The sequence below is a fragment of the Leptodactylus fuscus genome (assembly GCF_031893055.1).
Source record: "Leptodactylus fuscus isolate aLepFus1 chromosome 7 unlocalized genomic scaffold, aLepFus1.hap2 SUPER_7_unloc_1, whole genome shotgun sequence".
Lineage (NCBI taxonomy): Eukaryota > Metazoa > Chordata > Amphibia > Anura > Leptodactylidae > Leptodactylus > Leptodactylus fuscus.
In genome coordinates this window covers 517,077-661,255 of record NW_027439807.1, presented here as the reverse complement: position 1 = coordinate 661,255, position 144,179 = coordinate 517,077, and the positions used below count along the sequence as shown (strand labels likewise).

The window sequence follows — 144,179 nt, the reverse complement described above, 5'->3', positions numbered from 1 at the left end:
GTATTATGTCCCATAGTGGCCCCCTCACACAGTATTATCCCCCATAGTGGCCCCTGCACACAGTATTATGTCCCATAGTGGCCCCTGCACACAGTATTATATCCCATAGTGGCCCCTGCACACAGTATTATGTCCCATAGTGGCCCCTGCACACAGTATTATGTCCCATAGTGGCCCCTGCACACAGTATTATCCCCCATAGTGGCCCCTGCACACAGTATTATGTCCCATAGTGGCCCGTGCACACAGTATTATCCCCCATAGTGGCCCCTGTACACAGTATTATCCCCCATAGTGGCCCCTGCACACAGTATTATGTCCCATAGTGGCCCGTGCACACAGTATTATCCCCCATAGTGGCCCCTGTACACAGTATTATCCCCCATAGTGGCTCCTGCACACAGTATTATGTCCCATAGTGGCCCCTGCACACAGTATTATGTCCCATAGTGGCCCCTGCACACAATATTATGTCCCATGGTGGCCCCTGCACACAGTATTATGTCCCATAGTGGTCCCTTTACAGTATTATATCCCATAATGGACACCCTTGAACAATTACTATACTCATGGGTCTTTTCAGACCCCAGAGTATAATAATCAGAGATCGAGGAGGAATACCAATGTAAAAACCACTGTTACTTACTTCTCTCTGATTCCGCTGCACTCTTCGGTGGTGTTGGCCATCTATAATGATGTCAGGGATGTCACACAAGTAGGCCTGAAGCCTGCCTGGAGCTGGGATAGGTATGTAACACTGTTTTTTATGTTCCCTCACCTCCCCTGGATCTCTGATCATTATATTCGGGGGTCTGAGTATAATATTAGTGTTTGTGAGGCCCTCCGCAGGAACGGTAAGTGAATCGGGCCTGTTACTCTCTGGAGTTACTCCAGCCGGTAATGGCCTGGTAAAAAAACCGAAGCGGTAGTGGCTGTCACCGGGTCGCTAATGTCCTGGGTCCTGTGGCAGCCGCTACCCCATAGTTACACCCCTGTTTGTATATTATATACAGTACTAGGTGTATATTAGATTATATATGGCAGTAGGAGTATTGTATTGTAGTAATATTCTACATGTGACAGTTTGGATGTTTGTTGCTCAATCACACAGAAACCACAGAGTGGATTTGGATGAAATTTGTCCCATAGATGCTCTGTAACCTGGAGTAACACATCGGCTACTTTGTATCCCGATAAATGACATGGCTTCACTACTGTTCTGGATTTATGGTCACATACTATATTACATGTCCCATAGATACTCTGTAACCTGGAGTAACACATCGGCTTTTTTGTATCACAGTAAATGACATGGCTTCACTACTGTTCTGGATTTATGGTCACATACTATATTACATGTCCCATAGATACTCTGTAACCTGGAGTAACACATCGGCTACTTTGTATCCCGGTACATGACATGGCTTCACTACTGTTCTGGATTTATGGTCACATACTATATTACATGTCCCATAGATACTCTGTAACCTGGAGTAACACATCGGCTACTTTGTATCCTGGTACATGACATGGCTTCACTACTGTTCTGGATTTATGGTCACATACTATATTACATGTCCCATAGATACTCTGTAACCTGGAGTAACACATCGGCTACTTTGTATCCCGGTACATGACATGGCTTCACTACTGTTCTGGATTTATGGTCACATACTATATTACATGTCCCATAGATACTCTGTAACCTGGAGTAACACATCGGCTACATTGTATCCTGGTACATGACATGGCTTCACTACTGTTCTGGATTTATGGTCACATACTATATTACATGTCCCATAGATACTCTGTAACCTGGAGTAACACATCGGCTACTTTGTATCCTGGTACATGACATGGCTTCACTACTGTTCTGGATTTATGGTCACATACTATATTACATGTCCCATAGATACTCTGTAACCTGGAGTAACACATCGGCTACTTTGTATCCCGGTACATGACATGGCTTCACTACTGTTCTGGATTTATGGTCACATACTATATTACATGTCCCATAGATACTCTGTAACCTGGAGTAACACATCGGCTACTTTGTATCCTGGTACATGACATGGCTTCACTACTGTTCTGGATTTATGGTCACATAATATATTACACTGCTCCTGCAGCCGCTTATCTCAGGTCCCAGGGCTGTTATCGCTCTATGTGTATCCAACAACACGCTCATTATATGGTGTCCCAGCGAGCTGCTGCGATGCCAGAACAATCAAACACACAGCGTGAGGAACAAGTTCAGCTGCAGGACAGTGTAAGAGCTGCCGAAACGCCGGAGCAAGCAGCAATTTGCTGAATATAGGAGGATCATACACGCCAACAACCCTCAGAGGAAGTCATGAGCAAAGACGCACAAACAACATAAAAAATAAACAAGTGCAAAACTGAGCAATTCTTATACAGCCACTAGAGAAACAAAAAATTACAAATTCCCGTGCAAAGCTGCGCCCTCCTGCTAATACTGTATGTATACTGTATCTATAGCACTAGGTGTATACTGTATATATAGTACTAGGTGTATCTATAGCACTAGGTGTATACTGTATATATATAGTACTAGGTGTATCTATAGCACTAGGTGTATACTGTATATATACTACTAGGTGTATATTTTTTTATTTTTTTTCTTATGGTAGAGTTGGAAGGGACCTCAAGGGCCATCGGGTCCAACCCCCTGCGAGTGCAGGTTTTCCTAAATCATCCCAGCTATATGTTTCTCCAGATTCCGCTTGAAGATTTCCATTGATGGAGCGCCCACCACCTCCCGTGGCAGCCTATTCCACTCTCTCACTCCCCTCACTGTCAGAAAGTTTTTCCTAATGTCTAATCTGTATCTCTTTCCCTTTCGTTTCATCCCATTGCTTCTTGTACTTCCTTGTGCTAATGAGAATAGGGGAGATCCCTCTGCACTGTGACTACCTTTCAGATATTTGTACACTGCTATTAAATCTCCCCTCAGCCTTCTCTTCTGCAAACTAAACAATCCCAGTTCTTTTAGCCGCTCCTCATAGGACATGGTTTGCAGACCTTCCACCATTTTGGTTGCTCTTCTCTGGACTTGCTCCAATATATCGATGTCTTTCTTGAATTGAGGCGCCCAGAACTGTACACAGTATTCCAGGTGTGGTCTGACCAGGGAAGAGTACAGCGGAATAATGACCTCTCTTCATCTAGATTCGATGCTTGTCTTAATACATCCCAGAATTTTATTCGCCTTTTTTGCAGCAGCACCGCACTGTTGGCTCATGTTGAATTTGTGATCTACTATTATGCCCAAGTCCTTTTCCCCTATGCTATCACTTAGTTCTATTCCTCCCATACTATATATGTTTTTTACATTTCTGTTACCCAGATGTAGAACTTTGCATTTGTCCCTGTTAAATCCCATTTTGTTGGCCTCAGCCCATTGTTCCAGTGTGTCTAAGTCCTTTTGAATACACTCTCTCTCCTCTCTAGTGTTGGCTATTCCTCCTATCTTCGTATCATCTGCAAATTTTATGAGTTCCCCAATAATTCCAGATCATTTATAAAGATATTAAAAAGTACTGGGCCCAGAACAGAGCCCTGCGGCACCCCGCTTTTGACTTTCTTCCAGTTGGATGTGTAGCCATTTAGTATTACTCGTTGTGCCCGATCATTAAGCCAGTTGTGAATCCACCTAACTGATTTTTTGTCAAAGCCATACTTAATCATTTTTTCAATAAGAAGGTTATGTGATACTTTATCAAATGCCTTACTGAAGTCAAGATATACTATGTCCACGGCATTCCCTTGGTCCAACCATTCAGTGATTTTGTTGTAGAAGGAAATCAGGTTAGTCTGACAAGATTTATTGGTCATAAGGCCGTGCTGGCTCTGGTTAATTAATGCCTTCCCATCCAGGTACCGAAGTAAATGTTCCTTGACAATTTGCTCAAAGATTTTTCCTGCTATCGAGGTCAGACTTACCGGCCTGTAATTTCCTGGATCGTCCCTTTTCCCCTTTTTGTAGATGGGGACAACATTTGCCCTTTTCCAATCTAAAGGGACCACTCCTGTTTCCCATGACTTACCGAAGATTATAGCAAGGGGTTCTGTTATTTCCTCTGCTATCTCTTTCAGGATTCTAGGGTGTAAATCATCTGGTCCTGGGGACTTGGTTTCCTGTAACTTGGCTAAGTGCTCTCTTACCAGACCTTCGCTTATAGTCAGCTTGGAGTCCTCCTTCCCCTCATCTCCATAACCATTAATGTCGATATTTCCATTAGTTTCTTGGGAGAAGATGGATACAAAATATGAATTTAGTAGCTCCACCTGCTGTTCCACCATGTTAACTGTTTCTCCTTTGTCATTCTTCAGGACTCCAATGGTCTCCTTCACTTTTCTTTTGCTTTTAACATATCCCCAAAATCCTTTATATAGCGCTAGGTGTATATATAGCACTAGGTGTATACTGTATATATAGCACTAGGTGTATATATAGTACTAGGTGTATACTGTATATATAGCACTAGGTGTATATATAGTACTAAGTGTATATAGTACTAGGTGTATATATAGCACTAGGTGTATACTGTATATAGTACTAGGTGTATATATAGCACTAGGTGTATACTGTATATAGTACTAGGTGTATATAGTACTAGGTGTATATATAGCACTAGGTGTATACTGAATATATAGCACTAGGTGTATATATAGTACTAGGTGTATATAGCACTAGGTGTATATATAGTACTAGGTGTATACTGTATATATAGCACTAGGTGTATATATAGTACTAGGTGTATATATAGCACTAGGTGTATACTGTATATAGTACTAGGTGTATATATAGCACTAGGTGTATACTGAATATATAGCACTAGGTGTATATATAGTACTAGGTGTATATAGCACTAGATGTATATATAGTACTAGGTGTATATAGTACTAGGTGTATATATAGTACTAGGTGTATATAGTACTAGGTGTATATATAGCACTAGGTGTATACTGAATATATAGCACTAGGTGTGTATATATAGTACTAGGTGTATATATAGTACTAGGTGTATACTGTATATATAGCACTAGGTGTATATATAGTACTAGGTGTATATATAGCACTAGGTGTATACTGTATATAGTACTAGGTGTATATAGTACTAGGTGTATATATAGCACTAGGTGTATACTGAATATATAGCACTAGGTGTATATATAGTACTAGGTGTATATACCACTAGATGTATATATAGTACTAGGTGTATATAGTACTAGGTGTATATATAGCACTAGGTGTATACTGAATATATAGCACTAGGTGTGTATATATAGTACTAGGTGTATATATAGTACTAGGTGTATATAGTACTAGGTGTATATATAGCACTAGGTGTATACTGTATATATAGTACTAGGTGTATATAGTACTAGGTATATATATAGCACTAGGTGTATACTGTATATAGTACTAGGTGTATATAGCACTAGGTGTATACTGTATCTATAGCACTAGGTGTATATATAGCACTAGGTGTATACTGTATATAGCACTAGGTGTATACTGTATATAGTACTAGGTGTATATATAGTACTAGGTGTATATATAGCACTAGGTGTATACTGTATATAGTACTAGGTGTATACGGTATCTATAGCACTAGGTGTATACTATATATAGTACTAGGTGTATATATAGCACTAGGTGTATACTGTATATAGAACTAGGTGTATATATAGCACTAGGTGTATACTGTATATAGCACTAGGTGTATACTGTATATAGTACTAGGTGTATATATAGTACTAGGTGTATATATAGCACTAGGTGTATACTGTATATAGTACTAGGTGTATACTGTATATAGAACTAGGTGTATATATAGCACTAGGTGTATACTGTATATATAGCACTAGGTTGATTTGATTTGATCTGTATATATAGCACTAGGTGTATACTGTATATAGTACTAGGTGTATATATATAGCACTAGGTGTATACTGTATATAGTACTAGGTGTATATATAGCACTAGGTGTATACTGTATATAGTACTAGGTGTATATATAGTACTAGGTGTATATATAGTACTAGGTGTATATATAGAGTACTAGGTGTATCTATAGCACTAGGTGTATACTGTATATAGTACTAGGTGTATATATAGCACTAGGTGTATACTGTATATACTACTAGGTGTATATATATAGTACTAGGTGTATACTGTATATAGTACTAGATGTATATATAGTACTAGGTGTATATATAGCACTAGGTGTATACTGTATATAGTACTAGGTGTATATATAGCACTAGGTGTATATATAGTACTAGGTGTATATATAGCACTAGGTGTATACTGTATATAGCACTAGGTGTATATATAGCACTAGGTGTATATATAGTACTAGGTGTATATATAGTACTAGGTGTATATATAGCACTAGGTGTATACTGTATATATAGCACTAGGTGTATATATAGCACTAGGTGTATACTGTATATAGAACTAGGTGTATATATAGCACTAGGTGTATACTGTATATAGAACTAGGTGTATATATAGCACTAGGTTGATTTGATCTGTATATATAGCACTAGGTGCACACTGTATATATAGCACTAGGTGAATATATAGCACTAGGTGTATACTGTATATAGTACTAGGTGTATATATAGTACTAGGTGTATATATAGCACTAGGTGTATACTGTATATATAGCACTAGGTGTATATATAGCACTAGGTGTATACTGTATATAGAACTAGGTGTATATATAGCACTAGGTGTATACTGTATATAGCACTAGGTGTATATATAGCACTAGGTGTATACTGTATATAGTACTAGGTGTATATATAGCACTAGGTGTATATATAGCACTAGGTGTATACTGTATATAGCACTAGGTGTATATATAGCACTAGGTGTATATATAGTACTAGGTGTATACTGTATATATAGCACTAGGTGTATATATAGCACTAGGTGTATACTGTATACAGTACTAGATGTATATATAGCACTAGGTGTATATATAGCACTAGGTGTATACTGTATATAGTACTAGGTGTATATATAGCACTAGGTGTATACTGTATATAGCACTAGGTGTATACTGTATATAGTACTAGATGTATATATAGCACTAGGTGTATATATAGCACTAGGTGTATACTGTATATAGTACTAGGTGTATATATAGCACTAGGTGTATACTGTATATAGTACTAGGTGTATATATAGTACTAGGTGTATATATAGTACTAGGTGTATACTGTATCTATAGCACTAGGTGTATATATAGCACTAGGTGTATACTGTATATAGCACTAGGTTGATTTGATTTGATCTGTATATATAGCACTAGGTGTATACTGTATCTATAGCACTAGGTGTATATATAGCACTAGGTGTATACTGTATATAGCACTAGGTGTATATATAGCACTAGGTGTATACTGTATATAGTACTAGGTGTATATATAGCACTAGGTGTATACTGTATATATAGCACTAGGTGTATATATAGCACTAGGTGTATACTGTATATAGTACTAGGTGTATATATAGCACTAGGTGTATACTGTATATAGTACTAGGTGTATATATAGTACTAGGTGTATATATAGCACTAGGTGGATACTGTATAGCACTAGGTGTATACTGTATATAGTACTAGGTGTATATATATAGCACTAGGTGTATACTGTATATAGTACTAGGTGTATATATAGTACTAGGTGTATATATAGTACTAGGTGTATATATAGTACTAGGTGTATATATATAGTACTAGGTGTATATATATAGTACTAGGTGTATATATAGTACTAGATGTATATATAGAGTACTAGGTGTATCTATAGCACTAGGTGTATACTGTATATAGTACTAGGTGTATATATAGCACTAGGTGTATACTGTATATAGCACTAGGTGTATATATAGCACTAGGTGTATACTGTATATAGCACTAGGTGTATATATAGCACTAGGTGTATATATAGTACTAGGTGTATATATAGCACTAGGTGTATACTATATATAGTACTAGGTGTATATATAGCACTAGGTGTATACTGTATATAGTACTAGGTGTATATATATAGCACTAGGTGTATACTGTATATAGTACTAGGTGTATATATAGCACTAGGTGTATACTGTATATAGCACTAGGTGTATATATAGCACTAGGTGTATACTGTATATAGTACTAGGTTTATATATAGTACTAGGTGTATATATAGCACTAGGTGTATACTGTATATAGTACTAGGTGTATATATAGTACTAGGTGTATACTGTATATAGCACTAGGTGTATATATAGCACTAGGTGTATACTGTATATAGTACTAGGTGTATATATAGCACTAGGTGTATACTGTATATGTAGCACTAGGTGTATATATAGCACTAGGTGTATACTGTATATAGTACTAGGTGTATATATAGTACTAGGTGTATATATAGCACTAGGTGGATACTGTATAGCACTAGGTGTATACTGTATATAGTACTAGGTGTATATATAGTACTAGGTGTATATATAGTACTAGGTGTATACTGTATATAGTACTAGGTGTATCTATAGCACTAGGTGTATACTGTATATAGTACTAGGTGTATATATAGCACTAGGTGTATACTGTATATAGTACTAGGTGTATCTATAGCACTAGGTGTATACTGTATATAGTACTAGGTGTATATATAGCACTAGGTGTATACTGTATATAGTACTAGGTGTATATATAGCACTAGGTGTATACTGTATATAGTACTAGGTGTATATATAGCACTAGGTGTATACTGTATATAGTACTAGGTGTATATATAGCACTAGGTGTATACTGTATATAGTACTAGGTGTATATATAGCACTAGGTGTATACTGTATCTATAGCACTAGGTGTATATATAGCACTAGGTGTATACTGTATATAGCACTAGGTGTATATATAGCACTAGGTGTATACTGTATATAGTACTAGGTGTATATATAGCACTAGGTGTATACTGTATATAGTACTAGGTGTATATATAGCACTAGGTGTATATATAGCACTAGGTGTATACTGTATATAGCAGTAGGTTTATATATAGCACTAGGTGTATATATAGTACTAGGTGTATATATAGCACTAGGTGTATATATAGCACTAGGTGTATACTGTATATAGCACTAGGTGTATATATAGCACTAGGTGTATATATAGTACTAGGTGTATATATAGCACTAGGTGTATACTGTATATATAGCACTAGGTGTATATATAGCACTAGGTGTATACTGTATATAGTACTAGATGTATATATAGCACTAGGTGTATATATAGCACTAGGTGTATACTGTATATAGTACTAGGTGTATATATAGCACTAGGTGTATACTGTATATAGCACTAGGTGTATACTGTATATAGTACTAGATGTATATATAGCACTAGGTGTATATATAGCACTAGGTGTATACTGTATATAGTACTAGGTGTATATATAGCACTAGGTGTATACTGTATATAGTACTAGGTGTATATATAGTACTAGGTGTATATATAGTACTAGGTGTATACTGTATCTATAGCACTAGGTGTATATATAGCACTAGGTGTATACTGTATATAGCACTAGGTGTATATATAGCACTAGGTGTATACTGTATATAGTACTAGGTGTATACTGTATATATAGCACTAGGTGTATATATAGCACTAGGTGTATACTGTATATAGTACTAGGTGTATATATAGCACTAGGTGTATACTGTATATAGTACTAGGTGTATATATAGTACTAGGTGTATATATAGCACTAGGTGGATACTGTATATAGTACTAGGTGTATATATAGTACTAGGTGTATATATAGTACTAGGTATATATATATAGTACTAGGTGTATATATATAGTACTAGGTGTATATATAGTACTAGGTGTATATATAGAGTACTAGGTGTATCTATAGCACTAGGTGTATACTGTATATAGCACTAGGTGTATATATAGCACTAGGTGTATATATAGCACTAGGTGTATATATAGTACTAGGTGTATATATAGCACTAGGTGTATACTGTATATAGTACTAGGTGTATATATAGCACTAGGTGTATACTGTATATAGCACTAGGTGTATATATAGCACTAGGTGTATACTGTATATAGCACTAGGTGTATATATAGCACTAGGTGTATACTGTATATAGCACTAGGTGTATATATAGTACTAGGTGTATACTGTATATAGTACTAGGTGTATATATATAGCACTAGGTGTATACTGTATATAGTACTAGGTATATATATAGCACTAGGTGTATACTGTATATAGCACTAGGTGTATATATAGTACTAGGTGTATATATAGCACTAGGTGTATACTGTATATGTAGCACTAGGTGTATATATAGCACTAGGTGTATACTGTATATAGTACTAGGTGTATATATAGTACTAGGTGTATACTGTATATAGTACTAGGTGTATATATAGCACTAGGTGTATATATAGTACTAGGTGTATATATAGAGTACTAGGTGTATCTATAGCACTAGGTGTATACTGTATATAGTACTAGGTGTATATATAGCACTAGGTGTATACTGTATATAGTACTAGGTGTATATATAGCACTAGGTGTATACTGTATATAGTACTAGGTGTATATATAGCACTAGGTGTATACTGTATATAGTACTAGGTGTATATATAGCACTAGGTGTATACTGTATATAGTACTAGGTGTATACTGTATCTATAGCACTAGGTGTATATATAGCACTAGGTGTATACTGTATATATATAGTACTAGGTGTATACTGTATCTATAGCACTAGGTGTATATATAGTAATAGGTGTATATATAGTACTAGTTGTATATATATAGCACTAGGTGTATACTGTATATAGTACTAGGTGTATACTGTATATATAGCACTAGGTGTATATATAGCACTAGGTGTATACTGTATATAGTACTAGGTGTATATATAGCACTAGGTGTATACTGTATATAGTACTAGGTGTATATATAGTACTAGGTGTATATATAGCACTAGGTGGATACTGTATATAGTACTAGGTGTATATATAGTACTAGGTGTATATATAGTACTAGGTGTATATATATAGTACTAGGTGTATATATAGTACTAGGTGTATATATAGAGTACTAGGTGTATCTATAGCACTAGGTGTATACTGTATATAGCACTAGGTGTATATATAGCACTAGGTGTATACTGTATATAGTACTAGGTGTATATATAGCACTAGGTGTATACTGTATATAGCACTAGGTGTATATATAGCACTAGGTGTATACTGTATATAGTACTAGGTGTATATATAGCACTAGGTGTATACTGTATATAGTACTAGGTGTATATATAGCACTAGGTGTATACTGTATATAGCACTAGGTGTATATATAGCACTAGGTGTATACTGTATATAGCACTAGGTGTATATATAGCACTAGGTGTATACTGTATATAGCACTAGGTGTATATATAGTACTAGGTGTATACTGTATATAGTACTAGGTGTATATATATAGCACTAGGTGTATACTGTATATAGTACTAGGTATATATATAGCACTAGGTGTATACTGTATATAGCACTAGGTGTATATATAGTACTAGGTGTATATATAGCACTAGGTGTATACTGTATATGTAGCACTAGGTGTATATATAGCACTAGGTGTATACTGTATATAGTACTAGGTGTATATATAGTACTAGGTGTATATATATAGCACTAGGTGTATACTGTATATAGTACTAGGTGTATATATAGTACTAGGTGTATATATAGTACTAGGTGTATATATAGTACTAGGTGTATATATAGAGTACTAGGTGTATCTATAGCACTAGGTGTATACTGTATATAGTACTAGGTGTATATATAGCACTAGGTGTATACTGTATATAGTACTAGGTGTATATATAGCACTAGGTGTATACTGTATATAGCACTAGGTGTATATATAGCACTAGGTGTATACTGTATATAGTACTAGGTGTATATATAGCACTAGGTGTATACTGTATATAGTACTAGGTGTATATATAGCACTAGGTGTATACTGTATATAGTACTAGGTGTATATATAGCACTAGGTGTATACTGTATATAGTACTAGGTGTATATATAGCACTAGGTGTATACTGTATATAGTACTAGGTGTATACTGTATCTATAGCACTAGGTGTATATATAGCACTAGGTGTATACTGTATATATATAGTACTAGGTGTATACTGTATCTATAGCACTAGGTGTATATATAGTAATAGGTGTATATATAGTACTAGTTGTATATATATAGCACTAGGTGTATACTGTATATAGTACTAGGTGTATACTGTATATAGTACTAGGTGTATACTGTATATAGTACTAGGTGTATACTGTATATAGCACTAGGTGTATACTGTATATAGTACTAGGTGTATATATAGCACTAGGTGTATACTGTATATAGTACTAGGTGTATATATAGTACTAGGTGTATACTGTATATAGTACTAGGTGTATATATAGTACTAGGTGTATACTGTATCTATAGCACTAGGTGTATACTGTATATAGTACTAGGTGTATATATAGTACTAGGTGTATACTGTATATAGTACTAGGTGTATATATAGCACTAGGTGTATACTGTATATAGTACTAGGTGTATATATAGCACTAGGTGTATACTGTATATAGTACTAGGTGTATATATAGTACAACAGAGAACTTCCACCTGGAGTTCTGCAAATACCTGCTACATGTCCATCGCAACACCACCAACATAGCCTGCAGGGCAGAGCTAGGCAGACTCCCCCTATGGCTCACCATACAGAAGAGGGCGCTAGCTTTCCAGGCACACATCCAGGGGAGCGACTCCTACCACCACCAAGCCTGGCTAAGCCACCTGAGCAAACCAGACACTCAACAACCAAACAGCAGCCAACCACCAAACCAAAAACACCAACAGACGATAACCAAGGCCGAAATAAAGGCGACCACAGAGGCAAACAGAGAGCGGTACATTGAAGAATGGAGAAACGAAATAAATAACTCCAAGAAACTCACCAATGTGTACCAATCCCTACAAAGGGACTACACCATGGCCACCTACCTGGAGAGAATATGCCACCCCAAGCACAGACAGACCCTGAGCCGATACAGACTGAGCGCCCACAACCTAGAGATAGAGACGGGGCGATACAGGCAGACGTACAAGCCACGGGAGAAGAGACTGTGCCAGCACTGTGACCAGGGGGCCCTAGAAGACCAGACCCACTTCCTGCTACACTGCACCAAATACTCAGCTGTGAGGGCCGTCTACTACCAAAGACTCTCTGCCCACATCCCAGACTGGGAGAAGAGGAAACTCTACATCCTACTGGGAGAAGAAGAAGCCACTGTGGAGATCGCTGCCCAATACGTGTCCAGCTGTCACCAAACAAGAGGAAGATGAGACTCCATGGACTGTTATATTTATCCCAAAACACCCGCCCCACCTCCCCATATAGCAGTCACCAACGAAGAGGAAGATGAGACTCCATGGACTGTTATAACCGAACCCCCCCCCCCCCATACCCACCACCCACCCACTTTACTAGCTTTGGCAATGCCAAATACCTATTCGGACGTGCCAATAAAGCATTTTTTTTTTTTTTTTTAGTACTAGGTGTATATATAGCACTAGGTGTATATATAGTACTAGGTGTATACTGTATATAGTACTAGGTGTATATATAGCACTAGGTGTATACTGTATATAGTACTAGGTGTATATATAGCACTAGGTGTATACTGTATATAGCACTAGGTGTATACTGTATATAGTACTAGGTGTATATATATAGCACTAGGTGTATACTGTATATAGTACTAGGTGTATATATAGCACTAGGTGTATACTGTATATAGTACTAGGTGTAGATATAGCACTAGGTGTATACTGTATATAGTACTAGGTGTATATATAGCACTAGCTGTATACTGTATATAGTACTAGGTGTATATATAGCACTAGGTGTATATATAGCACTAGGTGTATACTGTATATAGTACTAGGTGTATACTGTATATAGTATTAGGTGTATATATAGTACTAGGTGTATACTGTATATAGTACTAGGTGTATATATAGCACTAGGTGTATACTGTATATAGTACTAGGTGTATACTGTATATAGCACTATGTGTATCTATAGCACTAGGTGTATACTGTATATAGTACTAGGTGTATATATATAGCACTAGGTGTATACTGTATATAGTATTAGGTGTATATATAGCACTAGGTGTATACTGTATATAGTACTAGGTGTATACTGTATATAGTACTAGGTGTATATATAGTACTAGGTGTATACTGTATATAGTACTAGGTGTATATATAGCACTAGGTGTATACTGTATATAGTACTAGGTGTATCTATAGCACTAGGTGTATACTGTATATAGTACTAGGTGTATATATAGCACTAGGTGTATACTGTATATAGTACTAGGTGTATACTGTATATAGCACTAGGTGTATACTGTATATAGTACTAGGTGTATATATAGCACTAGGTGTATACTGTATATAGTACTAGGTGTATATATAGCACTAGGTGTATACTGTATATAGTACTAGGTGTATACTGTATCTATAGCACTAGGTGTATATATAGCACTAGGTGTATATATAGTAATAGTTGTATATATAGTACTAGTTGTATATATAGCACTAGGTGTATACTGTATATAGTACTAGGTGTATACTGTATATAGTACTAGGTGTATATATAGCACTAGGTGTATACTGTATATAGCACTAGGTGTATATATAGCACTAGGTGTATACTGTATATAGTACTAGGTGTATATATAGCACTAGGTGTATACTGTATATAGTACTAGGTGTATCTATAGCACTAGGTGTATACTGTATATAGTACTAGGTGTATATATAGCACTAGGTGTATACTGTATATAGTACTAGGTGTATACTGTATATAGTACTAGGTGTATACTGTATATAGTACTAGGTGTATATATAGCACTAGGTGTATACTGTATATAGTACTAGGTGTATATATAGCACTAGGTGTATATATAGCACTAGGTGTATACTGTATATATAGCACTAGGTGTATACTGTATATAGTACTTGGTGTATATATAGCACTAGGTGTATACTGTATATATAGTACTAGGTGTATACTGTATATAGCACTAGGTGTATATATAGTACTAGGTGTATACTGTATATATAGTACTAGGTGTATATCAAATCAAAATCAAAAAATGCTTTATTGGCACGTCCGAATAGGTATTTGGCATTGCCAAAGCTAGTAAAGTGGGTGGGTGGGGGGGGGGAGTTGGGTTGGGTGGGTGGTGGGTATGGGGGGGGGGGGTTCGGTTATAACAGTCCATGGAGTCTCATCTTCCTCTTCGTTGGTGACTGCTATATGGGGAGGTGGGGGTGGGGGTGGGGGTGGGTGGGGCGGGTGTTTTGGGATAAATATAACAGTCCATGGAGTCTCATCTTCCTCTGGTTTGGTGACAGCTGGACACGTATTGGGCAGCGATCTCCACAGTGGCCTCTTCTTCTCCCAGTAGGATGTAGAGTTTCCTCTTCTCCCAGTCTGGGATGTGGGCAGAGAGTCTTTGGTAGTAGACGGCCCTCACAGCTGAGTATTTGGTGCAGTGTAGCAGGAAGTGGGTCTCGTCTTCTAGGGCCCTCTGGTCACAGTGCTGGCACAGTCTGTTCTCCCGTGGCTTGTACGTCTGCCTGTATCGCCCCGTCTCTATCTCTAGGTTGTGGGTGCTCAGTCTGTACCGACTCAGGGTCTGTCTGTGCTTGGGGTGGCATATTCTCTCCAGGTAGGTGGCCATGGTGTAGTCCCTTTGTAGGGATTGGTACACATTGGTGAGTTTCTTGGAGTTATTTATTTCGTTTCTCCATTCTTCAATGTGCCGCTCTCTGTTTGCCTCTGTGGTCGCCTTTATTTCGGCCTTGGTTATCATCTGTTGTTGTTTTTGGTTTGGTGGTTGGCTGCTGTTTGGTTGGTGAATGTCTGGTTTGCTCAGGTGGCTTAGCCATGCTTGGTGGTGGTAGGAGTCGCTCCCCTGGCTGTGTGCCTGGAAAGCTAGCGCCCTCTTCTGTATGGTGAGCCATAGGGGGAGTCTGCCTAGCTCTGCCCTGCAGGCCATGTTGGAGGTGTTGCGATGGACATGTAGCAGGTATTTGCAGAACTCCAGGTGGAAGTTCTCTGTTGGGCTGGAATCCCACCTTGACTGGTCTGGGTAGGTGGCTGGGCCCCAAACCTCGCTGCCATAGAGAAGGATCGGGGAGATGACAGCGTCAAATATCTTCATCCAGACCCTCACCGGTGGTTTGAGGTGGTACAGTTGTCTTCTGATGGCGTAGAAGGTTCTGCAGGCTTTTGCTTTCAGGGTTTCTATTGCTGCTTTGAAGCTTCCTGATTGGCTGAGCTCCAGCCCCAGGTAGGTGTAGCTGTTGGTTTTCTCCAGTGTGGAGCCGTTCAGTGTGAATTGTGGGGTGGTGGAGGCTTTATTGTGGCCCTTCTTCTGAAATACCATGATTTTGGTCTTCTTCTGGTTGATGTGTAGGGCCCATGTGGTGCTGAATTTTTCCAGCACTGACAGGCTTTCTTGGAGGTCTTTCTCGGTGGGGGCCAGGAGTAGGAGGTCGTCGGCGTATAGCAGGAACTTCACCTCTCGATTGTTCAGGGTGAGGCCTGGGGTTGGTGAGGCCTCCAGGGCTGTAGCCAGTTCATTGATATAGATGTTGAAGAGCGTTGGGCTCAGGCTACAGCCTTGTCTGGCCCCTCGGGCCTGTTGGAAGTATGCGGTCCTTTTCCCATTCACCTTCACACTGCACTGGTTTCCGGTGTAGGAGCTCTTGATGACGTCGTACGTTCTTCCTCCTATTCCACTCTCTAGGAGTTTTAGGAGTAGGCTTGGGTGCCGTACTGAGTCGAACGCCTTCTTAAAGTCCACGAAGCAGGCGAATATCTTGCCTCTTCTGGTGTTGTGGACGTGCGTCTTGATGAGGCTGTGCAGGGTGTAGATATGGTCTGTGGTGCGGTGGTTTGGCATGAACCCTGCTTGGCTCTTGCTGAGGACCCCGTGTTGTGTGAGGAAGGTGAGGATTCTGTTATTGATGATGCTGTTGAACAGTTTCCCCAGCGTGCTGCTGACGCAGATCCCTCTGTAGTTGTTGGGGTCATATTGGTCCCCATTCTTGTAGATGGGGGTTATGAGCCCTTTGTTCCAGTCTTCGGGGAAGTGTCCAGCATTGAGCACGAGGGTGAATAGCTTTGCCAGTGCCGCGTGTATTGCTGGAGAGCTGTATTTGATCATCTCTGGTAGGATGCCGTCAGGGCCACTGGCCTTTTTGCCTTTCAGCAGGGCAATTCTTTCCTGTATATCTTTTATGGTGATTGGTGAGTCCAGAGGGTTCTGGAAGTCTTTGATGACTTTCTCCATGTCCCTCAGTTTGGTGATTATCTGTTGCTGTTCTGGAGTTAGTTCTTCTTCTGGGATGTTTTTGTAGAGACCTCTGAAGTAGTTGAGCCAGATATTGCCATTTTGGATGTGGAGAGAGTTTTTCTTGGGCTTTGTGCCCATGTGGTGCCAGGTCTCCCAGAATGAGCTGTCCTGGAGGGAGTCCTCTAGTTGCTCGATTTTGTGGGAGAGGTACCTCTGTTTCTTCTCTCTGAGGGTGCCCTTGTATTGCTTGCATAGATTGTTGTAGGCTTCCCTCACCTCCTTGTTGTTGGGGTCCCTGTGTTTTTGGTTGGAGGCTGTTCTTAGGGTATGGCGTAGTGCTCTGCAGTCGCTGTCGAACCATTTGTGGGACTGTTTGTTGGTTTGTCTTATGGGTTTGGTTGGTTTCAGGCCTGCTAGTTCTGCTGTGGTCTGTAGGATGTACTTGAGATCCTTCACAGCTCTGGTGACTCCCTGTTGGTCTGGCTGATAGGTGTTTGTATGGAAGTTTGTGAGCAGTGTCTTGATTTCGGGTCGGTTGGTTGCGTTGGTATATTCTATGGCCTGGTGGTTGGCCCATGTGAAATGTCTTGGTAGGTTGTAGAGGCCGGACTGTTGGGGCTCATGTATGGGTGTTTTGTTCCTGGTTCTCATGTATAGTAGGATCTGGTTGTGGTCTGATAGATGGGAGTCAGGTGCGATTGTGAAGTCTTCAATGTCTGACAGGTCTGCGTCTGTAATGGCATAGTCCACCACGCTGTTGCCCACTTGGGAGTTTAGTGTGAAGCGTCCTCTGGGATCGCCTGTGGTACGTCCATTTATTATGTACAGTCCTAGGCTTCAGCACATGTTCAGCAGTTGTCTCCCACTCTTGTTGACAATTCTGTCTTGGCTGTTTCTTCTTGTCTGTGTGGGTTCTGGGTGGTGAATCTCACTACCGTGCGTATGTGGGTTGTCGTCCGGGGGCAGGTAGTCTATCTCTGTGCCTGTCCTTGCGTTCAGGTCTCCGCATATTAGTACTCTGCCTTTGGGTTGGAAGTGGACAGCTTCCCTTTGTAGGACCTCGTAAGTGTCGGGGTCGTGGTAGGGGGACCCTGGTGGGGGCATATATACTGCACAGAGATAGATGTCCTGCTGGCCGCTGAGGATGGAGCTGCTTATTTTTATCCATATGTGATTAGTTCCACGTTTGGTAGCTTTTACGTGTTCTTTGAGCTCCTCCTTGTACCATATTAGTATGCCTCCTGAGTGGCGGCCATGTTTGGTGGTCTTATTTTTCTGGGCGGGCACTGAGAGTTCCTTGTAGCCCATGGGTGTTAGGGACTCGTCATCTGCCCGGGTCCATGTCTCTAGGAGGATTTGAATGTCTATGTTTTTTAGTCTGTCTATGAAGTCTGGATCTTTTGATTTAGATCTATAGGCTGAGGCGTTCAGCCCTTGTATGTTCCAACTACTGATAGTTAGTGATTTCATCTTCAGTGTGTAAACCTTGTAATGAGCTGTCCTGCAGAGGACGGGCTGGGTTCTTGGTTGGTTGCAGTGTGGCCAGGTATTGGTTTATGTGCATTTCTGTTGTGGCCATTGTAGTAACCGCATGCTCTATTCTCTTTATTGTCTCTATGTCGGTGCTCTGGGTTGCTCTGGTTGGCTTTTTCTTGATAGGTGGCATCTTTGGCGGGTTCTGTCTTGGATATTGGCGGTTGTCGGGTATTATTTCCATGGTTCTTTGTCTTGTTTGTTGTCTAGGCCCGGGGGCTCTGTTGAGCACTAAGTCTTTGAATTCCTTCGCTAGGAGGCTGACGCCATGTTTATTGAGGTGTTTGTCATCATATAGGTGACGCTTATCTATGGAGGGGTGTTGTGCCAGGGTGATGCCTGGTGTTTGTCTGATTCTGGTCGCCAGCTCTTTGTTGATCCCCATGATGGTAGCTTCAGAGATGTCTTCTCGTGGGAGCAGAGATGACAGGATGATACTACTGTCTGGGAACTGTTGCTTTGCTTTCTCTGCTAGTTGGACCAGTTGGCCCGCTGTCTGTTGGGGCTGGTCAGAGAGATCTTCTGTGCCTGTGTGTATGACAATGTGTTTCGGGGTAGTGAAGAAAGGCTTGCAGATAATGGTATTGGCTTTTTCAATGGTTGGGCTGTGGATTTTCTTGACTCTTTGCCGTGGGAAGAGCTTTCTTGTATTAATGTACTTGCCATTGGAGTCTATGATCAGGACTATATCTGGGTTTGAGGTTCTCTCTGGCTCTATGTCTGGGGTGATGGGCAGTTCTGGACTTTCTTGTGATGTGTGAGGCATTTCTGGCTTATTGATACCTTGATCAGAGTCTGTTGTGTTTTCCTCCCCCTCTTCCTTAGATCTTATCTCTTGTGCCTGTAGTTTCAGGCCTGATAACTCTTCCTTTAGTTCTGTGATTTCTTGTAGGCATTGCGTCATTGTATCCCACAGCTTGACATTCTCTTGCTGGCAGGCTGCTATCTCTTCTCTCAGATTTGTGTTTTCCTGGATAAGTTTGTGGATGGCTTTTGTGTCGCCATTTGTGCTGGACAGTTCGTATATATAGCACTAGGTGTATACTGTATATAGCACTAGGTGTATATATAGCACTAGGTGTATATATAGTACTAGGTGTATATATAGCACTAGGTGTATACTGTATATAGTACTAGGTGTATATATAGCACTAGGTGTATACTGTATATAGCACTAGGTGTATATATAGCACTAGGTGTATACTGTATATAGTACTAGGTGTATACTGTATATATAGCACTAGGTGTATATATAGCACTAGGTGTATACTGTATATAGTACTAGGTGTATATATAGCACTAGGTTTATACTGTATATAGTACTAGGTGTATATATAGCACTAGGTGTATACTGTATATAGTACTAGGTGTATATATAGTACTAGGTGTATATATATAGCACTAGGTGTATACTGTATATAGTACTAGGTGTATATATAGTACTAGGTGTATATATAGTACTAGGTGTATATATAGAGTACTAGGTGTATCTATAGCACTAGGTGTATACTGTATATAGCACTAGGTGTATATATAGCACTAGGTGTATACTGTATATAGCACTAGGTGTATATATAGCACTAGGTGTATACTGTATATAGCACTAGGTGTATACTGTATATAGTACTAGGTGTATATATAGCACTAGGTGTATATATAGCAGTAGGTGTATACTGTATATAGCACTAGGTGTATATATAGCACTAGGTGTATACTGTATATAGTACTAGGTGTATATATAGCACTAGGTGTATACTGTATATAGTACTAGGTGTATATATAGCACTAGGTGTATACTGTATATAGTACTAGGTGTATATATAGCACTAGGTGTATATATAGCACTAGGTGTATACTGTATATAGCACTAGGTGTATATATAGCACTAGGTGTATACTGTATATAGCACTAGGTGTATACTGTATATAGTACTAGGTGTATACTGTATATAGCACTAGGTGTATATATAGCACTAGGTGTATACTGTATATAGCACTAGGTGTATATATAGTACTAGGTGTATATATAGCACTAGGTGTATACTGTATATAGTACTAGGTGTATATAAAGCACTAGGTGTATACTGTATATAGCACTAGGTGTATATATAGCACTAGGTGTATACTGTATATAGTACTAGGTGTATACTGTATATATAGCACTAGGTGTATATATAGCACTAGGTGTATACTGTATATAGTACTAGGTGTATATATAGTACTAGGTGTATACTGTATATAGTACTAGGTGTATATATAGCAATAGGTGTATACTGTATATAGTACTAGGTGTATATATAGTACTAGGTGTATATATAGAACTAGGTGGATACTGTATAGCACTAGGTGTATATATAGTACTAGGTGTATACTGTATATAGTACTAGGTGTATATATAGCACTAGGTGTATACTGTATATAGTACTAGGTGTATATATAGTACTAGGTGTATATATAGAACTAGGTGGATACTGTATATAGTACTAGGTGTATATATAGTACTAGGTGTATACTGTATATAGTACTAGGTGTATATATAGCACTAGGTGTATACTGTATATAGTACTAGGTGTATATATAGTACTAGGTGTATATATAGAACTAGGTGGATACTGTATAGCACTAGGTGTATACTGTATATAGTACTAGGTGTATATATAGTACTAGGTGTATATATATAGCACTAGGTGTATACTGTATATAGTACTAGGTGTATATATAGTACTAGGTGTATATATAGAGTACTAGGTGTATCTATAGCACTAGGTGTATACTGTATATAGCACTAGGTGTATATATAGCACTAGGTGTATACTGTATATAGCACTAGGTGTATATATAGCACTAGGTGTATACTGTATATAGCACTAGGTGTATACTGCATATAGTACTAGGTGTATACTGTATATAGCACTAGGTGTATACTGTATATAGTACTAGGTGTATATATAGTACTAGGTGTATATATAGCACTAGGTGGATACTGTATATATAGCACTAGGTGTATATATAGCACTAGGTGTATATATAGCACTAGGTGTATACTGTATATAGTACTAGGTGTATATATAGTACTAGGTGTATATATAGTACTAGGTGTATATATAGAGTACTAGGTGTATCTATAGCACTAGGTGTATACTGTATATAGTACTAGGTGTATATATATAGCACTAGGTGTGTACTGTATATAGTACTAGGTGTATATATAGCACTAGGTGTATACTGTATATAGTACTAGGTGTATATATAGCACTAGGTGTATACTGTATATAGTACTAGGTGTATACTGTATATAGTACTAGATGTATATATAGTACTAGGTGTATATATAGCACTAGGTGTATACTGTATATAGTACTAGGTGTATATATAGCACTAGGTGTATACTGTATATAGTACTAGGTGTATACTGTATATAGTACTAGATGTATATATAGTACTAGGTGTATATATAGCACTAGGTGTATACTGTATATAGTACTAGGTGTATATATAGCACTAGGTGTATATATAGTACTAGGTGTATATATAGCACTAGGTGTATATATAGCACTAGGTGTATATATAGCACTAGGTGTATACTGTATATAGCACTAGGTGTATATATAGCACTAGGTGTATACTGTATATAGCACTAGGTGTATATATAGCACTAGGTGTATATATAGTACTAGGTGTATATATAGCACTAGGTGTATACTGTATATAGAACTAGGTGTATATATAGCACTAGGTGTATATATAGCACTAGGTGTATACTGTATATAGTACTAGGTGTATATATAGCACTAGGTGTATACTGTATATAGCACTAGGTGTATACTGTATATAGTACTAGATGTATATATAGCACTAGGTGTATACATAGCACTAGGTGTATACTGTATATAGTACTAGGTGTATATATAGCACTAGGTGTATATATAGTACTAGGTGTATATATAGCACTAGGTGTATACTGTATATAGTACTAGGTGTATATATAGCACTAGGTGTATACTGTATATAGTACTAGGTGTATACTGTATCTATAGCACTAGGTGTATACTGTATATAGCACTAGGTGTATATATAGCACTAGGTGTACACTGTATATAGTACTAGGTGTATATATAGCACTAGGTGTATACTGTATATAGTACTAGGTGTATACTGTATCTATAGCACTAGGTGTATATATAGCACTAGGTGTATACAGTATATATATAGTACTAGGTGTATACTGCATCTATAGCACTAGGTGTATATATAGCACTAGGTGTATATATAGTAATAGGTGTATATATAGTACTAGTTGTATATATAGCATTAGGTGTATACTGTATATAGTACTAGGTGTATACTGTATATAGCACTAGGTGTACATATAGTACTAGGTGTATATATAGTACTAGGTGTATACTGTATCTATAGCACTAGGTGTATACTGTATATAGTACTAGGTGTATATATAGTACTAGGTGTATACTGTATATAGCACTAGGTGTATATATAGCACTAGGTGTATACTGTATATAGTACTAGGTGAATATATAGCACTAGGTGTATACTGTATATAGTACTAGGTGTATATATAGCACTAGGTGTATACTGTATATAGCACTAGGTGTATATATAGCACTAGGTGTATACTGTATATAGCACTAGGTGTATATATAGCACTAGGTGTATACTGTATATAGTACTAGGTGTATACTGTATATAGTACTAGGTGTATATATAGCACTAGGTGTATACTGTATATAGTACTAGGTGTATATATAGCACTAGGTGTATACTGTATATAGTACTAGGTGTATATATATAGCACTAGGTGTATACTGTATATAGTACTAGGTGTATATATAGTACTATGTGTATATATAGCACTAGGTGTATACTGTATATAGTACTAGGTGTATATATAGCACTAGGTGTATACTGTATATAGTACTAGGTGTATACTGTATCTATAGCACTAGGTGTATATATAGCACTAGGTGTATATATAGTACTAGGTGTATACTGTATCTATAGCACTAGGTGTATATATAGCACTAGGTGTATATATAGTAATAGGTGTATATATAGTACTAGTTGTATATATAGCACTAGGTGTATATATAGCACTAGGTGTATACTGTATATAGTACTAGGTGTATACTGTATATAGCACTAGGTGTACATATAGTACTAGGTGTATATATAGTACTAGGTGTATACTGTATCTATAGCACTAGGTGTATATATAGCACTAGGTGTATACTGTATATAGTACTAGGTGTATACTGTATATAGCACTAGGTGTACATATAGTACTAGGTGTATATATAGTACTAGGTGTATACTGTATCTATAGCACTAGGTGTATATATAGCACTAGGTGTATATATAGTAATAGGTGTATATATAGTACTAGTTGTATATATAGCACTAGGTGTATACTGTATCTATAGCACTAGGTGTATATATAGCACTAGGTGTATACTGTATATATAGCACTAGGTGTATATATAGCACTAGGTGTATATATAGTAATAGGTGTATATATAGTACTAGTTGTATATATAGCACTAGGTGTATACTGTATATAGTACTAGGTGTATACTGTATATAGCACTAGGTGAATATATATAGCACTAGGTGTATACTGTATATAGTACTAGGTGTATATATAGCACTAGGTGTATACTGTATATAGCACTAGGTGTATATATAGCACTAGGTGTATACTGTATATAGTATTAGGTGTATATATAGCACTAGGTGTATACTGTATATAGCACTAGGTGTATATATAGCACTAGGTGTATATATAGCACTAGGTGTATATATAGCACTAGGTGTATACTGTATATAGTACTAGGTGTATATATAGTACTAGGTGTATATATATAGCACTAGGTGTATACTGTATATAGTACTAGGTGTATACTGTATATAGTACTAGATGTATATATAGCACTAGGTGTATACTGTATATAGTACTAGGTGTATACTGTATATTGCACTAGGTGTATATATAGTACTAGGTGTATACTGTATATAGTACTAGGTGTATACTGTATCTATAGCACTAGGTGTATACTGTATATAGCACTAGGTGTATATATAGCACTAGGTGTATACTGTATATAGTACTAGGTGAATATATAGCACTAGGTGTATACTGTATATAGTACTAGGTGTATATATAGCACTAGGTGTATACTGTATATAGCACTAGGTGTATATATAGCACTAGGTGTATACTGTATCTATAGCACTAGGTGTATACTGTATATAGTACTAGGTGAATATATAGCACTAGGTGTATACTGTATATAGTACTAGGTGTATATATAGCACTAGGTGTATACTGTATATAGCACTAGGTGTATATATAGCACTAGGTGTATACTGTATCTATAGCACTAGGTGTATACTGTATATAGTACTAGGTGTATACTGTATCTATAGCACTAGGTGTATACTGTATATAGTACTAGGTGTATATATAGCACTAGGTGTATACTGTATATAGCACTAGGTGTATATATAGCACTAGGTGTATACTGTATATAGTACTAGGTGAATATATAGCACTAGGTGTATACTGTATATAGTACTAGGTGTATATATAGCACTAGGTGTATACTGTATATAGCACTAGGTGTATATATAGCACTAGGTGTATACTGTATATAGCACTAGGTGTATATATAGCACTAGGTGTATACTGTATATAGTACTAGGTGTATATATAGCACTAGGTGTATACTGTATATAGTACTAGGTGTATATATAGCACTAGGTGTATACTGTATATTGCACTAGGTGTATATATAGTACTAGGTGTATACTGTATATAGTACTAGGTGTATATATAGTACTAGGTATATACTGTATATTGCACTAGGTGTATATATAGCACTAGGTGTATACTGTATATAGTACTAGGTGTATATATAGTACTAGGTGTATACTGTATATTGCACTAGGTGTATATATAGTACTAGGTGTATACTGTATCTATAGCACTAGGTGTATACTGTATATAGTACTAGGTGTATATATAGCACTAGGTGTATACTGTATATAGTACTAGGTGTATATATAGCACTAGGTGTATACTGTATATAGTACTAGGTGTATATATAGCACTAGGTGTATATATAGCACTAGGTGTATACTGTATATAGTACTAGGTGTATATATAGCACTAGGTGTATACTGTATATAGTACTAGGTGTATATATAGCACTAGGTGTATATATAGCACTAGGTGTATACTGTATATAGTACTAGGTGTATATATAGCACTAGGTGTATACTGTATATAGTACTAGGTGTATATATAGTACTAGGTGTATACTGTATATTGCACTAGGTGTATATATAGTACTAGGTGTATACTGTATATAGTACTAGGTGTATATATAGTACTAGGTATATACTGTATATTGCACTAGGTGTATATATAGCACTAGGTGTATACTGTATATAGTACTAGGTGTATATATAGTACTAGGTGTATACTGTATATTGCACTAGGTGTATATATAGTACTAGGTGTATACTGTATCTATAGCACTAGGTGTATACTGTATATAGTACTAGGTGTATATATAGCACTAGGTGTATACTGTATATAGTACTAGGTGTATATATAGCACTAGGTGTATACTGTATATAGTACTAGGTGTATATATAGCACTAGGTGTATATATAGCACTAGGTGTATACTGTATATAGTACTAGGTGTATACTGTATATAGCACTAGGTGTATATATAGCACTAGGTGTATACTGTATATAGTACTAGGTGTATATATAGCACTAGGTGTATACTGTATATAGTACTAGGTGTATACTGTATATAGCACTAGGTGTATATATAGCACTAGGTGTATACTGTATATAGTACTAGGTGTATACTGTATATAGCACTAGGTTGATTTGATTTGTATATCAAATCAAATCAAAAATGCTTTATTGGCACGTCCGAATAGGTATTTGGCATTGCCAAAGCTAGTAAAGTGGGTGGGTGGGTGGGGGAGTGTATATATAGTACTAGGTGTATATATATAGTACTAGGTGTATATATATAGTACTAGGTGTATATATATATATAGTACTAGGTGTATATATATAGTACTAGGTGTATATATATATATATATATATATATAGTACTAGGTGTATATATATAGTACTAGGTGTATATATATAGTACTAGGTGTATATATATATAGTACTAGGTGTATATATATAGTACTAGGTGTATATATATATAGTACTAGGTGTATATATATAGTACTAGGTGTATATATATATAGTACTAGGTGTATATATATATAGTACTAGGTGTATATATATAGTACTAGGTGTATATATATATAGTACTAGGTGTATATATATATATAGTACTAGGTGTATATATATAGTACTAGGTGTATATATATAGTACTAGGTGTATATATATAGTACTAGGTGTATATATATAGTACTAGGTGTATATATATATAGTACTAGTTGTATATATATATAGTACTAGGTGTATATATATAGTACTAGGTGTATATATATAGTACTAGGTGTATATATATATAGTACTAGGTGTATATATATAGTACTAGGTGTATATATATATAGTACTAGTTGTATATATATAGTACTAGGTGTATATATATAGTACTAGGTGTATATATATAGTACTAGGTGTATATATATATATATATATAGTACTAGGTGTATATATATAGTACTAGGTGTATATATATATAGTACTAGGTGTATATATATATATATATAGTACTAGGTGTATATATATATATAGTACTAGGTGTATATATATAGTACTAGGTGTATATATATAGTACTAGGTGTATATATATAGTACTAGGTGTATATATATATAGTACTAGGTGTATATATATAGTACTTGGTGTATATATATAGTACTAGGTGTATATATATAGTACTAGGTGTATATATATAGCACTAGGTGTATATATATAGCACTAGGTGTATATATATAGCACTAGGTGTATATATATAGCACTAGGTGTATATATATATAGCACTAGGTGTGTATATATATAGCACTAGGTGTGTATATATATAGTACTAGGTGTATATATATAGTACTAGGTGTATATATATAGTACTAGGTGTATATATATAGTACTAGGTGTATATATATAGTACTAGGTGTATATAGCACTAGGTATATACTGCAGAGCATGATGTAGGGGTGTGTTCTTTCGGTGGGCGGGGCTGTGTCTGTGGGCGGGGCTCTCTCCTGCTCTCCGGTGATGGCGCTCTGGCTGCTTCTCCTGCTGCTCCCGGTGCTCGGGCTCTGGCTGTGGCCCCGGGGGGCGCTGCGGGCTCGGCTGCTGCTGGAGGACGCCCGGTTTGCCCTGCAGGCGGCTCGGCTGAAGCGCTCGGTGCAGGGCTGGCTCCAGCAGGGGGCGCTCTCGCTCCCGGGGCTCTTCCAGCTGCAGCTCCGGGCTCGGCCGGACTCCGTCTTCCTCCGGTACCGGGATCAGTGCATCACCTACCGGCAGCTGGAGGCCTCCAGTAACCGCGCCGCCAGGGCCCTGAGCTCCGCCGCCCGCCTGCCCCCGGGGGCCACTGTGGCCCTGCTCCTCGGGAACGAGCCCCGCTTCCTGGCCGCCTGGTTCTCCCTGGCCAAGCTGGGGCTGGTGGCGGCATTCCTCAACACCAATGTCCGCAGGGGGGCGCTGAGACACTGCCTGGGGGCCAGCGGGGCCCGGGGCCTCATCACCAGCCCAGGTAGTGTCACCTCTGACCTGTAGTCTAATAGAATAGCCCCCCCCCCCCTCACACTGTATAATACCACACACACACACACACACACACACACACACACACACACACACACACACATACATACTGTATAATACTCCCCTGTGTAATAACTGTATAATACCCCACACATACTGTATAATACCCCCCTGTGTAATAACTGTATAATACCTCCCATATGTAATAACTGTATAATAGCCCCTCCACCACCACAACACACACTGTATAATACCCCCATATGTAATAACTGTATAATACCCCCCCACACACACTGTATAATACCCCCCTGTGTAATAACTTTATAATAGCCCCACCACAACACACATACTGTATAATACCCCCATATGTAATAACTGTATAATACCACCACCAAACACTGTATAATACCCTGTGTAATAACTGTATAATACCCCCACCACCACACACTGTATAATACCCCCTGTGTAATAACTGTATAATACCCCCTGTGTAATAACTGTATAATACCCCCTGTGTAATAACTGCATAATACCCCCTGTATAATAACTGTATAATACCCCCATATGTAATAACTGTATAATACCCCACCACCACACACTGTATAATACCCCCTGTGTAATAACTGTATAATACCCCCTGTGTAATAACTGTATAATACCCCCTGTGTAATAACTGCATAATACCCCCTGTGTAATAACTGTATAATACCCCCTGTGTAATAACTGCATAATACCCCCTGTGTAATAACTGCATAATACCCCCCATATGTAATAACTGTATAATAGCCCCCCCATATGTAATAACTGTATAATACCCCCTATATGTAATAACTGTATAATAGCCCCCTGTGTAATAACTGTATAATACCCCCCTGTGTAATAACTGTATAATAGCCCCACCACAACACACATACTGTATAATACCCACATATGTAATAACTGTATAATACCCCCCATATATAATAACTGTATAATAGCCCCCATATGTAATAACTGTATAATAGCCCCCCACCACCACACACTGTATAATACCCCTGTATAATAGCTGTATAATAGACCCCCCATATGTAATAACTGTATAATAGCCCCCCACCACAACACACACTGTATAATACCCCCTCATATGTAATAACTGTGTAATAGCCTCCCATATGTAATAACTGTATAATACCCTCCCATATGTAATAACTGTATAATAGCCCCCATATGTAATAACTGTGTAATACCCCCCATATGTAATAACTGTATAATACCCCCCCACACTGTATAATACCCCCCCTGACCTGATGATGTCACATCGCTGTCTTGTCTCGCTTTCGCTCAGAGCTCTTTGATGCCGTCCTGGAGATTCTGCCGGAGCTGCAGGACATGGACGTCACCGTCTGGGTGATGGGACCGGGACAGTTTCCCCCTGGGGTTATCAATCTGCAGGATCTGATGGAGGAAGCCTCAGACAGCCCCCCGCCAGGAGAGATGGGGACCCCTAAAAACCCCATGGACACGGCCATCTGCATATTTACATCCGGGACCACAGGTAATGATGGTGGCGGGTCACCTGCCATATTGTGGGGCGTATCCACTGCTGCCATATTGTGGGGCGTATCCACTGCTGCCATATTGTGGGGCGTATCCACCGCTGCCATATTGTGGGGCGTATCCACTGCTGCCATATTGTGGGGCGTATCCACTGCTGCCATATTGTGGGGCGTATCCACCGCTGCCATATTGTGGGGCGTATCCACTGCTGCCATATTGTGGGGCGTATCCACCGCTGCCATATTGTGGGGCGTATCCACCGCTGCCATATTGTGGGGCGTATCCACTGCTGCCATATTGTGGGGCGTATCCACCGCTGCCATATTGTGGGGCGTATCCACTGCTGCCATATTGTGGGGCGTATCCACTGCTGCCATATTGTGGGGCGTATCCACTGCTGCCATATTGTTGGGTGTATCCACCGCTGCCATATTGTGGGGCGTATCCAATGCTGCCATATTGTGGGGCGTATCCACCGCTGCCATATTGTGGGGCGTATCCACCGCTGCCATATTGTGGGGCGTATCCACCGCTGCCATATTGTGGGGCGTATCCACCGCTGCCATATTGTGGGGCGTATCCACCGCTGCCATATTGTGGGGCGTATCCACCGCTGCCATATTGTGGGGCGTATCCACTGCTGCCATATTGTGGGGCGTATCCACTGCTGCCATATTGTGGGGCGTATCCACTGCTGCCATATTGTGGGGCGTATCCACTGCTGACGTCATCCGTCTCCTGTACAGGATTACCCAAAGCTGCTCGGATCAGTCATCTGAAGACGTTGATGTGCTGCGCCTTCTACCAGCTGGTCGGGGCACACGCTGATGATGTCATCTACATGTCCCTGCCATTGTACCACAAGTCCGGAGCCCTACTGGGCATCGGCGGCTGCATTGGGATCGGTGAGTGGACACTCTGAGGGAAGGGGCAGTAGGGGGCAGTAGTAAGATATCTTACAGGGGGCTTCTCCTTCCTTTCAGGGGCTTCATTAGTCCTCAAGGAGCGATTCTCTGCCTCGCAGTTCTGGAGCGACTGTCGCAAACACAACGTGACCGTCTTCCAGTACATTGGGGAGCTGTGCCGATACCTCACCAACCAGCCGCAGGTACCGCCGAGCTCCGCCCTGGAGTAAAGCAGCCGACACCCCCGATCATGTCACGTGACTCTCTCCTTATATTGCAGACGGAGGACGAGACCAGGCACAAGGTGCGACTGGCGGCGGGCAGCGGTCTACGCCCCGACGTCTGGAAGGAATTCACTCGCCGCTTTGGAAATATTAAAATCTATGAGACGTACGGAATGACGGAATTCAACATCAGCTTCTTCAACTACACCGGGACTCCTGGAGCGGTCGGGCGCGGCACATTCCTGTACAAGGTAAAAACCAGAGCAATGTGCTGCAGGAAGGTCAGTGGGGTAATAATCTGCAGGAGATGGACACAACCTAGCAGGTATTGCCGGGTTCTTCTCTGGACCTTGGGGACAGCAGTCGTTGAAGATGAAACCTGGTAATGTAGGAACCTCTCCCTGCTGGTCTGGTTGTCTCACCAGTGTGCAGGGAGTCTCCCTCTCCTCCCCATGGGATACGTGAAGAAGGTGCCGGAGCCTCCTCCCTGGGTCGTACCACTAGGTTGTGTATAGATGGGTGACTCTCCACCTTTACTCTCTTCCTCACCTACATACAAAGGGGAAACCTTAACAAGTCTCCTGAGCTCCTGGGCTCCAGCATTCCTCATCGACCATGACTCCTCCTGGTATGGTTGGCAGTTTAGGCTCCTCCCCTCACTCTGATCGCATCTCAAGGCATGGAGGGGTCGGGCTGACCTACCACCATGTGAGGAAGGACATTCCATTATCCACACACGGTCAGATATGTGATGAGGGAGCTCGGGCAGCCGCTTCTTCTCCAGTGGGGAGTCGCCATGTTGTACACCTTTCCCATTCATCTCCTGTTCCTCACCAACATCGGTGAACCCTCAGTGGTGGAGTGCCCTGTATTATCGTACACACCTACAAGCTCTTAGATGCAGTTCGCCCATCCTTCTCTGGTCCGCCCCTCTAGGGCCCACGGCAATCTCCTCTCCATGTATTCAAAGGCCCCGTTCCATTGCAGATGATGGGGTGGTCATCAACTTCTTGATTTGGTACAATCAGTATAACTTCTCAATCTCCTGGCCCTTGACACCCGTTCCTGGTCTTAATGCAGCTGGATCGGGCACCTATAAGTCAGAATGAGGTGTCCGTACAGTTTCGGCACATCCTGCTTAGGAACCATCACCACAACATTCGTAAAGCCAATCCCTGATTGCCATGAGGTCCATATATCCCTGGGAGACTCCTGCACGGTGAGGTAGTCTATCATGACCACTTGTGGGGGTGTCTAGTTTGGATTGGTTGAGTCTGCGCCGGCTGGAAGTCTCTCGTGAAACTCAAGTTCTGGCACCTGCACAGACCAGTTGTCTTCTTCTGCAGGTCCAGGTGGTGGAGAAGCTGTGGAGCAAGTCCAATGTTATACTTGGTGCTTGTTACTTTGGCCATAGGTTGTCCCACCAGCCCCGTGTGGCCCAGCTCTGCTATCAGCTGCAGTCTTTGGCAGAGCTTCGGAGAATCCAATTGAAGATGCCTAAAAGACTCATGTTAGGTGCGGCCACCTCTTCGTACAGAGTCAATGGAATCTAATAATCTACTATCTTATTGGTGACTGGGTTATCCCAAAATCCACCTCATGTCTTGAGATGGCGCCGTTGTGCCTCCCCAATATCCGTGCCGAATGCCATTCACAGTAGCTAGGTCACCGTTCTTGGTAAGTTCCTGCAGTATCTCCTGATGATCTGGCTTCTTCCACCCTCCAGGGGCTCATTGTAATGGTCGCTGTGGCCACATTGGTCAACTCCAACATCAAGTTGCATGTGGTCACGGCCACGCTGTGCTCATTGAGGCTCATGGTCCTCACCCACAGTCTTAATGCACCACACACAAGGTACAACCACTTCTCACTGTTCCAACATCATGGTAGGGCCTGGCAGCCACACGTTGGTGCCCACTGGCAAAGAGTAGAAAGGGCTTGTTGCCCTGCCAGAACCCACACGAAACGTTCCCAGGTAAGTCGGCTAATCCCACCTGCACTCAGCGCAGCCTCGCCGTCCTCTGTCTTCAGTGAAGGTCTCCTTTTGCGTTGCCTGTGCCGTCCCTCTCGGTGTCGTGACCGCCAACGCTTCGTCTTTTACGCCCATGTCCAAGTGATGGCCTCGCTGAGCATCTGTGGCACCGGCAATATGGCCGGAAGATCTTAGAGGCCATTAGTGTACTAGGCCAAGGACTATTTCCACACGTAGACGTCCTCCAGCAGGGCACAGCTCGGCCCACTGCAGCGTTACGATCTCCTCGCCTCTCCATCCACCATACGTAGGGTCAACTCTTTGTCCAAGTGGGTGGCCATATTGTATAACGTGACCAGCCGTGTTCTGCAGAGAGGTCAGTGGTGTAATAATCTGCAGGACATATCACTGTGTATCTGCTCTGCAGATCTCCGGACATGTGGATAAGTTTGTGCCCCCCCCCCCCCTCTGTTTTTGCAGCGGTTCTGCCCCTTCGAGCTCATCAGCTATGACACCCAGGAGGGAGAGCCAGTGAGGGACGGTGCGGGGCGATGTCGGAAGACAAGCACAGGTTGGTGTTCTCTACCTCTGTCGCTACCTCTGTTGCTGTAGGTCGGTTCTTACAGGGCTCTGTGTGTGTTTTCAGGAGAGACCGGGCTCCTCATCTCCCCAGTGACCCCCACCTCTCCGTTCATGGGGTACGTGGGCAGCCGGGAGCTGTCGGAGAAGAAGCTGCTGAGGGACGTCTTCCGAGCAGGTGACTGCTACTTTAATACTGGAGACCTCATGATGCAGGACGCCCTCGGCTTTGTCTACTTCCGGGACAGGACGGGTGACACGTACAGGTACAGTACCAGTTCCGTCCCCTGCCCCTCATCCCGCCTCCCCTGCCTCTCCCCCATCACTGTGTGCTGACCTCCCTTTATGTCTTCAGGTGGAAGGGTGAGAACGTGGCCACCACCGAGGTGTCTGAGATCATGAGTGGTCTGGAATGTTTCCAGGAGGTCAACGTCTATGGGGTGTCCGTTCCAGGTAACGTGTCTTTTGAACCATCGCTGTCATCTACCCTGTGTATGGCGGAGGTTGTAATTCCAGTCTTCTCCTCTAGGACATGAAGGGCGCACCGGGATGGCGGCCGTCACCCTGCGCCCCGAACATCAACTGGATCTGGATCAGGTTTTTGCCCATGTTGTGGAGTTCCTGCCATCCTACGCTCGTCCTCGGTTCCTGAGGGTCATGGTGGGTATTAAGTGATTCTGCCCTCTGGGGGGCGCTGTCTTCATGTGTGGTCTGCCCGAATATCTCTGCTGGATGCTGACTCCAACTTTGTACTGACCTGGACAGTCTATCTACATGCTACTAACCCTCCTGTATTCTGCACTTACCTCCACTGGTGGTCCTAACCCTCCTGTACTCTGCACTTACCTCCACTGGCGGTCCTAACCTCCTGTACTCTGCACTTACCTCCACTGGTGGTCCTAACCCTCCTGTACTCTGCACTTGCCTCCACTGGTGGTCCTAACCTCCTGTACTCTGCACTTACCTCCACTGGTACCTCCTGTACTCTGCACTTACCTCCACTGGCGGTCCTAACCTCCTGTACTCTGCACTTACCTCCACTGGTGGTCCTAACCTCCTGTACTCTGCACTTACCTCCACTGGTACCTCCTGTACTCTGCACTTACCTCCACTGGCGGTCCTAACCTCCTGTACTCTGCACTTACCTCCACTGGCGGTCCTAACTTCCTGTACTCTGCACTTACCTCCACTGGTACCTCCTGTACTCTGCACTTACCTCCACTGGTGGTCCTAACCTCCTGTACTAGGCACTTACCTCCACTGGTGGTCCTAACCTCCTGTACTCGGCACTTACCTCCACTGGTGGTCCTAACCTCCTGTACTCTGCACTTACCTCCACTGGTGGTCCTAACCTCCTGTACTCGGCACTTACCTCCACTGGTGGTCCTAACCTCCTGTACTCTGCACTTACCTACACTGGTGGTCCTAACCCTCCTGTACTCTGCACTTACCTCCACTGGTGGTCCTAACCTCCTGTACTCGGCACTTACCTCCACTGGTGGTCCTAACCTCCTGTACTCGGCACTTACCTCCACTGGTGGTCCTAACCCTCCTGTACTCTGCACTTACCTCCACTGGTGGTCCTAACCTCCTGTACTCGGCACTTACCTCCACTGGTAGTCCTAACCCTCCTGTACTCTGCACTTACCTCCACTGGTGATCCTAACCCTCTTGTACTTGGCACTTACCTCCACTGGTGATCCTAACCTCCTGTACTCAGCACTTACCTCCACTGGTGGTCCTAACCTCCTGTACTCTGCACTTACCTCCACTGGTGGTCCTAACCTCCTGTACTCGGCACTTACCTCCACTGGTAGTCCTAACCTCCTGTACTCTGCACTTACCTCCACTGGTGGTCCTAACCCTCCTGTACTCTGCACTTACCTCCACTGGTGATCCTAACCTCTTGTACTCAGCACTTATCTCCACTGGTGGTCCTAACCTCCTGTACTCTGCACTTACCTCCACTGGTGGTCCTAACCTCCTGTACTCGGCACTTACCTCCACTGGTAGTCCTAACCTCCTGTACTCTGCACTTACCTCCACTGGTGGTCCTAACCCTCCTGTACTCTGCACTTACCTCCACTGGTGATCCTAACCCTCTTGTACTTGGCACTTACCTCCACTGGTGATCCTAACCTCCTGTACTCGGCACTTACCTCCACTGGTGGTCCTAACCGCCTGTACTCGGCACTTACCTCCACTGGTGGTCCTAACCGCCTGTACTCTGCACTTACCTCCACTGGTGGTCCTAACCTCCTGTACTCGGCACTTACCTCCAGTGTTGGTCCTAACCTCCTGTACTCGGCACTTACCTCCACTGGTGGTCCTAACCCTCCTGTACTCTGCACTTACCTCCACTGGTGGTCCTAACCCTCCTGTACTCAGCACTTACCTCCACTGGTGGTCCTAACCTCCTGTACTCTGCACTTACCTCCACTGGTGGTCGTAACCTCCTGTACTCTGCACTTACCTCCACTGGTACCTCCTGTACTCTGCACTTACCTCCAGTGGTACCTCCTGTACTCTGCACTTACCTCCAGTGGTGGTCCTAACCTCCTGTACTCAGCACTTACCTCCACTGGTGGTCCTAACCTCCTGTACTCTGCACTTACCTCCAGTGGTGGTCCTAACCTCTTGTACTCTGCACTTACCTCCACTGGTACCTCCTGTACTCTGCACTTACCTCCAGTGGTGGTCCTAACCTCTTGTACTCTGCACTTACCTCCACTGGTGGTCCTAACCTCCTGTACTCGGCACTTACCTCCACTGGTGGTCCTAACCTCCTGTACTCTGCACTTACCTCCAGTGGTGGTCCTAACCTCTTGTACTCTGCACTTACCTCCACTGGTGGTCCTAACCCTCCTGTACTCTGCACTTACCTCCACTGGTGGTCCTAACCCTCTTGTACTCTGCACTTACCTCCACTGGTGGTCCTAACCCTCCTGTACTCAGCACTTACCTCCACTGGTGGTCCTAACCCTCTTTTACTCTGCACTTACCTCCACTGGTGGTCCTAACCTCCTGTACTCTGCACTTACCTCCACTGGTGATCCTAACCTCCTGTACTCGGCACTTACCTCCACTGGTGGTCCTAACCCTCCTGTACTCAGCACTTACCTCCACTGGTGGTCCTAACCCTCTTTTACTCTGCACTTACCTCCACTGGTGGTCCTAACCTCCTGTACTCTGCACTTACCTCCACTGGTGATCCTAACCTCCTGTACTCTGCACTTACCTCCACTGGTGGTCCTAACCTCCTGTACTCTGCACTTACCTCCACTGGTGGTCCTAACCTCCTGTACTCTACACTTACCTCCAGTGGTGGTCCTAACCTCTTGTACTCTGCACTTACCTCCACTGGTGGTCCTAACCCTCCTGTACTCAGCACTTACCTCCACTGGTGGTCCTAACCCTCTTGTACTCTGCACTTACCTCCACTGGTGGTCCTAACCTCTTCTACTCTGCACTTACCTCCACTGGTGGTCCTAACCCTCCTGTACTCAGCACTTACCTCCACTGGTGGTCCTAACCCTCTTTTACTCTGCACTTACCTCCACTGGTGGTCCTAACCTCCTGTACTCTGCACTTACCTCCACTGGTGATCCTAACCTCCTGTACTCTGCACTTACCTCCACTGGTGGTCCTAACCTCTTGTACTCTGCACTTACCTCCACTGGTGGTCCTAACCTCCTGTACTCTGCACTTACCTCCACTGGTGATCCTAACCTCCTGTACTCGGCACTTACCTCCACTGGTGGTCCTAACCTCCTGTACTTTGCACTTACCTCCAGTGGTGGTCCTAACCTCCTGTACTCTGCACTTACCTCCACTGGTGGTCCTAACCTCCTGTACTCTGCACTTACCTCCACTGGTGATCCTAACCTCCTGTACTCGGCACTTACCTCCACTGGTGGTCCTAACCTCCTGTACTTTGCACTTACCTCCACTGGTGGTCCTAACCCTCTTGTACTCTGCACTTACCTCCACTGGTGGTCCTAACCCTCTTGTACTCTGCACTTACCTCCACTGGTGGTCCTAACCCTCTTGTACTCTGCACTTACCTCCACTGGTGGTCCTAACCCTCTTGTACTTGGCACTTACCTCCACTCGTGGTCCTAACCCTCTTGTACTTGGCACTTACCTCCACTGGTGGTCCTAACCTCCTGTACTCTGCACTTACCTCCACTGGTAGTCCTAACCCTCTTGTACTCGGCACTTACCTCCACTGGTGGTCCTAACCTCCTGTACTCTGCACTTACCTCCACTGGTGGTCCTAACCTCCTGTACTCTGCACTTACCTCCACTGGTGGTCCTAACCTCCTGTACTCTGCACTTAGCTCCACTGGTGGTCCTAACCTCTTGTACTCTGCACTTACCTCCACTGGTGGTCCTAACCCTCTTGTACTTGGCACTTACCTCCAGTGGTGGTCCTAACCTCCTGTACTCTGCACTTACCTCCAGTGGTGGTCCTAATCTCTTGTACTCTGCACTTACCTCCAGTAGTGGTCCTAACCTCTTGTACTCTGCACTTACCTCCACTGGTGGTCCTAACCCTCTTGTACTTGGCACTTACCTCCACTGGTGGTCCTAACCCTCTTTTACTTGGCACTTACCTCCACTGGTGGTCCTAACCTGCTGTACTCTGCACTTACCTCCAGTGGTGGTCCTAATCTCTTGTACTCTGCACTTACCTCCAGTGGTGGTCCTAACCTCCTGTACTCGGCACTTACCTCCACTGGTGGTCCTAACCCTCTTGTACTCTGCACTTACCTCCACTGGTGGTCCTAACCCTCCTGTACTCTGCACTTACCTCCACTGGTGGTCCTGACCTCCTGTACTCGGCACTTACCTCCACTGGTAGTCCTAACCCTCCTGTACTCTGCACTTACCTCCACTGGTGATCCTAACCCTCTTGTACTTGGCACTTACCTCCACTGGTGATCCTAACCTCCTGTACTCAGCACTTACCTCCACTGGTGGTCCTAACCTCCTGTACTCTGCACTTACCTCCACTGGTGGTCCTAACCTCCTGTACTCGGCACTTACCTCCACTGGTAGTCCTAACCTCCTGTACTCTGCACTTACCTCCACTGGTGATCCTAACCTCCTGTACTCGGCACTTACCTCCACTGGTGGTCCTAACCGCCTGTACTCGGCACTTACCTCCACTGGTGGTCCTAACCGCCTGTACTCTGCACTTACCTCCACTGGTGGTCCTAACCTCCTGTACTCGGCACTTACCTCCAGTGTTGGTCCTAACCTCCTGTACTCGGCACTTACCTCCACTGGTGGTCCTAACCCTCCTGTACTCTGCACTTACCTCCACTGGTGGTCCTAACCCTCCTGTACTCAGCACTTACCTCCACTGGTGGTCCTAACCTCCTGTACTCTGCACTTACCTCCACTGGTGGTCGTAACCTCCTGTACTCTGCACTTACCTCCACTGGTACCTCCTGTACTCTGCACTTACCTCCAGTGGTACCTCCTGTACTCTGCACTTACCTCCAGTGGTGGTCCTAACCTCCTGTACTCAGCACTTACCTCCACTGGTGGTCCTAACCTCCTGTACTCTGCACTTACCTCCAGTGGTGGTCCTAACCTCTTGTACTCTGCACTTACCTCCACTGGTACCTCCTGTACTCTGCACTTACCTCCAGTGGTGGTCCTAACCTCTTGTACTCTGCACTTACCTCCACTGGTGGTCCTAACCTCCTGTACTCGGCACTTACCTCCACTGGTGGTCCTAACCTCCTGTACTCTGCACTTACCTCCAGTGGTGGTCCTAACCTCTTGTACTCTGCACTTACCTCCACTGGTGGTCCTAACCCTCCTGTACTCTGCACTTACCTCCACTGGTGGTCCTAACCCTCTTGTACTCTGCACTTACCTCCACTGGTGGTCCTAACCCTCCTGTACTCAGCACTTACCTCCACTGGTGGTCCTAACCCTCTTTTACTCTGCACTTACCTCCACTGGTGGTCCTAACCTCCTGTACTCTGCACTTACCTCCACTGGTGATCCTAACCTCCTGTACTCGGCACTTACCTCCACTGGTGGTCCTAACCCTCCTGTACTCAGCACTTACCTCCACTGGTGGTCCTAACCCTCTTTTACTCTGCACTTACCTCCACTGGTGGTCCTAACCTCCTGTACTCTGCACTTACCTCCACTGGTGATCCTAACCTCCTGTACTCTGCACTTACCTCCACTGGTGGTCCTAACCTCCTGTACTCTGCACTTACCTCCACTGGTGGTCCTAACCTCCTGTACTCTACACTTACCTCCAGTGGTGGTCCTAACCTCTTGTACTCTGCACTTACCTCCACTGGTGGTCCTAACCCTCCTGTACTCAGCACTTACCTCCACTGGTGGTCCTAACCCTCTTGTACTCTGCACTTACCTCCACTGGTGGTCCTAACCTCTTCTACTCTGCACTTACCTCCACTGGTGGTCCTAACCCTCCTGTACTCAGCACTTACCTCCACTGGTGGTCCTAACCCTCTTTTACTCTGCACTTACCTCCACTGGTGGTCCTAACCTCCTGTACTCTGCACTTACCTCCACTGGTGATCCTAACCTCCTGTACTCTGCACTTACCTCCACTGGTGGTCCTAACCTCTTGTACTCTGCACTTACCTCCACTGGTGGTCCTAACCTCCTGTACTCTGCACTTACCTCCACTGGTGATCCTAACCTCCTGTACTCGGCACTTACCTCCACTGGTGGTCCTAACCTCCTGTACTTTGCACTTACCTCCAGTGGTGGTCCTAACCTCCTGTACTCTGCACTTACCTCCACTGGTGGTCCTAACCTCCTGTACTCTGCACTTACCTCCACTGGTGATCCTAACCTCCTGTACTCGGCACTTACCTCCACTGGTGGTCCTAACCTCCTGTACTTTGCACTTACCTCCACTGGTGGTCCTAACCCTCTTGTACTCTGCACTTACCTCCACTGGTGGTCCTAACCCTCTTGTACTCTGCACTTACCTCCACTGGTGGTCCTAACCCTCTTGTACTCTGCACTTACCTCCACTGGTGGTCCTAACCCTCTTGTACTTGGCACTTACCTCCACTCGTGGTCCTAACCCTCTTGTACTTGGCACTTACCTCCACTGGTGGTCCTAACCTCCTGTACTCTGCACTTACCTCCACTGGTAGTCCTAACCCTCTTGTACTCGGCACTTACCTCCACTGGTGGTCCTAACCTCCTGTACTCTGCACTTACCTCCACTGGTGGTCCTAACCTCCTGTACTCTGCACTTACCTCCACTGGTGGTCCTAACCTCCTGTACTCTGCACTTAGCTCCACTGGTGGTCCTAACCTCTTGTACTCTGCACTTACCTCCACTGGTGGTCCTAACCCTCTTGTACTTGGCACTTACCTCCAGTGGTGGTCCTAACCTCCTGTACTCTGCACTTACCTCCAGTGGTGGTCCTAATCTCTTGTACTCTGCACTTACCTCCAGTAGTGGTCCTAACCTCTTGTACTCTGCACTTACCTCCACTGGTGGTCCTAACCCTCTTGTACTTGGCACTTACCTCCACTGGTGGTCCTAACCCTCTTTTACTTGGCACTTACCTCCACTGGTGGTCCTAACCTGCTGTACTCTGCACTTACCTCCAGTGGTGGTCCTAATCTCTTGTACTCTGCACTTACCTCCAGTGGTGGTCCTAACCTCCTGTACTCGGCACTTACCTCCACTGGTGGTCCTAACCCTCTTGTACTCTGCACTTACCTCCACTGGTGGTCCTAACCCTCCTGTACTCTGCACTTACCTCCACTGGTGGTCCTAACCTCCTGTACTCGGCACTTACCTCCACTGGTAGTCCTAACCCTCCTGTACTCTGCACTTACCTCCACTGGTGATCCTAACCCTCTTGTACTTGGCACTTACCTCCACTGGTGATCCTAACCTCCTGTACTCAGCACTTACCTCCACTGGTGGTCCTAACCTCCTGTACTCTGCACTTACCTCCACTGGTGGTCCTAACCTCCTGTACTCGGCACTTACCTCCACTGGTAGTCCTAACCTCCTGTACTCTGCACTTACCTCCACTGGTGGTCCTAACCCTCCTGTACTCTGCACTTACCTCCACTGGTGATCCTAACCTCTTGTACTCAGCACTTACCTCCACTGGTGGTCCTAACCTCCTGTACTCTGCACTTACCTCCACTGGTGGTCCTAACCTCCTGTACTCGGCACTTACCTCCACTGGTAGTCCTAACCTCCTGTACTCTGCACTTACCTCCACTGGTGGTCCTAACCCTCCTGTACTCTGCACTTACCTCCACTGGTGATCCTAACCCTCTTGTACTTGGCACTTACCGCCACTGGTGATCCTAACCTCCTGTACTCGGCACTTACCTCCACTGGTGGTCCTAACCGCCTGTACTCGGCACTTACCTCCACTGGTGGTCGTAACCTCCTGTACTCTGCACTTACCTCCACTGGTACCTCCTGTACTCTGCACTTACCTCCAGTGGTACCTCCTGTACTCTGCACTTACCTCCAGTGGTGGTCCTAACCTCCTGTACTCAGCACTTACCTCCACTGGTGGTCCTAACCTCCTGTACTCTGCACTTACCTCCAGTGGTGGTCCTAACCTCTTGTACTCTGCACTTACCTCCACTGGTACCTCCTGTACTCTGCACTTACCTCCAGTGGTGGTCCTAACCTCTTGTACTCTGCACTTACCTCCACTGGTGGTCCTAACCTCCTGTACTCGGCACTTACCTCCACTGGTGGTCCTAACCTCCTGTACTCTGCACTTACCTCCAGTGGTGGTCCTAACCTCTTGTACTCTGCACTTACCTCCACTGGTGGTCCTAACCCTCCTGTACTCTGCACTTACCTCCACTGGTGGTCCTAACCCTCTTGTACTCTGCACTTACCTCCACTGGTGGTCCTAACCCTCCTGTACTCAGCACTTACCTCCACTGGTGGTCCTAACCCTCTTTTACTCTGCACTTACCTCCACTGGTGGTCCTAACCTCCTGTACTCTGCACTTACCTCCAGTGGTGGTCCTAACCTCTTGTACTCTGCACTTACCTCCACTGGTGGTCCTAACCCTCCTGTACTCAGCACTTACCTCCACTGGTGGTCCTAACCCTCTTGTACTCTGCACTTACCTCCACTGGTGGTCCTAACCTCTTCTACTCTGCACTTACCTCCACTGGTGGTCCTAACCCTCCTGTACTCAGCACTTACCTCCACTGGTGGTCCTAACCCTCTTTTACTCTGCACTTACCTCCACTGGTGGTCCTAACCTCCTGTACTCTGCACTTACCTCCACTGGTGATCCTAACCTCCTGTACTCTGCACTTACCTCCACTGGTGGTCCTAACCTCTTGTACTCTGCACTTACCTCCACTGGTGGTCCTAACCTCCTGTACTCTGCACTTACCTCCACTGGTGATCCTAACCTCCTGTACTCGGCACTTACCTCCACTGGTGGTCCTAACCTCCTGTACTTTGCACTTACCTCCAGTGGTGGTCCTAACCTCCTGTACTCTGCACTTACCTCCACTGGTGGTCCTAACCTCCTGTACTCTGCACTTACCTCCACTGGTGATCCTAACCTCCTGTACTCGGCACTTACCTCCACTGGTGGTCCTAACCTCCTGTACTTTGCACTTACCTCCACTGGTGGTCCTAACCCTCTTGTACTCTGCACTTACCTCCACTGGTGGTCCTAACCCTCTTGTACTCTGCACTTACCTCCACTGGTGGTCCTAACCCTCTTGTACTCTGCACTTACCTCCACTGGTGGTCCTAACCCTCTTGTACTTGGCACTTACCTCCACTCGTGGTCCTAACCCTCTTGTACTTGGCACTTACCTCCACTGGTGGTCCTAACCTCCTGTACTCTGCACTTACCTCCACTGGTAGTCCTAACCCTCTTGTACTCGGCACTTACCTCCACTGGTGGTCCTAACCTCCTGTACTCTGCACTTACCTCCACTGGTGGTCCTAACCTCCTGTACTCTGCACTTACCTCCACTGGTGGTCCTAACCTCCTGTACTCTGCACTTAGCTCCACTGGTGGTCCTAACCTCTTGTACTCTGCACTTACCTCCACTGGTGGTCCTAACCCTCTTGTACTTGGCACTTACCTCCAGTGGTGGTCCTAACCTCCTGTACTCTGCACTTACCTCCAGTGGTGGTCCTAATCTCTTGTACTCTGCACTTACCTCCAGTGGTGGTCCTAACCTCTTGTACTCTGCACTTACCTCCACTGGTGGTCCTAACCCTCTTGTACTTGGCACTTACCTCCACTGGTGGTCCTAACCCTCTTTTACTTGGCACTTACCTCCACTGGTGGTCCTAACCTGCTGTACTCTGCACTTACCTCCAGTGGTGGTCCTAATCTCTTGTACTCTGCACTTACCTCCAGTGGTGGTCCTAACCTCCTGTACTCGGCACTTACCTCCACTGGTGGTCCTAACCCTCTTGTACTCTGCACTTACCTCCACTGGTGGTCCTAACCCTCCTGTACTCTGCACTTACCTCCACTGGTGGTCCTAACCCTCCTGTACTCGGCACTTACCTCCACTGGTGGTCTTAACCTCCTGTACTCTGCACTTACCTCCACTGGTACCTCCTGTACTCTGCACTTACCTCCACTGGTGGTCCTAATCTCTTGTACTCTGCACTTACCTCCAGTAGTGGGCATGCTCTACACCTTCTGACTCCTCCCTCTTGCTGGTATTAACCATGTGACCCATCTGGCAGACTGACCCTTGTCCATAATCTGCAGGACCAGATGGAGTCCACCGGGACCTTCAAGCAGCAGAAAAATCGCCTGGTTCAAGATGGCTTCTCCCCGGCGCATGTTCCCGACCCTCTGTACCTTCTAGACGAGGCCGCCCACACTTACCGGCCCCTGACTGAAGATCTCTACTCCCGCATCATGGCCTCTGACCTCAGACTTTAACCACATAACAACCGTCCAATCCTCGTAGCCCAAGACGTCTCCATCATGAGCACAGATATGAGAGCACCTCGTACGCCCCCTACTGGGGCTGTAGCCTATGACCCTCGGGTTGTAATGAGCCGCCATTCACTAACATGCGTGTGGTAGTCACAGAACAACAGGGCGGGAGTGGTGGCCATAGTCTCGGTGTAGTCCTAGCCTTGTACGTGCGCAGTGACAATCTGCAGCCTCTAGATGCCGCTGCCACCTAACAGACTGTCCTTGTTGGCAACCAATCACAGTGAAGCTTTCATTCCTCATTGTGCGCTGTGATTGGTTGCCATGGGTAACCAGGACAGTTTCACAAATGGGTCCCAGTGGGTGGGGGTGATACCAATATGGCTTGTAAGGAGGGGGGGCGGGGCTGGAGTGTACTATCTGTATTGGAGAAGGGGTGCAACTGCCAGAAAGTGAGCCTGCCTTAGTGTCCCATAGCGACCAATCATGGCGCAGCTTTCACTTCTCAGAATGACTGGTAATGGAGCAGTAAGACCCCCTTGTGGTGATGGGTGGTAACTACACCAGTGACTCCGCCCATCCCGAGGGTCACAATGGATTCGCGCTTAGACTACAATTTACCTCAGAAGTCGGACGTAACCACGGTGACCAGCCTCATGGCCGCCGCCTTCTCCGCTGTTTCCAGGGTAATGAGCGACAATTTTGTATTTTTCTAAACTTTTTACTTGTGTTTTTTTTAACATTTTTACGACAAGAAATTTCCAATAAAGAGTTTTCCAATATTGTGAGTGTTCAGAGCTGGTAACTGCCCCTCCCCCACCCGCATTGTCTCTGAGCCCCTCACCCACTACTTCTCCCCCCCCCCCCGCCTTTGTCCATGGTCCTGAACACTGAGGGGGGGCTCATAGGAATATGTTCTGTCCCCCAACCCCCTATTTACATGTGAATGGTGGGGGGAGCAACAAGGGCCTCTGAAGAAGCCTCCACCGCCCGCACACCAAGGCCGAGACCACTGGGACAGGAGCTCCGAGACCCACCGACCATGATCTGGGTGATCGGCCTGCTGTGGATCTACAGACCAGGTACGTGCAGATGTCTGATGGGGGCGCCACCGAGCAACACACCTGAGATACACAATCTACTGCTCTCTAGTATCAGCCATGTCAGGAGGGGAGAGGCCGACTGTAGGACAGGAGAATACAATCTATTACTATCTGTTATCAGCCATGACAGGAGAGGAGAGGCCGACTGTAGGACAGGGGAATACAATCTATTACTATCTGTTATCAGCCATGTCAGGAGAGGAGAGGCCGACTGTAGGACAGGGGAATACAATCTATTACTATCTGTTATCAGCCATGTCAGGAGGGGAGAGGCCGACTGTAGGACAGGGGAATACAATCTATTACTATCTGTTATCAGCCATGTCAGGAGAGGAGAGGCTGACTGTAGGATAGGGGAATACAATCTATTACTATCTGTTATCAGCCATGTCAGGAGAGGCCGACTGTAGGACAGGAGAATACAATCTATTACTATCTGTTATCAGCCATGACAGGAGAGGAGAGGCCGACTGTAGGACAGGGGAATACAATCTATTACTATCTGTTATCAGCCATGTCAGGAGAGGAGAGGCCGACTGTAGGACAGGGGAATACAATCTATTACTATCTGTTATCAGCCATGTCAGGAGAGGAGAGGCCGACTGTAGGACAGGGGAATACAATCTATTACTATCTGTTATCAGCCATGTCAGGAGAGGAGAGGCCGACTGTAGGACAGGGGAATACAATCTATTACTATCTGTTATCAGCCATGTCAGGAGAGGAGAGGCCGACTGTAGGACAGGGGAATACAATCTATTACTATCTGTTATCAGCCATGTCAGGAGAGGAGAGGCCGACTGTAGGACAGGGGAATACAATCTATTACTATCTGTTATCTGCCATGTCAGGAGAGGAGAGGCCGACTGTAGGACAGGGGAATACAATCTATTACTATCTGTTATCAGCCATGTCAGGAGAGGAGAGGCCGACTGTAGGATAGGGGAATACAATCTATTACTATCTGTTATCTGCCATGTCAGGAGAGGAGAGGCCGACTGTAGGACAGGGGAATACAATCTATTACTATCTGTTATCTGCCATGTCAGGAGAGGAGAGGCCGACTGTAGGATAGGGGAATACAATCTATTACTATCTGTTATCTGCCATGTCAGGAGAGGAGAGGCCGACTGTAGGACAGGGGAATACAATCTATTACTATCTGTTATCAGCCATGTCAGGAGAGGAGAGGCCGACTGTAGGACAGGGGAACACAATCTATTACTATCTGTTATCAGCCATGTCAGGAGGGGGCGACTGTAGGACAGGGGAATACAATCTATTACTATCTGTTATCAGCCATGTCAGGAGAGGAGAGGCCGACTGTAGGACAGGGGAATACAATCTACTGCTCTCTAGTATCAGCCATGTCAGGAGGGGAGAGGCCGACTGTAGGACAGGGGAACACAATCTATTACTATCTGTTATCAGCCATGTCAGGAGAGGAGAGGCCGACTGTAGGACAGGGGAATACAATCTATTACTATCTGTTATCTGCCATGTCAGGAGGGGAGAGGCCGACTGTAGGACAGGGGAACACAATCTATTACTATCTGTTATCAGCCATGTCAGGAGAGGAGAGGCCGACTGTAGGACAGGGGAATACAATCTATTACTATCTGTTATCAGCCATGTCAGGAGGGGGCGACTGTAGGACAGGGGAATACAATCTATTACTATCTGTTATCAGCCATGTCAGGAGAGGAGAGGCCGACTGTAGGACAGGGGAACACAATCTATTACTATCTGTTATCAGCCATGTCAGGAGGGGAGAGGCCGACTGTAGGACAGGGGAATACAATCTACTGCTCTCTAGTATCAGCCATGTCAGGAGGGGAGAGGCCGACTGTAGGACAGGGGAATACAATCTATTACTATCTATCTGTTATCAGCCAGGTCAGGAGAGGAGAGGCCGACTGTAGGACAGGGGAATACAATCTATTGCTATCTGTTATCAGCCATGTCAGAAGACGCCGACTGTAGGACAGGGGAATACAATCTATTGCTATCTGTTATCAGCCATGTCAGGAGAGGCCGACTGTAGGACAGGAGAATACAATCTATTACTATCTGTTATCAGACATGTCAGGAAAGGAGAGGCCGACTGTAGGATAGGGGAATACAATCTATTACTATCTGTTATCAGCCATGTCAGGAGGGGAGAGGCCGACTGTAGGACAGGAGAATACAATCTATTACTATCTGTTATCAGCCATGTCAGGAGAGGAGAGGCCGACTGTAGGACAGGGGAATACAATCTATTACTATCTGTTATCAGCCATGTCAGGAGGGGAGAGGCCGACTGTAGGACAGGAGAATACAATCTATTACTATCTGTTATCAGCCATGTCAGGAGGGGAGAGGCCGACTGTAGGACAGGAGAATACAATCTATTACTATCTGTTATCAGCCATGTCAGGAGAGGAGAGGCCGACTGTAGGACAGGGGAATACAACCTATTACTATCTGTTATCAGCCATGTCAGGAGAGGAGAGGCCGACTGTAGGACAGGAGAATACAATCTATTACTATCTGTTATCAGACATGTCAGGAGAGGAGAGGCCGACTGTAGGACAGGAGAATACAATCTATTACTATCTGTTATCAGACATGTCAGGAGAGGAGAGGCCGACTGTAGGACAGGGGAATACAATCTACTGCTCTCTAGTATCAGCCATGTCAGGAGGGGAGAGGCCGACTGTAGGACAGGGGAACACAATCTATTACTATCTGTTATCAGCCATGTCAGGAGAGGAGAGGCCGACTGTAGGACAGGGGAATACAATCTATTACTATCTGTTATCTGCCATGTCAGGAGGGGAGAGGCCGACTGTAGGACAGGGGAACACAATCTATTACTATCTGTTATCAGCCATGTCAGGAGAGGAGAGGCCGACTGTAGGACAGGGGAATACAATCTATTACTATCTGTTATCAGCCATGTCAGGAGGGGGCGACTGTAGGACAGGGGAATACAATCTATTACTATCTGTTATCAGCCATGTCAGGAGAGGAGAGGCCGACTGTAGGACAGGGGAACACAATCTATTACTATCTGTTATCAGCCATGTCAGGAGGGGAGAGGCCGACTGTAGGACAGGGGAATACAATCTACTGCTCTCTAGTATCAGCCATGTCAGGAGGGGAGAGGCCGACTGTAGGACAGGGGAATACAATCTATTACTATCTATCTGTTATCAGCCAGGTCAGGAGAGGAGAGGCCGACTGTAGGACAGGGGAATACAATCTATTGCTATCTGTTATCAGCCATGTCAGGAGACGCCGACTGTAGGACAGGGGAATACAATCTATTGCTATCTGTTATCAGCCATGTCAGGAGAGGCCGACTGTAGGACAGGGGAATACAACCTATTACTATCTGTTATCAGCCATGTCAGGAGAGGAGAGGCCGACTGTAGGACAGGAGAATACAATCTATTACTATCTGTTATCAGACATGTCAGGAGAGGAGAGGCCGACTGTAGGACAGGAGAATACAATCTATTACTATCTGTTATCAGACATGTCAGGAGAGGAGAGGCCGACTGTAGGACAGGAGAATACAATCTATTACTATCTGTTATCAGCCATGTCAGGAGAAGCCGACTGTAGGACAAGAGAATACAATCTATTACTATCTGTTATCAGACATGTCAGGAGAGGAGAGGCCGACTGTAGGACAGGAGAATACAATCTATTACTATCTGTTATCAGCCATGTCAGGAGAGGCCGACTGTAGGACAAGAGAATACAATCTATTACTATCTGTTATCAGACATGTCAGGAGAGGCCGACTGTAGGACAGGGGAATACAATCTATTACTATCTGTTATCAGCCATGTCAGGAGAGGCCGACTGTAAGACAGGAGAATACAATCTATTACTATCTGTTATCAGCCATGTCAGGAGAGGAGAGGCCGACTGTAGGACAGGAGAATACAATCTATTACTATCTGTTATCAGCCATGTCAGGAGAGGAGAGGCCGACTGTAGGACAGGAGAATACAATCTATTACTATCTGTTATCAGACATGTCAGGAGAGGAGAGGCCGACTGTAGGACAGGGGAATACAATCTATTACTATCTGTTATCAGCCATGTCAGGAGAGGCCGACTGTAAGACAGGAGAATACAATCTATTACTATCTGTTATCTGCCATGTCAGGAGAGGAGAGGCCGACTGTAGGACAGGGGAATACAATCTATTACTATCTGTTATCTGCCATGTCAGGAGAGGAGAGGCCGACTGTAGGACAGGAGAATACAATCTATTACTATCTGTTATCAGCCATGTCAGGAGAGGAGAGGCCGACTGTAGGACAGGAGAATACAATCTATTACTATCTGTTATCAGACATGTCAGGAGAGGAGAGGCCGACTGTAGGACAGGAGAATACAATCTATTACTATCTGTTATCAGCCATGTCAGGAGAGGAGAGGCTGACTGTAGGATAGGGGAATACAATCTATTACTATCTGTTATCAGCCAGGTCAGGAGAGGAGAGGCCGACTGTAGGACAGGAGAATACAATCTATTGCTATCTGTTATCAGCCATGTCAGGAGACGCCGACTGTAGGACAGGAGAATACAATCTGTTATCAGCCATGTCAGGAGAGGAGAGGCCGACTGTAGGACAGGAGAATACAATCTATTACTATCTGTTATCAGCCATGTCAGGAGAGGAGAGGCTGACTGTAGGATAGGGGAATACAATCTATTACTATCTGTTATCAGCCATGTCAGGAGAGGCCGACTGTAGGACAGGGGAATACAATCTATTACTATCTGTTATCAGCCATGTCAGGAGAGGAGAGGCCGACTGTAGGAAAGGGGAATACAATCTATTACTATCTGTTATCTGCCATGTCAGGAGAGGCCGACTGTAGGACAGGGGAATACAATCTATTACTATCTGTTATCTGCCATGTCAGGAGAGGCCGAATGTAGGACAGGGGAATACAATCTATTACTATCTGTTATCTGCCATGTCAGGAGAGGCCGACTGTAGGACAGGGGAATACAATCTATTACTATCTGTTATCAGCCATGTCAGGAGAGGCCGACTGTAGGACAGGGGAATACAATCTATTACTATCTGTTATCTGCCATGTCAGGAGAGGCCGACTGTAGGACAGGAGAATACAATCTATTACTATCTGTTATCAGCCATGTCAGGAGAGAAGAGTCCGACTGTAGGACAGGAGAATACAATCTATTACTATCTGTTATCAGCCATGTCAGGAGGGGAGAGGCCGACTGTAGGACAGGGGAATACAATCTATTACTATTTGTTATCAGCCATGTCAGGAGAGGCCGACTGTAGGACAGGGGAATACAATCTATTACTATCTGTTATCTGCCATGTCAGGAGAGGCCGACTGTAGGACAGGAGAATACAATCTATTACTATCTGTTATCAGCCATGTCAGGAGAGGCCGACTGTAGGACGGAGGAATACAATCTCTTACTATCTGTTATCAGCCATGTCAGGAGAGGCCGACTGTAGGACAGGGGAATACAATCTATTACTATCTGTTATCAGCCATGTCAGGAGAGGAGAGGCCGACTGTAGGACAGGAGAATACAATCTATTACTATCTGTTATCAGCCATGTCTGGAGGGGAGAGGCCGACTGTAGGACAGGAGAATACAATCTATTACTATCTGTTATCAGCCATGTCAGGAGAGGAGAGGCCGACTGTAGGACAGGAGAATACAATCTATTACTATCTATTATCTGCCATGACAGGAGAGGCCGACTGTAGGACAGGGGAATACAATCTATTACTATCTGTTATCAGCCATGTCAGGAGAGGAGAGGCCGACTGTAGGACAGGGGAATACAATCTATTACTATCTGTTATCTGCCATGTCAGGAGAGGCCGACTGTAGGATAGGAGAATACAATCTATTACTATCTGTTATCAGCCATGTCAGGAGAGGAGAGGCCGACTGTAGGACAGGAGAATACAATCTATTACTATCTGTTATCAGCCATGTCAGGAGGGGAGAGGCCGACTGTAGGACAGGAGAATACAATCTATTACTATCTGTTATCAGCCATGTCAGGAGAGGAGAGGCCGACTGTAGGACAGGAGAATACAATCTATTACTATCTGTTATCAGCCATGTCAGGAGAGGAGAGGCCGACTGTAGGACAGGGGAATACAACCTATTACTATCTGTTATCAGCCATGTCAGGAGAGGAGAGGCCGACTGTAGGACAGGAGAATACAATCTATTACTATCTGTTATCAGCCATGTCAGGAGAGGCCGACTGTAGGACAAGAGAATACAATCTATTACTATCTGTTATCAGACATGTCAGGAGAGGAGAGGCCGACTGTAGGACAGGAGAATACAATCTATTACTATCTGTTATCAGCCATGTCAGGAGAGGCCGACTGTAGGACAAGAGAATACAATCTATTACTATCTGTTATCAGACATGTCAGGAGAGGCCGACTGTAGGACAGGGGAATACAATCTATTACTATCTGTTATCAGCCATGTCAGGAGAGGAGAGGCCGACTGTAGGACAGGAGAATACAATCTATTACTATCTGTTATCAGCCATGTCAGGAGAGGAGAGGCCGACTGTAGGACAAGAGAATACATTCTATTACTATCTGTTATCAGCCATGTCAGGAGAGGCCGACTGTAAGACAGGAGAATACAATCTATTACTATCTGTTATCAGCCATGTCAGGAGAGGAGAGGCCGACTGTAGGACAGGGGAATACAATCTATTACTATCTGTTATCAGCCATGTCAGGAGAGGAGAGGCCGACTGTAGGACAGGAGAATACAATCTATTACTATCTGTTATCAGCCATTTCAGGAGAGGAGAGGCCGACTGTAGGACAGGAGAATACAATCTATTACTATCTGTTATCAGCCATGTCAGGAGAGGCCGACTGTAAGACAGGAGAATACAATCTATTACTATCTGTTATCAGCCATGTCAGGAGAGGAGAGGCCGACTGTAGGACAGGAGAATACAATCTATTACTATCTGTTATCAGCCATTTCAGGAGAGGAGAGGCCGACTGTAGGACAGGAGAATACAATCTATTACTATCTGTTATCAGACATGTCAGGAGAGGAGAGGCCGACTGTAGGACAGGGGAATACAATCTATTACTATCTGTTATCAGCCATGTCAGGAGAGGCCGACTGTAAGACAGGAGAATACAATCTATTACTATCTGTTATCTGCCATGTCAGGAGAGGAGAGGCCGACTGTAGGACAGGGGAATACAATCTATTACTATCTGTTATCTGCCATGTCAGGAGAGGAGAGGCCGACTGTAGGACAGGAGAATACAATCTATTACTATCTGTTATCAGCCATGTCAGGAGAGGAGAGCCCGACTGTAGGACAGGAGAATACAATCTATTACGATCTGTTATCAGACATGTCAGGAGAGGAGAGGCCGACTGTAGGACAGGAGAATACAATCTATTACTATCTGTTATCAGACATGTCAGGAGAGGAGAGGCCGACTGTAGGACAGGAGAATACAATCTATTACTATCTGTTATCAGCCATGTCAGGAGAGGAGAGGCCGACTGTAGGATAGGGGAATACAATCTATTACTATCTGTTATCAGCCAGGTCAGGAGGGGAGAGGCCGACTGTAGGACAGGAGAATACAATCTATTACTATCTGTTATCAGCCATGTCAGGAGAGGAGAGGCTGACTGTAGGATAGGGGAATACAATCTATTACTATCTGTTATCAGCCAGGTCAGGAGAGGAGAGGCCGACTGTAGGACAGGGGAATACAATCTATTGCTATCTGTTATCAGCCATGTCAGGAGACGCCGACTGTAGGACAGGAGAATACAATCTGTTATCAGCCATGTCAGGAGAGGAGAGGCCGACTGTAGGACAGGAGAATACAATCTATTACTATCTGTTATCAGCCATGTCAGGAGAGGAGAGGCTGACTGTAGGATAGGGGAATACAATCTATTACTATCTGTTATCAGCCAGGTCAGGAGAGGAGAGGCCGACTGTAGGACAGGGGAATACAATCTATTACTATCTGTTATCAGCCATGTCAGGAGAGGCCGACTGTAGGACAGGGGAATACAATCTATTACTATCTGTTATCAGCCATGTCAGGAGAGGAGAGGCCGACTGTAGGAAAGGGGAATACAATCTATTACTATCTGTTATCAGCCATGTCAGGAGAGGAGAGGCCGACTGTAGGACAGGAGAATACAATCTATTACTATCTGTTATCAGCCATGTCAGGAGAGGCCGACTGTAGGACAGGGGAATACAATCTATTACTATCTGTTATCTGCCATGTCAGGAGAGGCCGACTGTAGGACAGGGGAATACAATCTATTACTATCTGTTATCAGCCATGTCAGGAGAGGCCGACTGTAGGACAGGGGAATACAATCTATTACTATCTGTTATCTGCCATGTCAGGAGAGGCCGACTGTAGGACCGGAGAATACAATCTATTACTATCTGTTATCAGCCATGTCAGGAGAGAAGAGTCCGACTGTAGGACAGGAGAATACAATCTATTAGTATCTGTTATCAGCCATGTCGGGAGGGGAGAGGCCGACTGTAGGACAGGGGAATACAATCTATTACTATCTGTTATCAGCTATGTCAGAAAGGGAGAGGCCAACTGTAGGACAGGAGAATACAATCTATTACTATCTGTTATCAGCCATGTCAGGAGAGGCCGACTGTAGGACGGAGGAATACAATCTCTTACTATCTGTTATCAGCCATGTCAGGAGGGGAGAGGCCAACTGTAGGACAGGGGAATACAATCTATTACTTTCTGTTATCAGCCATGTCAGGAGAGGCCGACTGTAGGACAGGGGAATACAATCTATTACTATCTGTTATCAGCCATGTCAGGAGGGGAGAGGCCGACTGTAGGACAGGAGAATACAATCTATTACTATCTGTTATCAGCCATGTCAGGAGAGGAGAGCCCGACTGTAGGACAGGAGAATACAATCTATTACTATCTGTTATCAGCCATGTCAGGAGGGGAGAGGCCGACTGTAGGACAGGAGAATACAATCTATTACTATCTGTTATCAGCCATGTCAGGAGAGGAGAGGCCGACTGTAGGACAGGAGAATACAATCTATTACTATCTGTTATCAGCCATGTCAGGAGAGGAGAGGCCGACTGTAGGACAGGGGAATACAACCTATTACTATCTGTTATCAGCCATGTCAGGAGAGGAGAGGCCGACTGTAGGACAGGAGAATACAATCTATTACTATCTGTTATCAGCCATGTCAGGAGAGGCCGACTGTAGGACAAGAGAATACAATCTATTACTATCTGTTATCAGACATGTCAGGAGAGGAGAGGCCGACTGTAGGACAGGAGAATACAATCTATTACTATCTGTTATCAGCCATGTCAGGAGAGGCCGACTGTAGGACAAGAGAATACAATCTATTACTATCTGTTATCAGACATGTCAGGAGAGGCCGACTGTAGGACAGGAGAATACAATCTATTACTATCTGTTATCAGCCATGTCAGGAGAGGAGAGGCCGACTGTAGGACAGGAGAATACAATCTATTACTATCTGTTATCAGCCATGTCAGGAGAGGAGAGGCCGACTGTAGGACAAGAGAATACATTCTATTACTATCTGTTATCAGCCATGTCAGGAGAGGCCGACTGTAAGACAGGAGAATACAATCTATTACTATCTGTTATCAGCCATGTCAGGAGAGGAGAGGCCGACTGTAGGACAGGAGAATACAATCTATTACTATCTGTTATCAGCCATGTCAGGAGAGGAGAGGCCGACTGTAGGACAGGAGAATACAATCTATTACTATCTGTTATCAGCCATGTCAGGAGAGGCCGACTGTAAGACAGGAGAATACAATCTATTACTATCTGTTATCAGCCATGTCAGGAGAGGAGAGGCCGACTGTAGGACAGGAGAATACAATCTATTACTATCTGTTATCAGCCATGTCAGGAGAGGAGAGGCCGACTGTAGGACAGGAGAATACAATCTATTACTATCTGTTATCAGACATGTCAGGAGAGGAGAGGCCGACTGTAGGACAGGGGAATACAATCTATTACTATCTGTTATCAGCCATGTCAGGAGAGGCCGACTGTAAGACAGGAGAATACAATCTATTACTATCTGTTATCTGCCATGTCAGGAGAGGAGAGGCCGACTGTAGGACAGGGGAATACAATCTATTACTATCTGTTATCTGCCATGTCAGGAGAGGAGAGGCCGACTGTAGGACAGGAGAATACAATCTATTACTATCTGTTATCAGCCATGTCAGGAGAGGAGAGCCCGACTGTAGGACAGGAGAATACAATCTATTACGATCTGTTATCAGACATGTCAGGAGAGGAGAGGCCGACTGTAGGACAGGAGAATACAATCTATTACTATCTGTTATCAGACATGTCAGGAGAGGAGAGGCCGACTGTAGGACAGGAGAATACAATCTATTACTATCTGTTATCAGCCATGTCAGGAGAGGAGAGGCCGACTGTAGGATAGGGGAATACAATTTATTACTATCTGTTATCAGCCAGGTCAGGAGGGGAGAGGCCGACTGTAGGACAGGAGAATACAATCTATTACTATCTGTTATCAGCCAGGTCAGGAGAGGAGAGGCCGACTGTAGGACAGGGGAATACAATCTATTGCTATCTGTTATCAGCCATGTCAGGAGACGCCGACTGTAGGACAGGAGAATACAATCTGTTATCAGCCATGTAAGGAGAGGAGAGGCCGACTGTAGGACAGGAGAATACAATCTATTACTATCTGTTATCAGCCATGTCAGGAGAGGAGAGGCTGACTGTAGGATAGGGGAATACAATCTATTACTATCTGTTATCAGCCAGGTCAGGAGAGGAGAGGCCGACTGTAGGACAGGGGAATACAATCTATTACTATCTGTTATCAGCCATGTCAGGAGAGGCCGACTGTAGGACAGGGGAATACAATCTATTACTATCTGTTATCAGCCATGTCAGGAGAGGAGAGGCCGACTGTAGGAAAGGGGAATACAATCTATTACTATCTGTTATCTGCCATGTCAGGAGAGGCCGACTGTAGGACAGGGGAATACAATCTATTACTATCTGTTATCTGCCATGTCAGGAGAGGCCGACTGTAGGACAGGGGAATACAATCTATTACTATCTGTTATCAGCCATGTCAGGAGAGGCCGACTGTAGGACAGGGGAATACAATCTATTACTATCTGTTATCTGCCATGTCAGGAGAGGCCGACTGTAGGACAGGAGAATACAATCTATTACTATCTGTTATCAGCCATGTCAGGAGAGAAGAGTCCGACTGTAGGACAGGAGAATACAATCTATTACTATCTGTTATCAGCCATGTCGGGAGGGGAGAGGCCGACTGTAGGACAGGGGAATACAATCTATTACTATCTGTTATCAGCCATGTCAGGAGAGGCCGACTGTAGGACAGGGGAATACAATCTATTACTATCTGTTATCAGCTATGTCAGAAAGGGAGAGGCCAACTGTAGGACAGGAGAATACAATCTATTACTATCTGTTATCAGCCATGTCAGGAGAGGCCGACTGTAGGACGGAGGAATACAATCTCTTACTATCTGTTATCAGCCATGTCAGGAGGGGAGAGGCCGACTGTAGGACAGGGGAATACAATCTATTACTTTCTGTTATCAGCCATGTCAGGAGAGGCCGACTGTAGGACAGGGGAATACAATCTATTACTATCTGTTATCAGCCATGTCAGGAGGGGAGAGGCCGACTGTAGGACAGGAGAATACAATCTATTACTATCTGTTATCAGCCATGTCAGGAGAGGAGAGGCCGACTGTAGGACAGGAGAATACAATCTATTACTATCTGTTATCAGCCATGTCAGGAGAGGAGAGGCCAACTGTAGGACAGGGGAATACAACCTATTACTATCTGTTATCAGCCATGTCAGGAGAGGAGAGGCCGACTGTAGGACAGGAGAATACAATCTATTACTATCTGTTATCAGCCATGTCAGGAGAGGAGAGGCCGACTGTAGGACAGGAGAATACAATCTATTACTATCTGTTATCAGCCATGTCAGGAGAGGCCGACTGTAGGACAAGAGAATACAATCTATTACTATCTGTTATCAGACATGTCAGGAGAGGCCGACTGTAGGACAGGGGAATACAATCTATTACTATCTGTTATCAGCCATGTCAGGAGAGGCCGACTGTAAGACAGGAGAATACAATCTATTACTATCTGTTATCAGCCATGTCAGGAGAGGAGAGGCCGACTGTAGGACAGGAGAATACAATCTATTACTATCTGTTATCAGCCATGTCAGGAGAGGAGAGGCCGACTGTAGGACAGGAGAATACAATCTATTACTATCTGTTATCAGACATGTCAGGAGAGGAGAGGCCGACTGTAGGACAGGGGAATACAATCTATTACTATCTGTTATCAGCCATGTCAGGAGAGGCCGACTGTAAGACAGGAGAATACAATCTATTACTATCTGTTATCTGCCATGTCAGGAGAGGAGAGGCCGACTGTAGGACAGGGGAATACAATCTATTACTATCTGTTATCTGCCATGTGAGGAGAGGAGAGGCCGACTGTAGGACAGGAGAATACAATCTATTACTATCTGTTATCAGCCATGTCAGGAGAGGAGAGCCCGACTGTAGGACAGGAGAATACAATCTATTACGATCTGTTATCAGACATGTCAGGAGAGGAGAGGCCGACTGTAGGACAGGAGAATACAATCTATTACTATCTGTTATCAGACATGTCAGGAGAGGAGAGGCCGACTGTAGGACAGGAGAATACAATCTATTACTATCTGTTATCAGCCATGTCAGGAGAGGAGAGGCCGACTGTAGGATAGGGGAATACAATCTATTACTATCTGTTATCAGCCAGGTCAGGAGGGGAGAGGCCGACTGTAGGACAGGAGAATACAATCTATTACTATCTGTTATCAGCCATGTCAGGAGAGGAGAGGCTGACTGTAGGATAGGGGAATACAATCTATTACTATCTGTTATCAGCCATGTCAGGAGAGGAGAGGCCGACTGTAGGACAGGGGAATACAATCTATTGCTATCTGTTATCAGCCATGTCAGGAGACGCCGACTGTAGGACAGGAGAATACAATCTGTTATCAGCCATGTCAGGAGAGGAGAGGCCGACTGTAGGACAGGAGAATACAATCTATTACTATCTGTTATCAGACATGTCAGGAGAGGAGAGGCCGACTGTAGGACAGGAGAATACAATCTATTACTATCTGTTATCAGACATGTCAGGAGAGGAGAGGCCGACTGTAGGACAGGAGAATACAATCTATTACTATCTGTTATCAGCCATGTCAGGAGAGGAGAGGCCGACTGTAGGATAGGGGAATACAATCTATTACTATCTGTTATCAGCCAGGTCAGGAGGGGAGAGGCCGACTGTAGGACAGGGGAATACAATCTATTACTATCTGTTATCTGCCATGTCAGGAGGGGAGAGGCCGACTGTAGGACAGGGGAATACAATCTATTACTATCTGTTATCTGCCATGTCAGGAGAGGAGAGGCCGACTGTAGGACAGGAGAATACAATCTATTACTATCTGTTATCAGCCATGTCAGGAGGGGAGAGGCCGACTGTAGGACAGGGGAATACAATCTATTACGATCTGTTATCAGACATGTCAGGAGAGGAGAGGCCGACTGTAGGACAGGAGAATACAATCTATTACTATCTGTTATCAGACATGTCAGGAGAGGAGAGGCCGACTGTAGGACAGGAGAATACAATCTATTACTATCTGTTATCAGCCATGTCAGGAGAGGAGAGGCCGACTGTAGGATAGGGGAATACAATCTATTACTATCTGTTATCAGCCAGGTCAGGAGGGGAGAGGCCGACTGTAGGACAGGAGAATACAATCTATTACTATCTGTTATCAGCCATGTCAGGAGAGGAGAGGCTGACTGTAGGATAGGGGAATACAATCTATTACTATCTGTTATCAGCCAGGTCAGGAGAGGAGAGGCCGACTGTAGGACAGGGGAATACAATCTATTGCTATCTGTTATCAGCCATGTCAGGAGACGCCGACTGTAGGACAGGAGAATACAATCTGTTATCAGCCATGTCAGGAGAGGAGAGGCCGACTGTAGGACAGGAGAATACAATCTATTACTATCTGTTATCAGCCATGTCAGGAGAGGAGAGGCTGACTGTAGGATAGGGGAATACAATCTATTACTATCTGTTATCAGCCAGGTCAGGAGAGGAGAGGCCGACTGTAGGACAGGGGAATACAATCTATTACTATCTGTTATCAGCCATGTCAGGAGAGGCCGACTGTAGGACAGGGGAATACAATCTATTACTATCTGTTATCAGCCATGTCAGGAGAGGAGAGGCCGACTGTAGGACAGGGGAATACAATCTATTACTATCTGTTATCTGCCATGTCAGGAGAGGCCGACTGTAGGACAGGAGAATACAATCTATTACTATCTGTTATCAGCCATGTCAGGAGAGAAGAGTCCGACTGTAGGACAGGAGAATACAATCTATTACTATCTGTTATCAGCCATGTCAGGAGGGGAGAGGCCGACTGTAGGACAGGGGAATACAATCTATTACTATCTGTTATCAGCCATGTCAGGAGGGGAGAGGCCGACTGTAGGACAGGGGAATACAATCTATTACTATCTGTTATCAACCATGTCAGGAGAGGCCGACTGTAGGACAGGGGAATACAATCTATTACTATCTGTTATCAGCCATGTCAGAAAGGGAGAGGCCAACTGTAGGACAGGAGAATACAATCTATTACTATCTGTTATCAGCCATGTCAGGAGAGGCCGACTGTAGGACGGAGGAATACAATCTCTTACTATCTGTTATCAGCCATGTCAGGAGGGGAGAGGCCGACTGTAGGACAGGGGAATACAATCTATTACTTTCTGTTATCAGCCATGTCAGGAGAGGCCGACTGTAGGACAGGGGAATACAATCTATTACTATCTGTTATCAGCCATGTCAGGAGAGGAGAGGCCGACTGTAGGACAGGAGAATACAATCTATTACTATCTGTTATCAGCCATGACAGGAGGGGAGAGGCCGACTGTAGGACAGGAGAATACAATCTATTACTATCTGTTATCAGCCATGTCAGGAGAGGAGAGGCCGACTGTAGGACAGGAGAATACAATCTATTACTATCTGTTATCAGCCATGTCAGGAGAGGAGAGGCCGACTGTAGGACAGGAGAATACAATCTATTACTATCTGTTATCAGCCATGTCAGGAGAGGAGAGGCCGACTGTAGGACAGGGGAATACAATCTATTACTATCTGTTATCAGCCATGTCAGGAGAGGAGAGGCCGACTGTAGGACAGGGGAATACAATCTATTACTATCTGTTATCAGCCATGTCAGGAGAGGAGAGGCCGACTGTAGGACAGGGGGATACAATCTATTACTATCTGTTATCAGCCATGTCAGGTGAGGCCGACTGTAGGACAGGGGAATACAATCTATTACTATCTGTTATCAGCCATGTCAGGAGAGGCCGACTGTAGGACAGGGGAATACAATCTATTACTATGTGTTATCAGCCACGTCAGGAAGGGAGAGGCCAACTGTAGGACAGGAGAATACAATCTATTACTATCTGTTATCAGCCATGTCAGGAGAGGCCGACTGTAGGACGGAGGAATACAATCTATTACTATCTGTTCTCAGCCATGTCAGGAGGGGAGAGGCCGACTGTAGGACAGGGGAATACAATCTATTACTATCTGTTATCAGCCATGTCAGGAGAGGCCGACTGTAGGACAGGGGAATACAATCTATTACTATCTGTTATCAGCCATGTCAGGAGAGGAGAGGCCGACTGTAGGACAGGGGAATACAATCTATTACTATCTGTTATCAGCCATGTCAGGAGAGGCCGACTGTAGGACAGGGGAATACAATCTATTACTATCTGTTATCAGCCATGTCAGGAGGGGAGAGGCCAACTGTAGGACAGGAGAATACAATCTATTACTATCTGTTATCAGCCATGTCAGGAGAGGAGAGGTCGACTGTAGGACAGGAGAATACAATCTATTACTATCTGTTATCAGCCATGTCAGGAGAGGAGAGGCTGACTGTAGGATAGGGGAATACAATCTATTACTATCTGTTATCAGCCAGGTCAGGAGAGGAGAGGCCGACTGTAGGACAGGGGAATACAATCTATTGCTATCTGTTATCAGCCATGTCAGGAGACGCCGACTGTAGGACAGGAGAATACAATCTGTTATCAGCCATGTCAGGAGAGGAGAGGCCGACTGTAGGACAGGAGAATACAATCTATTACTATCTGTTATCAGCCATGTCAGGAGAGGAGAGGCTGACTGTAGGATAGGGGAATACAATCTATTACTATCTGTTATCAGCCAGGTCAGGAGAGGAGAGGCCGACTGTAGGACAGGGGAATACAATCTATTACTATCTGTTATCAGCCATATCAGGAGAGGCCGACTGTAGGACAGGGGAATACAATCTATTACTATCTGTTATCAGCCATGTCAGGAGAGGAGAGGCCGACTGTAGGAAAGGGGAATACAATCTATTACTATCTGTTATCAGCCATGTCAGGAGAGGAGAGGCCGACTGTAGGACAGGAGAATACAATCTATTACTATCTGTTATCAGCCATGTCAGGAGAGGCCGACTGTAGGACAGGGGAATACAATCTATTACTATCTGTTATCTGCCATGTCAGGAGAGGCCGACTGTAGGACAGGGGAATACAATCTATTACTATCTGTTATCAGCCATGTCAGGAGAGGCCGACTGTAGGACAGGGGAATACAATCTATTACTATCTGTTATCTGCCATGTCAGGAGAGGCCGACTGTAGGACCGGAGAATACAATCTATTACTATCTGTTATCAGCCATGTCAGGAGAGAAGAGTCCGACTGTAGGACAGGAGAATACAATCTATTAGTATCTGTTATCAGCCATGTCGGGAGGGGAGAGGCCGACTGTAGGACAGGGGAATACAATCTATTACTATCTGTTATCAGCCATGTCAGGAGAGGCCAACTGTAGGACAGGAGAATACAATCTATTACTATCTGTTATCAGCCATGTCAGGAGAGGAGAGGCCGACTGTAGGATAGGGGAATACAATCTATTACTATCTGTTATCAGCCAGGTCAGGAGGGGAGAGGCCGACTGTAGGACAGGAGAATACAATCTATTACTATCTGTTATCAGCCATGTCAGGAGAGGAGAGGCTGACTGTAGGATAGGGGAATACAATCTATTACTATCTGTTATCAGCCATGTCAGGAGAGGAGAGGCCGACTGTAGGACAGGGGAATACAATCTATTGCTATCTGTTATCAGCCATGTCAGGAGACGCCGACTGTAGGACAGGAGAATACAATCTGTTATCAGCCATGTCAGGAGAGGAGAGGCCGACTGTAGGACAGGAGAATACAATCTATTACTATCTGTTATCAGACATGTCAGGAGAGGAGAGGCCGACTGTAGGACAGGAGAATACAATCTATTACTATCTGTTATCAGACATGTCAGGAGAGGAGAGGCCGACTGTAGGACAGGAGAATACAATCTATTACTATCTGTTATCAGCCATGTCAGGAGAGGAGAGGCCGACTGTAGGATAGGGGAATACAATCTATTACTATCTGTTATCAGCCAGGTCAGGAGGGGAGAGGCCGACTGTAGGACAGGGGAATACAATCTATTACTATCTGTTATCTGCCATGTCAGGAGGGGAGAGGCCGACTGTAGGACAGGGGAATACAATCTATTACTATCTGTTATCTGCCATGTCAGGAGAGGAGAGGCCGACTGTAGGACAGGAGAATACAATCTATTACTATCTGTTATCAGCCATGTCAGGAGGGGAGAGGCCGACTGTAGGACAGGGGAATACAATCTATTACGATCTGTTATCAGACATGTCAGGAGAGGAGAGGCCGACTGTAGGACAGGAGAATACAATCTATTACTATCTGTTATCAGACATGTCAGGAGAGGAGAGGCCGACTGTAGGACAGGAGAATACAATCTATTACTATCTGTTATCAGCCATGTCAGGAGAGGAGAGGCCGACTGTAGGATAGGGGAATACAATCTATTACTATCTGTTATCAGCCAGGTCAGGAGGGGAGAGGCCGACTGTAGGACAGGAGAATACAATCTATTACTATCTGTTATCAGCCATGTCAGGAGAGGAGAGGCTGACTGTAGGATAGGGGAATACAATCTATTACTATCTGTTATCAGCCAGGTCAGGAGAGGAGAGGCCGACTGTAGGACAGGGGAATACAATCTATTGCTATCTGTTATCAGCCATGTCAGGAGACGCCGACTGTAGGACAGGAGAATACAATCTGTTATCAGCCATGTCAGGAGAGGAGAGGCCGACTGTAGGACAGGAGAATACAATCTATTACTATCTGTTATCAGCCATGTCAGGAGAGGAGAGGCTGACTGTAGGATAGGGGAATACAATCTATTACTATCTGTTATCAGCCAGGTCAGGAGAGGAGAGGCCGACTGTAGGACAGGGGAATACAATCTATTACTATCTGTTATCAGCCATGTCAGGAGAGGCCGACTGTAGGACAGGGGAATACAATCTATTACTATCTGTTATCAGCCATGTCAGGAGAGGAGAGGCCGACTGTAGGACAGGGGAATACAATCTATTACTATCTGTTATCTGCCATGTCAGGAGAGGCCGACTGTAGGACAGGAGAATACAATCTATTACTATCTGTTATCAGCCATGTCAGGAGAGAAGAGTCCGACTGTAGGACAGGAGAATACAATCTATTACTATCTGTTATCAGCCATGTCAGGAGGGGAGAGGCCGACTGTAGGACAGGGGAATACAATCTATTACTATCTGTTATCAGCCATGTCAGGAGGGGAGAGGCCGACTGTAGGACAGGGGAATACAATCTATTACTATCTGTTATCAACCATGTCAGGAGAGGCCGACTGTAGGACAGGGGAATACAATCTATTACTATCTGTTATCAGCCATGTCAGAAAGGGAGAGGCCAACTGTAGGACAGGAGAATACAATCTATTACTATCTGTTATCAGCCATGTCAGGAGAGGCCGACTGTAGGACGGAGGAATACAATCTCTTACTATCTGTTATCAGCCATGTCAGGAGGGGAGAGGCCGACTGTAGGACAGGGGAATACAATCTATTACTTTCTGTTATCAGCCATGTCAGGAGAGGCCGACTGTAGGACAGGGGAATACAATCTATTACTATCTGTTATCAGCCATGTCAGGAGAGGAGAGGCCGACTGTAGGACAGGAGAATACAATCTATTACTATCTGTTATCAGCCATGACAGGAGGGGAGAGGCCGACTGTAGGACAGGAGAATACAATCTATTACTATCTGTTATCAGCCATGTCAGGAGAGGAGAGGCCGACTGTAGGACAGGAGAATACAATCTATTACTATCTGTTATCAGCCATGTCAGGAGAGGAGAGGCCGACTGTAGGACAGGAGAATACAATCTATTACTATCTGTTATCAGCCATGTCAGGAGAGGAGAGGCCGACTGTAGGACAGGGGAATACAATCTATTACTATCTGTTATCAGCCATGTCAGGAGAGGAGAGGCCGACTGTAGGACAGGGGAATACAATCTATTACTATCTGTTATCAGCCATGTCAGGAGAGGAGAGGCCGACTGTAGGACAGGGGGATACAATCTATTACTATCTGTTATCAGCCATGTCAGGTGAGGCCGACTGTAGGACAGGGGAATACAATCTATTACTATCTGTTATCAGCCATGTCAGGAGAGGCCGACTGTAGGACAGGGGAATACAATCTATTACTATGTGTTATCAGCCACGTCAGGAAGGGAGAGGCCAACTGTAGGACAGGAGAATACAATCTATTACTATCTGTTATCAGCCATGTCAGGAGAGGCCGACTGTAGGACGGAGGAATACAATCTATTACTATCTGTTCTCAGCCATGTCAGGAGGGGAGAGGCCGACTGTAGGACAGGGGAATACAATCTATTACTATCTGTTATCAGCCATGTCAGGAGAGGCCGACTGTAGGACAGGGGAATACAATCTATTACTATCTGTTATCAGCCATGTCAGGAGAGGAGAGGCCGACTGTAGGACAGGAGAATACAATCTATTACTATCTGTTATCAGCCATGTCAGGAGGGGAGAGGCCAACTGTAGGACAGGAGAATACAATCTATTACTATCTGTTATCAGCCATGTCAGGAGAGGAGAGGTCGACTGTAGGACAGGAGAATACAATCTATTACTATCTGTTATCAGCCATGTCAGGAGAGGAGAGGCTGACTGTAGGATAGGGGAATACAATCTATTACTATCTGTTATCAGCCAGGTCAGGAGAGGAGAGGCCGACTGTAGGACAGGGGAATACAATCTATTGCTATCTGTTATCAGCCATGTCAGGAGACGCCGACTGTAGGACAGGAGAATACAATCTGTTATCAGCCATGTCAGGAGAGGAGAGGCCGACTGTAGGACAGGAGAATACAATCTATTACTATCTGTTATCAGCCATGTCAGGAGAGGAGAGGCTGACTGTAGGATAGGGGAATACAATCTATTACTATCTGTTATCAGCCAGGTCAGGAGAGGAGAGGCCGACTGTAGGACAGGGGAATACAATCTATTACTATCTGTTATCAGCCATGTCAGGAGAGGCCGACTGTAGGACAGGGGAATACAATCTATTACTATCTGTTATCAGCCATGTCAGGAGAGGAGAGGCCGACTGTAGGAAAGGGGAATACAATCTATTACTATCTGTTATCAGCCATGTCAGGAGAGGAGAGGCCGACTGTAGGACAGGAGAATACAATCTATTACTATCTGTTATCAGCCATGTCAGGAGAGGCCGACTGTAGGACAGGGGAATACAATCTATTACTATCTGTTATCTGCCATGTCAGGAGAGGCCGACTGTAGGACAGGGGAATACAATCTATTACTATCTGTTATCAGCCATGTCAGGAGAGGCCGACTGTAGGACAGGGGAATACAATCTATTACTATCTGTTATCTGCCATGTCAGGAGAGGCCGACTGTAGGACCGGAGAATACAATCTATTACTATCTGTTATCAGCCATGTCAGGAGAGAAGAGTCCGACTGTAGGACAGGAGAATACAATCTATTAGTATCTGTTATCAGCCATGTCGGGAGGGGAGAGGCCGACTGTAGGACAGGGGAATACAATCTATTACTATCTGTTATCAGCCATGTCAGGAGAGGCCGACTGTAGGACAGGGGAATACAATCTATTACTATCTGTTATCAGCTATGTCAGAAAGGGAGAGGCCAACTGTAGGACAGGAGAATACAATCTATTACTATCTGTTATCAGCCATGTCAGGAGAGGCCGACTGTAGGACGGAGGAATACAATCTCTTACTATCTGTTATCAGCCATGTCAGGAGGGGAGAGGCCAACTGTAGGACAGGGGAATACAATCTATTACTTTCTGTTATCAGCCATGTCAGGAGAGGCCGACTGTAGGACAGGGGAATACAATCTATTACTATCTGTTATCAGCCATGTCAGGAGGGGAGAGGCCGACTGTAGGACAGGAGAATACAATCTATTACTATCTGTTATCAGCCATGTCAGGAGAGGAGAGGCCGACTGTAGGACAGGAGAATACAATCTATTACTATCTGTTATCAGCCATGTCAGGAGGGGAGAGGCCGACTGTAGGACAGGAGAATACAATCTATTACTATCTGTTATCAGCCATGTCAGGAGAGGAGAGGCCGACTGTAGGACAGGAGAATACAATCTATTACTATCTGTTATCAGCCATGTCAGGAGAGGAGAGGCCGACTGTAGGACAGGGGAATACAACCTATTACTATCTGTTATCAGCCATGTCAGGAGAGGAGAGGCCGACTGTAGGACAGGAGAATACAATCTATTACTATCTGTTATCAGCCATGTCAGGAGAGGCCGACTGTAGGACAAGAGAATACAATCTATTACTATCTGTTATCAGACATGTCAGGAGAGGAGAGGCCGACTGTAGGACAGGAGAATACAATCTATTACTATCTGTTATCAGCCATGTCAGGAGAGGCCGACTGTAGGACAAGACAATACAATCTATTACTATCTGTTATCAGACATGTCAGGAGAGGCCGACTGTAGGACAGGAGAATACAATCTATTACTATCTGTTATCAGCCATGTCAGGAGAGGAGAGGCCGACTGTAGGACAGGAGAATACAATCTATTACTATCTGTTATCAGCCATGTCAGGAGAGGAGAGGCCGACTGTAGGACAAGAGAATACATTCTATTACTATCTGTTATCAGCCATGTCAGGAGAGGCCGACTGTAAGACAGGAGAATACAATCTATTACTATCTGTTATCAGCCATGTCAGGAGAGGAGAGGCCGACTGTAGGACAGGAGAATACAATCTATTACTATCTGTTATCAGCCATGTCAGGAGAGGAGAAGCCGACTGTAGGACAGGAGAATACAATCTATTACTATCTGTTATCAGCCATGTCAGGAGAGGCCGACTGTAAGACAGGAGAATACAATCTATTACTATCTGTTATCAGCCATGTCAGGAGAGGAGAGGCCGACTGTAGGACAGGAGAATACAATCTATTACTATCTGTTATCAGCCATGTCAGGAGAGGAGAGGCCGACTGTAGGACAGGAGAATACAATCTATTACTATCTGTTATCAGACATGTCAGGAGAGGAGAGGCCGACTGTAGGACAGGGGAATACAATCTATTACTATCTGTTATCAGCCATGTCAGGAGAGGCCGACTGTAAGACAGGAGAATACAATCTATTACTATCTGTTATCTGCCATGTCAGGAGAGGAGAGGCCGACTGTAGGACAGGGGAATACAATCTATTACTATCTGTTATCTGCCATGTCAGGAGAGGAGAGGCCGACTGTAGGACAGGAGAATACAATCTATTACTATCTGTTATCAGCCATGTCAGGAGAGGAGAGCCCGACTGTAGGACAGGAGAATACAATCTATTACGATCTGTTATCAGACATGTCAGGAGAGGAGAGGCCGACTGTAGGACAGGAGAATACAATCTATTACTATCTGTTATCAGACATGTCAGGAGAGGAGAGGCCGACTGTAGGACAGGAGAATACAATCTATTACTATCTGTTATCAGCCATGTCAGGAGAGGAGAGGCCGACTGTAGGATAGGGGAATACAATCTATTACTATCTGTTATCAGCCAGGTCAGGAGGGGAGAGGCCGACTGTAGGACAGGAGAATACAATCTATTACTATCTGTTATCAGCCAGGTCAGGAGAGGAGAGGCCGACTGTAGGACAGGGGAATACAATCTATTGCTATCTGTTATCAGCCATGTCAGGAGACGCCGACTGTAGGACAGGAGAATACAATCTGTTATCAGCCATGTAAGGAGAGGAGAGGCCGACTGTAGGACAGGAGAATACAATCTATTACTATCTGTTATCAGCCATGTCAGGAGAGGAGAGGCTGACAGTAGGATAGGGGAATACAATCTATTACTATCTGTTATCAGCCAGGTCAGGAGAGGAGAGGCCGACTGTAGGACAGGGGAATACAATCTATTACTATCTGTTATCAGCCATGTCAGGAGAGGCCGACTGTAGGACAGGGGAATACAATCTATTACTATCTGTTATCAGCCATGTCAGGAGAGGAGAGGCCGACTGTAGGAAAGGGGAATACAATCTATTACTATCTGTTATCTGCCATGTCAGGAGAGGCCGACTGTAGGACAGGGGAATACAATCTATTACTATCTGTTATCTGCCATGTCAGGAGAGGCCGACTGTAGGACAGGGGAATACAATCTATTACTATCTGTTATCAGCCATGTCAGGAGAGGCCGACTGTAGGACAGGGGAATACAATCTATTACTATCTGTTATCTGCCATGTCAGGAGAGGCCGACTGTAGGACAGGAGAATACAATCTATTACTATCTGTTATCAGCCATGTCAGGAGAGAAGAGTCCGACTGTAGGACAGGAGAATACAATCTATTACTATCTGTTATCAGCCATGTCGGGAGGGGAGAGGCCGACTGTAGGACAGGGGAATACAATCTATTACTATCTGTTATCAGCCATGTCAGGAGAGGCCGACTGTAGGACAGGGGAATACAATCTATTACTATCTGTTATCAGCTATGTCAGAAAGGGAGAGGCCAACTGTAGGACAGGAGAATACAATCTATTACTATCTGTTATCAGCCATGTCAGGAGAGGCCGACTGTAGGACGGAGGAATACAATCTCTTACTATCTGTTATCAGCCATGTCAGGAGGGGAGAGGCCGACTGTAGGACAGGGGAATACAATCTATTACTTTCTGTTATCAGCCATGTCAGGAGAGGCCGACTGTAGGACAGGGGAATACAATCTATTACTATCTGTTATCAGCCATGTCAGGAGGGGAGAGGCCGACTGTAGGACAGGAGAATACAATCTATTACTATCTGTTATCAGCCATGTCAGGAGAGGAGAGGCCGACTGTAGGACAGGAGAATACAATCTATTACTATCTGTTATCAGCCATGTCAGGAGAGGAGAGGCCGACTGTAGGACAGGGGAATACAACCTATTACTATCTGTTATCAGCCATGTCAGGAGAGGAGAGGCCGACTGTAGGACAGGGGAATACAACCTATTACTATCTGTTATCAGCCATGTCAGGAGAGGAGAGGCCGACTGTAGGACAGGAGAATACAATCTATTACTATCTGTTATCAGCCATGTCAGGAGAGGCCGACTGTAGGACAAGAGAATACAATCTATTACTATCTGTTATCAGACATGTCAGGAGAGGAGAGGCCGACTGTAGGACAGGAGAATACAATCTATTACTATCTGTTATCAGCCATGTCAGGAGAGGCCGACTGTAGGACAAGACAATACAATCTATTACTATCTGTTATCAGACATGTCAGGAGAGGCCGACTGTAGGACAGGAGAATACAATCTATTACTATCTGTTATCAGCCATGTCAGGAGAGGAGAGGCCGACTGTAGGACAGGAGAATACAATCTATTACTATCTGTTATCAGCCATGTCAGGAGAGGAGAGGCCGACTGTAGGACAAGAGAATACATTCTATTACTATCTGTTATCAGCCATGTCAGGAGAGGCCGACTGTAAGACAGGAGAATACAATCTATTACTATCTGTTATCAGCCATGTCAGGAGAGGAGAGGCCGACTGTAGGACAGGAGAATACAATCTATTACTATCTGTTATCAGCCATGTCAGGAGAGGAGAAGCCGACTGTAGGACAGGAGAATACAATCTATTACTATCTGTTATCAGCCATGTCAGGAGAGGCCGACTGTAAGACAGGAGAATACAATCTATTACTATCTGTTATCAGCCATGTCAGGAGAGGAGAGGCCGACTGTAGGACAGGAGAATACAATCTATTACTATCTGTTATCAGCCATGTCAGGAGAGGAGAGGCCGACTGTAGGACAGGAGAATACAATCTATTACTATCTGTTATCAGACATGTCAGGAGAGGAGAGGCCGACTGTAGGACAGGGGAATACAATCTATTACTATCTGTTATCAGCCATGTCAGGAGAGGCCGACTGTAAGACAGGAGAATACAATCTATTACTATCTGTTATCTGCCATGTCAGGAGAGGAGAGGCCGACTGTAGGACAGGGGAATACAATCTATTACTATCTGTTATCTGCCATGTCAGGAGAGGAGAGGCCGACTGTAGGACAGGAGAATACAATCTATTACTATCTGTTATCAGCCATGTCAGGAGAGGAGAGCCCGACTGTAGGACAGGAGAATACAATCTATTACGATCTGTTATCAGACATGTCAGGAGAGGAGAGGCCGACTGTAGGACAGGAGAATACAATCTATTACTATCTGTTATCAGACATGTCAGGAGAGGAGAGGCCGACTGTAGGACAGGAGAATACAATCTATTACTATCTGTTATCAGCCATGTCAGGAGAGGAGAGGCCGACTGTAGGATAGGGGAATACAATCTATTACTATCTGTTATCAGCCAGGTCAGGAGGGGAGAGGCCGACTGTAGGACAGGAGAATACAATCTATTACTATCTGTTATCAGCCAGGTCAGGAGAGGAGAGGCCGACTGTAGGACAGGGGAATACAATCTATTGCTATCTGTTATCAGCCATGTCAGGAGACGCCGACTGTAGGACAGGAGAATACAATCTGTTATCAGCCATGTAAGGAGAGGAGAGGCCGACTGTAGGACAGGAGAATACAATCTATTACTATCTGTTATCAGCCATGTCAGGAGAGGAGAGGCTGACAGTAGGATAGGGGAATACAATCTATTACTATCTGTTATCAGCCAGGTCAGGAGAGGAGAGGCCGACTGTAGGACAGGGGAATACAATCTATTACTATCTGTTATCAGCCATGTCAGGAGAGGCCGACTGTAGGACAGGGGAATACAATCTATTACTATCTGTTATCAGCCATGTCAGGAGAGGAGAGGCCGACTGTAGGAAAGGGGAATACAATCTATTACTATCTGTTATCTGCCATGTCAGGAGAGGCCGACTGTAGGACAGGGGAATACAATCTATTACTATCTGTTATCTGCCATGTCAGGAGAGGCCGACTGTAGGACAGGGGAATACAATCTATTACTATCTGTTATCAGCCATGTCAGGAGAGGCCGACTGTAGGACAGGGGAATACAATCTATTACTATCTGTTATCTGCCATGTCAGGAGAGGCCGACTGTAGGACAGGAGAATACAATCTATTACTATCTGTTATCAGCCATGTCAGGAGAGAAGAGTCCGACTGTAGGACAGGAGAATACAATCTATTACTATCTGTTATCAGCCATGTCGGGAGGGGAGAGGCCGACTGTAGGACAGGGGAATACAATCTATTACTATCTGTTATCAGCCATGTCAGGAGAGGCCGACTGTAGGACAGGGGAATACAATCTATTACTATCTGTTATCAGCTATGTCAGAAAGGGAGAGGCCAACTGTAGGACAGGAGAATACAATCTATTACTATCTGTTATCAGCCATGTCAGGAGAGGCCGACTGTAGGACGGAGGAATACAATCTCTTACTATCTGTTATCAGCCATGTCAGGAGGGGAGAGGCCGACTGTAGGACAGGGGAATACAATCTATTACTTTCTGTTATCAGCCATGTCAGGAGAGGCCGACTGTAGGACAGGGGAATACAATCTATTACTATCTGTTATCAGCCATGTCAGGAGGGGAGAGGCCGACTGTAGGACAGGAGAATACAATCTATTACTATCTGTTATCAGCCATGTCAGGAGAGGAGAGGCCGACTGTAGGACAGGAGAATACAATCTATTACTATCTGTTATCAGCCATGTCAGGAGAGGAGAGGCCGACTGTAGGACAGGGGAATACAACCTATTACTATCTGTTATCAGCCATGTCAGGAGAGGAGAGGCCGACTGTAGGACAGGAGAATACAATCTATTACTATCTGTTATCAGCCATGTCAGGAGAGGAGAGGCCGACTGTAGGACAGGAGAATACAATCTATTACTATCTGTTATCAGCCATGTCAGGAGAGGCCGACTGTAGGACAAGAGAATACAATCTATTACTATCTGTTATCAGACATGTCAGGAGAGGCCGACTGTAGGACAGGGGAATACAATCTATTACTATCTGTTATCAGCCATGTCAGGAGAGGCCGACTGTAAGACAGGAGAATACAATCTATTACTATCTGTTATCAGCCATGTCAGGAGAGGAGAGGCCGACTGTAGGACAGGAGAATACAATCTATTACTATCTGTTATCAGCCATGTCAGGAGAGGAGAGGCCGACTGTAGGACAGGAGAATACAATCTATTACTATCTGTTATCAGACATGTCAGGAGAGGAGAGGCCGACTGTAGGACAGGGGAATACAATCTATTACTATCTGTTATCAGCCATGTCAGGAGAGGCCGACTGTAAGACAGGAGAATACAATCTATTACTATCTGTTATCTGCCATGTCAGGAGAGGAGAGGCCGACTGTAGGACAGGGGAATACAATCTATTACTATCTGTTATCTGCCATGTCAGGAGAGGAGAGGCCGACTGTAGGACAGGAGAATACAATCTATTACTATCTGTTATCAGCCATGTCAGGAGAGGAGAGCCCGACTGTAGGACAGGAGAATACAATCTATTACGATCTGTTATCAGACATGTCAGGAGAGGAGAGGCCGACTGTAGGACAGGAGAATACAATCTATTACTATCTGTTATCAGACATGTCAGGAGAGGAGAGGCCGACTGTAGGACAGGAGAATACAATCTATTACTATCTGTTATCAGCCATGTCAGGAGAGGAGAGGCCGACTGTAGGATAGGGGAATACAATCTATTACTATCTGTTATCAGCCAGGTCAGGAGGGGAGAGGCCGACTGTAGGACAGGAGAATACAATCTATTACTATCTGTTATCAGCCATGTCAGGAGAGGAGAGGCTGACTGTAGGATAGGGGAATACAATCTATTACTATCTGTTATCAGACAGGTCAGGAGAGGAGAGGCCGACTGTAGGACAGGGGAATACAATCTATTGCTATCTGTTATCAGCCATGTCAGGAGACGCCGACTGTAGGACAGGAGAATACAATCTGTTATCAGCCATGTCAGGAGAGGAGAGGCCGACTGTAGGACAGGAGAATACAATCTATTACTATCTGTTATCAGACATGTCAGGAGAGGAGAGGCTGACTGTAGGACAGGAGAATACAATCTATTACTATCTGTTATCAGACATGTCAGGAGAGGAGAGGCCGACTGTAGGACAGGAGAATACAATCTATTACTATCTGTTATCAGCCATGTCAGGAGAGGAGAGGCCGACTGTAGGATAGGGGAATACAATCTATTACTATCTGTTATCAGCCAGGTCAGGAGGGGAGAGGCCGACTGTAGGACAGGGGAATACAATCTATTACTATCTGTTATCTGCCATGTCAGGAGGGGAGAGGCCGACTGTAGGACAGGGGAATACAATCTATTACTATCTGTTATCTGCCATGTCAGGAGAGGAGAGGCCGACTGTAGGACAGGAGAATACAATCTATTACTATCTGTTATCAGCCATGTCAGGAGGGGAGAGGCCGACTGTAGGACAGGAGAATACAATCTATTACGATCTGTTATCAGACATGTCAGGAGAGGAGAGGCCGACTGTAGGACAGGAGAATACAATCTATTACTATCTGTTATCAGACATGTCAGGAGAGGAGAGGCCGACTGTAGGACAGGAGAATACAATCTATTACTATCTGTTATCAGCCATGTCAGGAGAGGAGAGGCCGACTGTAGGATAGGGGAATACAATCTATTACTATCTGTTATCAGCCAGGTCAGGAGGGGAGAGGCCGACTGTAGGACAGGAGAATACAATCTATTACTATCTGTTATCAGCCATGTCAGGAGAGGAGAGGCTGACTGTAGGATAGGGGAATACAATCTATTACTATCTGTTATCAGCCAGGTCAGGAGAGGAGAGGCCGACTGTAGGACAGGGGAATACAATCTATTGCTATCTGTTATCAGCCATGTCAGGAGACGCCGACTGTAGGACAGGAGAATACAATCTGTTATCAGCCATGTCAGGAGAGGAGAGGCCGACTGTAGGACAGGAGAATACAATCTATTACTATCTGTTATCAGCCATGTCAGGAGAGGAGAGGCTGACTGTAGGATAGGGGAATACAATCTATTACTATCTGTTATCAGCCAGGTCAGGAGAGGAGAGGCCGACTGTAGGACAGGGGAATACAATCTATTACTATCTGTTATCAGCCATGTCAGGAGAGGCCGACTGTAGGACAGGGGAATACAATCTATTACTATCTGTTATCAGCCATGTCAGGAGAGGAGAGGCCGACTGTAGGACAGGGGAATACAATCTATTACTATCTGTTATCTGCCATGTCAGGAGAGGCCGACTGTAGGACAGGAGAATACAATCTATTACTATCTGTTATCAGCCATGTCAGGAGAGAAGAGTCCGACTGTAGGACAGGAGAATACAATCTATTACTATCTGTTATCAGCCATGTCAGGAGGGGAGAGGCCGACTGTAGGACAGGGGAATACAATCTATTACTATCTGTTATCAGCCATGTCAGGAGGGGAGAGGCCGACTGTAGGACAGGGGAATACAATCTATTACTATCTGTTATCAACCATGTCAGGAGAGGCCGACTGTAGGACAGGGGAATACAATCTATTACTATCTGTTATCAGCCATGTCAGAAAGGGAGAGGCCAACTGTAGGACAGGAGAATACAATCTATTACTATCTGTTATCAGCCATGTCAGGAGAGGCCGACTGTAGGACGGAGGAATACAATCTCTTACTATCTGTTATCAGCCATGTCAGGAGGGGAGAGGCCGACTGTAGGACAGGGGAATACAATCTATTACTTTCTGTTATCAGCCATGTCAGGAGAGGCCGACTGTAGGACAGGGGAATACAATCTATTACTATCTGTTATCAGCCATGTCAGGAGAGGAGAGGCCGACTGTAGGACAGGAGAATACAATCTATTACTATCTGTTATCAGCCATGACAGGAGGGGAGAGGCCGACTGTAGGACAGGAGAATACAATCTATTACTATCTGTTATCAGCCATGTCAGGAGAGGAGAGGCCGACTGTAGGACAGGAGAATACAATCTATTACTATCTGTTATCAGCCATGTCAGGAGAGGAGAGGCCGACTGTAGGACAGGAGAATACAATCTATTACTATCTGTTATCAGCCATGTCAGGAGAGGAGAGGCCGACTGTAGGACAGGGGAATACAATCTATTACTATCTGTTATCAGCCATGTCAGGAGAGGAGAGGCCGACTGTAGGACAGGGGAATACAATCTATTACTATCTGTTATCAGCCATGTCAGGAGAGGAGAGGCCGACTGTAGGACAGGGGGATACAATCTATTACTATCTGTTATCAGCCATGTCAGGTGAGGCCGACTGTAGGACAGGGGAATACAATCTATTACTATCTGTTATCAGCCATGTCAGGAGAGGCCGACTGTAGGACAGGGGAATACAATCTATTACTATGTGTTATCAGCCACGTCAGGAAGGGAGAGGCCAACTGTAGGACAGGAGAATACAATCTATTACTATCTGTTATCAGCCATGTCAGGAGAGGCCGACTGTAGGACGGAGGAATACAATCTATTACTATCTGTTCTCAGCCATGTCAGGAGGGGAGAGGCCGACTGTAGGACAGGGGAATACAATCTATTACTATCTGTTATCAGCCATGTCAGGAGAGGCCGACTGTAGGACAGGGGAATACAATCTATTACTATCTGTTATCAGCCATGTCAGGAGAGGAGAGGCCGACTGTAGGACAGGAGAATACAATCTATTACTATCTGTTATCAGCCATGTCAGGAGGGGAGAGGCCAACTGTAGGACAGGAGAATACAATCTATTACTATCTGTTATCAGCCATGTCAGGAGAGGAGAGGTCGACTGTAGGACAGGAGAATACAATCTATTACTATCTGTTATCAGCCATGTCAGGAGAGGAGAGGCCGACTGTAGGACAGGAGAATACAATCTATTACTATCTGTTATCAGACATGTCAGGAGGGGAGAGGCCGACTGTAGGACAGGGGAATACAATCTATTACTATCTGTTATCAGCCATGTCAGGAGGGGAGAGGCCGACTGTAGGACAGGGGAATACAATCTATTACTATCTGTTATCAACCATGTCAGGAGAGGCCGACTGTAGGACAGGGGAATACAATCTATTACTATCTGTTATCAGCCATGTCAGAAAGGGAGAGGCCAACTGTAGGACAGGAGAATACAATCTATTACTATCTGTTATCAGCCATGTCAGGAGAGGCCGACTGTAGGACGGAGGAATACAATCTCTTACTATCTGTTATCAGCCATGTCAGGAGGGGAGAGGCCGACTGTAGGACAGGGGAATACAATCTATTACTTTCTGTTATCAGCCATGTCAGGAGAGGCCGACTGTAGGACAGGGGAATACAATCTATTACTATCTGTTATCAGCCATGTCAGGAGAGGAGAGGCCGACTGTAGGACAGGAGAATACAATCTATTACTATCTGTTATCAGCCATGACAGGAGGGGAGAGGCCGACTGTAGGACAGGAGAATACAATCTATTACTATCTGTTATCAGCCATGTCAGGAGAGGAGAGGCCGACTGTAGGACAGGAGAATACAATCTATTACTATCTGTTATCAGCCATGTCAGGAGAGGAGAGGCCGACTGTAGGACAGGAGAATACAATCTATTACTATCTGTTATCAGCCATGTCAGGAGAGGAGAGGCCGACTGTAGGACAGGGGAATACAATCTATTACTATCTGTTATCAGCCATGTCAGGAGAGGAGAGGCCGACTGTAGGACAGGGGAATACAATCTATTACTATCTGTTATCAGCCATGTCAGGAGAGGAGAGGCCGACTGTAGGACAGGGGGATACAATCTATTACTATCTGTTATCAGCCATGTCAGGTGAGGCCGACTGTAGGACAGGGGAATACAATCTATTACTATCTGTTATCAGCCATGTCAGGAGAGGCCGACTGTAGGACAGGGGAATACAATCTATTACTATGTGTTATCAGCCACGTCAGGAAGGGAGAGGCCAACTGTAGGACAGGAGAATACAATCTATTACTATCTGTTATCAGCCATGTCAGGAGAGGCCGACTGTAGGACGGAGGAATACAATCTATTACTATCTGTTCTCAGCCATGTCAGGAGGGGAGAGGCCGACTGTAGGACAGGGGAATACAATCTATTACTATCTGTTATCAGCCATGTCAGGAGAGGCCGACTGTAGGACAGGGGAATACAATCTATTACTATCTGTTATCAGCCATGTCAGGAGAGGAGAGGCCGACTGTAGGACAGGAGAATACAATCTATTACTATCTGTTATCAGCCATGTCAGGAGGGGAGAGGCCAACTGTAGGACAGGAGAATACAATCTATTACTATCTGTTATCAGCCATGTCAGGAGAGGAGAGGTCGACTGTAGGACAGGAGAATACAATCTATTACTATCTGTTATCAGCCATGTCAGGAGAGGAGAGGCCGACTGTAGGACAGGGGAATACAATCTATTACTATCTGTTATCAGCCATGTCAGGAGAGGAGAGGCCGACTGTAGGACAGGGGAATACAATCTATTACTATCTGTTATCAGCCATGTCAGGAGAGGAGAGGCCGACTGTAGGACAGGGGAATACAATCTATTACTATCTGTTATCAGCCATGTCAGGAGAGGAGAGGGCGACTGTAGGACAGGGGAATACAATCTATTACTATCTGTTATCAGCCATGTCAGGAGGGCCGACTGTAGGACAGGAGAATACAATCTATTACTATCTGTTATCAGCCATGTCAGAAAGGGAGAGGCCAACTGTAGGACAGGAGAATACAATCTATTACTATCTGTTATCAGCCATGTCAGGAGAGGCCGACTGTAGGACAGGGGAATACAATCTATTACTTTCTGTTATCAGCCATGTCAGGAGAGGCCGACTGTAGGACAGGGGAATACAATCTATTACTATCTGTTATCAGCCATGTCAGGAGAGGAGAGGCCGACTGTAGGACAGGAGAATACAATCTATTACTATCTGTTATCAGCCATGTCAGGAGGGCCGACTGTAGGACAGGAGAATACAATCTATTACTTTCTGTTATCAGCCATGTCAGGAGGGCCGACTGTAGGACAGGAGAATACAATCTATTACTATCTGTTATCAGCCATGTCAGAAAGGGAGAGGCCAACTGTAGGACAGGAGAATACAATCTATTACTATCTGTTATCAGCCATGTCAGGAGAGGAGAGGCCGACTGTAGGACAGGAGAATACAATCTATTACTATCTATTATCTGCCATGACAGGAGAGGCCGACTGTAGGACAGGGGAATACAATCTATTACTATCTGTTATCAGCCATGTCAGGAGAGGAGAGGCCGACTGTAGGATAGGAGAATACAATCTATTACTATCTATTATCTGCCATGACAGGAGAGGCCGACTGTAGGACAGGGGAATACAATCTATTACTATCTGTTATCAGCCATGTCAGGAGAGGAGAGGCCGACTGTAGGACAGGGGAATACAATCTATTACTATCTGTTATCTGCCATGTCAGGAGAGGCCGACTGTAGGATAGGAAAATACAATCTATTACTATCTGTTATCAGCCATGTCAGGAGAGGAGAGGCCGACTGTAGGACAGGAGAATACAATCTATTACTATCTGTTATCAGCCATGTCAGGAGGGGAGAGGCCGACTGTAGGACAGGAGAATACAATCTATTACTATCTGTTATCAGCCATGTCAGGAGAGGAGAGGCCGACTGTAGGACAGGAGAATACAATCTATTACTATCTGTTATCAGCCATGTCAGGAGAGGAGAGGCCGACTGTAGGACAGGGGAATACAACCTATTACTATCTGTTATCAGCCATGTCAGGAGAGGAGAGGCCGACTGTAGGACAGGAGAATACAATCTATTACTATCTGTTATCAGCCATGTCAGGAGAGGCCGACTGTAGGACAAGAGAATACAATCTATTACTATCTGTTATCAGACATGTCAGGAGAGGAGAGGCCGACTGTAGGACAGGAGAATACAATCTATTACTATCTGTTATCAGCCATGTCAGGAGAGGAGAGGCCGACTGTAGGACAGGGGAATACAATCTATTACTATCTGTTATCAGCCATGTCAGGAGAGGAGAGGCCGACTGTAGGACAGGGGAATACAATCTATTACTATCTGTTATCTGCCATGTCAGGAGAGAAGAGTCCGACTGTAGGACAGGAGAATACAATCTATTGCTATCTGTTATCAGCCATGTCAGGAGAGGAGAGGCCGACTGTAGGACAGGGGAATACAATCTAATACTATCTGTTATCAGCCATGTTGGGAGAGGCCGACTGTAGGACAGGGTAATACAATCTATTGCTATCTGTTATCAGCCATGTCAGGAGAGGAGAGGCCGACTGTAGGACAGGAGAATACAATCTATTATTATCTGTTATCAGCCATGTCAGGAGAGGAGAGGCCGACTGTAGGACAGGGGAATACAATCTATTACTATCTGTTATCAGCCATGTCAGGAGAGGAGAGGCCGACTGTAGGACAGGGGAATACAATCTAATACTATCTGTTATCAGCCATGTTGGGAGAGGCCGACTGTAGGACAGGGTAATACAATCTATTGCTATCTGTTATCAGCCATGTCAGGAGAGGAGAGGCCGACTGTAGGACAGGAGAATACAATCTATTACTATCTGTTATCAGCCATGTCAGGAGAGGAGAGGCCGACTGTAGGACAGGGGAATACAATCTATTGCTATCTGTTATCAGCCATGTCAGGAGAGGAGAGGCCGACTGTAGGACAGGGGAATACAATCTATTACTATCTGTTATCAGCCATGTCAGGAAAGGAGAGGCCGACTGTAGGACAGGAGAATACAATCTATTACTATCTGTTATCAGCCATGTCAGGAGAGGAGAGGCCGACTGTAGGACAGGGGAATACAATCTATTACTATCTGTTATCAGCCATGTCAGGAGAGGAGAGGCCGACTGTAGGACATGGGAATACTATCTATTGCTATCTGTTATCAGCCATATTAGCCGCCATTTCACTGTTACAGTTATTCCTAGCCCAGCCCCACTAAATGTCTTCATCTCACACCACAGTTCTCCAGTAGTTCACTTATATTGTGATTGCAGCTCTGGCTGTGGCTGGAGTATAAGACAGAGGCAGGTTCGTTGTATTGTATGAGTTTGGGGGAGCAGCTTCTCACGTCTTCACATGCTCAGGTCGTGTGGATTGTGGACATCTGTCCTTCCTGATAGAGCCAGTGGACACCATCGCCATACGTCACCGACCTCTGCTACTAGACTGCCTGGCTAAGGGCGACCCACCAATCAATATCACCTGGTACAAGGATGGGGCGCCCCTCCACATGTCCCCTCACACACAGCAGCTGCTCAATGGTTCCCTCTGGATCCGCAGTTTCCAGAAGAAGCATCAAAACATGTCAGACGCCGGAGAGTACAGCTGTGCCGCTCACAACCTTCATGGCCGACTCCTGAGCCGCAAGGCCAAAGTCCAGCTAGCCTGTGAGTATCTGAGGGGCGAGGAAAGGGTTAACACAAGCAACCCTGTTCTCTCTTATGTCAGGGTACCAGGCATTACCCCATGTGTGATGATGTCGTGATAGCATATCTTCTGTCTTCTTCTTGTCTCCTCCAATGTGATGACATCTTGATGTCCTTACATTAGGATGTCACCATGTTGTCTTCCTGGTGTGAAGAGACCACAATCTCCTTTGTGTGGTCTTCCTCATTTGATGATGTCACAGTGGCCTCAGATGTGATGATGACGTTGTCTCTTCTGGTGAGGTGACATCGTTACTTTTTATTAGGATGTCACCATATGGTCTTCGTGATGATCTCAAAGTCTCCTGTGTGTTGTCTCCCCATTGTGATGATTTCATGTTGTCCCCTCCACTGGAGTGACATCATGATGACTTTCCATAACGTTGCCTCTCTCATTTGATGATGTCACAAGTGTCCTCATGACCTTCCATTAGGATGAGGCCATGCCGTCTTCCCTGTGTGATGATGTCACAGTCTCCTCTGCGTTGCCTCCTCAGTTCTCTCACACTTCCGGGTGAACCCGCAGCCGATGTCAGTAGCCGAGGGTACCGTGGCAAGATTCCAGTGCTGGACCACAGCCGTACCCAAGGCCGATATCACCTGGGAAAGAAACCGTACATTGCTGCTGACCTCTGACCCCAGGTAAGACAATTTACTCAATTTCCGTTGACCTCCAGTTGGGGTCAGTCACGTAGACACTTCTTTCCCCCTACGCCCAACAGCAGCACAACTGGGGTATTCCTGCCCCTAATGAGCTGTTAGGACAGGTGGAATTTTTAATTACCTAACAGCTTTGACCCCTATAAGAGGCCGGAAGACATGCTCCTCCCTTTTGTTTTTTTCTGTCCTGTGGGACAGGACAGGTGGTCAGGGGGGAGCAGGGGTTCTGACCTCTCATAGGGGTCTGCTGCTCTCTCCCCCCTCTTACCTGACAGCGGAAGACCTTCATTTTTTTCATGTTCATTGCGGAGTTACTTCGTCTCCCCCTTCCCGGGGGAGCCCTCCGGCTCACGCGCGCACCTTGGTGTCTGTCGCGCTGGGTCCAGGGATTTCCGGTGCGACTAGAAACTTCAGACCTAGGAACCTTTCTCAGGTTCCTCGGGTCCGCCGGTTAGTTGGTGCGATGCGCAGGTTGCGCTGCGGATGGAGGAAAACTCCCCTAGACACGAGTAGATGCCGGGGAGATTCGGGGGAGGTCCCTCCTGTTCCTGGGGATCCTGTGCTGAATCTGTGGGATCCCCCCCCCCTTTTTAGCCCCATATTTTGGCCCTTCGTGCAAGCCCTGCCCCCTGGGGGGGGGGGAGCGTTCCCCCTGGCCTATATAAAGTCCTCCTAAACCATCATTCAGTGCTTGTCTCTCCGGTTACAAGCACCTCAACTGGAGAGGCTCCTTGGTCAATTTTTGTCCTAGAAAGCTGTGCTTCATTGCTTAAGGTTTGGTGGAGGTGGCGGGGGGGGGGGGGGGGGGAGTGGAGGTGGCAAGGTGCCGCCCTGGGGGCAGAAAGTTTGTTAGTTGTGTTTCTCTTTCTTCCGCCTCAGAATGTCTTCCTCTTTCTCCTCCACTGTTCCTCCTCGGAGGAAAGCTGCGTCAAAGGGGAAGCACCTGGCATGCACTACCAGCAAAATTCCGTTTTCTGACGACTCCCAATATCGGTTCTGTCAGGGGTGTAGAGCCCCCTCCTCTGAGGTGACTCCCATGCGGGAAATGGTTTCCTGGGTGAAAGGGTATGTCCAGGACTCCATGAAAAGGATGGAATCAGTCTCCCTGGCCAAGAGACCGCGCCTGGACTGTGAGTTGTCCCTGCCGCCTCTGGAAAAACCTGCGCCTCAAGGATGTGGAGTCATCGTCAAGTACTGAGGAGGAGAAGGAGATTTTTCCCCTGGAGAAAATGTCCAGGGTGTTCAGAACACTAAGGATCAGAGACCGGGAAGGCGGAGAAGGCTCAAGCCGCAGGTCCCGCACTTTCAGGCCTTCTTCGGAAATGCTCCGCCTGATGGAGGGCGCATGGAGGCGCCCGGAAAGACCCTTTGCGCCATCCAGGCGGTTTAAGTCTTTGTTTCCCGTCTCTGAGAGTCAGCTGAAGGTGTGGGGTCCTCCGCCAAAAGTAGATGTGGCCCTGGACAAGTTATCTAGGCGCACTGTCCTCCCGTCAGAGGACGGGTCTAGTCTCAGGGATCCTATGGATCGCCGAGTAGAAGGATCTCTGAGGCGGGTGTATTTGGCCGCCTCTGCCCAAGCCTCTTTGGGCATTGTCATGAATGAAGTAACAACTGGGTTACGGGCAGAGCTTTCATCTCTTGCCAAGGATATCGATTCCGGCGTGGATCAGGATGATCTCCTCGCGGCAATGTCAGACATCACATTACGGGTGGACCATCTGACAGAGGCAACTCATTTCCAGACCCGTCTGGCCGCCAAATCTATGGCACTGGCTACTGTGGCTCGCCAACCCCTGTGGCTGAAGCCCTGGAGGGCTGACCTCACCTCCAAGAGCAGCCTGTGTGGTCTCCCCTTTGAGCCCGGACGGCTGTTTAGGAAGGAGCTCGACTGCATCATGGAAGGACTGGCCGACTCCAAGAGCAAGAATCTGCCACAGCCTCTTGAAGGTCGGAGTTCCTCCTTTCGGGGAAGAGGCACCTCCAGGAGAGGAACCAGAGGCCAGCGACGATCCGGCAGAGGGAGAGGTTGGGGCTTGTCTCGTGGGCGTAAGAATGCTCCTTTCTAATCCTCCCAAATCACCCCCCACCCCCCCCGTGGTGGGCGGACGTCTTTTCCACTATGTGGATGCCTGGCGCCAAAATATTCGGGAACCCTGGGTCATTCAGACGATCCAGGAGGACTGTAAAATCAATTTTGTTTCCCAGCCGTCAGAGAAGATGGTAAGAACCCGCCCTCTTCAGGGCCCCAAACAACTTCAGCTGGAGAAATTGATTCAAAAGTATGTGGACAAGGCCGCGCTGGAGGTGGTTCCTCGCGCAGATCAAGGCACAGGCGTCTATTCTCCAGTCTTCTTGGTCCCCAAGTCATCAGGCGAGTGGCGTATGATTATCGATCTCAGGTACCTGAATCGCTTCATCCGCAGGGTGCGTTTTCGCATGGAAACCATTAGGTCAGTGCTACCTTTCCTGCACCCTGGAGATCACTTCGTCACTCTGGACCTGAAGGACGCCTACCTCCACGTACCTATCTTTCCGGCACAAAGAAAGTTCCTAAGGATTGCCGTATACATAGAAGGGAAAGAGGCGCACTTCCAGTTTGCAGCCCTCCCGTTCGGCATATCCTCCGCCCCCCACACCTTCACAAAGGTCATAGCTCCGGTCGCTGCCGCCCTGCGCCTTCAAGGCATATTTATAGTCCCCTATCTGGACGACTGGCTTCTCAAAGCTCATTCAAGGGAGGTTCTTACCACGCAGGTGCAGACCGTCGTAGCTCTACTAGACAAGCTGGGGTGGCTGGTAAACTGGCAGAAGTCAGTGGTGGTGCCATCAACACAAGTTCAGTTCCTGGGACTTATTCTAGACTCTCTCAGCATGACGGTCTCTCTACCCTCTCCTCGCAAAAGGAAGATTGCTCGGGCAGTACATCATTTTTCTTCTACATGGAAGGTCACCATCAGGACGGCCATGAAGGTCCTTGGATTGATGTCCGCTACCCTAGATGCAGTTCCTTGGGCCCTATGGCATATGCGCCCTCTACAGAATGAGATCTTGAGAGTCTGGAATCACAGTCCTTCAGGTTTACAGAAGCCAATCCAGTTAACCATCAGCACCCGGCAAACCTTGCCCTGGTGGACCCATCTTCGAGATGGGAAGTCCTCGGTCCAGCCCGTCTGGACCCTGTTGACTACAGATGCCTCCCTCACAGGCTGGGGAGCTCATCTGGGGGAGACCCCGGTACAAGGTATGTGGAATCAGCAGGAGAGGACGCGCTCATCCAACTGGCACGAGCTTACCGTAGTTCATCGAGCCCTTCTGTCATTTGCACCACTTCTACGGGGGAAGGCGGTCAAAGTAAGGTCGGACAATCTGACGACAGTTCATTATATCCACAAGCAGAGAGGTACCAGGTCCCCCTCGCTCCTACAAGTCACCAACCTGATCTTCTCCTGGGCAGAACGGAAGCTCTCCCAGCTGGCTGCGGTACATATCCAGGGCCGCCTGAACATCCTAGCGGATCAACTCAGCAGAGGCCGCCCAATCGCAGGCGAATGATCCTTGAATCAGGACATCTTCCACTACCTGACCAGGAGGTGGGGTCTCCCCGAGGTGGATCTGATGGCCACCCAACACAATGCCAAAGTAGAAAGGTTTTGCTCCCTGTACCGAGAAGACAACCCTTTGGCTGTGGATGCCCTGTCAATACCATGGAGGTTCGAACTGGCATACGTGTTCCCTCCCATCCCGATGATCCCGAAGGTATTGGCGAAACTCAGGCAGGACCAGACTTCGGCAATAGTGATCATGCCGTTCTGGCCAAAAAGGGCATGGTTCACCGACCTTATCCTTATGAGTCGGGGGAACTACTGGAGGCTTCCACCAGTACAAGATCTGGTGTCACTGAACGGTCGGCCTTGCCTGGGCCTAGACAAATTCAACCTCACTGCCTGGAGGTTAAACGCGCCATACGCGCAGACAGAGGATTGTCTCAGGGAGTGCTAAGTACCTTAGCCCATTCAAGAGCAGAAGCAACCAATCAGAGCTACCAGAGGATCACCCGGATATTCCGAGATTGGTGTACAGGCAGCCACCGCGATCCAGACAGAGATGCAGTCCTAGAGTTCTTACAGAACGGCTTGGAGAGAGGACTAGCACCTGCCACCCTCAAGGTCCAAGTGTCAGCTCTATCTGCTCTCCTGGAGACACGGCTATCACAAGATCCTCTTGTCAAACAGTTCCTTAGGGGGGCTGCCAGGCTCCGCCCCCAGGTACGGCCCCCTGTCCCAAGGTGGGACCTGGCCGTGGTTCTACAAGGGCTATGTGCGCCCCCCTTCGAACCATTATCTGAAGTGGACTGGAAGTATCTGTCATTTAAAGTGACTTTCCTGCTGGCAATAACCTCCGCCAAGAGAGTTGGTGAACTACAGGCCCTAGCGGCCTCCGAACCCTTCACAACCTTCTTTCCAGACAGGGTGCAGCTGAGGTTCGTCCCAGGATTCTTGCCAAAAGTACCCACACTTCAGAATACCAACCAAGTGATCACCCTACCGGGTTTCTTTCCCTCCCCTGCCACTGAGCAGGAGGAGAAGCTACACACACTGGATCTGGTAAGAGCACTACGTATCTACCTGGATCGTACAGCACCGTTCCGAAGATCAGAGAATCTTCTGGTTAATGTGTTTGGCCACTATAGAGGCTTTAAAGCATCCAAGGTAACCCTGTCTAGATGGATCAGAGAAGCTATTAGCTGTTCCCTATGGGCCCAAGAGCTTCCTGTTCCAGAATTCCTACGAGCCCATGCCACCCGAGCAGTAGCGACATCATGGGCAGAGAGACGGTTCCTCTCCTTAGAGCAGATATGTGCTGCAGCCTCTTGGAGCTCACGGCTGACCTTTGCCAAACATTACAGACTGGACTGGCGTACGGCCGATGCTACAGCATTTGGGCACTCCCTAGGGGAAACAATACTTGCTAAATCCCCAGTTGTGCTGCTGTTGGGCGTAGGGGGAAAGAAGGATTATGTATGATAATCTGTTTTCCCTTAGCCAAAACAGCAGCACAAGGCTCCCTCCCTAGGAGGTACTGTTGTACAAATATATGTGTGTGTATCACCTTGTATAAATTGCTCTTTGTAAATCATACTTGTTACTAACACAAGGGAGGAGCAGGTCTTCCGGCCTCTTATAGGGGTCAAAGCTGTTAGGTAATTAAAAATTCCAACTGTCCTAACAGCTCATAGGGGCAGGAATACCCCAGTTGTGCTGCTGTTTGGGCTAAGGGAAACAGATTATCATTCATAATCCTTCTTTCTATTCCAGGTTCACGCTCCTTCCAGATGGCGTCCTCCAAATCGCTGGAGTAACACAGTCTGACGTTGGTCTGTATAGGTGTCTGGCCACCAACCCTGCGAACAGCCGGCACAGCGAGGAGGCCGCACTGACCCTGACAGGTATGGCGAGACCCAGGCCAGCACATGAGATCATACATCTACTAAGCAGATGGAGCAGACCTTGTTGTACAGACCCAAGGGTAAGATTATACAAAAATTATGCTACTTCCTTCTTTTAGACTCCACCCATCACCAGGAACCTGTGATATTATCAGGCCCCCAAAATCTAACCCTAACAGTCCACCAGACTGCCATCTTGGAATGCATCGCAACTGGCAATCCACCTCCAGTCGTGTCCTGGAGTCGCCTCGGTAAGATGTGGTTCTCTCCCCTATCAGGGCACTTTATTACCTCCAGTGTTGACCTTCTGACCATGAGACACTCTACTCCTTTCCAGATGGGAAGTCTATAGGTGTGGATGGAATCCAAATCTTGGGGAGTGGGAACCTGATGATATCGAACGTTTCTGTGAAGCATTCTGGGATCTACGTTTGTGCCGCCAACCGACCAGGAACCAGGGTCCGCCGTACAGCCCAAGGAACCCTGCAGGTCCAAGGTGAGACATGGGCCATAGGGTGATGCTGGGTATGAGGCTGCCCCTAGTGGGGTCTCTAGTGGACAGTGGGTCTCAGGTAAGACGGGGAGAGACAACCAGCTCAATCAGTAGTTGGATGACATCACTAATTGGGGCCCTACTTTAAGATGGAAAGATATATATACACTCACCGGCCACTTTATTAGGTACACCATGCTAGTAACGGGTTGGACCCCCTTTTGCCTTCAGAACTGCCTCAATTCTTCGTGGCATAGATACAACAAGGTGCTGGAAGCATTCCTCAGAGATTTTGCTCCATATTGACATGATGGCATCACACAGTTGCAGTCGCAGATTTGTCGGCTGCACATCCATGATGCGAATCTCCCGTTCCACCACATCCCAAAGATGCTCCTCTATTGGATTGAGATCTGGTGACTGTGGAGGCCATTGGAGTACAGTGAACTCATTGTCATGTTCAAGAAACCAGTCTGAGATGATTCCAGCTTTATGACATGGCATTGCATTATCCTGCTGAAAGTAGCCATCAGATGTTGGGTACATTGTGGTCATAAAGGGATGGACATGGTCAGCAACAATACTCAGGTAGGCTTTGGCGTTGCAACGATGCTCAATTGGTACCAAGGGGCCCAAAGAGTGCCAAGAAAATATTCCCCACACCATGACACCACCACCACCAGCCTGAACCGTTACCGATACAAGGCAGGATGGATCCATGCTTTCATGTTGTTGACGCCAAATTCTGACCCTACCATCCGAATGTCGCAGCAGAAATCCAGACTCATCAGACCAGGCAACGTTTTTCCAATCTTCAATTGTCCAATTTCGATGAGCTTGTGCAAATTGTAGCCTCAGTTTCCTGTTCTTAGCTGAAAGGAGTGGCACCCGGTGTGGTCTTCTGCTGCTGTAGCCCATCTGTAGCCTCAAAGTAGGACGTACTGTGCGGCGTTCAGAGATGCTCTTCTGGCTACCTTGGTTGTAACGGGTGGCTATTTGAGTCACTGTTGCCTTTCTATCAGCTCGAACCAGTCTGGCCATTCTCCTCTGACCTCTGGCATCAACAACACATTTCTGCCCACAGAACTGCCGCTCACTGGATGTTTTTTCTTTTACGGACCATTCTCTGTAAACCCTAGAGATGGTTGTGCGTGAAAATCCCAGTAGATCAGCAGTTTCTGAAATAGTCAGACCAGCCCTTCTGGCACCAACAACCATGCCACGTTCAAAGGCACTCAAATCACCTTTCTTCCCCATACTGATGCTCGGTTTGAACTGCAGGAGATTGTCTTGACCATGTCTACATGCCTAAATGCACTGAGTTGCCGCCATGTGATTGGCTGATTAGAAATTAAGTGTTAACGAGCAGTTGGACAGGTGTACCTAATAAAATGGCCGGTGAGTGTATATATATATATATATATTTTGTAATGCAGCCCCTCCAGAGTTTGTCCAGTGGCCCCAGTCTGTGACTTACGTCCCTGGAGACAACGCCAGCTTCTCCTGTGTGGCACAAGGAGTCCCACCACCGGTTCTCATGTGGTTAAAGAATGGAAAATACCTTAGTCCTGGTGACAACGGCCAGCTGAGCGAGGACAACCAGTAAGATGTGGCCTCAGCCCATTACAGGGTAGTTGGAGAAACGTTTCCAGTGGTGCTAAATCTTTATATTTCTTCTCAGGACTCTGACTATTGTCCGGGTCACTTCTGCCGATGAAGCCTTATATCAGTGTATTGCCGAAAACAGCGCCGGCACCAACCAAGCCAGTGCCCGCCTTGCAGTGACCATCCCAGACAAACCCCCACAGCCCCCAGAGGGAGTAGTGGCTTTGCCTATCTCCACCTCCTCCATCATGGTGACATGGAAGGTTCCACCACCGGAAGTCACAGATGGGATCATTGGATATGTCCTCCACATCCGGAAAGCTGGAGGTGAGTGCCGCCATGGTGATGGAACTCCAGAAATCAATGTCAGGGACTGATATAGGAGCCACAACCAACCGTGCAAATCAGCTGTGACCATGCTGGGGTTTATGGTTGGGCCAGGGGTGGTCTCAGTGCCGATCTTTCACCTTTCTGTCGGATTCTAGATTCATCCACCCGCGAGATACAAGAAGCCCTGAGTAAAACCACCTTCAAATACACCGTGAACAATCTGGAGGCCGCCACCGAGTATGTGGTGGTCCTGCGGGCGTACTCCCCTCTAGGGGCAAGCGAAGATTCCCAGAGCATCTCTGTCGCTACATGGGGAAGTGGTACGTATATCGAAAACCTCCTATGAAGAGCAGTAGAAGGGAGTTATATTCTGGTCACCAGGGATCACAGACTCATCCATTCCAGTCCCCAGGACCCCCGACATCTCGGTCACCGTGGTTAATGAGAGCGTGGTGCAGGTGGAGTGGGAGACGAGTCCCACAGCTCATGGATACAGACTGGAATATCGAAAGATCCCATCTGGAACCTTCCAGGGAACACAAGTCCTTCCAGGAGGCAGCTCGTCCTTCACCTACCATGACCTCGGTAAGATCTGTTGGTCACAGTGATGGCTTCATCAACATGGCGACTTCTACGGCCATAGGAGACCACAAGGTGGCCCAATCCATAACTAACCAGGATGGCGAGGTCAACCTGATCCTTGTTTTATCCTACAGAACCGTCCTCGCTGTACGAGGTTAAGTTGGTGGCATTCAGCGCAAGTGGAGACGGGAACAGCACCCGACGCTTCGTGTCCCTGAGGAAGGACGACGACACCTTGAATGGTAGGAACACCTACAGTGAACGACCCCTTCTCCTCCATCCTCTTAAAGAGGTTCTACTAGACCTCATCATACCTCAGCTGCTGCAGAACATCACAACACAACCTTTCTTGGCTGCTGCAGAACGTAGAGATTTGTGGAAGCCTCAAGACAGTTTGTCTCCATTATCCTTTCCCATCGCCAAGATGTTCTGAAGCAGGTGGGGCTACACTTCTGATGTGATGACTGTCCATTTTTGTAGACCGTGTGGCCCCGACCTGTCAGTGTGAGGATGGAGACAAGTCCGTGCTTGGTATTGCACTGGGAATCCATCTTGGTGTGGTCTGCGTCATCCTCGGCATCCTGCTACTGCTTTATCGGAAGAGGTGAGAGTGTGCGATGGCGGGAGACGTCTGACCACCTTGTATGAGGTGTCAACTGAGGATCTGATCTCTGTCAACAGGCTGCTGTGCAAGAGGATTACGCAAGGCCAACCGACCGATGGCCATGTCCTGGAGAGCAGGCAGGACCAAGGAAAGACACCAGATGAGGAAGACGGGAGTCCGGCAGAAAGGAAGGAGCTTCTGACCAAGGTGAGGGCAAACATTCAAGGTAAAGGTTCGTTTTGTTGATTGACTGTGCTCCGACCCAAACCTGATACTGACTGCCGCCTCCTCCGACACAAACCTGACACTGACCGGTGCCTGCTCCGATTCCAACCTGATACTGACCGCCACCTGCTCCGACCTAAACCTGATACTGACCGCCTCCTGCTCCGACCCAAACTTGACACTGACTGCCACCCCCTCCGACCCAAACCTGACACTGACTGCTGCCTCCTCAGACTCAAACCTGACGCTGACTGCCGCCTGCTCCGACCAAAACCTGACACTGACTGCCGCCTGTTCCAACCCAAACCAGACACCGACTGGCACCTGCTCTGATACAAACCTGATACTGACTAAAGCCTCCTCCGACCCAAACCTGATAATGACTGCCACCTCCTCCGACCCAAACCTGATAATGACTGCCACCTCCTCCGACCCAAACCTGACATTGACTGCTGCCTGCTCCGACCCAAACCTGATACTGACTGCCGCCAGCTCCAACCCAAACCTGATACTGACTGCCGCCTGCTCCGACCCAAATCTGACACCGACTGGCACCTGCTCTGACCCAAACCTGATACTGACTGCCTCCTGATCAGACCCAAACCTGATACTGACTGCCACCTGCTCCAACCCAATCCTGACACCTGCTCCAACCTGCCTGATATTGGCTGCCGCCTGCTCCGACCCACACCAGATACTAACGCCTGTTTACTCTAACCCAAGCCCAATATCAACTCCTGTATACCGTAACCCAAGCCCGTGAACAACAGGCCTAACTCAAACCTGTTACTCACTACTGCCTGCTCGGACCTAAGGCTTATACAAACTTCCACCTGCTCCGACCCAAACCTGACACCTGCTGCTTCCTCTGACCCAGGCCTGATACCTGACTGCCCCGGAGTACACCCAATACCTTTCTGGTGCCTGCTCCGACCCAAACCAGACGTATGCCTGACTACTACGACACAAACCTTGTCCCTGACCACTGCCTGCTACAACCCAAACCTAATGACTGCTCTGAGACAAACCCGATACGACCCGGTGTCTGCTCCGACCCAGACCTGATAACAATAGCTCTGCGCCGCTGATCCAACTTTCCATTATTCCTGCAGAATACTCCGGCAGCTGCACAACACGTAGAAGTTTGTGCTTAGAGCGGCGCACAAGATGGCGGGCCCGCAGCAGGATCCGACGTCTGATGTGATACCAAGTAACCTCTGACCTATCAGCTACCTCACCAGAGACTGTGCACCCAACCCCCGACATAGCCGCACTCACCCTAACGAGCAAGACATGATCCGAGGGGCCAAACATAAGCAGCGGGGGATGGGATGACTAGTCACAGATCACATCCTGGCCCCCGCCGCCATATTGGAAGCCCACAATCCTGCTCATACAATAGGGAGGACATTATGAACTGCTGTACTCCTAATCAGCCACAAGGTGGCGCCCAATCCCTGCCAGTATCAGGACTGAGCATCGCAGGACACTCTGAGACAAGGATCACCAAGACGGCGAATTCCTCTATGATGTAAGGCCAGAGCCGCCATCTTGTGACGTCTGTAAATTATCATATGTAACAAGGAGAAGCGTAAGAAACCAAAGGCCTAGCAGACGAGCGGCGCCCCCTAGTGCAGGGGATGGAGCCTGCCCTCCCAATATCCTCGGCCTACTGTCTGTGAATGGGAACCAGCTACAACGTGTCGCAGCTGAGGGTCTGTTACACTGTGACAACGCGGAGGCCGCACTTCCACAGGGAGTCTGACGACAGGGGCGGTGTGTTGTCTGTTGCCACGGAGACATGACAGAGATGCGTGGCAGCTGAGGGTTTGTTACAGTCGTGTCCGGCCAATCAGCAGACATCTCCGGGACCCCACATCTTCTTACTTCATGAGCACCCCCCCCCCTCCTCCCCGGCTAGGCCCCGCCCCCCGCAATAACGGACAGCCACGGAAGAAGTTATAAACCGTTCCTTTCTTTATTAAACGCGGCTAGCAAGTGATAAATATTACAAAGGGTTTCAGGTTTTTTTTTTTTTTGTTTTTTTTAAATCCTTTTTCCAAAAATGAGCGTTAGTTATTTTTTTTTCCATTTTTTTTTGTTTTATTTGCAGACGTCGGTCACTGTCGGGGCGCAGGAGGGTCACCCCAACTCATAACACAATGTGGAAAGCCAAAAAGAAAGAGGGGGAGGGGGGGTAGAGACATCGCGCAAAAGGCAGTGACCCCTCCCCTACAACACCCAGGGGGCGGGGCCACAGTCATGATCCACTAGAGGGGGGGAGGGGTATAGACGGCGGCAGGCGGCGCTGCCTCTGGCGCGATGCGGCGGGTACACAGACTACGATACACAGTGACGCACACGATGAAGCTCCGGCTTTGTGTTTTGACCGTTTTTTTTTTTTTACATCATTTACAGTTTTTGTCGTTTCTTCTCCAAATAATTTTTTTCCCCCTTTTTGTTTTTTTTTTTCGTTTTTTTTTTTTTATTATTATTTTTGACACTTAGAACAGAAAAATTTCATCAAACCCCAAGCAAAATAATTAGAACAACGTCTCATCGTTTTCTTATAAAGAACCAAAACTCCGAACTGGGGGGGGGAAGGGGAGGTGGGGGGGAGGGAGTGAACGTCATTGCATAAAAGTGAGGGGGAGGGGGCGGGGTCATCGCCAGACGCCTCTGCAGCACCGTACAACGTGGACTCGATTCCCAAATCCAAAAAGATTAAAAAGAACAGAGAGGAAATGTCTGAAAAAAAAGTAACACGTAAAACGCCTGGCGCAGGCGACTACAGCGCCCACCGGAGTTAGCTGCCAGGGTGATGGGGGTTGTAGCTACAACCGCAAAGGGAGGAGCCGTCCGCTTAGCCATTCCCTCTTTTGCTGCACATCCACCATATTGAAAATAAGCTTAAAGTGACTGCGGGGGCCCGCATGCGCACACACCGGGGCCCCGCCAACAAAAACAGATTTTAACCATCTGTTATATGGAAAATGGCGCAGCAGAAAGTGCAGCAAATGGGAAAGCGCCACCTACATGTCGCATGTATATGGTAATGGGCGCCCCTGTCATACAGAGCATGGGGCGGCGGCAGCGGACGGTCAGCGCTGCGCGTACGGGACACGGCAGCGTCACTATAGTAACACTGATCAATCCACAGTGCGCTATTTTTTTCTTTTTTGCAGAGAACGTCCAGCGGTGAGAGGTCTACATAGGGTTAAGTGCTTTTGGACGACTTTCGTCCACCTTGTAATACAACTGGGGCAATATTTATACTGTGCGCGTCCCCAAAGCACAGTAAGGGTGGCACTCTGGTGGTGAGCGAGGAGGGGGCGTCACCGGGCGATCGCCCCCTCAGGGTCAGCCAGAACAGCCGCAATACTGCTTCTTGTCAAACACTTCTGTGGGTGGTTGTGGTTCACGTAATCCTCCACCAGGGGCTCCCGCCAATGGCCGCCAACACCCCGGGACCCGGACGATGTCAGCGAGCCTCCAGCGCTATGGACAAGCAATTAGTGCAAATACAGCTGGTGGTGGTGGTGGCGGCAGCCGCGGGTCCGTCCACTGTCTGGTGCCGGGAGGTGGTAGAGGTGGCCTGTCCATTACAGCTGGGTGATGGAGGACAATCCTCTTCCGTTTAACGGAAAGTAATACTCTGCACTGCAGAGCGTCGGATAGGTGGTGACAGCGCGTCACTATGGGGGTCATTCCTCTGAGTGTCCCCCCCCCTGCCGTGGCCACATTCACATCCACAAGGAAAGTCACTGGCAGCGTCATCATCATGGGCTGCCGGTGGCTGCGGAGGGGGCACATCCCGCAGGTCCCGGTCGGCGCTTCATCCTTCAGGAGAAGTTCATCAAATGTTTGGACGTGGCACCGGCAAAAAAACAATGTATAAAAAAAATAAAATAATAAAAATCAAAGCCAGTCTGAGAAAAGGGGCAAAAAGCACAAACACGGAACCTTTATAAGCTGCTCTGGGGTGGGGGAGGGGCTGGCGGCTACCAGGCCCCATTGCCAGTAACGTCCGCCAGCTGGTCTGCTGCCGGGCAGGAGGCCGAGGGCTATTTCTGCCCACTGATGGACTGGGATATGGAGCGTGGGGGGATCATGTCCAGAAGGTATTCCCGTTGCCGATCGGCAAGGCTGGCGGCTTTATGGCCTCCCATTCCGGCGTTCAGGTACGCAATGTTGACACCTGGAGAAGGAGGAAAGGAAGAAGAAGTAAATCCGGAGACACCAAGAATGGTCGTCTACTGGAGGGGCAGCAGAAGCCACTTACCTGGCATACCAAGCAAACTGCCAGCCACGGGCAACTGAGGAGCCTGGGCAAAGTTAGACAACATGGATCTGGCGGTGGGGATCCCTCTCTGGAGGGTGTTCTGCGGCTGTGGGGCCTGTAGTAAGAAGAGGAGGTCAGTGGGGGTATATACTGGGACAGGGGCGAGGCTGTGACTGGTCCCCAACATCATACCTGCCGCATAGAGTGATGCCTGATGATGCTCTCCTGTTTGGTGACTGCGGGAGGAGTGCCCGGGGACAAGGAGACCTGGTGCTGTAATCTCTGCTCAATCTCCTGCAAAACAAGCAAAAAGTTACAAGACGTCAACCTAGGAAGACACATCGCTGGAGGAGGAGAAAGGACCTGGAGGAGGAGGAGGAGAAAGGACCTGGAGGAGGAGGAGAAAGGACCTGGAGGAAGAGGAGGAGAAAAGACCTGGAAGAGGAGGCGGAGGAGAAAAGACCTGGAAGAGGAGGAGGAGGAGAAAAGACCTGGAAGAGGAGGAGGAGGAGAAAAGACCTGGAAGAGGAGGAGGAGAAAGGACCTGGAGGAGAAGGAGGAGGAGAAAGGACCTGGAGGAGAAAGGACCTGGAAGAGGAAGAGAAAGGACCTGGAAGAGGAGGAGAAAGGACCTGGAGGGGGAAGAGGAGAAAGGACGTGGAGGAGGAGGAGAAAGGACCTAGAGGAGGAAGAGGAGAAAGGACCTGGAGGAGGAGGAGGAGAAAGGACCTGGAGGAGGAGGAGGAGGAGAAAGGAACTGGAGGAGGAGGAGGAGGAGAAAGGACCTGGAGGAGGAGGAGGAGGAGAAAGGACCTGGAGGAGGAGGAGGAGGAGAAAGGACCTGGAGGAGGAGGAGGAGGAGAAAGGACCTGGAGGAGGAGGAGGAGGAGAAAGGACCTGGAGGAGGAGGAGGAGGAGAAAGGACCTGGAGGAGGAGGAGAAAGGACCTGGAGGAGGAGGAGAAAGGACCTGGAGGAGGAGGAGGAGGAGAAAGGACCTGGAGGAGGAGGAGGAGGAGGAGGAGAAAGGACCTGGAGGAGGAGGAGGAGGAGGAGGAGGAGAAAGGACCTGGAGGAGGAGGAGAAAGGACCTGGAGGAGGAGGAGAAAGGACCTGGAGGAGGAGGAGAAAGGACCTGGAGGAGGAGGAGAAAGGACCTGGAGGAGGAGGAGGAGGAGAAAGGACCTGGAGGAGGAGGAGGAGAAAGGACCTGGAGGAGGAGGAGGAGGAGGAGAAAGGACCTGGAGGAGGAGGAGGAGGAGAAAGGACCTGGAGGAGGAGGAGGAGGAGAAAGGACCTGGAGGAGGAGGAGGAGGAGAAAGGACCTGGAGGATGCAAGAAGATCTGAACAGAGAAGAGATCAAGGAGAGAACCAAGGACAGGCAAACATGAGGAGAAGGCCAAGAAAAAGGTAAAACCAAGGAGAAGGCGAGGAGAGGACAAGGCTAAAAAGAAAACTAAGGACAAGGTGAGGAGAACACCAAGAAGAGGGCCAAGGAGGAGTTAAGACCAAAGAGAGGACAAAACCAGAGAGATGGGGAGACCAAATAGAGGACCAAGAAGGTAAGACCAAGGAGAGAACCAAGGATAAGGCAAGACCAAGAAAAAAACATGAGGAGAGCTAGCCAAGAAAAGATATGACCAAAGAAAAAGCAAAACGGAAAGAAAACCAAAGAGAGGACCAAGGAGAGAATAAGACCAAGAAGAAAACCAAGAAGATGCTAAGACTGAAGAGAGGACGAAGAAGAAGGTGAGAAACAAGAGAGGCCCAAGCAGAAGATGAAAGCAAGGGGGAAGACCAAGGAGAAGATACAACTGAAGAGAAGAGGCTGAAATAAGGAACAAAGATGGTGAAACTAAGTCAAGGATTCGGTGAGCTCATGGAAAAGGTGAAACAGAGAAGAGGATAAACAAGAGGTGAGATGAGGACAACAGAGAAGGCGAGACTGAGGAAAGGACCAAGGAGAGGATATAATCAAGGAGAGGCCAAGAAGAGGAGGAGGTCAGACAGAAGACGACCAGGCTCTGCGGCCACTTACCTGCTCCTGCTGCAAGGCTTTCACAAATGCATTTTTTAGCCGGTTTGTGTGCTCGGCCTTCAGGGCCTTCTTCTGGTTGGACGTCATGCACTGCTCACACAGGATCTTCCCGCTCTTCTCCTGTTTCCAGTGAGGGGTAAAGTCGGTTCGACACTGTGCACACGTGAAGGGGTCCATGTGCAGAAACGAGGAGTGGCCCTTACCTGCGGGGTGAGAGAAGAGTCATCATACAAAGGACTGGTCTATGAGCAAACAGCCCTGGCCACCCCCGGACACCGCACTGACCTTGGCTGTCTATGACGCTCTGCACCACCTCCTCCAGTCCCACCATGTAGATGAATTCACTGTTGGCGGCACTGGGTAGGAAATGTAAGAGCGGCGCGGGGGGCTTGGGTGGGGGGATTTCCAGCAGAGTCTTCTCCAGCTGTTTCCGTAGAGCCAGTTTAGCAGCGGCCTGAGAGCTGACGGGATCCGCCATGGCACTGGGGCTGGGCAGCGGGGAAGACACTCTGTTCACAGGACCCGCCTGCATGTGAGAGCCCAAGTTCATGTACATGGCCGACGACGACGAATTTCGTTGACAGGGGACTGAGGAGCTGGTCTGGAGCACAAAGGAACACAACGTTACTGAAACATCACATACACAGCGCGGGGAGCCGCTGAAGGTTGTATGGACGGATAGTGCCGTCTGGACATGCCGGGCGCCGTTACCTGTGGGTAGTTTAGGGTCTGCGTCATGCCCGGTGTGCTGTTGCGGATCAACGTTGCTTTGGGCGGCACACACTGTCCCTGGAGTTGGGTCGGGTTCGGAGCAATGACTCTCTGAGACATCATCATGTGGGGCAGGGGGGCGTTGGAGGACGATCTGATGACACTGTGAGTCTAGAGGGGCAAAGGTCAGAGGTTACATGTGGCAGCCAGCTGTCACTTGGAAGGAGGAGGAGTCACATTCTATAACCGGAACCATATTTCACCACATACATGGTGCAGAGAGGGGATCTGACGATATCCACTTACCTGGACGCTCCTTAGATTCTGGACCTCCAGGCCTGGTGCTCCCGGTCGGGACGGAACTTTTGCGATACTGGGCTGTCCCACATGGGTTGGGGACGGCTGAACAATGGTCGCCGCATTCTGTACGACAGGGGTCTGAAATAGAAGTAGTGGTGGAGGCCTCTGTGACCAATGGCTAAAGAGACAACCTATCCCATGATGCTTTGTAGGTCTAGAGGGCGGGGCCTGTTTCTGGGCCCGCCTTGCTCACCTTCTGCAGGACGTTCTCTTTCTGGAGCTGACTCTGCCGCAGTTTCTTCAACAGGACCAGTCGCGCCTCCTCCAGCCGGAGCTCGTCCTTCAGCTGTTTGATGAGCTGCTGACGCTCCTCTAGGGTCTTACCCTGTAGAGAAGACACCACAGTGTAAATGGAGGTAGCAATATGGCGGCTGTGATGGTTCAGCCAATCGGGAGCCCAGAGCAGCTCATGGGACATCCTCAGGACAGCCTGAGCACTGACTACAGGGTCAGGGTTGATGATGATACCTTGAACATCTCCAGATTCGCTCCCTTGATTCGGTCTTCTAATCTGGAGTTAGAGCGGGGACTGGAGGCTTCGTTGTCAGACAGCACGATGACGTCTGGAGAAGGGGTCAGGCCGGCCCGGTCCTGGTCACTGATGGGAGACATAAGATGATGATCAATGGAAATATCGTGGTCAAATATCGTGGTATAGTGTGGATGGTTCCGACACCGAGGACACAAAAATGGGGATATAACCCACAGGACCAAGAAGGGCGCAACATGGACCACTCTGCCTCTCATGCCCAGACCCACAGCCTTGATGTCACCTCTCCCCCTGCAGAGGACCCACCTATACAAGGTTCTCACCTCCGTCTGGAGCTCATGTCCACCGGCTCCTCATTGATGTTCTCCTTGCCGTGTCTCCCCACCGGGCGGGTGTCCACGTGAGGCCTCAGGTTTCCATTCATCTTCTCCTCGTACAGCTTCAGTCCATCCTGTTTAGTTGTGTGGTCATGTGGCAACTCCAGGCCAGGAAGGTCTTTCCTCTTCAACAAGGCCAACATCTTCAGCCTCTCCATGGCCTCGTGTCCCTCCATCTTAAGCTGTTTGGCCAAGACATCTTCACGTTCGTCCGGTTGCTCCAAGCCCCTTTTCAGCAGATTGAGGCGCAAAGCGTCTTCTGTAACTCTGTCCATCCTACAGAAGAAGAGACACCTGGATTATAATATATAATATACCAATACCGAGATCTACTGAGCAGATATCATCTATAATGTACCGAGATCTACACAGCGGATATCATGTATAACGTAAAGAGATCTACAGAGCGGATATCATGTATAATGTACAGAGATCTACAGAGCGGATATCATGTATAATGTACAGAGATCTACAGACTGGATATCATGTATAATGTACAGAGATCTACAGAGCGGATATCATGTATAATGTACAGAGATCTACAGACTGGATATCATGTATAATGTACAGAGATCTACTGAGCGGATATCATGTATAATGTACAGAGATCTACAGAGCGGATATCATGTATAATGTACAGAGATCTACAGACTGGATATCATGTATAATGTACAGAGATCTACAGAGCGGATATCATGTATAATGTACAGAGATCTACAGACTGGATATCATGTATAATGTACAGAGATCTACAGACTGGATATCATGTATAATGTACAGAGATCTACAGACTGGATATCATGTATAATGTACAGAGATCTACAGAGCGGATATCATGTATAATGTACAGAGATCTACAGAGCGGATATCATGTATAATGTACAGAGATCTACAGAGCGGATATCATCTATAGTGTACCGAGATCTACAGACTGGATATCATGTATAATGTACAGAGATCTACAGAGCAGATATCATATATAATGTACAGAGATCTACAGACTGGATATCATGTATAATGTATAGAGATCTACTGAGCGGATATCATGTATAATGTACAGACATCTACAGAGCGGATATCATGTATAATGTACAGAGATCTACAGACTGGATATCATGTATAATGTACAGAGATCTACAGAGCGGATATCATCTATAATGTACAGAGATCTACAGAGCGGATATCATCTATAATGTACAGAGATCTACAGAGCGGATATCATCTATAATGTACTGAGATCTACAGAGCAGATATCATGTATAATGTACTGAGATCTACAAACTGGATATCATCTATAATGTACAGAGATCTACTGAGCGGATATCATGTATAATGTATAGAGATCTACAGAGCGGATATCATCTATAATGTACTGAGATCTACAGAGCGGATATCATGTATAATGTACTGAGATCTACAAACTGGATATCATCTATAATGTACAGAGATCTACTGAGCGGATATCATGTATAATGTATAGAGATCTACAGAGCGGATATCATCTATAATGTACAGAGATCTACTGAGCGGATATCATGTATAATGTACAGAGATCTACAGAGCGGATATCATGTATAATGTACAGAGATCTACAGAGCGGATATCATGTATAATGTACAGAGATCTACAGAGCGGATATCATGTATAATGTACAGAGATCTACAGACTGGATATCATGTATAATGTACAGAGATCTACAGAGCGGATATCATGTATAATGTACAGAGATCTGCAGAGCGGATATCATGTATAACGTACCAAGATCTACAGAGCGGATATCATGTATAACGTAAAGAGATCTACAGAGCGGATATCATATATAACGTACAGAGATCTACTGAGCGGATATCATGTATAACGTACAGAGATCTACAGAGCGGATATCATCTATCATGTACAGAGATCTACAGAGCGGATATCATCTATAATGTACAGAGATCTACAGAGCGGATATCATGTATAATGTACAGAGATCTACAGACTGGATATCATGTATAATGTACAGAGATCTACAGAGCGGATATCATGTATAATGTACAGAGATCTACAGAGCGGATATCATGTATAATGTACCGAGATCTACAGAGCGGATATCATGTATAATGTACAGAGATCTACAGACTGGATAACATGTATAATGTACAGAGATCTACAGAGCGGATATCATGTATAATGTACCGAGATCTACAGAGCGGATATCATCTATAATGTACTGAGATCTACAGAGCGGATATCATGTATAACGTAAAGAGATCTACAGAGCGGATATCATCTATAATGTACAGAGATCTACAGAGCGGATATAATGTACAGAGATCTACAGAGCGGATATCATGTATAATGTACAGAGATCTACAGAGCGGATATCATGTATAATGTACCGAGATCTACAGAGCGGATATCATGTATAATGTACTGAGATCTACAGAGCGGATATCATGTATAATGTACAGAGATCTACAGAGCGGATATCATGTATAATGTACAGAGATCTACAGAGTGGATATCATCTATAATGTACAGAGATCTACAGAGCGGATATCATGTATAATGTACAGAGATCTACAGAGCGGATATCATGTATAATGTACAGAGATCTACAGAGCGGATATCATGTATAATGTACAGAGATCTACAGAGCGGATATCATGTATAATGTACAGAGATCTACAGAGCGGATATCATGTATAATGTACAGAGATCTACAGAGCGGATATCATGTATAATGTACAGAGATCTACAGAGCGGATATCATGTATAATGTACAGAGATCTACAGAGCGGATATCATGTATAATGTACAGAGATCTACAGAGCGGATATCATGTATAATGTACAGAGATCTACAGAGCGGATATCATGTATAATGTACAGAGATCTACAGAGCGGATATCATGTATAATGTACCGAGATCTACAGAGCAGATATCATCTATAATGTACAGAGATCTACAGAGCGGATATCATCAATAACAGGAAAGAATCAGTTCAATGTATCAATACACGTGATCCATTGCCTACTATATATATCTATGACATGTCACCTGTACTGCAAAGACTATATACATTATATATTCACACACATCACCTCCTATGCATAAAACATGTAACATGTTACATCACTAACATATATATCATGCCACTTGTACTATATACAGAAGTTCCATCACAACCTCCATACAGTACATGGCATGTCGCCTGTACTACACAGTATATACACACGTTCCATCACATGAACTAGAATATATATCTATATTCTATATTTTGTATATGTTCCATCATCGCCTCCGATATAGGACATATCACCTATACCATATACACGTGATATCACTCTATACAGAACATGACATATTACCTGCACTGTATACACATATTCCATCACCTCCTGTATAGGATATATCACCAGTGTTATACACGCACACACGTTACATTATATTATACATATATAAGTCACCTGCACTATACCTACACCGCATTCCATTTCCATATGTATATATATAAATATATCTATAGGACATGTCACCTGTACTATATATACCCTGTTCCCTCGCCCCCCCACATGACACGTCTTACTACAATATCCATAGACAAGATGAATGGGCAGCAAAGGGTTAACACCGTTTTTGGATCTTTGCATCCTCGGGTGCCCACAGCAAACATGGAGGAGCGTGTAGTGCACCTGTTTCTAGTTGTGACACATGCTATGGGGGAGGGGAGCGTGCGTGCCCCGACTTATTTTTACATAATGGCAGTTCTGTTGTGTTGCTGCCTCCAGATGTCCCGGCACATCATCATCATCATCCTCCTCCTCGCCACCACCGCGACCAGGGACCGTCCTCCGATATCACCCCCGCTCCCTGCACAGCTCGGCCATGATCCCTGAAGTCTATAGGGGACATCCAGGGTCTAGTCCGGTGCTGCACATGCCAGGACAGGGGGTGAGGTCAGGTGAGGGCAGGAGCGGGGGCAGCCTCGGGGGTACACGGGTAATGGGGCAGCCCGAGCGTTACATCACACACACACACAATGCACCTACCCCACCGACATGTACCAGGCTCCAGCCGAGGGGCGCACACCAGCCATGTCTCCTGCACCGGAGGCCGGCACGCACAATGCAACAATTACACAGTGCCGGCGGGACCCCCAGTGCCCACCCCCCCACCCCACGGCGGTGGCGGCGGCTGGAGAATCTGCTGCATTTACCTGCCATATCATGACTCTCGTATTCCACGGGCCAGACAGCCCAAATCCCCCTCCTCTCTGCCTCACAATAAGGAGGGGAGGAAGAAATGGAGGAGGTCCCCCCCCCCCCGCCTCCTCCTCCTCCTCGAGCCTTCAGTCAGGTCTGCTGTGACACAGGCCCTGTTCACATTCACAATATTACAGGCCGCCGCTCCTGGCACTACCTACACACACTCGTGCACCGGAGGCTGGCACCGCGCCATCCCCAGCCGCCCATCAGCTGACTGTCCCCATTCACATAGGAGGGGGGGGGCCTCAGACCCCCATCTATATGCCGCACCAACAAAAGAATGGATTTGCCCTAAATGAGCCCCCCCCAGACACCCCCGGACACACAGACATTCCAGAGCATACTCACAGATCTCCGGCGGCTGGGGGGGGGGGGGGGACACGGGGAGGGGGCGCAGGAAATATTATATAGGTAGAGCAGAGAGACAGACGGAGGGAGGAAGGAAGGGGGGAGCGGCGGAGGGAGAGGTGAGAGGGTTTTTTTTTTTTTTTCCTGGGATGTAAGGATTGTGTTGGGTGGGCGGCTCAGGCAGCAGCGTGACACCAGCAGCCGCCCCCCCCCCACTCCCCGGGGCCCTGCGGGATCCCTGCCCTGAGTGTGGGCACTGATCTGCCATCCAGCCAATCATAACCTTACAGTGCCATTAAACAAAAGAGGAGAGAAATAAGGAGGGGGGGCACGGAGGGGGAGATGCTTACTTTTACCCAGGATGCAGAGCGGGGAGGGGGGGGGGGTACAATCCAGTTGCAGCTGGTTTACAACCTCTGGACATGGAATTAGCTCTTAATATTTCATTGAAGTCATTTGTGGCCCCCCCAGCACCCCCCCCCCCCCACCAATGATGGGACCTCCCGTGGTCTACACCCCACCCCGCACGCTCCGCTGGCCCCTCGCCAAACTTTCACCTCTCTCCGAGGAAGAACACTTTCCCCTTAAGAGACATTTCTGTAATGGGGGGGGGGGGGGGGGGGGCAGCAAAGACGTAACGTGCAGACCCCGAGAGGTAGAGGGCCAAGAACCTACACAACACCCCCAAACTGGAGGGCACCCCAAATATTAACAGCACGAGAACAGATGCCAGTGGTGGCATCTGAGGGGCCCTCTACTGGAGCAGCCACAACAGAGGACTCCTATCCCCCCCATGGCGTCCACCCCCTACAGCACCCGCCACAGAGGGCCCCCCTACAGAGCCCACCACAAAAAGGGCCCCCCTACAGCACCCGCCACAAAAAGGGCCCCCCTACATTGCCCACCACAAAAAGGGCCCCCCTACAGAGCCCGCCACAAAAAGGGCCCCCCTACAGAGCCCGCCACAGAGAGCCCCCCTACAGAGCCTGCCACAGAGGGCCCCCCTACAGAGCCCACCACAAAAAGGGCCCCCCTACAGCGCCCACCACAAAAAGGGCCCCCCTACATTGCCCACCACAAAAAGGGCCCCCCTACAGAGCCCGCCACAAAAAGGGCCTCCCTACAGAGCCCGCCACAGAGAGCCCCCCTACAGAGCCTGCCACAGAGGGCCCCCCTACAGAGCCCACCACAAAAAGGGCCCCCCTACAGCGCCCACCACAAAAAGGGCCCCCCTACATTGCCCACCACAAAAAGGGCCCCCTACAGCGCCCACCACAAAAAGTGCCCCCCTACAGAGCCTGCCACAGAGGGCCCCCCTACAGCGCCCGCCACAAAAAGGGCCCCCCTACAGAGCCTGCCACAGAGGGCCCCCCTACAGAGCACGCCACAAAAAGGGCCCCCCTACAGCTCCCACCACAAAAAGGGCCCCCCTACAGAGCCCGCCACAAAAAGGGGCCCTCTACAGCGTCCGCCACAAAAAGGGCCCCACTACAGCGCCCACCACAAAAAAGGCCCCCCTACAGCGCCCACCACAAAAAGGGCCCCCCTACAGAGCCTGCCACAGAGGGCCCCCCTACAGAGCCCGCCACAAAAAGGGGCCCTCTACAGCGTCCGCCACAAAAAGGGCCCCCCTACAGCGCCTGCCACAAAAAGGGCCCCCCTACAGAGCCTGCCACAGAGGGCCCCCCTACAGAGCCCGCCACAAAAAGGGGCCCTCTACAGCGTCCGCCACAAAAAGGGCCCCCCTACAGAGCCTGCCACAGAGGGCCCCCCTACAGAGCCCGCCACAAAAAGGGGCCCTCTACAGCGTCCGCCACAAAAAGGGCCCCCCTACAGAGCCTGCCACAGAGGGCCCCTCTACAGCGCTCACCACAAAAAGGCCCCCCTACAGCACCCGCCACAGAGGGCCCCCCTACAGAGCCCGCCACAAAAAGGGCCCTCCTACAGCGCCCGCCACAGAGGGCCCCCCTACAGAGCCCGCCACAGAGGGCCCCCCTACAGAGCCCGCCACAAAAAGGCCCCCCTACAGAGCCCGCCACAAAAAGGGCCCCCTACAGAGCCCGCCACAAAAAGGGCCCCCCTACAGCGCCCGCCACAAAAAGGGCCCCCCTACAGCTCCCACCACAAAAGGGCCCCCCTACAGAGTCCGCCACAAAAACAGCCCCCCTACAGCGCCCACCACAGAGGGCCCCCTACAGCGCCCGCCACAAAAAGAGCCCTCCTACAGAGCCCACCACAGGGGGCCCCCCTACAAAGCCCACCACAAAAAGGGTCCCCCTACAGCACCTGCCACAGAGGGCCCCCCTACAGAGTCCGCATCAAAAAAGGCCCCCCTACAGAGTCCGCCACAAAAAGGGCCCCCTTACAGAGTCTGCCACAAAAAGGGCCCCCCTACAGCGCCAACCAAAAATAGGGCCCCCCTATAGCGCCCGCCGCAGAGGGCCCCCCTTCCCGATGGCGCCCACAACTGAGGGGCCCAAGTCAGAGGGGCGTCTGCCACAGAGCCCACACTACTGCACCCGCCACAGAGGGCCCCGTACATCGCTCGCCACAAAGGGCCGCCCCTACAGCGCCCACCGGGGGGCCCCCCCGATGCCCCCTACAACAGAGCAGCTCCCTCCCCACCATAAAGCGCCCAAAACAGAGGGGCCCAACATATTTCTAGTAACAGAAGCCCCTACACTACAGAAAAGCCCCCCCATACCATCCACAACAGTCTATTATCCATAAGAGAAGCCAGAGAAGCCCCCTATACGACCCACAACAAAAGGGCCCCTATACTATTCATAAAAGAAGTGTTACCTTATATCTTTCTCAAGAGAAGCCAGAGAAGCCCCCTTTAATATCCACAACAGAAGTCCCCTCTATACTAGACATAACAGAGGTGCCCCCACAGCTTTAGTAAGGGACGTCAGATGTGCCCCCTATACTATCGGCAGCAGAGGGGCCCCTTATAAGATCCACAAAAGCAGTCACAGATCCCCCATAATATTGTCCATAACAGTATCCAAAGTGTCCCCAACAGAAAGACCCCTGAGCGGCTGCATCCTCAGTGATGTCACCGCTCATCTCTAGAGGACACGGACCAGCCCCTATATACGGACATCAGGCGCGTTGTCTGTATATGGCGCACACATAACACCGCACTTACTAGTACAGAGGTTCTCCAGGATGATGTGACCGTCTGGTAAGCGCTCTTCCCCCCACTCCTGTAGCCATGACCTAGAACGTGTATTCTCCAGAGCATCAAGAACACTATCCAGTCACTGCTGATCTAGAATCACTCAACACAATAACCTAGAACCTCTTTTGTACCTTGCTGGGATCTAGAGCCATTCTCCACAGAGATCCCTAGAGCTAGAGTCTATTCTAGTCCAGTGATCTAGCCACTATCTATGCTCTAGCACACAGTAATCTAGAGCCAGAGGCACGCTCTATTCTGTAGTCCACAATGATCTAGAGCCCAGCTCCCTCTCATACTGTGATCTAGAGCCCAGCTCCCTCTCATACTGTGATCTAGAGCCCAGCTCCCTCTCATACTGTGATCTAGAGCCCAGCTCCCCCTCATACTGTGATCTAGAGCCCAGGTCCCTCTCATACTGTGATCTAGAGCCCAGCTCCCTCTCATACTGTGATCTAGAGCCCAGCTCCCTCTCATACTGTGATCTAGAGCCCAGCTCCCTCTCATACTGTGATCTAGAGCCCAGCTCCCTCTCATACTGTGATCTAGAGCCCAGCTCCCCCTCATACTGTGATCTAGAGCCCAGGTCCCTCTCATACTGTGATCTAGAGCCCAGCTCCCTCTCATACTGTGATCTAGAGCCCAGCTCCCTCTCATACTGTGATCTAGAGCCCAGCTCCCCCTCATACTGTGATCTAGAGCCCAGCTCCCTCTCATACTGTGATCTAGAGCCCAGCCCCCTCTCATACATAGCCGACCGTTACCTAGAACCCCTTTCTATTCTGATTTTAATCCCACTCTCCAGCTTACAGTGATCTTACATCCATCCCCCGTGTCTCACTGCCACTCCCGAGTCCTAGAAATCCTCTCTGATGTAATATTTCTTTGTGATCTAGAGCCACTTATCCCATATCTAAGCTCAAACACCAGAGTGATCTAGAACCGCTCTCTATCCCATACAACACAACAATCTAGAGCTGGATTCCACCTCTCCACACCCTACCAGATCAGCTCTCGGCACTAGAAGGCTGCCATAACCATCAGATATTGGACAGATGTGATGGGGCGTCTGATCGATGATGGATCAGACCAAACAATGGACATAAATATCTCCCCCGGCCGATCTTCTCTTGGCTCTCTAGAACAGACGACCCGTCATTGGGCGACACATGACTAATGTGTGAGGTCAGCTGGAGAGGACACGGAGCCCACGTCTCCGGCACTACAGGCCACGGACCAATATGAAAGCAGTTTTCCCATAGGCGTTATACAGGGTCACATATGGTCTATATAGTATCCACCGCTACACACCGTCCTGGGTACATTATACACATTATATACACACAGTTATATACAGCCAGGCCTATACATATCTAGGTCTCCCCATAAGTCTTCTCCTCCTGCCCATTGCTGGACACTCCTCACTACTACTATAGAATTATATGTTGTCCAGAATATCATCCTCGTCATTCCCTATACAGGTCTGTATATCATTCCACCTCTATAGTCTACTCTATATAACCCTCTATAGTTCTGTATATCATCCTCGTCATTCCCTATACAGGTCTGTATATCATCCCCCCCCCCCTCTATAGTCTACTCTATATAATCCTTTATAGTTCTGTATAGAATACTCGTCATTCCCTATACAGGTCTGTATATCACCCCCCCCTATAGTCTACTCTATATAATCCTTTATAGTTCTGTATATCATCCTCGTCATTCCCTATACAGGTCTGTATATCATCCCCCCCGTATAGTCTACTCTATATAATCCTCTATAGTTCTGTATATCATCCTCGTCATTCCCTATACAGGTCTGTATATCATCCCCCCCGTATAGTCTACTCTATATAATCCTCTATAGTTCTGTATATCATCCTCGTCATTCCCTATACAGGTTTGTATATCATCCCCCCCTCTATAGTCTACTCTATACAATCCTTTATAGTTCTGTATATCATCATCATTCCCTATACAGGTCTGTATATCATCCCCCCCGTATAGTCTACTCTATATAATCCTCTATAGTTCTGTATATCATCCTCGTCATTCCCTATACAGGTTTGTATATCATCCCCCCCTCTATAGTCTACTCTATACAATCCTTTATAGTTCTGTATATCATCGTCATTCCCTATACAGGTCTGTATATCATCCCCCCCCCTCTATAGTCTACTCTATATAACCTTCTATAGTTGTGTATATCATCCTCGTCATTCCCTATACAGGTTTGTATATCATATCCCTCCTCTATACAGTATTGTATATAATACTCGTCATTCCCTATACAGATCGGTATATCATCCCCCCCTCTATAGTCTACTCTATATAATCCTCTATAGTTCTGTATATCATCCTCGTCATTTCGTACACAGCTCTGTATATCATCCCTCTCCTCTATAGTCTACTCTATACAATCCTCTATAGTTCTGTATATCATCCTTGTCATTCCCTATACAGGTTTGTATATCATATCCCTCCTCTATACGATACTGTATATAATCCTCCTCATTCCCTATAATGGTCTGTATATCATCTCCCTCGTCTATAGTGTATTCTATAAAATCCTCTATAGTTTGGTATATCAGTCTCGTTATTCCCTATAAAGGTCTGTATATCATCCCCTCCTCTATACTGTCCTGTATAACCTCCTCCTTCATAGTGTACTGTATATAATCCTCTATAACTCTCATCTTCCTCATTCCATATACAGGTCTGTATATCATATCCCTCCTCTATACTGTATATAACCCCCCTTTATGCTGACCTGTAAAGTTTCCTCCTACTCTATACTGTCCGATATGATGTCAATTTCCTCTACAGCGTACTGTATATCATCCTCCTCATTACTATACTGTCATGTATATCAACTATCACCTCCTGCATACTGTCCTTATTCCCTATACTGTCCTGTATATAATCCTCCTCTTTTCTTATACTGTCCTGTACATCATCTTCTTTACTGCATATAATCCTCCTCATTCCCTATTCTGTCCTGTATAATCAACCACCACCTCTTCCATACAGTCCTCAATCCCTATACTGTCCTTTACTATGTCCTCCTCTATGCTGTCCTGCATGCCATTTCCCCTATATTATACTGTATATAATGCTCTATAGTCCTGTATATCAATCTCCACATCTATACTGTCCTGCATAGGATCCTCATTTCCTATATAGTCCAGTCTGAAATTTCCCCAATGTGGGACTATTAAAGGATTATCTTATCTTATATCACTTTCCTCTTCCATACCATATATAATCTTCCTCATTCCCTATACAGATCTATTGTATATAATCATCTGCCACTATAATATATTGTAAATAATCCTTTATAGTCATGTATACCATTCCACTCCCCGGTACTGTATATAATCCTCAGTGCCTATACCGCCATATACTATACTGTTCTGTATATAATCCTCTTCATTCCCTATATGGTTCTGTACACCATTTTACTCTTCTATACATCTATACTGTTCCATACATTATCTTACTTCCCCTCTACTCTGTCCTGTATATTTCCTCCTCCTCTATACCGTCCTACAAAATTTTTCTCCTCCTTTTCTATACTGTGCTCTATAGCATCATCCTCTACATTTTCCTGCACCTTCTCCTCTACACTGACCTGCTTATCAACTTTCTCTGTACAGTCCTGTACATCCTCCCATCCTCTATACTGTCCTATACGCCCTCCTACTCTATACTGTCCTCCATATCATCCTCCTCGCTCAATACTAACCTGAATATACACCTCAGTATACTGTCCTGTATATCCTCTAACTCTTCTAAACTGACCTGTATAATCTCATACTTTATACTGCCCAAAATATAATCCTCCTCTATGCTGTCCTGTATACCATCACCTCATTTTCCAACTCTATACTGTCCTGTATACCCTCCTCCATAGTCTTGCATATAAACTTCTTGCTCTATATTGCCCTTTATATTGTCCCCCTCCATAGCGTTCAGTATACACCCCTTCCTCATCTATACTATCATATATATATATATATATATATATATATATATATATATATATCATCCATTTCCCCCATCTACACTGTCCAGTATATTATCCCCTCCCCTTTAAAATGTCCTGTATATCATCCCCCTTCTCCATTTATACTGTCCTGTGTAGCATCCCTTGCCCTCCTCCATACTATCCTGTATATCACCCCTCACTCTTCTATACTGGCCAGTTTACATCCATCATCCCTTTCCTGCATATAATGCTCCTTCATACTGTCATATATATGACCCCTCATTCTTCTATACTGTCCTGTATATCATCTCTCCCCATCTATACTGCCCGATATATTATCCCGTTCCCTTTTATATTGTTTAGTATACAGCTATTATCCCCTTCTCCCTTTATACTGCCCTGTATATCATCCCCTGACCCTTCCCTCCATACTATCCTGTACATCATCCCACAGGCTTCTATAGTGCCCAGTATACATCTATCATCCATTTCCCCCGCTACACTGTCCTGTACATAATTTTAATAATAATAATAATAATAATACATTTTATTTATATAGCGCCAACATATTCCGCAGCACTGTATAATGTTCCACCATACTGTAATGTATATCACCGTATACTGTCCTATATATCATCCCTCCCCATCTATAATGCCCGATGTTATCCCTTTCCCTTTTATATTGTCTAAACATCCATCATCGCCCTCCCCTCTACTGTCTGATATAGCATCCTCCTACTCCTCTATACTGTCCTGTATATCCTCTCCCTCTCCTGTATATCCTCTCGATACTGTCATGTACATCATCCCCTGTCCAGCTCCATACTATACTGTATATCATCCCTTTTCCTCTCTATAAGGTCCTGGATATCATCTCTATTCCCCTCTATAATGTCCTGGATATCATCCCTTTCCCCCGCTATATCCCCCATCCCACATATCATCCTCTACTTCCACCTCTATACTGTTCTGGATATCATTCCTTTCCCCCTCTATACTGTCCTATATATCATCTACTTCCCCCTCTATACTGTCCTATATATCATCTACTTCCCCCTCTATACTGTCCTGGATATCATCCAGTTCCCCTGTCTATACTGTCCTGGATATGATCCCTATCCCTCTCTATACTATCCTGGATATCATCCCTTTCCCCTTCTATACTGTCCTATATATAATGTACTTCCCCCTCTATACTGTTCTGGATATCATCCCTTTCCTCTACTATACTGTCCTGGATATCATCCCTTTCCCACTCTATACTGTCCTATATATCATCTACTTCCCCCTCTATACTGTCCTGGATATCATCCATTTCCCCTGTCTATACTGTCCTGGATATGATCCCTAATCCCCTCTATAATATCCTGGATATCATCCCTTTCCCCTTCTATACTGTCCTATATATAATGTACTTCCCCCTCTATACTGTTCTGGATATCATCCCTTTCCCCTTCAATACTGTCCTGGATATCCTCCCTTTCCCCATCTATACTGTCCTGGATATCATACCTTTCCCCTTCTATATTATCCTGAATATCATCCCTTTCCCCCTCTATACAGCCCTATATAACATCACTTTCCCTGTCTATACTGTCCTGGACATCATCCCTTTCCCCTTCTATACTGTTCTGGAAACCATCCCTATCCCCCTCTATACTGTCCTGGATATCATACACTTCCCTTATATATACTGTCCTGGATATCAACCGTCTCCCTTTCAATACTGTCCAGGATATCATCCCTTTCCCCCTCTATATGGAACAGGATATCATCCCTTTCCCCCTCTATATGGACCAGGATATCACCCCTAAACCCCCTCTATACTGTCTGGGATATAATCCCTTTCCCCTTCTATACTGTCCTGGAAACCATCCCTATCCCCCTCTATACTGTCCTGGATATCATACACTTCCCCTATATATACTGTCCTGGATATCAACCCATTTCCCCTCTATACTGTCCTATATATAATCCCTTTCCCCCTCTATACTGTCCCATATATAATCCCTTTTGCCCTCTATACTGTCCTGGATATCAACCCTTTCCCCCTCTATACTGTCCTATATATAATCCCTTTCTCCTTCTATAATGTCCTATATACAATTCCTTTCCCTCTTGATACTGTCCTATAAATAATCCCTCTCCCCTGCTATACTGTCCTATATATAATCTCTCTCCCCTTCTATACTGTCCTATATATAATCCATTTCCCGCTCTATATTCTCCTATATATAATCCCTTTCCCCTCTATACTGTCCTATATATAACCCATTTCCCCCTCTATACTGTCCTATATATAATCCATATCCCCTCTATACTGCCCTATATATAATCCATTTCCCCTCTATACTATCCTATATATAATCCGTTTTCCCCTCTATACTGTCCTATATATAATCCCTTTTCCCTTCTACACTGTTCTATATATAATCCCTTTCTCCTTCTATACTGTCCTATATATAATCCCTTTTCCCTCTATACTGTCCTATATATAATCCCTCTCCCCTTCTACGCTGTCTGATATATAATCCCTATCCCCTTCTATAATGTCCTATATATAATCCCTTTCCCCTCTATACTGTCCTATATATAATCCCTCTCCCCTTCTATACTGTCCTATATATAATCCCTTTCCCCTCTATACTGTTTTATATATAATCCCTCTCCCCTTCTATACTGTCCTATATATAATCCCTTTCCCCTATACTGTCCTATATATAATCCCTTTACCCTGTATACTGTCCTATATTCAATCCCTCTCCACTTCTATACTGTCCTACATATCCCTCTCTCCTTCTATACTGTCCTATATATTATCCCTCTCCCCTTCTATACTGTCCTATATATAATCCCTTTCTCCTTCTATACTGTCCTATATATAATCCCTTTCCCCTCTATACTGTCCTATATATAATCCCTCTCCCCTTCTACATTGTCCGATATATAATCCCTCTCCCCTTCTATACTGCCCTATATATAATCCATCTCCCCTCTATACTGTCCTATATATAATCCATCTCCCCTCTCTACTGTCCTATATATAATCCCTCTCCCCTCTATACTGTAATATATATAATCCCTTTCCCCCTCTATACTGTCCTATATATAATCCCTTTCCCCTCTATATTGTCCTATATAATCCCTGTCCCCTCTATACTGTCCTATATATAATCCCTTTCCCCCTCTATACTGTCCTATATATAATCCCTTTCCCCCTCTATACTGTCCCATATATAATCCTTTTCCCCCTCTATACTGTCCCATATATAGAATCCCTCTCCCCTTCTATACTGTTCTATATATAATCCCTTTCTCCTTCTATACTGTCCTATATATAATCCCTTTCCCCTCTATACTGTCCTATATATAATCCCTCTCCCCTTCTACATTGTCCGATATATAATCCCTCTCCCCTTCTATACCGCCCAATATATAATCCCTTTCCCCTCTATACTGTAATATATATAATCCCTTTCCCCTCTCTACTGTCCTATATATAATCACTCTTCCCCTCTATACTGTCCGATATATAATCCCTTTCCCCCTCTATACTGTCCTATATATAATCCCTCTTCCCCTCTATACTGTCCTATATATAATCCCTCTCCCCTCTATACTGTCCTGGATATCATCCTTTTCCCCTTCTATACTGTCCTGGAAACCATCCCTCTCCCCCTCTATACTGTCCTATACACAATCCCTTTCCCCCTCTATACTGTCCTATATATAATCCCTCTCCCCTCTATACTGTCCTATATATAATCCCTCTCCCCCTCTATACTGTCCTATATATAATCCCTCTCCCCCTCTATACTGTCCTATATATAATACCTCTCCCCCTCTATACTGTCCTATATATAATCCCTCTCCCCTCTATACTGTCCTATATATAATCCCTCCCCCTCTATACTGTCCTATATATAATCCCTTTCCCCTCTATACTGTCCTATATATAATCCCTCTCCCCTTCTACATTGTCCGATATATAATCCCTCTCCCCTTCTATACCGCCCAATATATAATCCCTTTCCCCTCTATACTGTAATATATATAATCCCTTTCCCCTCTCTACTGTCCTATATATAATCACTCTTCCCCTCTATACTGTCCGATATATAATCCCTTTCCCCCTCTATACTGTCCTATATATAATCCCTCTTCCCCTCTATACTGTCCTATATATAATCCCTCTCCCCTCTATACTGTCCTGGATATCATCCTTTTCCCCTTCTATACTGTCCTGGAAACCATCCCTCTCCCCCTCTATACTGTCCTATACACAATCCCTTTCCCCCTCTATACTGTCCTATATATAATCCCTCTCCCCTCTATACTGTCCTATATATAATCCCTCTCCCCCTCTATACTGTCCTATATATAATCCCTCTCCCCCTCTATACTGTCCTATATATAATACCTCTCCCCCTCTATACTGTCCTATATATAATCCCTCTCCCCCTCTATACTGTCCTATATATAATCCCTCTCCCCCTCTATACTGTCCTATATATAATCCCTCTCCCCTCTATACTGTAATATATATATAATCCCTTTCCCCCTCTATACTGTCCTATATATCCATTTCCCCTCTATTCTGCCCTATATATAATCAATTTCCCGCTATATACTGTCCTATATATAATCCCTGTTCCCCTGTATATTGTCCTATATATAATCCATTTCCCCTCTGTATAGTCCTATATATAATCTCTCCCCTCTATACTGTCCTATATAATCCCCCTTCCCTTCTATACTGTCCTATATATAATCCCTCTCCCCTCTATACTGTCCTATATATAACCCCTCCCCCTCTATACTGTCCTATATATAAACACTCTCCCCTCTATACTGTACTATATGTAATCCCTCTCCCCTCTATACTGTCCTATATGTAATCCCTCTCCCCCTCTATACTGTCCTATATGTAATCCCTCCCCCTCTATACTGTCCTATATGTAATCCCTCTCCCCCTCTATACTGTCCTATATGTAATCCCTCTCCCCCTCTATACTGTCCTATATGTAATCCCTCTCCCCCTCTATACTGTCCTATATGTAATCCCTCTCCCCCTCTATACTGTCCTATATGTAATCCCTCTCCCCCTCTATACTGTCCTATATGTAATCCCTCTCCCCCTCTATACTGTCCTATATATAATCCCTCTCCCCCTCTATACTGTCCTATATATAATCCCTCTCCCCCTCTATACTGTCCTATATATAATCCCCTCCCCCGCTATACTGTCCTATATATAATCCCTTTCCCCCTCTATACTGTCCTATATATAATCCCTCTCCCCCTCTATACTGTCCTATATATAATCCCTCTCCCCCTCTATACTGTCCTATATATAATCCCTCTCCCCCTCTACACTGTCCTATATATAATCCCTCTCCCCCTCTACACTGTCCTATATATAATCCCTCTCCCCTTCTACACTGTCCTATATATAATCCCTCTCCCCTCTACACTGTCCTATATATAATCCCTCTCCCCTCTACACTGTCCTATATATAATCCCTCTCCCCCTCTACACTGTCCTATATATAATCCCTCTCCCCCTCTACACTGTCCTATATATAATCCCTCTCCCCCTCTACACTGTCCTATATATAATCCCTCTCCCCCTCTACACTGTCCTATATATAATCCCTCTCCCCCTCTACACTGTCCTATATATAATCCCTCTCCCCCTCTACACTGTCCTATATATAATCCCTCTCCCCCTCTACACTGTCCTATATATAATCCCTCTCCCCCTCTACACTGTCCTATATATAATCCCTCTCCCCCTCTACACTGTCCTATATATAATCCCTCTCCCCCTCTACACTGTCCTATATATAATCCCTCTCCCCCTCTACACTGTCCTATATATAATCCCTCTCCCCCTCTACACTGTCCTATATATAATCCCTCTCCCCCTCTACACTGTCCTATATATAATCCCTCTCCCCCTCTACACTGTCCTATATATAATCCCTCTCCCCCTCTACACTGTCCTATATATAATCCCTCTCCCCCTCTACACTGTCCTATATATAATCCCTCTCCCCCTCTACACTGTCCTATATATAATCCCTCTCCCCCTCTACACTGTCCTATATATAATCCCTCTCCCCCTCTACACTGTCCTATATATAATCCCTCTCCCCCTCTACACTGTCCTATATATAATCCCTCTCCCCCTCTACACTGTCCTATATATAATCCCTCTCCCCCTCTACACTGTCCTATATATAATCCCTCTCCCCCTCTACACTGTCCTATATATAATCCCTCTCCCCCTCTACACTGTCCTATATATAATCCCTCTCCCCCTCTACACTGTCCTATATATAATCCCTCTCCCCCTCTACACTGTCCTATATATAATCCCTCTCCCCCTCTACACTGTCCTATATATAATCCCTCTCCCCCTCTACACTGTCCTATATATAATCCCTCTCCCCCTCTACACTGTCCTATATATAATCCCTCTCCCCCTCTACACTGTCCTATATATAATCCCTCTCCCCCTCTACACTGTCCTATATATAATCCCTCTCCCCCTCTACACTGTCCTATATATAATCCCTCTCCCCCTCTACACTGTCCTATATATAATCCCTCTCCCCCTCTACACTGTCCTATATATAATCCCTCTCCCCCTCTACACTGTCCTATATATAATCCCTCTCCCCCTCTACACTGTCCTATATATAATCCCTCTCCCCCTCTACACTGTCCTATATATAATCCCTCTCCCCCTCTACACTGTCCTATATATAATCCCTCTCCCCCTCTACACTGTCCTATATATAATCCCTCTCCCCCTCTACACTGTCCTATATATAATCCCTCTCCCCCTCTACACTGTCCTATATATAATCCCTCTCCCCCTCTGTACTGTCCTATATATAATCCCTCTCCCCTCTGTACTGTCCTATATATAATCCCTCTCCCCTCTGTACTGTCCTATATATAATCCCTCCCCCTCTATACTGTCCTATATATAATCCCTCCCCCTCTATACTGTCCTATATATAATCCCCCTCCCTCTATACTGTCCTATATATAATCCCCCTCCCTCTATACTGTCCTATATATAATCCCTCTCCCCTCTATACTGTCCTATATATGATCCCTCTCCCCCTCTATACTGTCCTATATATGATCCCTCCCCCTCTATACTGTCCTATATATAATCCCTCTCCCCCTCTATACTGTCCTATATATAATCCCTCTCCCCTGCTATACTGTCCTATATATAATCCCTCTCCCCTGCTATACTGTCCTATATATAATCCCTCTCCCCTCTATACTGTCCTATATATAATCCCTCCCCCTCTATACTGTCCTATATATAATCCCTCCCCCTCTATACTGTCCTATATATAATCCCTCCCCCTCTATACTGTCCTATATATAATCCCTCCCCCTCTATACTGTCCTATATATAATCCCTCTCCCCTCTATACTGTCCTATATATAATCCCTCCCCTCTATACTGTCCTATATATAATCCCCCTCCCTCTATACTGTCCTATATATAATCCCCCTCCCTCTATACTGTCCTATATATAATCCCCCTCCCTCTATACTGTCCTATATATAATCCCCCTCCCTCTATACTGTCCTATATATAATCCCCCTCCCCTCTATACTGTCCTGTATATAATCCCCCTTCCCTCTATACTGTCCTGTATATAATCCCTCTCCCCATCTATACTGTCCTGTATATAATCCCTCTCCCCTTCTATACTGTCCTATATATAATCCCTCTCCCCCTCTATACTGTCCTATATATAATCCCTCTCCCCATCTATACTGTCCTATATATAATCCCTCTCCCCCTCTATACTGTCTTATATATAATCCCCCTCCCCTCTATACTGTCCTATATATAATCCCCCTCCCCCTCTATACTGTCCTATATATAATCCCTCTCCCCATCTATACTGTCCTATATATAATCCCTCTCCCCTCTATACTCTCTTATATATAATCCCCCTCCCTCTATACTGTCCTATATATAATCCCCCTCCCTCTATACTGTCCTATATATAATCCCCCTCCCCTCTATACTGTCCTATATATAATCCCCCTCCCCTCTATACTGTCCTATATATAATCCCTCTCCCCATCTATACTGTCCTATATATAATCCCTCTCCCCTTCTATACTGTCCTATATATAATCCCTCTCCCCTCTATACTGTCCTATATATAATCCCTCTCCCCTCTACACTGTCCTATATATAATCCCTCTCCCCCTCTACACTGTCCTATATATAATCCCTCTCCCCCTCTACACTGTCCTATATATAATCCCTCTCCCCCTCTACACTGTCCTATATATAATCCCTCTCCCCCTCTACACTGTCCTATATATAATCCCTCTCCCCCTCTACACTGTCCTATATATAATCCCTCTCCCCCTCTACACTGTCCTATATATAATCCCTCTCCCCCTCTACACTGTCCTATATATAATCCCTCTCCCCCTCTACACTGTCCTATATATAATCCCTCTCCCCCTCTACACTGTCCTATATATAATCCCTCTCCCCCTCTACACTGTCCTATATATAATCCCTCTCCCCCTCTACACTGTCCTATATATAATCCCTCTCCCCCTCTACACTGTCCTATATATAATCCCTCTCCCCCTCTACACTGTCCTATATATAATCCCTCTCCCCCTCTACACTGTCCTATATATAATCCCTCTCCCCCTCTACACTGTCCTATATATAATCCCTCTCCCCCTCTACACTGTCCTATATATAATCCCTCTCCCCCTCTACACTGTCCTATATATAATCCCTCTCCCCCTCTACACTGTCCTATATATAATCCCTCTCCCCCTCTACACTGTCCTATATATAATCCCTCTCCCCCTCTACACTGTCCTATATATAATCCCTCTCCCCCTCTACACTGTCCTATATATAATCCCTCTCCCCCTCTACACTGTCCTATATATAATCCCTCTCCCCCTCTACACTGTCCTATATATAATCCCTCTCCCCCTCTACACTGTCCTATATATAATCCCTCTCCCCCTCTACACTGTCCTATATATAATCCCTCTCCCCTCTATACTGTCCTATATATAATCCCTCTCCCCTCTATACTGTCCTATATATAATCCCTCTCCCCTCTATACTGTCCTATATATAATCCCTCCCCCTCTATACTGTCCTATATATAATCCCTCTCCCCTCTATACTGTCCTATATATAATCCCCCTCCCTCTATACTGTCCTATATATAATCCCCCTCCCCTCTATACTGTCCTATATATAATCCCTCTCCCCCTCTATACTGTCCTATATATGATCCCTCTCCCCCTCTATACTGTCCTATATATGATCCCTCCCCCTCTATACTGTCCTATATATAATCCCTCTCCCCCTCTATACTGTCCTATATATAATCCCTCTCCCCCGCTATACTGTCCTATATATAATCCCTCTCCCCCGCTATACTGTCCTATATATAATCCCTCTCCCCTCTATACTGTCCTATATATAATCCCTCCCCCTCTATACTGTCCTATATATAATCCCTCCCCCTCTATACTGTCCTATATATAATCCCTCCCCCTCTATACTGTCCTATATATAATCCCTCCCCCTCTATACTGTCCTATATATAATCCCTCTCCCCTCTATACTGTCCTATATATAATCCCTCCCCCTCTATACTGTCCTATATATAATCCCTCCCCCTCTATACTGTCCTATATATAATCCCCCTCCCTCTATACTGTCCTATATATAATCCCCCTCCCTCTATACTGTCCTATATATAATCCCCCTCCCTCTATACTGTCCTATATATAATCCCCCTCCCCTCTATACTGTCCTATATATAATCCCCCTTCCCTCTATACTGTCCTGTATATAATCCCTCTCCCCATCTATACTGTCCTGTATATAATCCCTCTCCCCTTCTATACTGTCCTATATATAATCCCTCTCCCCCTCTATACTGTCCTATATATAATCCCTCTCCCCATCTATACTGTCCTATATATAATCCCTCTCCCCCTCTATACTCTCTTATATATAATCCCCCTCCCCTCTATACTGTCCTATATATAATCCCCCTCCCCCTCTATACTGTCCTATATATAATCCCTCTCCCCATCTATACCGTCCTATATATAATCCCTCTCCCCTCTATACTCTCTTATATATAATCCCCCTCCCTCTATACTGTCCTATATATAATCCCCCTCCCTCTATACTGTCCTATATATAATCCCCCTCCCCTCTATACTGTCCTATATATAATCCCCCTCCCCTCTATACTGTCCTATATATAATCCCTCTCCCCATCTATACTGTCCTATATATAATCCCTCTCCCCTTCTATACTGTCCTATATATAATCCCTCTCCCCCTCTATACTGTCCTATATATAATCCCTCTCCCCATCTATACTGTCCTATATATAATCCATCTCCCCTCTATACTGTCCTATATATAATCCCCCTCCCCTCTATACTGTCCTATATATAATCCCTCTCCCCTTCTATACTGTCCTATATATAATCCCTCTCCCCCTCTATACTGTCCTATATATAATCCCTCTCCCCATCTATACTGTCCTATATATAATCCCCCTCCCCTCTATACTGTCCTATATATAATCCCTCTCCCCTCTATACTCTCTTATATATAATCCCCCTCCCCTCTATACTGTCCTATATATAATCCCTCTCCCCTCTATACTGTTCTATATATAATCCCTCTCCCCTCTATACTCTCTTATATATAATCCCTCTCCCCTCTATACTGTCCTATATATAATCCCTCCCCCTCTATACTGTCCTATATATAATCCCCCTCCCTCTATACTGTCCTATATATAATCCCTCTCCCCCTCTATACTGTCCTATATATAATACCTCTCCCCCTCTATACTGTCCTATATATAATCCCTCTCCCCCTCTATACTGTCCTATATATAATCCCTCTCCCCCTCTATACTGTCCTATATATAATCCCTCTCCCCTCTATACTGTAATATATATATAATCCCTTTCCCCCTCTATACTGTCCTATATATCCATTTCCCCTCTATTCTGCCCTATATATAATCAATTTCCCGCTATATACTGTCCTATATATAATCCCTGTTCCCCTGTATATTGTCCTATATATAATCCATTTCCCCTCTGTATTGTCCTATATATAATCTCTCCCCTCTATACTGTCCTATATAATCCCCCTTCCCTTCTATACTGTCCTATATATAATCCCTCTCCCCTCTATACTGTCCTATATATAACCCCTCCCCCTCTATACTGTCCTATATGTAAACACTCTCCCCTCTATACTGTACTATATGTAATCCCTCTCCCCTCTATACTGTCCTATATGTAATCTCTCTCCCCTCTATACTGTCCTATATGTAATCCCTCCCCCTCTATACTGTCCTATATGTAATCCCTCTCCCCCTCTATACTGTCCTATATGTAATCCCTCTCCCCCTCTATACTGTCCTATATGTAATCCCTCCCCCTCTATACTGTCCTATATGTAATCCCTCTCCCCCTCTATACTGTCCTATATGTAATCCCTCTCCCCCTCTATACTGTCCTATATGTAATCCCTCTCCCCCTCTATACTGTCCTATATGTAATCCCTCTCCCCCTCTATACTGTCCTATATGTAATCCCTCTCCCCCTCTATACTGTCCTATATGTAATCCCTCTCCCCCTCTATACTGTCCTATATGTAATCCCTCTCCCCCTCTATACTGTCCTATATGTAATCCCTCTCCCCCTCTATACTGTCCTATATATAATCCCCTCCCCCGCTATACTGTCCTATATATAATCCCTCTCCCCCTCTATACTGTCCTATATATAATCCCTCTCCCCCTCTATACTGTCCTATATATAATCCCTCTCCCCCTCTACACTGTCCTATATATAATCCCTCTCCCCTTCTACACTGTCCTATATATAATCCCTCTCCCCTCTACACTGTCCTATATATAATCCCTCTCCCCTCTACACTGTCCTATATATAATCCCTCTCCCCCTCTACACTGTCCTATATATAATCCCTCTCCCCCTCTACACTGTCCTATATATAATCCCTCTCCCCCTCTACACTGTCCTATATATAATCCCTCTCCCCCTCTACACTGTCCTATATATAATCCCTCTCCCCCTCTACACTGTCCTATATATAATCCCTCTCCCCCTCTACACTGTCCTATATATAATCCCTCTCCCCCTCTACACTGTCCTATATATAATCCCTCTCCCCCTCTACACTGTCCTATATATAATCCCTCTCCCCCTCTACACTGTCCTATATATAATCCCTCTCCCCCTCTACACTGTCCTATATATAATCCCTCTCCCCCTCTACACTGTCCTATATATAATCCCTCTCCCCCTCTACACTGTCCTATATATAATCCCTCTCCCCCTCTACACTGTCCTATATATAATCCCTCTCCCCCTCTACACTGTCCTATATATAATCCCTCTCCCCCTCTACACTGTCCTATATATAATCCCTCTCCCCCTCTACACTGTCCTATATATAATCCCTCTCCCCCTCTACACTGTCCTATATATAATCCCTCTCCCCCTCTACACTGTCCTATATATAATCCCTCTCCCCCTCTACACTGTCCTATATATAATCCCTCTCCCCCTCTACACTGTCCTATATATAATCCCTCTCCCCCTCTACACTGTCCTATATATAATCCCTCTCCCCCTCTACACTGTCCTATATATAATCCCTCTCCCCCTCTACACTGTCCTATATATAATCCCTCTCCCCCTCTACACTGTCCTATATATAATCCCTCTCCCCCTCTACACTGTCCTATATATAATCCCTCTCCCCCTCTACACTGTCCTATATATAATCCCTCTCCCCCTCTACACTGTCCTATATATAATCCCTCTCCCCCTCTACACTGTCCTATATATAATCCCTCTCCCCCTCTACACTGTCCTATATATAATCCCTCTCCCCCTCTACACTGTCCTATATATAATCCCTCTCCCCCTCTACACTGTCCTATATATAATCCCTCTCCCCCTCTACACTGTCCTATATATAATCCCTCTCCCCCTCTACACTGTCCTATATATAATCCCTCTCCCCCTCTACACTGTCCTATATATAATCCCTCTCCCCCTCTACACTGTCCTATATATAATCCCTCTCCCCCTCTACACTGTCCTATATATAATCCCTCTCCCCCTCTACACTGTCCTATATATAATCCCTCTCCCCCTCTACACTGTCCTATATATAATCCCTCTCCCCCTCTACACTGTCCTATATATAATCCCTCTCCCCCTCTACACTGTCCTATATATAATCCCTCTCCCCTCTGTACTGTCCTATATATAATCCCTCTCCCCTCTATACTGTCCTATATATAATCCCTCTCCCCTCTGTACTGTCCTATATATAATCCCTCCCCCTCTGTACTGTCCTATATATAATCCCTCCCCCTCTATACTGTCCTATATATAATCCCCCTCCCTCTATACTGTCCTATATATAATCCCCCTCCCTCTATACTGTCCTATATATAATCCCTCTCCCCTCTATACTGTCCTATATATGATCCCTCTCCCCCTCTATACTGTCCTATATATGATCCCTCCCCCTCTATACTGTCCTATATATGATCCCTCTCCCCCTCTATACTGTCCTATATATAATCCCTCTCCCCTGCTATACTGTCCTATATATAATCCCTCTCCCCTGCTATACTGTCCTATATATAATCCCTCTCCCCTCTATACTGTCCTATATATAATCCCTCCCCCTCTATACTGTCCTATATATAATCCCTCCCCCTCTATACTGTCCTATATATAATCCCTCCCCCTCTATACTGTCCTATATATAATCCCTCTCCCCTCTATACTGTCCTATATATAATCCCTCCCCTCTATACTGTCCTATATATAATCCCCCTCCCTCTATACTGTCCTATATATAATCCCCTCCCTCTATACTGTCCTATATATAATCCCCCTCCCTCTATACTGTCCTATATATAATCCCCCTCCCTCTATACTGTCCTATATATAATCCCCCTCCCCTCTATACTGTCCTATATATAATCCCCCTTCCCTCTATACTGTCCTGTATATAATCCCTCTCCCCATCTATACTGTCCTGTATATAATCCCTCTCCCCTTCTATACTGTCCTGTATATAATCCCTCTCCCCCTCTATACTGTCCTATATATAATCCCTCTCCCCATCTATACTGTCCTATATATAATCCCTCTCCCCCTCTATACTCTCTTATATATAATCCCCCTCCCCTCTATACTGTCCTATATATAATCCCCCTCCCCCTCTATACTGTCCTATATATAATCCCTCTCCCCATCTATACTGTCCTATATATAATCCCTCTCCCCTCTATACTCTCTTATATATAATCCCCCTCCCTCTATACTGTCCTATATATAATCCCCCTCCCTCTATACTGTCCTATATATAATCCCCCTCCCCTCTATACTGTCCTATATATAATCCCCCTCCCCTCTATACTGTCCTATATATAATCCCTCTCCCCATCTATACTGTCCTATATATAATCCCTCTCCCCTTCTATACTGTCCTATATATAATCCCTCTCCCCTCTACACTGTCCTATATATAATCCCTCTCCCCTCTACACTGTCCTATATATAATCCCTCTCCCCCTCTACACTGTCCTATATATAATCCCTCTCCCCCTCTACACTGTCCTATATATAATCCCTCTCCCCCTCTACACTGTCCTATATATAATCCCTCTCCCCCTCTACACTGTCCTATATATAATCCCTCTCCCCCTCTACACTGTCCTATATATAATCCCTCTCCCCCTCTACACTGTCCTATATATAATCCCTCTCCCCCTCTACACTGTCCTATATATAATCCCTCTCCCCCTCTACACTGTCCTATATATAATCCCTCTCCCCCTCTACACTGTCCTATATATAATCCCTCTCCCCCTCTACACTGTCCTATATATAATCCCTCTCCCCCTCTACACTGTCCTATATATAATCCCTCTCCCCCTCTACACTGTCCTATATATAATCCCTCTCCCCCTCTACACTGTCCTATATATAATCCCTCTCCCCCTCTACACTGTCCTATATATAATCCCTCTCCCCCTCTACACTGTCCTATATATAATCCCTCTCCCCCTCTACACTGTCCTATATATAATCCCTCTCCCCCTCTACACTGTCCTATATATAATCCCTCTCCCCCTCTACACTGTCCTATATATAATCCCTCTCCCCCTCTACACTGTCCTATATATAATCCCTCTCCCCCTCTACACTGTCCTATATATAATCCCTCTCCCCCTCTACACTGTCCTATATATAATCCCTCTCCCCCTCTACACTGTCCTATATATAATCCCTCTCCCCCTCTACACTGTCCTATATATAATCCCTCTCCCCCTCTACACTGTCCTATATATAATCCCTCTCCCCCTCTACACTGTCCTATATATAATCCCTCTCCCCCTCTACACTGTCCTATATATAATCCCTCTCCCCCTCTACACTGTCCTATATATAATCCCTCTCCCCTCTATACTGTCCTATATATAATCCCTCTCCCCTCTATACTGTCCTATATATAATCCCTCTCCCCTCTATACTGTCCTATATATAATCCCTCCCCCTCTATACTGTCCTATATATAATCCCTCCCCCTCTATACTGTCCTATATATAATCCCCCTCCCTCTATACTGTCCTATATATAATCCCCCTCCCTCTATACTGTCCTATATATAATCCCTCTCCCCCTCTATACTGTCCTATATATGATCCCTCTCCCCCTCTATACTGTCCTATATATGATCCCTCCCCCTCTATACTGTCCTATATATAATCCCTCTCCCCCTCTATACTGTCCTATATATAATCCCTCTCCCCTGCTATACTGTCCTATATATAATCCCTCTCCCCTGCTATACTGTCCTATATATAATCCCTCTCCCCTCTATACTGTCCTATATATAATCCCTCCCCCTCTATACTGTCCTATATATAATCCCTCCCCCTCTATACTGTCCTATATATAATCCCTCCCCCTCTATACTGTCCTATATATAATCCCTCCCCCTCTATACTGTCCTATATATAATCCCTCTCCCCTCTATACTGTCCTATATATAATCCCTCCCCCTCTATACTGTCCTATATATAATCCCTCCCCCTCTATACTGTCCTATATATAATCCCCCTCCCTCTATACTGTCCTATATATAATCCCCCTCCCTCTATACTGTCCTATATATAATCCCCCTCCCTCTATACTGTCCTATATATAATCCCCCTCCCCTCTATACTGTCCTATATATAATCCCCCTTCCCTCTATACTGTCCTGTATATAATCCCTCTCCCCATCTATACTGTCCTATATATAATCCCTCTCCCCTTCTATACTGTCCTATATATAATCCCTCTCCCCCTCTATACTGTCCTATATATAATCCCTCTCCCCATCTATACTGTCCTATATATAATCCCTCTCCCCCTCTATACTCTCTTATATATAATCCCCCTCCCCTCTATACTGTCCTATATATAATCCCCCTCCCCCTCTATACTGTCCTATATATAATCCCTCTCCCCATCTATACTGTCCTATATATAATCCCTCTCCCCTCTATACTCTCTTATATATAATCCCCCTCCCTCTATACTGTCCTATATATAATCCCCCTCCCTCTATACTGTCCTATATATAATCCCCCTCCCCTCTATACTGTCCTATATATAATCCCCCTCCCCTCTATACTGTCCTATATATAATCCCTCTCCCCATCTATACTGTCCTATATATAATCCCTCTCCCCTTCTATACTGTCCTATATATAATCCCTCTCCCCCTCTATACTGTCCTATATATAATCCCTCTCCCCATCTATACTGTCCTATATATAATCCATCTCCCCTCTATACTGTCCTATATATAATCCCCCTCCCCTCTATACTGTCCTATATATAATCCCTCTCCCCTTCTATACTGTCCTATATATAATCCCTCTCCCCCTCTATACTGTCCTATATATAATCCCTCTCCCCATCTATACTGTCCTATATATAATCCCCCTCCCCTCTATACTGTCCTATATATAATCCCTCTCCCCTCTATACTCTCTTATATATAATCCCCCTCCCCTCTATACTGTCCTATATATAATCCCTCTCCCCTCTATACTGTTCTATATATAATCCCTCTCCCCTCTATACTGTTCTATATATAATCCCTCTCCCCTCTATACTCTCTTATATATAATCCCTCTCCCCTCTATACTGTCCTGGATATCCTCCCTCTCCCCTTCTATAATGCCCGCTATACATCCATCGCCTCCCCTATAGTGCCCGGTATATCATTCTCCTCCTCCCCGCTATACATCCATCATCCCCCGCTGGTTCTCACATCCTCCGGCCATCCCTCCTCGCCTCCCTCTTCCGCCATCCTCCGGCCTCCGCCTTGCGGCCTGACATCCCCGGGCTCACCTGACTGCTGTGCCCGGCTCTGGGGGTCTCACTGCGGCAGACACCGGCCACACACAAACAATGACTCTGATTGGGCGAAAGCCAAAGGACTAAGGACCGCCCACCGGCGCTGCTGCTGGAGGTGATTGGTCACTACTGGCGGGGAACCGGCGGAAGTGGGCGGGACTAGAGGACTAGCCAATGAAATCAGCCAGCCAAGACCCCGCATGTTTGACAGACCTGACAGGTGACCAATCAGAGAGGAGACGTCGCTTCCAAGAACTTCCTCGCTGATTGGCTGAGCGCTCTGACTGACAGCTCGGTGGATGTATCAGATGTTCGGAGGCAGCGCTGTGGGCGGAGACTGCGGGGATTGGCTGACAGTCGGCGGATTGACTGCATAGGGCGTGGCATAGCGTGTGAGTGACAGTGAAAGCAACCAATCAGAGGAGAGATCCAGCTGTGAGACTGACAGGAGACAGTGAGCGGCCTCCAGCTGTGACACTGCCACACCGCCCCTCCCCCACACTGCATCCGACACACACCGCCCCTCCCCCACACTGCATCCGACACACACCGCCCCTCCCCCACACTGCATCCGACACACACCGCCCCTCCCCCACACTGCATCCGACACACACCGCCCCTCCCCCACACTGCATCCGACACACACCGCCCCTCCCCCACACTGCATCCGACACACACCGCCCCTCCCCCCACACTGCATCCGACACACTGCACCGCCCCTCCCCCACACTGCATCCAACACACTGCACCGCCCCTCCCCCACACTGCATCCGACATACTGCACCGCCCCTCCCACACTCTGCATCTGATACACTGCACCGCCCCTCTGCAACACTGCATCCGAAACACTGCATCCGAAACACTGCACCGCCCCTCCCCCACACTGCATCCGACACACTGCATCCGACACACTGTGCCGCCCCTCCCCCACCCTGCATCCTACACACCGCCCCTCCCACACACTGCATCCTACACACTGCACCGCCCCTCCCCAACACTGCATCCTACACACTGCACCGCTCCTCCCCAACACTGCATCCGACACACCGCCCCTCCCCCCACACTGCATCCGACACACTGCACCGCCCCTCCCCCCACACTGCATCCGACATACTGCACCGCCCCTCCCACACTCTGCATCCGATACACTGCACCGCCCCTCTCCAACACTGCATCCGAAACACTGCACCGCCCCTCCCCCACACTGCATCCGACACACTGCACCGCCCCTCCCCCACCCTGCATCCGACACACTGCACCGCCCCCACACTGCATCCGACACACCGCCCCTCCCCCACACTGCATCCTACACACCGCCCCTCCCACACACTGCACCGCCCCTCCCCCACACCGCCCCTCCCACACACTGCATCCGACACACTGCACCGCCCCTCCCCCAACACTGCATCCGACACACCACCCCTCCCCCACACCACCCCTCCCCAACACTGCATCCTACACACCAGCCCTCCCACACACTGCATCCGACACACTGCACCGCCCCTCCCCAACACTGCATCCGACACACTGCCCCTCCCCCACACTGCATCTGACACACCGCCCCTCCCCCCACACTGCATCCGACACACTGCACCGCCCCTCCCCAACACTGCATCCGACACACCGCCCCTCCCCCCACACTGCATCCGACACACCTCCTCTCCCCCACACTGTATCCTACACACCGCCTCTCTCTCACACTGCACCGCCCCTCCCCAACACTGCATCCGACACACCGCCCCTCCCCCACACGGCATCCGACACACTGTCCCTCCCCCACACTGCAATCTCCCCCTCTGTAGCCTAATCCCGGTGGTATTCTTACGTAATCCCCCTCTGAACATGACCCAGAAGTTTTTGGGCGGCTGTGACCCAGACATTTACCATCGTTGAGGTTGCAGTGATAAAAGAGTTGACCAAACACTTACACAAAGTCGTCAATAATGGTCCCATGTTTTCCCGGCCCTGTCCTGTCCACACCTGATCTTTCTAGAGTAAAATACACGACCGCCTCTCTCGTCACATGTTACACGCTAGAAATGAAGGTATAAAACATGTATGACAGGCGGAAAATTCCATCAGTCACATAACACAGTGTCACCCGCAGAATGTCACCATATAAAATCACAGGATTTAGCCGCTTTCAGGTGGGTGGTGATGGAGGGGGAGGGGCCACTTATGTGTTGAACCTTTGAACTGGGCCCACCAATGTGATGAGAGGGCCCCGGGCACTAAGTGACGGGATACCTTTATTCTGTCGGTCACAACGGCGATATTGGTTTAGATTGGAATTTTTATGTTGTACTGCTTATGAACAATAGTCCTAGTTTTGCTCCTCCGCTAGACCAGACTGGACCGTCTCTCGTAGACCACTGTACCAGTGTTGCTCCTCCACCAGACTGGACCGTCTCTCGTAGACCATTGTACCAGTGTTGCTCCTCCACCAGACTGGACCGTCTCTCGTAGACCATTGTACCAGTGTTGCTCCTCCACCAGACTGGACCGTCTTTCGTAGACCATTGTACCAGTGTTGCTCCTCCACAAGACTGGACCGTCTCTCGTAGACCACTGTACCAGTGCTGCTCCTCCACCAGACTGGACCGTCTCTCGTAGACCACTGTACCAGTGCTGCTCCTCCACCAGACTGGACCGTCTCTCGTAGACCACTGTACCAGTGCTGCTCCTCCACCAGACTGGACCGTCTCTCGTAGACCACTGTACCAGTGCTGCTCCTCCACCAGACTGGACCGTCTCTCGTAGACCACTGTACCAGTGCTGCTCCTCCACCAGACTGGACCGTCTCTCGTAGACCACTGTACCAGTGTTGCTCCTCCACCAGACTGGACCGTCTCTCGTAGACCACTGTACCAGTGCTGCTCCTCCACCAGACTGGACCGTCTCTCGTAGACCACTGTACCAGTGTTGCTCCTCCACCAGACTGGACCGTCTCTCGTAGACCACTGTACCAGTGCTGCTCCTCCACCAGACTGGACCGTCTCTCGTAGACCACTGTACCAGTGCTGCTCCTCCACCAGACTGGACCGTCTCTCGTAGACCACTGTACCAGTGCTGCTCCTCCACCAGACTGGACCGTCTCTCGTAGACCACTGTACCAGTGCTGCTCCTCCACCAGACTGGACCGTCTCTCGTAGACCACTGTACCAGTGCTGCTCCTCCACCAGACTGGAGTGTCTATAGTAGACCAGTGTCCCAATTTTGCTCTTCCACTAGACTGGACTGACTCCTGTAGACAATTGTCCCAGATTGTAATGTCATTTGTAGACCCTTGTCCCACGTTTACTCCTCCACCAGACTGGGCTGTCTTCAGTAGACAAGTGTCTCAGTTTTGCTCTCTGACCAGACTGGGCTTTCTCTTGTAAAACATTGACTCAAGTTGTACACTTTCACCAGACTAAACTCTCTCTAGTAGACCACTGTCCCAAAATGGTCTGTCTTGTAGAACATTGCCTCAGGACTGCTCCTCCACCAGACTAGGCTGTCTTTAGAAGATCAATTTCCTGGTTTTGCTGTTCCACCAGACTAGATAGGACTGTCTCTCGTAGATCATTGTCTCAGACTGGGATGTCTGTAGTAGATCATTGTCCCAGACTGGGATGTCTCTAGTAGGCCAGTTTTGCTCTTCCACCAGACTGGACTATCTCTCGCCTATCAGTGTCCCAATTTTGGTCCTCCACCAGACTAGACTGGGCTGTCTCTCATAAACCACTGTCCCAGTTTTGCTCCTCCATCAGACTGAACTCTCTTAGATGATTGTCTGAGTGTTGCTCCTCCTCTAGACAGGACTGTCTCTAGTAGATCATTCAATTCTCTCTAGGCTGCGCTGATGAAGTCCAAAGAGACAGAAACGGTGCCGTCCATAGCTGAGAAATTGATTTGGTTATAACCTCGCATCATGCAGCAAAGGCTTCTGGGAAGTCGGGAATGGTGTTCAGGGTGCTTGCTGTAGAGGGCAGCATAACAGAGGCACTGTCTCCCTGTTTACATCTTGGGAGACAGATTTACATATTCTTCCCATAGTAGATCATTGTCACAGTTTTGCTCTTCCACCAGACTGTCTCTCATAGACCACTGTCCAGATTTTGGTCCTCCACCAGACTAGATTGGACTGTCTGTCGTAGACCACTGTCCCAGTTTTGCTCCTCCTCCAGACAGGACTGTCTCTAGTAGACCAGTGTCTAGATTTTGGTCTTCCACCAGACTAGATTGGACTGTCTCTAGTAGACCAGTGTCCAGATTTTGGTCCTCCACCAGACTGGACTGTCTCTCGAAACCACTGTCCCAGTTTTTCTCTTCCACCAGACTGGACTGTCTCTCGTAGACCACTGTCCCAGTTTTGCTCCTTCACCAGACTGCTCTCTTGTAGACCATTGTCTGAGTGTTGCTCCTCCTCCACACCGGGTTGTTACGGATTTTTCCGTACCAAATATGGCGGTTCTTCATTATTTTTCTGTATAAATCTTGTGACGGTGACAATTATTTTGGAGTCTTATATAATTTTGTACTTCATTATTGAAGGTAGAATTTATGGGGTTAAAGACGTGGAGTGGCGCTTTCACGTCCTATTCTGGCAGCCAAGCCCAGCCCCTCAGCCGGCGCCATCTTCATGACGGACTATTACATTCACTCACAGGAACAGGTTCCCGATGTGGGCGGAAACCTGCGCCGTGGGGCAGCAGGGGACCAACTTTCCAGGGTGGAGATAGAATCATACATGCCCCTACTTTCCCAGGTGACAATGAATTAGCTAAACCCTCCCCCCCCCACCTCAGGCAGTGGAGGGCGGGAGAAGAACACCGTGAAGGAGGGGCGGAGCTAAGCACAAGCCAAAAGCATCCACTTATAAGAAACTGAAAATACTTTGGAAACTTCTCCATACGATGGACGTCAGTGAACGCGCTGGATGTCGGCCATACCTTTCCAAGTATAACATTTGTGTCTTTTCTCCTTTTATTTTTAAAACTGTTTTGCTTTTTCATCTTTTTTTATATAGAGAGTACTGACCTCTGTGTATTAAATTGGGAGACTTAAGGTTACTTTGTGTTGCTCTCGGTACCATCACCTTCTTAAAGTATGTTATCGTCTGACTGTTGGAGAGACACGTGTGTACGTGAGTGAGGTTTCTGCTGAGCCTGGCACGTCAGTGGTGGTGGCAGCTGACCGTATTTGGGGTGCAATTTACGCTCAATGTGTAGCCCGAGTGACCGCTGCACCCACATCACATACTAGAACAGTCCGTACATGACAGGGTCTCACCAGATTGGGCTGCCCCTAGTAGACCGCAGTCTTAGTTTTGCTCCCCCCACCAAACTGAACTATCCTTTGGCTCCCCCCATGAGATCGGACTGTCTCTCGTAGACCAAGGCCTCGACTCCACAAACTGCAGCAGTGAATGAAGCAAACACTTTTATTTCCGGCACCCCTCCCCCATCATACATACAAACATCCAGATCTGTGACCCGATCCTCTTATATACGTATACTGCGCACTATGGGTGACAGTAATGAGGCAGAACAGCCCTGAATCCCCCTCCCCCGCCAACATGTACAATGAGATTAAAAACTGTAAAATAAAAAAATAAAACATTCAAATAAAAATGAGAATATCTACACATCAAAGGGTTAAAAAAGGAGAAATTATTAGAAAATGCTACAGGTGCTGCCTGAGGCGCCTCCTCAGCTACGGGGGATGCCCAAGATGCCTCTTCAGCTATGGGGTACGCCAGAGACGCCTCCATAACAACGGGGAGCACCCGAGACTCCTCCACAGCTACGGGGAACGCCCAAGACTCCTCCACAGCTACAGGGGACGCCCAAGATGCCTCCACAGCTACAGGGGACGCCCAAGATGCCTCCACAGCTACGGGGAACGCCCGAGACTCCTCCACAGCTACAGGGGACGCCCGAGACTCCTCCACAGCTACAGGGGACGCCCGAGACTCCTCCACAGCTACAGGGGACGCCCGAGACTCCTCCACAGCTACAGGGGACGCCCAAGATGCCTCCACAGCTACGGGGAACGCCCGAGACTCCTCCACAGCTACAGGGGACGCCCAAGATGCCTCCACAACTACGGGGGACGCACAAGGTGCCTCCACAGCTACGGGGGACGCACAAGGTGCCTCCACAGCTACGGGGGACGCCCGAGACTCCGCCACCGCTACGGGAGACGCCCAAGATGCCTCCACAGCTACGGGAGACGCTCGAGACGCCTCCGCAACAACGGGGGGCGCCCGAGATGAATCCGCAGCAATGGGGAACGCTTGAGACTCCTCCGCAACAACGGGGGACGCCTGAGATGCCTCCGCAAAAACAACGGGTGGTGCACGAGACTCCTCTACAGCTACGGGGAACACCCAAGACTCCGCCACTGCTACGGGAGACGCCCAAGACACCTCTGCAACAACGGGGGGCGCCCGAGATGCCTCCGCAGCAATGGGGAACGCTTGAGACTCCTCCGCAACAACGGGGGACGCCTGAGATGCCTCCGCAACAACGGGTGGTGCCCGAGACTCCTCTACAGCTACGGGGAACACCCAAGACTTCGCCACAGCTACGGGGGATGCCCAAAATGCCTCCACAGCTACGGGGGATGCCCAAGATACCTCCGCAACAACAGGGGGCGCCTGAGACGCCTCCACAACAACGTGTGGCACCCGTGACTCCTCTACAGCTACGGGGAACACCCAAGACTCCGCCACTGGTACAGGAGATGCCCAAGATGCCTCCACAGCTACGGGGGACGCCCAAGACACCTCTGCAACAACGGGGGGCGCCCGAGATGAATCCGCAGCAATGGGGAACGCTTGAGACTCCTCCGCAACAACGGGGGACGCCTGAGATGCCTCCGCAACAACGGGTGGTGCCCGAGACTCCTCTACAGCTACGGGGAACACCCAAGACTCCGCCACTGCTACGGGAGACGCCCAAGATGCCTCCACAGCTACGGGGGATGCCCAAGACACCTCCGCAACAACGGGGGGTGCCCGAGATGCCTCCGCAGCAATGGGGAACGCTTGAGACTCCTCCCCAACAACGGGGGACGCCTGAGATGCCTCCGCAACAACGGGTGGTGCCCGAGACTCCTCTACAGCTACGGGGAACACCCAAGACTTCGCCACAGCTACGGGGGATGCCCAAAATGCCTCCACAGCTACGGGGGATGCCCAAGATACCTCCGCAACAACGGGGGGCGCCTGAGACACCTCCGCAACAACGGGGGGCGCCTGAGACGCCTCCACAACAACGGGGGGCACCCGAGACTCCTCCACAGCTACAGGGGACGGCCAAGGCACCTCCACAGCTACAAGGAACGCCCAAGATGCCTCCGCAACAACATGGGGCGCTCGAGACTCCTCCACAGCTACAGGGAATGCCCGAGACGCCTCCACAGCTACAGGGGACGGCCGAGACTCCTCCACAGCTACAGGGGATGGCTAAGGCACCTCCACAGCTACGGGGGACATCTGAGGAGTCTCCACAGCTACAGGGGACGCCCAAGGAGTCTCCACAGCTATGGGGCACACCCAAGGAGTCTCCACAGCTACGGGGTACGCCCGAGGATTCTCCATAGCTACAGTTGATGTCTGAGACTCCCTCACAGCAATAGGTGATGCAGCTCATAGTCATGTGACCTGAGGTCCGGGTATATAAAGTATATACAATGACCCCAGAGGCTTGACAACACTATATGGTAAACACAATGACCCCGAAGGTCTGAACACCACGAGATATCCCACAGAAATAAATAATAAAATATACACATCTTAATACTGACAACTTACAACGTCATTCCGCGGCAGCTTGGGGGTCAGGTGGTTCCCCTCCCCAACTCCAGTTATAAAAAAGAAAACAATATGCAAACATAAAACACAGGGCCACAACGCCCAACATCAGCAACACAGGGCAGCAGCCTTCACTGGGATGTCCCCCTCAGGGCTCCAACAAGATGGCCGCAGCAGCTCGCGCCTCCCATGGAGCTGGACACTGCTTTGGCAGCCGGCGATGAAGGTAAACATGGCAGCCGTTATCTTCGGAAGACAGACCCTTGGCTCATAGTGACGGAAATTAGAGATCCAAAAAATATATATAATCTTTGGCGCCTGCAATTAACCCCTTCTTAACCAAAGCAGCAGAAAACGTTCAGGGCTATCAACAGAGGTCGCTGCCACCGCAAAAAATGGCAAGAGTGGCGGAACACCGTGGCAGAGCGTCCTGGCGGTGGGCACTGGTTGGCACACGTCTGATGAGAGGCTCCCGTCACCATGATCAGTCTTATGGTCTCCGGTGTGTGCCCATGAGAAGATGACGGCGCTGCCACCCACAGTCTCTGACTAGAACGGAGACCCCCACTCCATATTGCACTTTCCACGTAGCGAGCGTCACAGTGTGGTCTAACATTCCAGTGTTGCTCCAAATGTCTTGCGGCAGTCCAAAGCCTTGGCGGTGGGGAGCTGCGCCCGCCGCTTACGTAGCTCCTCCTTTCCCAAGGAGCTCCCCAATTTCTTACAGGCCGTCTTATATCTGCTGTCAAAGGCGGCTGCAGGGACAGAAGGGGGTTACTGGTCACTACAGGGTTAACAAAGGGGGAGGGGTGTATAGGAGAATTACTAATACCCCGGACTGGGGGCAGCAGGTTACTGTATTCGATTTCCAGTAGTCGGCGACCACCACTCACCCACATCCATGTGCTCTCTCCCCAGGGCGGCCATGGTCAGGAGCAGCATCTCTCTGTAGATCCCCCTGGAGGGGGGGGGGGGGACAAGGGACGGGGTCATTATTCAGTCACGCACATCCCACATGCCCCCCACATGACTACCTACCTCTGGATGATCTGCGGGGGCGAGTTCTGTTCCTGCAGGACATTTAGGAGCAGTGAGATGGCTTTATGGACCTCAAAGAGTCCGATGAAGTTGAGGATCTTCTCCAGGAACTCGAGGGTGAAGGGGTGCGAGTGGGAGCGCCAGCCCTGCAGGTGGTTGGGGAGGTTTCCTGGCCACACACAGACATGAAGGGTTAACCCTAGGCTGACCACCAGATGGCAGCACTCCACCACCCATTACTTACGGTGAAGCTTCCAGAGGGCGTACATGGGCGGCCAGCGGTCGGGGTCCTGCAGCAGCACGTCCCACAGTAAGCGGACCCGGACGTGTGGGGAGTCGGTGACCTGCGGGGAGAAGATGCAGTTAGTGACGGCGCAGTGAGGCCGGATAGCTGTGGCCTGTGCCCCGGTGCCCACCTGTGCAGACGGCTGGACATGCTTGGACTCCAGGATGAGCTGCAGGAGGTTACTGGGCAGCGCCAGGCGCTGGAAATACCAGACCAGGTTCCAGTAGATGATGGGGTGGTTGTCCACCAGCTCGGGCTGGGACAGGAAGTCGCCGCCCTCGTTCTCCAGCAGGCTCTCCATCTCCTTGCGGAGGACCATGGGGCACAGATAGGCCACGGTCACCAGCTCACAGTCCACGTCACTGGCGCAGTGCTGAGGAGGGGAACAAAAAGATGTCAACCCAGGGCCGGCACCCCCACAGTCACATGACACCCCCCGCTACCGTACCTGCACGTCAGGGAAGCCATTACAGGGAACGCGAGAGTTGTCCTCGTCCAGCACCAGACACTGGTAGCGGTCACTAAGGACGGGTCCACGGCTTGTAACGCCTCCGTCCACCTCCGAGGGGTCATCAGCCCTGTAACCACAGCAGGAGGGCTCAGTCACCTCTGATACTACAGTGGCCCCCCCTGGCTGGTCCTCCTGGTCACAGCACCCACTTATACACCCGGGGGCGCCCTCACCTACGCTGTTTCTGCAGGTCGATGATCTTGACGTTCAGGAAGGGCACAAAGTGTTGGCCGCAGAAGGAGCAGACTGTCTTCAGGTTGGAGTCATCTGAGGTCCAGCCGGCCATGATGTCCTCATCGTAGATCAGGGAGTGACAGGCAGGACACAGGGAGCAGCTGGAGAGCAGGACCTGAAGAACAGGAGAGAGACAATAGAAGTCACTGACCACCTGTCACCCAGCTCTCCCAGGATCAGATCGAGCACTCACCTCCACTGCGGGGACATCCTGGCCTCCATCTAACAGACGCTCCAAGGACTTATGGATGGCAAAGTTGCAGACTGAGGTGTCTGAGGAGTCGGCCTCACTGCCCAAAGACACCGAGCTCTGGAAGAGAAGAGGAGAGGCCTGATGGGGGGCGCTCCGGAGCACTGGCCACAGCCCTGACCTGTCAGCCCCTCTCCCTCACCTCAGAGGCCGTGGACTCAGGCCGTCTGCAGCTGTCCCGATGCCCCCTCCAGCCATGATGCTGCTCATACACCAGCGGGGAGGGATTGTCAGCGGCAGCAGCACTCGTCTTCCTGAGCAGCGAGGTCCTGGACGCCTTCTTGGAGGGGGTGAGCAGCTGCTGGATCTTACCGGCCAGGCTCCGCCTCCTCGCCCCGTCCCTGGAGACGCTGCTGCTGCTGCCGCTCCTGCTGGTCAGGGCCTCTGAGGAGCCCTCGGTCAGGATCAGCTCGGAGTCATCGGAGGTCACTGTCCCACTGCCCGTGTTGTCCGTAGCAAAGCTGACGTTAGATAAACTCCCATTTTCCGAGGCCTCGAGGATCAGCGGTGCCCCGGAGGCTCTAGTCTGAGATCCACTTAGTGAGGGGCTGGCGTCCGGCCCCTGGGTGACCCCGTCAGCTTCCAAATCCTCCATCACTACAGGAGACGACATGTCAGACACTGCAGTGCCACTCAGTAACTCCTCCTGTCACTACATTCCCGTCATGTCCTCACTTACGGTGGGCGACGCCCATCTCCAGCATGCAGGGGTCGCTCTGCGTACAGCCGACGCTCCAGCTCTTCACCAGTGACCCCGTAGTGGAGTCCTCGGTCCTCAGGCTCGTGTGGCCGGCCCAGGTGGTCTGGCGCAGCAGATTCAGCCGGGGGGGCAGGTCGCCCGAGCAGCTCTTGTGTTTCCAATTATCTGCAGAGCACAAACCAAAGTACTAGATCTACAGCACAGTCTGAACACAGGCCAAGAACCCCCCAGACCTGCCCATACAGGCAACGGAGGGGGCAGGGGTCATCTAAAGGGTCCATAGTGGCAGCTCTGAAATGGCTCTAGGGCTCTGGTGTGGGGGGGTGAATGAGTTTAGGGGGCCCAGTGTGGAGTCCTTATGGGTTTAGAGGTCCGGGTTGGGGTCCTAATAGGTGTAGGGGTCTGGTTTGGGGTCCTTTACTCCTGTTCTATGATGTTACTTATAAATATGAATAGAACAGTCTGGAGATACAGGATGACAAGAGATTGGGGGGAAGGGGCAGCCGCATCGTGCTACTGATGTGGTGGTATGCCTGTGACATGGGGGGTATGCCTGTGACGCGGGGGGTATGCCTGTGACATGGGGGTATGCCTGTGACGCGGGGGTATGCCTGTGACGCGGGGGGTATGCCTGTGACGCGGGGGGTATGCCTGTGACGCGGGGGTATGCCTGTGACGCGGGGGGTATGCCTGTGACGCGGCGGGTATGCCTGTGACATGGGGGTATGCCTGTGACATGGGGGTATGCCTGTGACGCGGGGGGTATGCCTGTGACGCGGGGGGTAATGCCTGTGACGCGGGGGGTAATGCCTGTGACGCGGCGGGTATGCCTGTGACGCGGCGGGTATGCCTGTGACGCGGCGGGTATGCCTGTGACGCGGCGGGTATGCCTGTGACGCGAGGGGTATGCCTGTGACGCGGCGGGTATGCCTGTGACGCGGCGGGTATGCCTGTGACGCGGCGGGTATGCCTGTGACGCGGCGGGTATGCCTGTGACGCGGCGGGTATGCCTGTGACGCGAGGGGTATGCCTGTGACGCGAGGGGTATGCCTGTGACGCGGCGGGTATGCCTGTGACGCGGCGGGTATGCCTGTGACGCGAGGGGTATGCCTGTGACGCGGCGGGTATGCCTGTGACGCGGGGGGTATGCCTGTGACGCGGGGGGTATGCCTGTGACGCGGGGGGTATGCCTGTGACGCGGCGGGTATGCCTGTGACGCGGCGGGTATGCCTGTGACGCGGCGGGTATGCCTGTGACGCGAGGGGTATGCCTGTGACGCGAGGGGTATGCCTGTGACGCGAGGGGTATGCCTGTGACGCGAGGGGTATGCCTGTGACGCGAGGGGTATGCCTGTGACGCGAGGGGTATGCCTGTGACGCGAGGGGTATGCCTGTGACGCGAGGGGTATGCCTGTGACGCGAGGGGTATGCCTGTGACGCGAGGGGTATGCCTGTGACGCGAGGGGTATGCCTGTGACGTGGGTTACGCCTGTAGCCGGACCTCCATCTTACTCTATGATATTGGAGAAGACATTCTGTGTGCACCAGTCTCAGTTGGACAAGTTTTGGGGCCCCTCACCTCTGGACCTGTTCTTCCCCAGGTCCTCACTTTGTGGGGGTGTCTCAGATCCCGGCTGTTTGTTACGGAGGGGCTGACGGAATTGGGCGGCTCCCAGGACCACGTTCCTCAGTTTGGCCCAGCGGAGTCTTCCGCTCTGACTGCTGGACGGCCACTTACTCTCCAGCACAGCCTGTGGGGGACGAAGAGCAGTGAGTACCCCCCAAACAAGCAAGAGTGTCCCCCTCCAAATCACCCTGTGCCCCTACAACCCACCTTATTGTAATATCCGTAGGTTATGGCATTAGGGACGATCCCCGCCTTCCTCATCTCCAGCATGACGCGCACCGCTAACACCGGCTCTCCGTACTGACCGCACAGCTGCATCAGGATACGGTAACAGACCTGGCGAGAGAGGGAGGGGGGGCGGACTGTACCAAGGGACAACCACAGGGGAGCACACCAAAATCTGAAGCACAAGTGTACACTACAGTGTTGGCCAAAAGTATTGGCCTCCCTGCACTTCTGTCAGATAATACTCGTGTTCTTCCAGATAATGATTGCAGTCACAAATTCTTTGGTATTTTCTTCATTTAATTTGTCTTCAATGGAAAACCACAAAAAGAATTGTCATAAAGCCAAATTGGATATAATTCCACAGCAAACATAAAAAAGGGGGTGGACAAAAGTATTGGCACTGTTTGATAAATCATGTGATGCTTCTGTAATTTGTGTAATTAACAGCACCTGTTACTTACCTGAGGCACCTAACAGGTGGTGGCAATAACTAAATCACACTTGCAGCCAGTTGAAATGGATTAAAGTTGACTCCACCTCTGTCCTGTGTCCTTGTGTGACCACATTGAGCATGGAGAAAAGAAAGAAGACCAAAGAACTGTCTGAGGACTCGAGAAGCAAAATTGTGAGGAAGCATGAGCAATCTCAAGGCTACAAGTCCATCTCCAAAGCCCTGAATGTTCCTGTGTCTACCGTGCGCAGTGTCATGTAGAAGTGTAAAGCCCATGGCCCTGTGGCTAACCTCCCTAGATGTGGACGCAAAAGAAACATTGACCAGAGATTTCACCGCAAGATTGTGCGGGTGGTGGATAAAGAACCGCGACTAACATCCAAACAAGTCCAAGCTGCCCTGCAGTCCGAGGGTACAACAGTGTCACCCCGTACTATCCAGTGTCAGCGTCTGAATGAGAAGGGCCTGTATGGGAGGAGACCCAGGAAGACCCCACTTCTTACCCACAGACAGAAGCCAGGCTGGAGTTTGCCAAAACTTACCTAAGAAAGCCAAAACCGTTCTGGAAGAATGTTCTCTGGTCAGAGGAGACAAAAGTAGGAGAAGGCCTCAACATAGAGATTACAGGAAAAAAGAGAAGAAGACGCCCCCTACAGTCAGACATGGCGGAGGTCCCTGATGGTTTGGGGTTGCTTTGCTGCCTCTGGCACTGGACTGCTTGACCGTGTGCATGGCATTATGAAGTCTGAAGACGACCAACACATTGTGCAGCATCATGTAGGGCCCAGTGTGAGAAAGCGGGGTCTCCCTCAGAGGTCAGGGCTCTTCCAGCAGGACAATGACCCAAAACACACTTCAGGTCAGCACTAGAAAATGGTGGAGAGAGAAAGCCCTGGAGACTTGTAAAGTGGCAGCAATGAGTCCAGCCCTGAATCCCATAGACACCTGTGGGGGAGGGGGAGGAGAGATCTCTTGGTGGCAGTTTGGAGAAGGCCCCCTTCACATCTCAGGGGGGACCGCGAGCAGGAGCCAAAGAAGAAGGGTCTAAGATTCCAGCAGAGCCTTGTAAGAAACTCATTGCTGGTTAGCGGAAGCGGTTGTGTGCAGTTATTGTGTCT

The 144,179-nt window shown here is 46.8% G+C and overlaps 3 protein-coding genes and 1 pseudogene across 3 annotated transcripts in view; 2 read left to right on the top strand and 2 right to left on the bottom strand.

Moving 5' to 3' along the window:
• The first annotated feature begins 28,312 nt into the window (after nucleotides 1-28,312).
• Nucleotides 28,313-45,319, top strand: SLC27A3 (solute carrier family 27 member 3). The gene is made up of 10 exons (XM_075261202.1): nucleotides 28,313-28,793; nucleotides 30,129-30,338; nucleotides 31,087-31,245; nucleotides 31,324-31,448; nucleotides 31,526-31,720; nucleotides 33,922-34,012; nucleotides 34,088-34,286; nucleotides 34,376-34,473; nucleotides 34,550-34,680; nucleotides 44,785-45,319. The coding sequence occupies exons 1-10, from the start codon at nucleotides 28,313-28,315 to the stop codon at nucleotides 44,959-44,961; spliced, it is 1,866 nt and encodes a 621-aa protein (XP_075117303.1). The 3' UTR covers nucleotides 44,962-45,319.
• A 651-nt stretch (nucleotides 45,320-45,970) lies between these two features.
• LOC142186382 (immunoglobulin superfamily DCC subclass member 3-like) lies at nucleotides 45,971-93,566 on the top strand (annotated as a pseudogene).
• A 2,507-nt stretch (nucleotides 93,567-96,073) lies between these two features.
• GATAD2B (GATA zinc finger domain containing 2B) lies at nucleotides 96,074-129,891 on the bottom strand. Its single transcript, XM_075261215.1, has 11 exons — nucleotides 129,851-129,891; nucleotides 100,572-100,901; nucleotides 100,227-100,356; nucleotides 99,952-100,083; nucleotides 99,705-99,836; nucleotides 99,399-99,569; nucleotides 98,973-99,288; nucleotides 98,688-98,890; nucleotides 96,842-96,943; nucleotides 96,650-96,764; nucleotides 96,074-96,565 (listed from the first exon to the last, which is right to left on the bottom strand). Coding segments are annotated over exons 1-11 (1,767 nt in total). The 5' UTR covers nucleotides 129,853-129,891; the 3' UTR covers nucleotides 96,074-96,431.
• Nucleotides 129,892-137,578: 7,687 nt separating this feature from the next.
• The window catches only part of DENND4B (DENN domain containing 4B), an 11,473-nt gene continuing 4,872 nt past the window's right edge, over nucleotides 137,579-144,179 (bottom strand). Inside the window, exons 4-15 of the mRNA XM_075261222.1 lie at nucleotides 142,590-142,718; nucleotides 142,335-142,506; nucleotides 140,736-140,921; nucleotides 140,199-140,653; nucleotides 140,000-140,116; nucleotides 139,746-139,921; nucleotides 139,510-139,639; nucleotides 139,192-139,434; nucleotides 139,020-139,119; nucleotides 138,776-138,944; nucleotides 138,631-138,695; nucleotides 137,579-138,492 (exon numbers count right to left, since the gene is read on the bottom strand). Of these exons, the coding sequence (XP_075117323.1) occupies nucleotides 138,347-138,492; nucleotides 138,631-138,695; nucleotides 138,776-138,944; nucleotides 139,020-139,119; nucleotides 139,192-139,434; nucleotides 139,510-139,639; nucleotides 139,746-139,921; nucleotides 140,000-140,116; nucleotides 140,199-140,653; nucleotides 140,736-140,921; nucleotides 142,335-142,506; nucleotides 142,590-142,718 (2,088 nt within the window). The 3' untranslated portion in view covers nucleotides 137,579-138,346. The remainder of the gene's footprint in view (nucleotides 138,493-138,630; nucleotides 138,696-138,775; nucleotides 138,945-139,019; nucleotides 139,120-139,191; nucleotides 139,435-139,509; nucleotides 139,640-139,745; nucleotides 139,922-139,999; nucleotides 140,117-140,198; nucleotides 140,654-140,735; nucleotides 140,922-142,334; nucleotides 142,507-142,589; nucleotides 142,719-144,179) is intronic.

Coding starts and splice junctions, on each gene's coding strand:
- SLC27A3 (XM_075261202.1), top strand. CDS start 28,313: ATGGCGCTCTGGCTGCTTCTCCTGCTGCTCCCGGTGCTCGGGCTCTGG. Junction 30,339..31,086: donor ATTTACATCCGGGACCACAG/GTAATGATGGTG, acceptor TCTCCTGTACAG/GATTACCCAAAGCTGCTCGG. Junction 34,681..44,784: donor CTCGGTTCCTGAGGGTCATG/GTGGGTATTAAG, acceptor CATAATCTGCAG/GACCAGATGGAGTCCACCGG.
- GATAD2B (XM_075261215.1), bottom strand. Junction 99,837..99,951: donor AAGAGAACGTCCTGCAGAAG/GTGAGCAAGGCG, acceptor CTTCTATTTCAG/ACCCCTGTCGTACAGAATGC. Junction 96,765..96,841: donor GGCATCACTCTATGCGGCAG/GTATGATGTTGG, acceptor TTCTTACTACAG/GCCCCACAGCCGCAGAACAC.